A 144179-nucleotide genomic window follows, 5' to 3' on the forward strand; every position below is an offset into this window, starting at 1 on the left:
ATCTTATAAGTTGGAAGATCCCCATTCTCTTTTAATCAATGTTTTGTTCTGGTTCTTTGTTACAACCACACCTTTTGATAACACAATTTGTTATAGTATTGCAATGATGATCCTGTGAATTATGCAGGCTGTTTTAGGATTTCCAAAAACAGTGACCATATTAACATTTTGTCTCGATAAAGCTGGGTAGGAACAAAATATGTAAGTGAAAACCGCATACAAGAATGTGTGCAAGGTTAAAGGCAGCAATAAGAGTCATGTGAGTTCTTTGTATTTCTTCAAAACATTATTTTACCTAACGGAATTAGTTCTGTGAACACTGAAAAGTTTATTCGTTACCGTAAACTTAGGAACAACCAAATAATTTTTTATTTCAACTGCGCTTGTTGGCTCTTGGTAGCCTATCTAGTCTGCATTCGCATAACTTATTCTCTTGCTTCACTGTCAATGAGTGCCAGAGGGATAAGGGTCTCTTCTTTGTAAAGCTTTACGTCATTCAGATGCAGGCAAGCTCCACTTCTTTGGATCTTCATAGCAGTGGGTGTGACCTCCTCTACTACGTACATTCCTTCAAAACAGGCCTTATTCCAAGTGTGGACAAAACTGTTGACGATCACTTGGTCCCCTGGATACAAACTAGGTGGCTTTAACAGTTCGATGGGGTTGATAATTTGGCTGCTGTCGTCTTCAACGATTCCCTTCGGTTTCAGATCTGTGGGAAATAAAAAGTACTAGCGGTCATATTTGTCAAATCATGCATCACATCCCCTAATGTGTTTGCTACACTATGGGCATCCGTTTCTATTCAAGTGGCAGGACCAAGGGGTACTCTCATGCGCCGTCCAGTCACCAACACATGAGTCAGGTGGTGATCTGAGCCAGGCTGGTTTCTCATTGCAAATAAGGCAAGTGGTAGGCAATCCCTTCTTCAAAGTCATCCTTATCTTGGCTATACTTTTAAGGAGTCCGTTTAAATGCTCACCAATACCATTTGCCTGCAGGCAAATGCAGATCGAAGCGTATGCTTTATGCCCAATGGAAGAGTTATCTGTTTGAACATCTCATTTACAAAATGCGGCCCATTATCGAACCGCAGAACTTTGCATACACTCCATCCAGCAAACACCTCACGTACAAGAAACCTGGCAGCACATGTGGCATCAGGGTGCGTGCATGGACCAGCCTCAATTCATCGGGAAAAAGAACACTACTACTAGCATATCTGTAACCATTGCATGTTTGCAACATAACCACATAGTTGTATTGTAGTTCTTTATTTATATAGCGCACCTGGCCCATAGGCATCTGGGCACACATCTTTGGTTACACACAATCATACATACACAGTTAATAGCCAGAGTAATTAACGTCAAATATTTACTAGCAAATCTACAATACATTTATAATATTTACAAGCGGGCAAAGGCAATTGCAGTGAATGTGTAAATCGTAGATTTAGTGGAGATGGAGTGATAAATTGTGTGAATCTTGGTCCATGAGCCATGCTTTGGCTTTGCACTTGAAGGTGAAAAAGGAAGGTTCTTGTCTGAGTGAGGTAGGCATAGTGTCAGAGTTTTGAGGCAAGTACCGGGAAACTAGCCCCTCCAGATTTCTGTAGTTTAAATCTGGGTATAGATGGGCAGTGAGTTTGAGCTGTTCTTTGTGGCCGGCTTGAGGTTTGCCTCGAGAACCAGATGGCTAGGTAGGGAGGTACCTTGTCAGTCAGACATTTATGAATGAGGGCCAGGAATTTGAGGGCGACTCTTTGTGAAACAGAGAGCCAGCGCAAGTTGCGTCGGGTGTCCGATATGTTGGTTCCTAGGTAAGTTCAGTGCGGCCCTGATGGCGTTGTTTTAGGTGATGTGAAGCTTATTAAGGTTTTGGTGACTGGGCCCAAGATAGAGGGCGTTGCAGTAGTCTAACTTCTAGCGAGGATAATGCAGTTTGCTGTGTTGATGAATGGGCGGCAGGCAGTGATAAGTTTGCATGTGTATGCAGATGCTGAGAGCGCAGCATCAGTTTGTCTCGAAAGAGATAAGGCAGAGTCAAGTTAAATACCTAAGGTTTTGGTGTCATTCGTAACTTTGATGTTGCCGTCAATAACAAAGGATATTAACGAGTGATCTAATCTGCGAAGTCGGTTAGTAGAGCCCAAGATGAGGAGCTCTGTCTTGTCATTATTAAGACAGAGCTTGTGTTGGGCCATCCAAGCCTGGTTGACCAGGTACACCTCGTTTAGCCCTTTGGTGTCAGCTGAGTGGTCGCCTGAGATAGGCATGAGTTTTTGGGTGTCATCCGCATAATTGGTGTAGGCGACACCCAGATAGTCAAGGATATCAAAGAGCGGTTTTGTGAACACACAAAGCGTGGGTGAAACACAGGATCCTTGGGGGACACCACACAGGACTGGCGAGGGTACGGCCAGGGCTGGACTGCCCCACAGGGACACCCCCCGGTGGGCCTCTGGGCATAGGGCCTCTTTGGCAAGGTACGGAAGGATACCGCATTAGAGGAGCAACGATCACATGCATCGCGTGATCCGCTTGCATGATTCACATTGAATTGGCTACTGCCACCACCGACCGAGGCACGTGGTGCTGCCACATTTATTTTCTTCCCCAGCAGCTTGTATCTGCGCAGGATGATGAGGTCCTGGGAACTGCACGTGCCCTGCCTGCTGCTACACACAGATTGCAGCTGGGCAGCTAAAGTGCACTGGCAGGGCAGCAGCCAGCCAGTCAGCCACAGGCCACAGCCAGGCAGCTGCCTGCTGCTTGTGCCTTCCGACGACTCAACGCCACAACCACTAAGGTAGGTGAAAACGAGATAATTGAGGGAGCTGACTTGGTGGTGGGAGACAGTGCAGGCTGCACACCCTGGGCTGCCAGTGTCCACCTCAGTGCTGCTGAGTGCTCGACAACTGAGTCCAGGTGCTGACAATTCAGGTGCGATTCGTCTTTAAATGTGTGCCAATACGAATATCTGCCCTTAGACCTGTACTACATGATGCAGCTGCATGATACATTTAACATGTGACATGGATCATGCAGCTGCATCATGTAATCCGTGGGTCTACATAAGGCAGCAGCAAACCTCTGTATCTGTTTGCCTGCCTGCAATGGGCTCCTGCCGATGGAGCAGGCCTGGGCACTTGGTGTGAATGAAGGAAGGCCGCTCTCTGCCCAAAGCATTCACGGTGAGGTGAATTAGCGGCGCGAAAAGGGGGCCAAGCCAGCGCCTCTCACATGTGTTTGAAGAGGACTGCGCACGCTGGTGCCGGCCCTCATGAGGGTGCTCAACAAGCCTGAGTGACGCTCATCCGCCTTCACACAGTCATGTGTACATATGGTATGAAATTGCACAGCATAATGACAGCTATCCTTATGCAGAATCGGCATTCTCTGTCTTTCAGCAGGAATGTTGATGTGTCTGTCTTTTTATTCTTTTTTTACTGCTCCGTGCTGTACCACAATGAGACGCACATGGTTCACACAGGTCTGTATGTTGTTAGCATTGCATTGTGGGACTTGTAGTTCTGCACGGATGGTCTACTCACATACCTGGTCTGAAGGCAACGGGCAGCTCATCATAATAATACAAAGTAAGAGGATATATTTAAGTTCACCTATGCCACACTAGCTGCACTTTAGATGCCCCCCAGAAGCTGGAGTGTTTGCCTATGAGTGCAGTTATGCAGGACTCGATCCTTAGCCGGTATAAAGGCTGCGTTTCAATACTTGCCATAATAGCTGGAGTGCAACACCTGGCATAACCCTGATTGCCCCGCCCAGTATATTAACACATGGCAGCCTGAAAAAGCCACATACGCATTTTGTCAAAGCACAAGCAATCCATCTGTCATGCATGTGCAACACCTAGGCACAGGGTACCATCTGACTGATGCACTGTTCCTAAATTCTCCCGATAGCCGTGCTGGGGAGGCATAGGGTGCTCAGCGGCAGCCCCTGCCTTATGGAACAACCTTCCGAGCTACATTTGCCCAGCCACCTCCCTGCTGCAAAAACAGTAAACTTGTAAGGGTTTTGCTAATCCATTAAGAGGCTAAAACCTGTCCAACAGACTATTTTCTCTACACATTACTTTTCTCCCTCCCCATTATTACTGCAATTTCCCCAATATCTCTCTTAGCGCTAGTGGCACTGTACTTATTGGTGCACGCTGATGCTGCACCCTGTTTCATGTATATACCTGGCATACAGTGCTGTGTTCTTGGCAGCACCCAGGCAACCCAGGCTCAGCCTGTCATAAGATGGCAGTTCCTAGCCATATGAGGCTGCATCTAGTATTTGATGGCAGCACTTTTGGGTCTTTGTGATTGTGCTGTGGACATGCCATCCTCTTGAAAAAAGCTAATACAACTCACCATTCGTCAACTGCTAGCAACAAATGAATAGATCCCTGTCACTTAAATGCATTACGTCAGCACTTAAATGATGTGGATATATTACTAACGTCAAGGGCAAATATTATTGCTCACATTTTTAGAGTGGCATGCTGCCAGGGCACTGCAGCTGGAGTAGTGGGTTAGCCTGCAGGTTGCTGTGAAGGAAGAAAGGGAGCCTCTGGAGGAGAAATGAACATTCAGCAGCACATCAAACAATCCCTGCAAGAAGTAGAACGCTGGGGGCCACCCCGAGCCTTATTGCTTAATTCTCTGGGCTACCTACAACCTCCTTAGTGTAGTAGGCAGGCTTCAATTCTCCTTATTGTCAGCCCTTTTCCTCTTTCCTGTTCTCTCTATCGCACATTGTTTTTAGCTTCCACCTGCTCACTTTCCTCTCTTGAATTCTCTCACTCCTCTTATGCTCACTCCTCTCTCTAAACATTTATCTCTTATCCACCTCCTTCTCCCTGACCATCTTTTTCTCTGCTCTCTGATTTTCTCTCTCCAATATAGCATTCTCTATTGTTATACTTCTCCTCTCTGTTGGAATTTGTCTCTCTTCCCTTCATCCCCTTTCTCACACGTCCTCCTCTTTTTTTTCTCCTTTATGTGTTTTGTGTCTCTTCCCCTGAAATTTTGTATTTTGTCACTGTTTCTTTGCCTACCTCCATTTTGAAAAATCCCATCACCATGAAGCAGGGATGGGTGGTTCTGGCCAGGACATTGCATAAGTACATCTTCAAATGTAGACTTCCCAGCAAAGCATGGGGCCAAACATCCGTGCAGACACAGCTGGATCATGGAGGGAGGGGACCCGGGGAGAGTCATGCTATGGATATTTGTTATTGAGATTTACATTGTGGACTGTGTGGTTCTCATTGTATACATATACAGATGTGCAGTGTACGGACCACAGCATCTCTCATATTTTTATTGTACTCGCCTCTAAATTATATTCACAGATCTTGTCTGGCAGATCTTCTCGTCCTCCCAGCATCAACTCCCCGAATCCTACCATTCACTTTCTGACCCTATGGTGTCTTTTGGGACACAAAACGTGTACATGTTGTTTGGTTATTTATCCACCCATTGACTGCCCATGGCCATGTTAATCCCGATGGCCATTTCCACCTGCTTTCTACCCTTCTCCACCCAAAACACGTCCCCTTGGGATGTTTTTCAGTTAGCTTTATCAAGCCTTCGCATCAAAGTGTGTGCTTTAAGTGCCTGCCAGTTTTTTCTCAAAGCAGTCTTCTGAGAGTTAATGACTGAAATGGAACTATAAACGCGCTACTCCTGAAATAAAAATGTCAACCAGGTTTGATATGATATGGCATTTATAACACGCCTATACACAAGTGTTTCAAGGCGCGCCAAAGCAAGGGAGGGGAAACAGAGGGAAGACAGACAACGATCTTACTAGGCCAGGTACCCTGCACTTGTGTTTGAGGGTGGCGAGGTCTGAGTCGTACCAAGAGTTGCACTTGGCTTTGGGCTTCAAGCGGATCCTCATGACAGGGGCAAGAACATCGAGAGTATCAGATATAGCAGAGTGGAACATGGAAAAGGCTGTGTCAGGCAAGGGGGGGGGGGGGGGTGGCAAAAGCCTCAACTGACACATGCTTCATGGGTCCGATAACCGTGAAGGTAGGTGGCAGTGCTGGAGTTGGCTTGCCCTGAGGGGTAGCTGGGAGGAAAGGAGAAAGTGATCGCTCCAGGAGAGAGGAGTGGTGAGAGGGATCGAAAGGGGAAGGTCTGAAGAGATTAGAACTTCCAGAGTGTGCCCTTGCAGAGTGAGTTGGGCCAGAGAGGTGAATAGAAAGAGATAGAGATTGGCAGAGGTTGCGAAAGAGTCCAGTGGAAGGACAGGAGGCATTCCATGTATAAGCGCTATGTCTGTCCCTCACTGAAGTCCTGTTAAAAACAAGCATTGGCAAAGCCAACAGTTTAAGCTTGTGTATCAATATTAGGCATTCAGCAGGCACTGCTATTGTATACCCAGGTACTCACACCACTTTGCAGCTGCTACCATCAATGGACAGTTAATACCACTGTGGCAGTGCCTGGCAAAATGCCTTTCCCATGCCTACACAAAAGCCAAAACTCTTGGCATTGCCAATGCTCGTTTCTGAATGTTCTTATCTGTGTGCCCTTCCCAGCACGGGATAGGGTGAAATAGATTAGGGAATGGATTAGGGATGCATGTTTGGGCATCTTTAAAAACGGCTGAATTCGTTTTTCTCATCTGCAAAATATGGAACGTTGCAGGTCCCTCTATCATTGAAGATCTACTTTGGGAGATCATGAACTTATTTAAAACATTACTTTTTAATCTGTGTATGTTTAAAACATGCTTTAAGTGCACTCATTTTGACTAATTTTATTCAAGACTTTTTTGGGGGATACTTGCAATCCCCTGTTTGAAGGATTGGGCGAAATATCGGGCCACTTTGAAAACATTTTCCAGGGCCACTTTTGGTTCCCAGTCCGGCCCTGGGTACGGCTGAAGCAGAGGGGGAAAAGACCCTTGCGGATCAATTGGCCAGGAAGGATCTGATCACAGTAGTGGCTTTATCTGAGAAGTGGGCTGCCACTTCGAGATGTCGACACAGAATTTGGTGGTTCACCAGGTCAAAAGCAGCCGATGGATCCAATGGCAAGAGGAGGTCGATCTTGCCGGTATCTTTCAGGTCCTCGATTTGCATTTTTAGGTCTAGCAGTGCTGTTTCAGTTCCATGCTTGGGACGTAAGCACGATTGTCTAAGGCCAAGGAGATTATTGCGTTCCAGATAGTCCTGAATCTGTAAGTAGGCGGCATGGTCTATGATTTTTAGCAGGAACGGTACAGTTGTGATAGGCCTGTAATTAGTGGGTTGTTTGGGTCAAGAAATGGTTTTTTGAGGAGGGGGATGACCCACACATCCTTCAGGTTGTCTGGCACAGTGCCTGTGCTAAATGACGTGTTTCAGTGCTGTGATGAATGGAGCTAGTTCATAGGATGCCTCCTTTATGATGGGAGCTGGTCAAATGTCGCCCTGGCAATTAGAAGTTTTGAGATTGTTGATGATCTCTACCTCTGAGATAGTTGGGGGTGAGAGGCTGAACGGTTCACGGGTACGTGGAGTATTATTAGTTTTGTCAAGGAGGGAGTTGAGCTGAGAATTAGACTAGAGACTATTTTTTTTTTTTACATTAATTTTGGCCTAGAGTGAGGTTTTATCAAAGAGTGGTTTTTTTGTTTGAGCACTATGGGCTGTCTTTGCTGCAGGTGTCAGGTGGTGTGGAGGGGGTTTCAAGTTCTTTGAGGATCTTGAAAAGCTCTTTTGTGTTGGATTTGGCTTCCAAGATAAGTTTGTTGTAGGTCTCCTTCTTATCTGAGAAAATAGCCTCTTTATGGTTGGGTGACGCTATGAGAAGACTTTCCTTGTTGGCATCGGAGCAGTGAATTTTCCAACGGGCTTCAGAGGTTTTTTTCTTTGCGTAGGATCCTCAAATGTGGTGTGAACCACAAGTTGAGGTGTGCATGTGGTTTGGCTTTCCTGGTTTTGATGGGGGCAATGGCATCCATTGCTTTAAGAATGGTGTCTTTATAGGTATCAATAAGGACTGTAGGGTCTGAGCATGATAGTAATACATTGTTCAGAGAGGGTAGGATGTGAGAGAGAAGGTTGTCTCTGGTTATGTCTTTTGTTTCTATTACAGGTTGGAGGTGCGATATTTGGACTCGATTATATAATGTATATGCAGATGCTGAAAATGCTGAAAAAGGCCCTTTTGGGTGGGGTATTAACTCCTCATTGTTCGCAAGGTATGCCCTGCTGTGAATTTCTGACACACCATGTAATTTACAATGTGGCGAAAACCAATCTTTTCCGATCATGGCAGCAAGATTCTCTGGTGATTTGCGCAGGATAGTGAAGCTGATCCAGCTCAACTCTCAATAATGCTACAGGCATAACTGGCTTGCCAGTACTCTTGTCGCCATATAGCCTCTGTGAGGGATAAAGAACACCCGTCTTTTCCATAAATCCTGTTCTTGCAGAGCTCGACTTTGCAGCTCAATTAACTGTACAATGGATGACCTATTAAATCCTTCCTTCATACATCGTTCTGACATTTAACGCGTTCTAGTTCAAAATTAGAAATATTTTGAAAATATGCTTCTTTTTTTGCTTCAATGTCTGCAGCTTTGTTACCACAACAAATCAGGTCTGCTCTTAGTATGAGCTGCACACTTCAACATGGCGATATTCAATGTAGCTTTAATACCATAATAAGCTTGTCCAATATAGGTGCATGTTGCACGGGTGTGTCGTCTGCGCAGAGGAATCCTCTCCTTTTCCAGCGTGACAATCCTGCATGTACGGTTATGTCACATAGGCGGAGGACAATCTTGCACTTGTCACTACTTCACCATTCTTTTAACTTCACTACTGCTGATCCCTTATGCCTTTCGCCTGTTTGATCAATTTTCAAAGAACCATCAATGATCAGAATTTCCCCCTTCTAGAGCGTTTTCTTTAACGTGGGGAATATTGTCATAAAACTCAGTATATGTTGTACATAATCCTCCTTCTCTACTGGTTCTGCTATTAATGTCACTGGATTCACTACTCTACATTGAACAATTTTGATCGCTGGGTTTGACATAATCACCTCATACCCTGATGCTCTTTGTGTAGTTAACATGCTTTTAGGGTTCTCTAAAATGTTGAATAAGGAATGATTGTTGTATGTCATTGAGCACCCCATTGTAATACTTGCAGCGTTTTCATTTGCAAAAGCAGCAGCAGCTAATGCTTGTTTGCAGGTGTAATGCCCTCTCATCACTGAGTCTAAAATCCCACTGTAATAACTTAGTGGTTTATGTCCATGTCCTAATGTCTTCTGCGTAAGGACTGCTGTCATTACCACTCCATTTGAATGCAAGAATAAATAAAACTCATAATCTGGAATCCCTAACACTGGGGCTGTACAAATCACCTTTTTCAACTCTTCAAATCCGTCTGTAATTTTGTCTGTACATATTATGTGGTCTTTACCTATTTGTGCTTCTTTTAAGTCCTTTCAAAAGTGCTCTAATATATGTACTGTAATCAAAACCCCATTAATTACACAGGCCTAGAAATCGCTGCAGTTCCCTCTCTGTTATAGGTTGAGTTTTCATGATCGTTTTTGCTCTCTCGGGTGTCGCCTCCTCCCCTCTTGAGAGATTAGCTGCCCTATATACAGGACTGCTTCTTGGCAATACTGTAGTTTCTTTGTCCACTATTTATACTTTTCCAGCCAATACTGTCATTCACTGGACTGAGTCTTCTCTGCATTTTTCTTATGTCTCCCTGCACACTAATGTCATCTACATACTGAATTATTGTGCTCTCAAGTTGTATGTTACATAGGTCCATCTGAATGACCCTATTAAAGATTGATGGGGACTCACAGTACCCCTGTGGTAATCGTGTATGTTTCCACCGCTGATTTCTATATGAAAAGGAGATCACATTTTGGGAGTCCTCATGAAGGGGAATTGAAAAAGTTATTTTTATTTTTTAAATCTACTAGGGCAAAATATTTGGCGGTAGCTGGGATGTTACATAATATCGTAGCTGGGTTCAGAACCGGCGAAAATTCTGCTTTGACAATATTATTTAGGGGGTGTAGATCCTGAATAAATCTCCACGACCCCCCTGTTGATGGCTTTACTGGGTACACAACTGTTATATGTGGAGTCTGAAACCATTTTCGCTTTAGTACAGCAGGAAATACTGCGAACATCAAATATACCTTCATCTGCTTCTCTGGACATGGGATACTGTTTTGGTTGTGGTAAAGTTGCTCTTGGTTCATGATTTATTGTAACTGCCCCTGCTCTGCTAAATAGAGCCATGTAATATGGACTGTTGGACCACAAAATGCTTGGCACTTTTTCTAAATCTTCTGGGAAAAAACGCTGGTTTCTTTCCTACCAATGCCATTCTCTGTGGTATCTCCCTATTCTCAACTTTAACCCAATATGTGGGACTTAGTCTGTTGGTCTATATGTTTTGTCAGGAGCTATTACTGTTCTCCATGCTCTTCCTTCATCCGTCCCATGAACAACCACCCTTTCCTCTTACCACTGCTGATTCTAGTTTTTTTTTTAAAATTTTTGTTTTTATTGACAACATACACGACAGGGTGGGCCAACTGGCCTATCCCACCCGCAATAAATGCAGGAGAAATCACATTGTCAGGAACATTTTCTGATTAACTCCCAGACCCTATTCCCCCCTCCCAGTCCCTCCCCCCAAACAATTGCCACGCCAACTTTAGGGATAATACATATATATTGAGCATAGGGAAGAACACTTGCTTAGCATTCGACAGAAAAACGTGAACCATGAAACAGTGGGGTAATACCATGAAGCGATTAGGCCGGGGCAAGTCCAACCCCCCAAGGAGTGTGGGGACTCGCGCAATTTAACCTTTGGCTTAAACATTTGTTCGATCGCCCCTCTACAATCGCATAGTAATACAGTCATCGTGCAGCAGCACTGCTGTCCATTCTCGGACAAAATCAGACATGGTATCGTTCGCTATTGCCGAGAGTCTTTCGTAGCTGAAAATGACCCTAAGCTTGCAGAGCCATTCCTCTTTGGAGGGGGCCAGGACACTCTTCCATTTTTGCGCAAGCGCCAGTCTCCCTGCCCGCAACATAGCGCTGATGACCTTGGGGAAGGCATTCCCCTCCGACTCAGGCGTGGGGGAGCCCAGTAGGATTTCCAGCGGGTGCAAAGATGGTCCATAACCCTCGATATCTTTGATCCAGCTAAGAAGCTCCGTCCAGTATACCTGTATGGATGGGCAACTCCACCACATGTGAAACCAGGTTCCCCGTTGGTGGCAACCTCTGGTGCATAGGGGGGAAACATCCCGGTACATTCTAGACAACAGAGCCGGGGGGCGATGCCATGAATGGAGGATTTTAAAGTTGTGTTCCATAGCTGCTGTGTATAGGGAGCCCGTGAAAATGCACTTAAAAACCGCACTCCAGGTGTGGTCATCTATTGACATTCCCATCCTCTCTTCCCATATGCGCTTGAAGGGTTGTCTGCCTTCTAGGTCCGCTGTAATCAGCGCACTATAGAACTTAGATAGCAAACCTTTGCGAGATCTACTTTTGGCCAGAATAAGTTCGAATGGGGTGAGGGGGCGACTAAGCTGTTCGGACCACCTTGGTTGGGTAAGTATCCCCTTCAACCGCAGGAATTCAAAAACCGTGGGGGGCCTATCCACCAGAGCCTCCGTCAAACTGTCGTATTCGATGAAGCCCTCTTCTCGTATAAGCTGGGAGACTCTTTCCAGTCCCATGTCAGACCATGCCTGAGTGTCCCAAAAGCCCCTCATGTCCAGATCGATGGGGGGGGCCCAGAGTGATGTCAGAGGTGAAGGCCATGTAGATATCAAATTATTGGCTTTGTTGGGTTTCCACAGCGTCCAAAGGACTGCTAAGGTAGGATGTGTCTTGAGTTGTGTGGGGAGTGACCTGGGAGAGGCCCAGAGATAGTCCCTAACCTTCCTCGGATGTGCGTGGGTGTCTTCGACATACGTCCAAAATGTACGCATATCATCCCGCATGTGCTCCAACATCACCCTAACCTGGGCTGCTTTATAGTAAAGCCTAAAATCGGGGAGTCCAAAGCCACCAAGGGATTTAGGGAGGGTCAGAGTGGAGGTTTTAACCCTGGGTCTTTTGCCATTCCAAATGAAGTGGAGGACACGGGACTCGAGCACCTCGAAAAAGGCTTCGGGAATCACGACAGGGAGAGCGGAGAAGAGATAGAGAAGGCGTGGTAGAATGTTCATCTTAACCGAAACCATGCGTCCCAGCCAGGAGAGTGTGAGGGGGGGCCCATCTTTTGAGATCGTTACTGACCCGGGCGAGGATTTCAGGGAAATTCCATTGGTATAGCTGTGACAGATCTCTGGGGATGATGGTGCCCAGATATCTTGTGGATTCTCGCTCGATTCTAACCCCCTGAATGTCGGTTTTATTCTCAATATCTTGTTCCCCTGGGCCCATTGGCATGATGCTTGATTTGGATGTGTTTATTCTCAGCCCCGAAAAGGAGCCAAAAAAGCGTATGAGATCAAACAGCCTCGGTAGGGATTTTTGGATGCTGGTCAAGTAGCCTAGTATGTCGTCTGCGAATAGGGAGAGCTTAAACTCGCACTCACCACATCGTATACCCATGATTTCTGGGTCATTCCTAACCGCTATGGCCAGGGGTTCCATGGCCAGGGCATATAGGAGAGGTGACAGGGGACAGCCTTGCCGGGTGCCTCGGGAAAGGGAAAAGGGCTCAGATGTACCCCCATTAACTAATACTCTCGCCGTGGGCGAGTTGTATAGTGCTGCGACCCACCTACAAAAATTATCTCCCATTCCCATTTTCCTAAGAACCTTGATCATGTAAGGCCATTCGACCCGGTCAAAGGCTTTTTCTGAGTCGAGTGAAAGGAGGTACCCCTCCACTCCCTGCTCGGTTGCCTCATGCATAAGGTCGAGGGTTTTTCTGATGTTGTCTGACCCCTGGTGCCCCGGGATAAAAGCCCACTTGATCTCCATTTTGCCAATCTGTTCGCCAGAAGTTTCGCCAGTATTTTGACGTCAGTGTTTAGGAGCGGTATGGGCCGATATGACTGGCATAAGGCTGGGTCCTTGCCCTCTTTAGGTAAGACCACTATTAAGGCTGACATCATTGTGGGTGGGAGGGACCCTTGGCTAAGTGCACATTTGAACAGCTTGGCCAGAAAGGGGACGAGTGTGGATCTATAGGTGTTATAGAATTTGACTGAGAAGCCGTCGTCCCCCGGGGCCGTACCACTTTTCAAGGAGGAGATAGTGTCAATTACTAATTCAGATGAAATGGGGATTTCCAAGGTGTCGGCTTTGTCTGGTAGCAGGCCCGCGACAGGGAGGGAATCCAGGAACCTATCAACGTCTATCCCATCCCCCTTGTATTCTGAGCAGTATAATTTTTCATAATATAGCCTGAATTGTTCAGCTATTTCGGAGTCCCTTGCAGTCGAGTTACCGTCCGCAGAGCGGATTGAATTCACTCTCCTGCTATTCCTAAGTTCGCGGAGTCTCCAGGCGAGTATCATGTCGGCCTTTTCCCCTTTCTCCATATATTTTTGTTTCAGGAAAGAGAGCTTCCTTTCCATTTGCCCTACTTGAAGGTGAGCCAATCTAGTGCGCAGCTTCTGCAATTCCTCCCACTGCCCGGGAAACATCTGTGTTTTCAGTTTACCACCTGGTTGTATGGCCTCTATCTTGGTTTTCAGGTCTTTCTCTTCCCGGTCCCTCTCCCTTTTTTTCCCCGCCCCGATGCCAATCAGGGTACCTCTGATAGTTGCCTTAAATGCCTCCCATACTCCCATAGTGCCTACCTCCCCGTTGTCGTTCAGGGAGAAATAATCTATGGCTGTCAGAAGGGTTTGGTGCGTCTCCTTGTCGTGAAGAAGGAGGTCGTTACAACTCCAACGGGAGCTGGCTGCAGGGGTAGGGGGGAGGCCTATCCTAATCTTGACCATGTCATGGTCCGTCCAGGGGACGGTTTCCACACCAGCGCTGGTGATCTCTCCCTGCATAGTTGCATCTACCAGAATGTAGTCTATGCGCGAGAAAACATCATGAGGCTTAGAGTAGAAAGTGTAGTCGGGGTTCAGACCTTGCTTGGGTATACTCGTGTCACACAACCCCAATTCCCCATTTACTTCCTGGAAGGCTGATGCCAATTTTTTGTGGAGCCGCCAGGAGGGTCCCCTCCGCGAATGCCATTATTGTCTCCTTCATGCTTTCCCAGAAGACGTCCTGCGACTCATTTGGGGCGTATATGCAGACCAAGGTGAACAAACGTCCCCGCACATCCCCTTTAACCATGAGATACCGACCCTCGGGGTCGGTCTGTGCAACCTTAAACCCAAAGTGAGCCTCGGGGGACACCAGCAAAGCTACTCCCCTCTTCTTGAACTTGGTTGAGGCCGAGAATACCTGATCTATGTTTTTAGCCTTGAGCTTGGGCTCCCTCCCCCGAACCCAGTGGGTCTCTTGCACAAAGAGGAGCTGTAGTTTCGTCCTCGTGAATTCCCGCATGAGCAGCGACCTCTTGGTGGGTGAGTTGAGCCCCCGAACGTTTAGAGACCCCACTGACAAGGATTGGAGTGAATCATCCATTAGGACACGTTTTGAAGCACATAACTCCGAATTCAAAGATGCAAGCGTCGTTACTCCCTAAATGTTTCCGCACCCTGCAGAGGGCTAGTAACTGCCCCCAGGGTGTGATGAAATCCCCAAACTTTGGCGTACTATAACAAAACCACAACCGTCCCAACTTCCCCTCATCTCTCCCCCCACCCCCCTCCCCCCAGATCGCCTGGTTGTGTTGAGGCATCGTCCCAAGGTCACACAACCGGCCAACCATGTCCCCCCCCCTCCGGGCTCGGTACCTCTTTATAAACACCCATTCGAGCCCCCCCTCTTCGGGATTAATGCAAGAACGTAAAATTTAGCAACATCCCCCCTTTGCAATGTCAAGTGGATAAAATTTTCATCGGATTCCAGTAGTTTGTTTCAGCCATTATGAGGGTCCGGCGACGCAGGTGCCACTCGCCTGAATTTCCTTTGGCCTCGTACTCTGCGCCTCTCCTTTGGAGCGTTGTTCTTTTTTGGGCCCATCGAGGCGCGCTCCCGGTCGCGGTCTCCCCGTTCCAAACCCGAACTATCTAGGAGTTCGCCCGTCACTCTTTGGATGTCATCCTCGGTGATCAGGGTATACTTATATCCTTCGAACTCGAAAGAAAGGGAAAAAGGATACCCCCACCTGTATCGGACTCCCTTGGCTTGGAGCATTTTCGTCAGGGGGGAACAGAGGCGGCGTCTCGCCAGAGTGAAGGCCGACAAATCCTGGTATACCGAGATCCGGGCCCCCTCCCATTCCACCGGGCCCTTCTTGCGAGCCAGTTCGAGGATCCTGCTTTTCTCTGAGAAGTAGTGGAAGCGGACTAAGACGGATCTGGGGCCTCTGGAGGCTGCCCCTGCTCTATGGGCCCTGTCAATAGTGGGTTCGTTAGTATTAGCTCCGTCAAAAAGCACTCTCACCACCGCGTTGACTGCCTTGACAATGTCTGCCTGGGTTTCACCATCTTGTTCCAGGAAGCCTAGGAAACGTGGGTTGCAGCGCCTTTCCCTGTTTCCCAAGTCGTCCATTTTTAGTGAGCATTTCTCTTCTCTTCTCTCAAGCTCCGACAGGCGCATGCCAAATAGGGACTCGAAAATGTCACTCGAGGCTGTATTGTTCTCCAGTGCCTGCACCCTGTCTTCTATATTGTCCACCTTTCTGTCTAGGGTGTCCAGCCTAAGGGTGATATCTGCGCGGAATCCTCTAATTTCATCAAGCAGGGCCGCCATACCCCTGGAGACCGAGTTTGCATCTGACGCTTCTTGTTGCGTTTGGGTTTGGGCGGCCATTTCAGGGGCAGTAGGGGGCTCGAGGGACGGGCGCCGAAACCTCTGCAGTGTTTCCCTCCAGGTCATAGGCCCTCCCTGGGCACACCCGCTCCCCGGTGTCTGCCACCGAGTGGTTGTGGCCTACGGAGCCTGCTTGTCTCCTTTGCTTCCTGGGGGGAGCGGGGGCCCCTGGCAGCTCTGCGGCCGAGGGTGGGGACACGGTTGTGGGGGGGCTGGAGCCCAAGGCAATTCCTCCGTCGTGGGCGGGGGTTTTCCTTTCCCAGATTTTCCCCGTTTTTTTTTTCTTTTCCCCCGTAGTTGGGGGCCGTGACCTGTTGTGTTTCAGCGGTCTGTCCTTCTGCGGCGTTTGCGGGGGCTAGGTGCCCTCGATTGAGCCCCGTGCACCTCTCAGGCTCGGGGTGCTTCCGGGGCTAATATGGGCTTTTCCTGGCTTCTCTCCTCCTACCCCCTTTTGGGTTTTTATTACCCCCGGTGGGTGCCCAGCCCCGGGGTGGGTCTCCTTACCTCGGGGGGGGGCACACCCACGCCACTCGTGTTCGCCCCACGCGGGCTCGCCAGAGTCTGCGCACTCCTGGGGTGCTGATCCGTTGCTGACTCCCCGCTAGGGGGGTTCCTTGACCTGTTGCGGCGCCTCCTTCTCCCGCTCCGTGGTCCACCTCTTGGACCGTTTCGTCGCCGCGAACAGCCGTCCGGTCAAGGCAGGAGTCCTAGGCCTCGGTCGCCTGGGCCTTTGAAAGCCTTCTCTGGGCCCGGGCTCACCGCTGCTTTCCGCAGAGCCGCAGGGGGGAGGGGCCTCGCGCCCTCGAAGTTCGCTGGGTCAGAACTCCGGCTCTGTTCCACCCTCGGGTTCCAAATTTGGGCCGGCACCTTCTTACGGGGGGGGGTGTCGATGTCTCGTTCGGGGGGGGCCTCAGGTCCCTCGATCAGCGCCCTGTTGGGGAGACGAGCGGAGATGCTTCAACGCATCTCAGCGCCCCCTGGTGGATCCTGATTCTAGTTTTATGGGGATACCCTGTCCTTCCTCGTCCATAGGTATTTACGGTCTAAACAAAAATTTGTCTGGAATCCTCAGTAATTTACCTATGAATACAGGAAGCCATGTCAACGAAATATTTACTCCGCACAAAAATACTTCTCGGTCTAGAGGAACTTGCTTTTTGACTTGTACATGTGTCATGATCTCTGCTTCCAAAAGGTCAGGGTTTTCCCAACTCCCTTGGAAGCAGATCCATAACCCAGGTTCCGAGTGCCAACCAGTCCCAATTGGGACCTTTTGGACCCAGTCCTGGCACCAGTGGCACCAGGCTCATAAATATGCCCAGTCCCAGCGCTGGAAGCGCCGGGCTCATAATGCTTGGGTGGACTTACCTGCAGCAGACCATGCTGCTTACTTGCCTGCCAGTTGAGCCTCTGATCCTCTTCTGTTTGGAACTACTTTTCCTGTTGGGTGGGGCAGGAGCCACTCCCTAGATTCAGAACACTGGAACTCTTCTGGAAAGCAGGAAGTCTTTTCTTACCTAGGCGTGGCTGTGGAAGGAGACACCTAAGCACTACAGGAGGCTATTTAAACCACACCCGATGGATGAATCTTGCTTTGCGTTATTCTGCATCCTCTGCAGCAGAACGCTCATCGTGTCTTCTGCATCTGATCCTGGGCCTAAGGAAAAAGGCTTACCATTCTGAATCCAGTCTTCAGCAACACCTATAAAGACAAGAAAGTACAGGTTAGCATTACGGTCTTCAGTGACAGCTCTTCACTTACCTGGTCCATCGGCTGTCACCAACGCCTCGCGCTGCATTCCGGCATCTGAAAGACAAAGGCTTACCTACTCTTCGTGCGTTCCGGAGGTCTTCACACTGCATTCCGGCATCTGAAAGACAAAAGCTTACCAACTCTTCGCACGCTCCGGAGGCCTTCGGCGCTGCATCCCGCATCTGAAAGACAAAACAAGGTGCGTTTAAAGACATTGGGGAACTTTAATACTCACGTGCCATTACTCCTTTCCACATCTAACCCAGTGGGTATTCCGGCACCCTGCAGCCGCTCCAAACTTGTACCTGCAAAATAAAAAGACAGTTAGAGCGCATCGTGGAGCAGGCAACAAGCGCTTACTTACGTGCTTCCAGGCGCTTCTATTCATCACACGGGCTCCATCTTCAACTCACTTCAGCCCGTCATCCGCCATCGCCGGAACCCTGCAAAACAAGAAACATCATTACTAAAGACTTTAAAGACATTAGAATTACTCGAAACTTACCGTTCGTGCAGTAAACGACGGACAGCAGTCCTCTGAAGTCAAGAGGCCTGCTCCCCTTATCCAGTGAAGAAACTGGTTACAGCACCCTGCCCCGAGGCAGATGGAGAGCACGGCGTTCACTTACCTAAGGTGAGAGCGTTAACCTTTGGGGTTCTACAGGAGAAGAGAAAGGGAAGAAGAGAGAGACATTCAATAACCCAGTTCCTTAATCCCATATTTTCTATCTGCAGACATCTTACCCTTCGAGTCAGACATAGAGTGCACAGAGGTCCAGCCCAAAGAGCCAGCCGTGTGTTACACATCACCTTTGAAGATACGGTATACGCCCAGTCAAGACCGGCGCCTCTACGGGAATCAGGTGAGCGTTACAGAACGCAAAGCCTACCACAAAACTCCCGTCCAGGCGCTATGGAAACCTCGGATACCGACCAGCTAGCCCAGTTACTTGGGGAACTAAGGGCAGAAGTGCATGCAGCCCGTCAGGAAACGAACGCTCTAAGAAGGGAACAGATGATCTCGCTAGACAATTGCTACAGTCACAAGCCGGACAGACCCCGTTACCCGCATCTGGGGGAAATCTTCCTTCTACATCCTCTATGAATCCAGTGCAGATCAACCTACCTGGGAATGTACCTCTGGCTCCGCCTGAACGATTTTCTGGTGACCCAAAGAGGTTTGCAGTATTTATCAATCAGTGCCGGTTGCATTTCTTATGCCGGCCAGCAGCCTTTCCAACTGATCAAGCTAAAGTAGCTTTCGTGCTTTCGTACCTTAGTGGCAATGCGGCAGACTGGTCGATCCCTCTAGTAAATCAAGATGATCCGGTCCTCCATGATTTTCAAGCTTTTCAGCTCAGTATGGAAAAACTGTTCGCAAGACATTCACAGGGGCAGGCCTTGGACAATGAGCTTCTTTCGTTGCGACAAGGTAATCAAGACCTTTTGGCTTATATTGCGTCTTTCAACAGACTGATAGTGGAAACTCAATGGCCTGAGGACAAAAGGATTACGCTGTTTTATAGAGGTCTACGTGGAGAGCTCAAAGATGTGTTAGCCCAAGTAGTGAATCCCCCACAAGATTGTTCGGACTATATAGACTTAGTCGTTCAAATAGATCACAGACTGCAGAACAGGAAGGCCGATTGTTCCAAGTTTGATGCTCGAGTATTTTCCAAATCGCCAACTCCTTCCAAAGGAATAGACTCCGGGGAACCCATGCAAATAGGGGGTCTGAAAGGTCCTCTAACACAAAAGGAGCGGGAAAGGAGAAAACAGTTGCAATTATGCCTCTATTGCGGAAACTCAGGGCACTTTCTTCGAGACTGTCCGGTGAAACCTGCCAAGAAGGCAGTAGGAGCTGCAGTTATCAAAGTTACAAACTCCGAGCAGGGAAACGACCTCGCCCGACAAGAATAGAGGTCCTCTTGCCGAGCGTGAAAACCAGTTCCGTGACCTCGCATTTCGTGATACCTATGGTCCTCATTAGCCCTGATAATCCGGATCGATTACATGCAATTGAAGCTTACGTCGACAGCGGTGCCATCGGCAATTATGTGGATCATGAAATGGTTTTGAGGATGAATCTAACTTTGTCCCAAGGCTGTAAAGGACGTCATTACTACGGTGGATGGTACGGAGATAGCCTCCGGGCCAGTAACGCATACCACTCCAGAGGTGACGCTAGTAAGTCAAGATGGACACCATGAGAAGATCGTGTTCGATGTGATCAAGGCCCCTCAGTTTCAGATTATTCTAGGAATACCTTGGTTAGAGAAACACAATCCTCTGATCGATTGGCGAGCAAGAACGGTCCAGTTTCCAGAATGTGTCTCTACTTGTCACCCTCCACCTGGTGTTGCACTGGCAGCAATTTCTTCAGAGACTCCCCAGTTACCTCCCGAATACCTAGAATACAAAGATGTTTTCCGGAAGGATCAGGCTAACTCTCTACCTCCTCATAGGTTTTATGACTGCCAGATAGACCTGATACCTGGATCTACTCCTCCTTGTAGTAGAATTTATGCCCTCACCGAGCCTGAGAACCTTCACCTTCGACAATACCTGGATCAATACCTGGCAAATGGGTTTATTCGTCCTTCCAAGTCCCCTGCTTCTTCAGCTTTGTTCTTCGGTCCAAAAAAGGAAGGAGACCTTAGAACTTGTATAGATTATCGCTCCCTGAACCAGATCACCGTTAAGAATAGATATCCGTTACCTTTGATCCCTGAACTCCTGGACCAAGTCAGAAAAGCATGCATATATACAAAGCTGGATCTTAGAGGAGCTCACCACTTGGTACGAGTAAAAGAGGGCGATGAATGGAAGACGGCCTTCCGCACCAAGTATGGGCTATTTGAATATCAGGTCATGCCCTTCGGACTTTGCCATGCCCCGGCCGCCTTTCAATATTTTATGAACGATGTCCTCAGAGAGCTTATAGATGTGTGTGTTGTTGTTTACATTGACGACATCCTCGTTTATTCTTCATCGGAATCTGAACATCGGAAACACGTGAAAATGGTCCTCGAAAGATTGTGTCAACACAAACTTTTCGCTAAGTTGGAAAAATGTGTTTTCAACGTGACTGAAGTTGAATTCTTGGGATTCATATCACCTGGCGGAGTGCGTATGGATTCAAAGAAGGTCGATGCAGTTCTCAAATGGCCATCACCATCCGCCGTAAAAGGTGTGCAAAGCATGTTAGGCTTCGCTAACTTTTACCGCAGGTTTATCCCCGAATTCTCTCGAATAGTCCAGCCCATCACTGCCTTGTTAAAGAAAAACAAACGTTTTGAATGGTCTACCGAGGCGGAACAAGCTTTCCAGGATTTGAAGACTAAATTTATCTCTGCACCAATCTTAAAACACCCTCGCCCCCGAACTCCCCTACATCGTGGAAACTGATGCTTCAAGCCTTGCCATGGGGGCAGTTCTATCACAAAAGGACCCGGTAACCAATCAGTTGCATCCCGTGGCATTTTGGTCCCGCAAATTCTCGCCTCCTGAAATCAATTACACAATTACTGACAAGGAACTTCTGGCTATCAAGTCTGCCTTTAAGGCTTGGCGGCATTATCTGCTGGGGGCCCGACACACCGTTACTGTGATTACGGATCACCGAAACCTGCAATATTTGAAAACCGCAAAAGCCCAATCCTCTAGACAACTCCGGTGGGCATTATTCTTTGCCGAGTTTGACTTCATAATTACCTATCGACCTGGTACAAAGAACGGTAAAGCTGATGCCCTTTCTCGAATGGGAGTGGAAGAACACTTGATCAACCCTAAACCTGTACCAATCATTCCCGAACAAAGAATTCAGGGTGTAATCGCCACAGAATCCATAGAGGAAGTTAAGGATAAAGCCAGGCAACTTGTAACTCCAGCAGATATACAGAATTGGCATCTGCAGGGAAAGGACTTTGCAGTAAAGGACAACTTATTGTATTTCCAAGAACGATTATACCTACCCAGCACAGATTTACAGAAAAAAGTAATCTCTTGTTATCACGATTCTTTAATGGAAGGCCATCCCGGTATGGCCAAGACCTCAGAAAAGATCAAGCGCTACTTCTGGTGGCCGTCTTGGAAAAAAGATATCAGAGACTTTATAATGTCCTGTGGAATATGCGCCCAAAACAAGAGTCAAAAGGAAAGACCAGCAGGCCTCTTACGCCCTATTGACATCCCACCTCGCCCTTGGCATACGCTTTCTATGGACTTCATCACCGATCTACCTCCATGCTCCGGATACAATATGATTCTAGTAATCGTGGACTTATTCTCCAAGATGGCGCATTTCATTCCGCTCAAAGGCTTGCCAACAGCAGCAACTCTGGCCCGAGAATTTCTCGAAAACATCGTCCGACTGCACGGTTTTCCTTCGGTTCTAATTTCGGATCGAGGTAGTCAATTTATTTCTCATTTTTGGCGAAGTTGCTGTCGGTCGGCTCAAATTGATGTGAGACTATCGACCAGTCACCACCCTCAGACCGACGGACAAACCGAGAGGACCAATCAAACTCTGGAACAGTATTTACGCTGCATGCTGCAACAAACTGAAAAAACTTGGAAAGACATCCTTTGGATAGCCGAATATGCCTACAATAACTCTGTCCATTCGGGAACTAGGAAAACCCCGTTTTTTCTTTTGTACGGCAGTCACCCTCGAACCTCGGAGTTGGATCCCCTCCAAGATCTTGAAACACCAGCAGTAGACTACCTGCATTCTACAATCACCCAAGCCTTTAAGGAAGCTGTTTCTCACCTTCAAAGGGCTAAAGAACAATACAAGAAAGGAGCAGATCAACATCGGAAGGAAGCCCCTCCATATCAAGTAGGGGATCAAGTCTGGTTATCCACCAAATATCTACCTCTAAAAGGGCCACGCACATTCAACCCAAGATACCTTGGTCCCTATTCCATCACTACCATAGTAAACCCAGCAGCGGTCAAGTTGGACTTGCCCCCGCACATGAAGATATATCCGGTCTTCCACGTCTCTCTATTAAAACCTGTGCAACCTCAAACCCGACTAACTAAATCTCCAAAACCTATCCTAGTTGATGGAGAACTCGAGTTTGAAGTCAAAAGCATTCTGGACTCCAAGATCTCCAAATCTAAACTATTTTACCTAATTGACTGGAAAGGCTACGGCCCCCAAGAGAGATCCTGGGAACCTGCTGAATATGTCCACGCTCCTCGCCTAATCAAAAGATTTCACCGAACATTTCCTGACAAGCCAAAACCCCCGGAGAAGCCCGGTTTGGGAGGGGCCTTGAGGGGGGGTACTGTCATGATCTCTGCTTCCAAAAGGTCAGGGTTTTCCCAACTCTCTTGGAAGCAGATCCATAGCCCAGGTTCCGAGTGCCAACCAGTCCCAATTGGGACCTTTTGGACCCAGTCCTGGCGCCAGTGGCACCAGGCTCATAAATATGCCCAGTCCCAGCGCTGGAAGCGCCGGGCTCATAATGCTTGGGTGGACTTATCTGCAGCAGACCATGCTGCTTACTTGCCTGCCAGTTGAGCCTCTGATCCTCTTCTGTTTGGAACTACTTTTCCTGTTGGGTGGGGCAGGAGCCACTCCCTAGATTCAGAACACTGGAACTCTTCTGGAAAGCAGGAACTCTTTTCTTACCTAGGCGTGGCTGTGGAACGAGACACCTAAGCACTACAGGAGGCTATTTAAACCACACCCGATGGATGAATCTTGCTTTGCGTTATTCTGCATCCTCTGCAGCAGAACGCTCATCGTGTCTTCTGCATCTGATCCTGGGCCTAAGGAAAAAGGCTTACCATCCTGAATCCAGTCTTCAGCAACACCTATAAAGACAAGAAAGAACAGGTTAGCATTATGGTCTTCAGTGACAGCTCTTCACTTACCTGGTCCATCGGCTGTCACCAACGCCTCGCGCTGCATTCCTGCATCTGAAAGACAAAGGCTTACCTACTCTTCGTGCGCTCTGGAGGTCTTCACACTGCATTCCGGCATCTGAAAGACAAAAGCTTACCAACTCTTCGCACGCTCCGGAGGCCTTCGGCGCTGCATCCCGCATCTGAAAGACAAAACAAGGTGCGTTTAAAGACATTGGGGAACTTTAATACTCACGTACCATTACTCCTTTCCACATCTAACCCAGTGGGTATTCCGGCACCCTGCAGCCGCTCCGAACTTGTACCTGCAAAATAAAAAGACAGTTAGAGCGCATCGTGAAGCAGGCAACAAGCGCTTACTTACGTGCTTCCAGGCGCTTCTATTCATCACACAGGCTCCATCTTCAACTCACTTCAGCCCGTCATCCGCCATCGCCGGAACCCTGCAAAACAAGAAACATCATTACTAAAGACTTTAAAGACATTAGAATTACTCGAAACTTACCGTTCGTGCAGTAAACGACGGACAGCAGTCCTCTGAAGTCAAGAGACATGCTCCCCTTATCCAGTGAAGAAACTGGTTACAGCACCCTACCCCGAGGCAGATGGAGAGCACGGCGTTCACTTACCTAAGGTGAGAGCGTTAACCTTTGGGGTTCTACAGGAGAAGAGAAAAGGAAGAAGAGCGAGACATTCAATAACCCAGTTCCTTAATCCCATATTTTCTATCTGCAGACATCTTACCCTTCGAGTCAGACATACAGTGCACAGAGGTCCAGCCCAAAGAGCCAGCCATGTGTTACACATCACCTTTGAAGATACGGTATACGCCCAGTCAAGACCGGCGCCTCTACGGGAATCAGGTGAGCGTTACAACATGCTAGTATAAATTCCCTTACATTCATGTAATGTTTACCTGGAGTGGATTATATTATCCCCTTGTCAGTAAATGATAGTCCTGTTAAGTTTTGTCATCCAGTCATGTCCTGTCATGCCCAGCTGGTGTCTGCCGGGAATACAATAGTGGCATAGACGCGTCATGTTCTCCTATTTGAATTGGTAATTCATCAGTAAAAGGAACCAAACGCCTAGCCCGAGAGCATCTCTGCACATTCATGGCGATGCCAGACATTTGATACTTTCCCTCCCGAACACAGGAACAAGGCGCTCCCGTGTCCACAAGAAACGAAAATGTCTTGCCTCCTATCGTTACCCTGACCCTTGGTTCCTCTTGGGGGTCTGGTGTCACTGATGGTACTGAACGCATCAGGTTGCTATGTGTGCTTTACTATTGTGGATATAAATTCATCCCTTTACATGTATAAGGATTTCCTCCCACCGCTGTTGCACACCCTAAACTGGGTGTAGGTGCTTTTGGGGCCCTTGTATTCACATTCTGTTGTGCTACCCATTGCCTCTTGTGTTGGAGTGTACTGTTGGGTCTGGGCTTGTGTTTGCATCAGTGATTGCTGTGGTTGTGCGTGTGGTGACTGTGATTGCAGCAGAATTTGCTCTATTTGGGGCACAAGTGTATGATACTGCGTCTGATCGTGGGAATAATACTCTAGTGATTCTGATATATACGGTGGAAAATAGCCCCCCTCTTGGAGTTTGCCCGCTTTGCTGCATGCCCCCTCTACTTCTACAAATTCAGGCGATATGTCCTGTTCTCCTAGATTCTGGCACTGTTGTGGCTGTCCTCCATTAAATCCTCCTCCCCCTTGAGGGTTTTGAAATCCACCTCCTTGTCCTCCAGGTCCATTCCTTTCTGCCACATGGCCAGAAATGTTACCTGCCCTGATCTACAGGTACCCTACATTGATCGGCTGTGTAGATTGGTACTCTTGTGTAACCACTCCTTCCCTGCTCATCAGTACTGCACCTTCTATAGCATATTTTGACCACTTTTTCTGAACTAACTTTGCAACCTCAAGTTTCCTATTCTCCACTTTTTTTCTTATTCTTCTCTTGTAACAATCGACAATGGTGTACGATAATCAACTGTATTTCTGCCCATGGCTTCACTTCCATCCTTGCCTGTTTTTTCATCTGCCTTTGCACTGCCTCGGGCAGTCTCTGGCCTAAAATATGGTAAAATGATGCTGCAGTTTTATCACATGGTTCTCTTGTTTCAAGATGCCAAGATTCTTGGATCTCCTGAATACAAGCAACAGGATCTTTATCACAGATTTTCCGTGTCATAATCGCACCCATGTCTGACCTATCCGGGGACTGCCCCCCATACGTCTACTCTACAGTTATTAATTGGTGCTCCATCGTGTCGTATTTTGTGCTGTCTCACTCCTATATCCCGTTGTCTCCCAATATCATTGGATCATTCCCCTAAAATAGCTGCTAGTAGGTCTTATACATCATCCACTGCTAATGTCATTCCTGCTGTCTTTCGTTCTAACTCATAAATCCACTTACCTGCTCCTGCAGTCAAACTAGGTAACTTGCAGTTTAAATTATCTTTATCCATCTGTGTCCATGGTATATACTGTTGCCATCCTCCCCTTTCTCTAAAAACGGGAATTGTGTGAATCCTGTTCTACAATCGTATCCACCTACGCTTCTTGCCTTCCAGGTAGGGCTAGTTTCACCCACTCGTTTTCTCAATCTTTTTACATAAGGCGGAGACATTTCCCCTACACTATGCCGCGTCCTTGTGGTCGTTCAGGATATGATATAGGTTCTAGTGTTTTTCTGCTTTTGGTTCTCCTAGATCTAGCCTCTTTTTCTAGGTATAGATCTATCGAAGAGCCAAATACGCTCTCTCTTTGTGTGCTCTAATTTTCCACCCTTTCCTTCTGACATTATACCCCAACTGATATGGCTGTTATACCTTTCCTCATCAAGATCTAGTTTGCTTAGGGTCAGTGTTCTATGCCTGTCCATTATGTCATCCGATCTGCCTCTTGTTTCTTTGGGTGGAGATCGTTCGATACTCCCTCTAGTCTCATAGCAATCTTTTTCCCTCATCTATGTATATAATCCCCCAATTCTTTTCCCTATGCCTTCTGCCTCATGCTAATCAGCTCATTTGTACTCCTGCTGGACCGTTGCAACCTTCTCTCTTCTTCCCATTGTTCTCGTTCAACTGGTATTACACATCTATTAACAATGTGATCTATTTCTTCCTCCCTTTGTCCCCTACTCATATTTTCTTTTGCTCTTCCCTTCTCATCTCCTTCTTTTTTTTCCTCTCGACTTCTCTGTAACCTTTTCTTTCAATCTCTGGGCTTGGATTTCCTCACATTTCTTCTTTTCCCCAACTATTTCTTTTGACCTGCTCTTCATACCTTCTTTTTTCCTTTTTGCTTCCTTTTTTTTCCCTTCTGACTTTTTATATGCCCTTTCTCGTTCCTTTTCCTTTCTTTCCTTTTCCACTTTCTTCTCTTTAACTTTGTCGATACCCTTTCCGTCTGATTTAATATTTGCCCTCCCATCCACTCCTGTACAATTCACTTCACTAGCGTTATAGTTCTCTCCTTTTTGTCTCGGTACAACGTCCATTCATTACCCTTTTTTCGCAGCATTTTTTGCCACAGATTATTTATCACAAAAACCCATTGAAAAATATGGAGGTGGGGTGGGTAAAAGGATAGGTGTGGGGTGGGAACTAGATTATAAATAGGTGGGAAAGGGAGTCTAGGGGGTAACTCCCCAACAAAATTTGCTGGTTTTTGTGGCAAAAAATGGCCAGCAAAAATGGGCAATGGAATGACATAGAACCTTTGTCTCTTGGCCGCTTCTATCTCTATCAGTCTGTCCCCTGTCTTGTTATGCTCCTCATATTTGCTACGTCCGGACATGTAGTCATGTTCTTTAATCTTATTTACTTCTGTACTATCTTCACTGCTATAAGCAGGGGGTCCATATATCTTAATATACACTGATGCTACGTTTAACTCCTTTGGAGGATAAATTCCCTGTTTCTCAGTGGTCGCACTATTGTCTTCAGAAGGAGAGAGGAGCTTAGGCTGCTTCGCCCTCCTATTCCTGCTAATTAAGCATTCACTTTTTTTGGGTGGGTCTTCTCTTGCTCTGATACTTTTCCCATAGCTCTAAAATAGCTAACCGTTTTTTTGCACCTTTTTCCCTGTGTACACAGCATGTAAGTATGTTGTCATGTGTTGCAATACTGTTATTGATAGGAACCCTCTTGAGACCAAGGTGTATACATTTTGTCAGCTCTGCCTCTTAACATGATATTTCCTAATCTTAGGTGTGTACCTCGGTAATGTTTTGCATAAGTTTAGAAGAGGAGTATCCTCCATGATGGCGGGTCATTTTTAACTGTCAATACTTCCCTGACCTTTTATTCTCCTGTTATTTTAATTAGTTATATCAATACAATCTATTCGGGCAAGCAACATCAATCGCCGCCCATTTCCCAAAAATGATTGTTCAAACAATATTCAGGCCTACACTATTTGTTTTGCTTCTCTGTTATAGTTCTATCAATCTTCATTGTCCTGCTGTTTTATTATCGACAATTTAGGGATCTTATTTTGCTATATTTTTTTTCTCAACTGTTACCCTCCTGTGATTGGCACCCATTGCTTGCTTTTAGAGTCTTATAAGCAAAGTATTACTATTGTTCTGTAGTTTCAGCCTATGGCCTAAATTATCACAACTAAGAGACATGTCATTTTAAACCAAGTCAACTTCTTCCACTAACAATTTCCTAAACCCAAACAAGTCTGCGCAACAATTTTTATGATTGGCTGCCTTACTGTCTCTAGTAAAAGTAGCTCATCTCCATGTTACTCCATTTTGGAGTGCGAGATGCATCCTTCATATCGACCTTGCCTCAGGAATCCCTTAAAAATACCCCAACTCGGAGTGTTATGCTTGCCCTTCTATCTGCTTCAGAATAGGAATCGAGGTTTCCCTCTCTTAAACAAATCCTGTTATCGTTTCCCCACTATATATATTTACACATGCAATACAATCCCTCCCCTCTTATTTGCCACTTTCAATGTTCTACTTACATCCGTTGCTCAGTTGGATCCCTTCGGTATCGACTCATCCCCAATTGACCACATTGCCTTCAATCTGTGGGGACGGGACTGGAATTTCTTCAGATGCACATGCTGACCGTCTCGGTTTACAAGCATGATTACGCCACTCTCCACAGGAAACTCTGCAATCTTCTGTCTAATGGTGGAAGACGCTAAGAATTCGAGAATTTGGATCAGCACTATCCACACCGCTACCAAAATGTGCAGTAGCACCTGGAGCGTTCCAAGGGCTGAATTGGATTACCAAAATAAATGATCTCAGGCCCAAATAACCAGACAGACTCAAAGAATATGGCTAAATGCTACTTTATTATCTGTTCAATAAAGTAGGGAAACCTAGCTTACAAACAGATTGTAGCTCTCACACTCAACGCATTTCAATTACACTAAAGGTTTTATACCTCAACACAGTCGGCTATGATGTCATCCTATGTTGCAAACGGTACAAACCTACCGGGTGGAGGAATTGATTAAGGGAGTGTATTTATCTATAGTTTGAGTTAGTATCATTATTGGCTACCCCTTATCTGGTAGTGTTGTGCTTGTCTGAAGTGTTGTAGCTAATGATGTCACGTGGAATGTTGACAAGTGAATGGTGGAATGCTTTGTATGAGAGTTCTGAGTAGTGGCAGTTACAGCTGGTCTGCCTAGGTGATGGGAGCCGGTGTTGTCCTAGCTAATGTCCTATATGTTTTCATGTGGAACTGTAACTATGAAGATGGAAATAAACTTATATGAAGTAATCATAAAGAGCCTGGAACTTGCAGCTTTTCAGTAGGCACGCCTTAAACAACCTCCAACTACGTAAAATACTGATAATAGCATAACTGCAGCAGATCGGCTTCTGCAACAATGTTTGGTCCACCATTACATAGGCCCTCTTGATTGGTTTGCACTCTTCCAACACTGGACATTCAGCTCGTCAACAGCATGTAAGCAGTGAAACCCAGGTAAGGGAACATCAGACAAACTGCCCTCCTTAGCTAATTAGTCTACCATCTCTCATCAGGCCTTAAGACGAAGCTTCTTCTCTGTAGTTGACCTGGCTCACTGGTCTCTTCGTTGGAATTTTAAAGTGAAGGTACATTGCTATCTTCATCTGGAGCTTTATGAATAGGCCTTGTCGTCTGGTCTTGTGCCACCTGTGAGGAGACGATTTTGTCCATTCTGTCCTTTTATTTAATGCTAATTGATTCAATTATATTTGGTGTTATTACTCTCCTTTCCCTCTGGAGACTTGGTTGCTCCATCTTGCATGTGCTTTCTGCATCTATTGTTCAATTTTTGGCACACGCAAGTATTTACTCCTTTACTTAATCTAAGAGAAATGTCCTACCTACATAGCTTATCCTCTTCGACTCCTTTCATGCCTTGTCGTTGCTTATTGGTGCTGCATCCTTGTTTCTGAGCCATGGAAATATCCTTTGTTCTTGCACAAATATGTATTCCAGCACCTGTTAGCTCTGCAGCCTTGGTTTCCATTTTCGAGGCTTCTCGCTTACTATTATACAATGCTGATGACCATTTTCGCAACATGGCTGCTTTACTTGCATTATATTACCTGCTTTAGCACGCTTCTACATTCTTATCTACCTTGCGTTTTTGCACATGTATATCTACTGCATCTTTGTTACTTATCTTTTAAGTGTATGGTTTTCTTCATATTCGCAAACATGTTAACATTGTCACTTTAGTCGTATCTACATTCTTTAGCTGTTTATATATCAGGTTTAGTGTCCATCTATCGTCTCTTCAAGAAGTCACTGCACACCTGACTATACTTCTATGTCCAGTGGTGTCTGCAGGCGCATGTCTACTGCATCAGTTTGAGGGTACATTCGGTACGGTTGTCTGGGCACATGTCGACTCTTATACCTTCGATGTGGTATTGGGATGATACCAGGTGCCATGCACAGTGTTCTGTTGCTGTTATGCCAGTATGACGGAGGTGAGGTGGTGGGCTCTGTAAATGAAGTGTACATCTGCCTCCGTACAGTAACCACACTAGCATCTTTAGCAAGTAAGTACTTTTACACTTCTTATACTTTCAAGGCAGAATTATTTAATTATCTAGTCCTTCCCTAGTTTAATGCATGAATTCTCTAGTGGTCTAGGCACCCGCTGTGGGCAGGTTGAGGTAGGGTTCACTTGCAGGAAAGGCAAAGTTCCACAGGAGATCTTCTTAAACAAGTATTCACTCACTTTCCGAGTTAATAAGTGTTCAGGGACTTCAGAGAAGTCTCCCTATGTGTTTCAGCATTAGTCTTGGACAAGTGGTATGGGCAAACTCCCAACCACACAAATCACCTACTCAGCTTCACATGATGCACACCAGACTTAAGGTAAGTATTACCCAAGCACACACAGTACCTTAGGAGAAAAGAAGAGCTTCTGGGTGGATGCCTTCAGGATGCAGCAGCACAGGACCCGGTACCTGAATTCTTGGTCTGGAGATGAAGGAACTTGATGAAAACTTGCAGCAGCAGTTGCCAGAGGAGGTTTACAGCAACAGCAAAGGTTTCCTCATGGATTCCCGGAGCTGTGTGGACTTGGTGCCTTTTTACAGCAGCCAGATTAACGAATATTGCTGATCAGCTTCTCTTTACTCTCTCGGTCCTGCACTCTGGTGAGGGGACTTAAGGGATTTGCATCGTGTCTGTGGAGGTCCAGCAGGAGTCCACCAAGTTTCAGAGGAATTTGGACTTCGGAAGACCATGTATCGCACTTGGGCTCGAGGTCCCAGGGTATTTGAGGATAGGAGCCCAGCAAGGGGCATGGCTCAAAATGCACTTCTTCTAGAGCCAAGCCGATCTTACTAGCCTCTGGGTAGGAATTGTCGCATTTGGGACCCCCAGGTCGATTGGAAGGGTTACATCAGGCTCCCGTTACACAGCAGGCTCTCCGGTCGCTGGAAATCGCTACAGACTTACTTTCTTCCTCTTCGGTTTCAGCTCCAGTGGTCGACTTGTCAGCAGCTTTCAGGTTCGGAGTACTTATCAGGAACTACAGCACAACTTCTGCAATCTCTCCCTACAGTTTACAGGAGGGGACACTCTGGAGCCTGGGTGTGAAATACAAAGGATTCTCGCTGAAGACAAAACTCCCTCAGAGGTTGTTCCTGCCTAGAATGGCATGGGAAGACCTCATGAAATGACATGCAAATGAGAAATGGTGAAAAAAGGAGCCCACCATTCTAGCAGAAAGGTGGCCCTTCGGTGCATTACCAAGGCTGATTAACAGCCTATGAGTAATAGACTGAGGGCCTAGTACACAGAATGTTTTCCAATGGGGGTTTGCCATTATACAAAACTTCTGTGAATTATGCCCTAAAAGTCGTAAAGGTAAAACTACTGCTGCCAGCCATTCAAGTAAACTTGCTATTGTAAAACAAATATTACCAGGTAGGAAAGGGGATACATTGCATCCCCCAGCACTCCACATAAGGTGGGGTGTGCTGGCTCCCTATTTAAAATGTAAAGGGAAATGAAAATCCCTCTTTACCCCTTGTGAAGAGTAGTTCCCCCAATTACATTAAAGAGAAAGGAACAGGGAAGCCCAAAGGGGCAACCCAGCTCAAGCCCAGAACTTAAAGGAAACTATAGCTCCAACCATACACTATGGAGATGCATAAAAAGGTTCCACATTAAAAATAGTAAAAGACAAGGTGAGCGGGGAAAATGATTCCCACTCACCGAGGGACAAAAAGAAATAATCCCCAAGTCCAAGCAAAACGTTCTAGGGTTGACACAGATCAGGAAGATGTATCACAACTATGAAAATCTTACCTAACAGAGGGTAATTGCAAGCTAGGTGGCAGCACTAACCCTATCGCACCTTAATCCCTCGTGGGTGACTGATAAATGTGTGCATACTTGTGATCTTTCTCTGAATTCCCATTTGTTCTCCTTTACAGGATCCCTTTGAACAGGTCGGAAAATCATGCATATATCCCTCTGAGCTGAAGTGGAGTTTTAGATGCTGCCATGAAATTGCCCCTAGACCTCAATATTAAGGGGCCGGCAGCTGCAACCCCAAAATCAACAGCACCAAGGATCCACACTCAAAGAAAACATGCTTTTCGACCAACAAAACCGGTTTGCTCAATGTTCTACACCACAGAAATATCCATGGTTCCTCATTCATTACTGAAGCTCTCGAGTGCTGTAGAAACTGCCATGACAAAAGGTTGATCTAAGTTATGTTTTGATCAAAGCTCCAAATGGGGGAATGTGCTTCGTTGATTTCTTCACTGTGATTTATTTGCAGTGTTTCTTGAGTTGTTAAATCCTGGACTCACTTTCCAGTGAAGCCCAGCAAGGTATAGGGGGAATGGAGCTTGCAACAGAAAATAGCCTAACAATTGAATTGGAACCACAGGAGGTGGACATTAATGCTTTCTATGTGCAGTAATTGGACCATGCTAAAGTAACCACTGATATGCTGCCAGCTAGACCAGAAAAATAAGTCGACTGGCACAAGACCTAATTGTAGGAAGGAAAGCAAATGACCCAGAGTAAGTTATAGGATGTAAACCATCAAACGAAATGAGCAGGCATGGACAGAGAAAATGGATGGAATTGATTGGGATCCAAATAATTGAGTAAGAAACTCCAGGAGGAATTGTCAACAGAAGAGGTGGAAACTTACGACTACAGGCTTCTTCGCCCCTCAAGCAGCGCTGTCCATCCAGCTGACCCAGACATCAGAGACATGGAGACCAGGAAACACAGACATGTATTGTCCAGCCAAGCAAATAGTCTACACGCTGCAAGAATGAGTGTGGGCAGGCAGGACAAATAGGCCCCCAAAGACGACATGCTTGCATTGGCATGATTGGTGAGGTCGACAAAGGGAAATATTTTTAAATCCAAAACATCCATGCCACTTACCCCTGATGTCATTAAGTCCAGTGTTGCTAACGAGGAAGCACTCGACCATCAAAATTGGCACTGAACGTCATTCCAATGCTTAGCTGAACAAATCACCCTGAAGACTGTTTTGGGACTTCTGTTTGTTGGAAGAACCAGTACATATGAATGCCCTAATGTAGGAAAATTCAAATCTGTCTCTCTTTGTGTTGCGTTATACCGAAGGTTAAGCAAATTAAGTTTGAAAGATCAAAGCTGGATACTTCCCGTAGTTTGGTTAGGTGTGGAACGGAGTCTCCGGAAATTTCTCCTAATCATTCTTCCTTTAAGGACCGAGTTTATGCATTTTTCTCTCGTGCCGTCTCCCTTTGCTCAGCACTACCTTCCACACACCCTCCTTGCCCCCTCCTCCACAGCCCTAACTTAGTGAAAGGTGCCTCGCCCTCCAGAGACAGACCCTTTCAGTATTGTGACCTAAAACAAATGGATCTTGACTTTTACAACTTACTCTGTAATAGGATGCACGACAGTGCCTCCCTTTCAACTCCCATTTCATTCCATCTCTGGGACAGACAGCCCTTGTATAACTTGTTGGCACAATGGTGTTTGCCGGACATCTTTGGCAATGTGGGATTCCGTCTGGTGGAATTGTTGGGGCGGCCAAGTATGCCAGTCTTTTGGAATTGTCCCCTTACACCACATATATATGTGGGGGGGTATAAAATATAATATGGGGGCTGCGGGGCGGGGGTTTCGGCCATCGCAATAATCATAGATCCGTGTGGCTGGCAATTCATTAGCCAAGGGAGTGCACGTCAGCACCCAACTGTGCAAGATCCAAACCCCACATTTACCTTTCCTTCTGAGGACAACGCCGCCCCCTCAAGAGAACTAGAGTTCCTCTTGTCCCCACAGACCAAATATGAGGTCAGACTTTAGCCGGGCATAGGAGACCTACTATCAACGTCTCCTCCATTTGCACTTTGATCTTGTGTTCTCTACACCCAATGGCATGGAACATTCCACTTACAAATAAGTTGTCTGTTAAATGTATAAGTGATTGATCCACACCCCATGCCATTTGTAATTATGTCAGTGAATCTCTAACTATGTGTTTGTTTTCCACAAAGAACATCATGTAATGTCATGTATATAAAAAACAACCTAAATATTTTGCATAAAGAAAAAAGCATCAGCTAACTAATAATAAAAAGCTGAAATTTTTATGCGTTTGAGATATGTGTTTGGCAGCAGCAAACATGTTGGTTCTAACAACGGTTGCCCAAATTGTACGGGCACCCAAAAGGGTCTAAAAACCAGTGTGTACTGTATTCATCTTGCGCACCCCTTAGATTCATAGAGGGTAGGACAACCCCCTTGTTATACCCACAGCCACATGGGCCTGAAACAGCATGATCCATAGCAGAAAGACTGGATCTATGATTATTGCGACGACCGAAAATACCGACTTTGTTTATAAACCCCCTTGGCTAATGAATTGCCAGCCACACTAGTGGGTGCCACCTCCTCCCCAAAATGTCATCCCAGTTTGTGTTTTTTATTTTATGTGTTATTGTTGGTTGTGCTTTTGACGATCATACAATGTTGCTACTCAAGGAACAGTTGCAGCCCAGGAGACGACACAAGCTGCAACGGGCTAAGGGGATATATATGGCTATTTTTTTTAACATGCAATGTTTGGGGCAGTTTTAGGAAAACATTTCGCGGATAGTTCTAGTGTTCATAACAAATTTAAAAAAACAGTAGTAGATGCTAGATAACACTCCAGAGAGTTTCAAGATATAGCAATATATCAAAAGCCTTTAATGTTATCCAAAGATCGATACTATGCTGTGAACTCTAACCTTCCTTGAAAAGAGCTGACCCCCTTGGTCCCCCAAATGATGCACTAGACTGATAAATATCTTGACAAGGGTCCTCAAGAGTCTGTATGTTCATCTCCTAGGTTAAGGTGATCGTAAACGGTTAAATCATCATCCACATATTTTGGCCTTTAAAAATCAGGCAAATCATGAGGCAACCATTATTTGGCTTTTTATATACGTGTCATGTCCCTTTTTTAAATGAGACCCAAGGTTTGCTCTTCTGCTTCTGTGTTCACTTTGCATGTCTTTTACCCATTCAAGTGAAGTCAGGACGCCTTTTTTTAATAATACACATGACTTTGCCCTTTAGTTTACTGGACCTCATCTTAAATTAATTTCATAAGTGCAGCTTGTAAAGATACTGGAGGGGGGGTCTGTACTTCCACTCTCTATATGGTAGAGGAGGGGCACAGAGGACACCAGCAAAGATTCTCTATAGGGTAGCAATTGATGAGCAATCAAGGCCTAGCTTCTCAGGGGGTGATGCAGGCTGGTTCTTAAGTACAGTGTAGTCCCCGAACCCCCACAAAGGAATGTCCACACACTGTATTACTGAAAACAGTCTTTATATAATTAATATTCAAAGGTATGTACACTATCACAATAACGCACTTTGTACTCAGAAATCAACAATGGCAAATATATACAAGTCTAAAGTGGTACCACCAATATTATCAGATCTCATTAAAGTGCATCAACTATACTGTTAGGTCACACAGATCAATAACAAGGAAACCGGCAATAGAGATAGGAAGGGAAGCAAGATGGTTCACACAATTTGCAGAATACTGTCCCCGTTACCTAGACACAGTTCTGTGTGGAGAACCCCCCACCTGGGCAACCTGTAAAATAAAGATCTAGCACAAGCCCAGTCCATATATTGCTCAATAGTCTTATTCTCTCCTATAATGTTTTTACCCCCCCCAATGTACCTGGTGGAGTAGAGTTCTTCAAAGACGCGTCGAGGGATCCTTCTTGAGTGACCCCCTTTCAAGTAGGAGCCACGGATCGTCGAGAGGCGTCGAAGAAAGTGAACTTGGCGTCGATGAGAAGTTCGAGGGTGCCGAGACCACAGCGTCGATCCAGGCGGTGCTTGTCGGCGACATCCTGCAGGAATGAGGTGTGCGGGGCATCTCGCCGTTTGATAGTTCTGGACCGCAAAGTGTTTCAGAACTGTGGCCCAGCAATTGTGTCGAGTCGTGGAAGTCTTTGTGGCCTTCAGGTGGCGGGAAACCCACCGGTGGATTCTCCTCAGCGTGTCAGCGGCCTCGACTCTCTCCGGCAGGATAAAGCAGTCGTCGGTGCGGACAAGGGAGTCCTTCGATTCAAATGTTCTTAGGCAAAGGAGCGGGCGGCTCCGGTCATCGGCGGCACAGCGTCAAGCGTTCCCCTCTTCTGGGGCAACACAACTTTGACGGGTCTCCAGCGGTTACACAAACCTGCAAACCCTGGTCGACGGCAATGGACTTCGACGGCGGCGAAGTCCGGGTGCTTCACTTCGATCTCCTCAGCGGTCCCCGTCTCTGGTCGGCAGCCTTTCGAGGGTCTGACTTCCAGGGCGCTTCGGCAAAGGTTAGCGGTGCTCGATGGTCCCTTGGAGCACGGGAACAGGGCGCCTTACCAGGTCCTCTCTCGGATCAGTCTTCGGCGAATTCGGCAGCTTTCAGATCAGGTCGAAGTAAATGCAACAGCAAGTCGTCTTCTTCCAGCTGGGCGTCGAGGATCAGCAGTTCCAGTTACTCTTCAAGTGTAGACACAGCTTCTGAACAATTTCCAGTGGTGAGAGGTCCCCAGATATACTATCCTGTCTCTCATCCACTGCTGGCTCACACTCGGCAGCCAATTATACAGAAGGGCATTCATGCAGTCAGTCAGCCAATCAGGCACACAGTGCATTCAGGCCATCCTCCTCCCTCTCAGACACTCACAACAAGGAATGTGGATTGGGACAAGTACCCAGCCATTCAACACTATACACTGTATTCAGGCCAGTTTCGGTCATCAGGGCTGTCTGTCTGTGTCTCTCATACCAGAAACCAGACAGCCACAACAAGAAGTGCATTTTGGTCACACTCCATTCACCAAGGTCCCACCCACAGGGTGTACCCACAACATAGTCACTGGGAAGGTTCCAGCCAGTCTGGACTGGACTTCACAACAACACCATATATGGAACTTCCACCCAACAGCCAGTCAGGGGGAAGGGACATAGTCGGGGCTTCCCAGGACTTTGGGAAAACAAGGTAACAGGCAATGGAAAGCAAGAGGCCACATAGGCCATCTTGTTTTCTATCAGGAATCAACTGATTCCAATGGCAGGGCCTGGGTATCCCAAAATGGAGGATACTCGGACCACCTGTCAATTCAGCATGGAGCTGCCACCAACCCATACCCTGCTCTGTGGGCCATCCACAGGTGCCCAAAAACATACACTAGGGACGCAGGGTTGTACCCCCACCCATGGGTGCAATAAGGGTATCCTATGGGTCTGTACACCAAACCAAAAACAGGAAGAGCTGCACTGTCAGGAGTCCCACATGGACTCATGGGCAGAAAACAATACAGAAAACAATATAAAAAAGGACTACAGGACAAGGACAGGGAGGCCCTGTCCATCCAATGCATTTCCAGCATCACACATCTTAACTAGCCTGCAACATTAGTAAAACATCCAGTATTTCAGGGCACTGGATGTTTTACCATTCCGCTTATGTTCGAGTTTCATGACTAAGGTTCCTCCAAACCGCCTGCTTTTGAAATGTTCTCCACAAAAAGGCATTTCTGCATGAGCTCTAATGGTGTGCTGTAATGTGGCATTTACCCATGGTACCCTCTGTACCATAACCTGGCAATAGTGCCAGGTTATGTGTAAAATATGACAATATCGTGACATGATAGTTGTACATTAGTCAAACATTGCGCTGTTGGGGTGACGTGAAAACATTGTGGCAGTTTAAGAATCATAGCATTATAAACAGTTTGAATTACATTGGGCATTAGATTCCAGTTGGAAGAAAATGGAGGAAGAAACGGAAAAGAGTTAGCAAAAGATTTGGGTTGATGTGCAAATAGTAATGGGGGGAGGGACATGGTGTACCTCTTACCATGTGTGATTTTCTGTGAGCCCTCATTGGGGTCCTGGTTTAGTTGTTGAAGGCTGTCCTTGTGGCAGTCTTGGCTCCTGTTGGGCCCAATGTTTTCACGTCACGTAACCCCAACACCACAATGTTTGACTAATGTACAACTATCATGTCACGATATTGTCACATTTTACACATCACCTGGCACTATTGAATATTGATCAGCCTTGAGAAAGGCCCACAGGGTCGAAACACGTGTCGGCTGACCGAATTGGTACATCAAGTCCTAATAGTGTTTCTTAAACACTGACAATTGTATTCAAAAAACCACCCAAGAAAACCACCAAATAAAAAACATATTGCTTCGTACCTACCAGAGTGTTGGAACTAATCATTGCAGCAAATCCAAGAAAGATATCCAGGAGTAAAAACTCTTTACCTACCTACCAAAATGGGGTCCAGGCTAAACCCCAAAACCACTCCTGTGATCTTGTGATACTCCCAAACCTTAAATCAAATGGAGCTTAGCACAGGCAGGTTCCACTCCTAGAGCCTAACTTCACCCTACTCTCCTGTGAGTATTCTGTACTTCTTAAGCATTTCTTCCCCACGCCATATTTCTTGAGTTACTAAAGATTTTCAATTGCAGTAAATTTACCACACCTTCTAAGCGTCTGAATTAGTAGTCAAGCTAAAACTTTGGACAGAGTGGAAAAATTGACACTGAGAAACTAAGTAATATCTTTTTCGGAAGAATAAATTCCATGAAAGAAATCACTTTTTTTTTTATTTATACTTGTTTTAATTGAAATCACATTTACAATATTAAAACAATCACTCCTTCAAACTGTTGTATCCCAACCATAATACAATACATATTTAAAATATCTCTATTAAAAATTCAGTCCAGTCCCTGTACAATAATGCCTTGTTGCTTTTTTCTTTTCATTTTTCACTTAAATAAAGGACAGTCTTGGTGCTTTAATCTTATGTATCCGTAAATAGTGTTCCAGATCCCACAAAATCTATACACTTTTGCTAGCACAAGATAAGAGTCACTCTGCATTGTCTGAACCCCAAAGTTCTTGATGGTAGTCTAGTATTTCTGTCGGGTACCATGGGCAAAAAATCAGAACATGCAGGTTAGTTTCCAGTAAGATACTAGCACGTTGACATCTTGTATCCTCTGTTCTTTGATTTTGTTCCATTAGCTGCCAATGGAAGCTGGTAGGACCTCAGATTTGTAATGTGTGTTCTTGCCCTTACATTCCATACACCTCATAAATAAAACATCATTAAAATGAATATGAATAAATGGCATGTAGGCTGCTACAGTTCTTGTACCCTCTGACCATACTGCATGTGACTGTTGTTTCCTCTTAAATAAGTCCACAATTTTCTTCGTGTTCATTGGCAAGTCAAAAAGAGGATCTTTTGCAGGATTTGGTAACCCAAGACCATTGAAAATACTAGAGATTTTTAATACATCTTGATCTCCATTTTTTTCTCTAGATTAAATAAATCTTTCGATATGATCTTGTTCAGTGTGGCCCTGTCATTCATACCGATTGAAATCCAAAGAGACAGGGGTTGCAGCCTTAACTGGTCAATTATCAGGTATATACCACTTTCATAATATACAAGCTCTGTCGCTGTTCAAGAAAAAAAAACACCCACTAATAAGCACAGGAACTTCTGTCCCATTGCTACAATTGTTGAAGGGTCTGAAAAGCCCCATACACTGTATCCATACCTAGCAATACCCCGGACTTTGCCTTGTATGTCTTAAGTGTAGGCAACACTGCTCGACTACCCTTGAGAGGAGAAACGTAAAAGCCATACATTTGCCTGCATCAACAAAGGTGTTGTCTTCCCAGTATGATTTGACCTGTTATTTTTGTCGCAAAATGTGCCCTGTTAGGCAGAATTGCAGGCAGTACCCTCTGCGAACACCACATACAATAAGGACTACAGGTGCAAGCAAAAACCAACCTTTGATATGTCTGTACCACACACCTTTTGATAGCGAGCTGAGCAGCCAGGCTTATCCCAAGAGGGAATGTGAGCAGTAGTTGAAGTGACACAGAAGTATCACAAACACAGTGGTTCAAGTCGATGCTTACACTCGAGGTTTCTTGGTAAAAAATACTTACATTTATTTACACAATCATTTAGAAAACATTCACTAGTAGAAATCAACTTAATATGAAACACCAATACACTACAGTAACACATTCTAAGTTGTAGGGACAGTTTGTGCTTCCCTGAAAAAGGAGCCAAATGGCACGTCAATTACTTTCAATGAGAATAGAAAGATATAAGTTTGTACAATGGATTAGAAAACACTTCTGTTAGGCAATGCAAAGGTTCAGTGTACCAGGAGGGTCAGTTCAATTCAATAGGTCAGGCCAAAGTCCATAGTCTAGTGTTCCTGGATAGGACAAATCCGTTCTGGTAACAAATGGAGAAGTCTTTGTAAAAGTTCTCCGAAGTAATTTAGGCAAAAAAGAATGGGATGCTGGGTCACAGGCTGATTAGGCCTGCTAGTTTGGAAAGTTTCACAAACTTTCACGGCGAGATTTGGGATCGCTTAACCGGATGGCACAGTACCTTAATGTGAAACAAAAAGATGCAGCTGAAGACGTTGGTTCCTGGCAGTTCCTGCAGATCTCGCTGTTCCTGAGCTTCAGTCATGGGGACAAGAGGGGGAGGATGACGGGGAACTCCTGCACTGCATGGGATTGTCGTCGGAGCAAACAAAATGGAGTCACTTTGGTTCAAGTAGCCGTTGCTTCAAGACACAAACTGGTTTCCCTCTCCCTGGCTAAACCTTAACCAGCATCGAGAATGGTATCCAGGTGTCTTCTGAGCTGATTGGTCCCACCAACTCAAAGGAAGACTCCGTCCTTGAAGGAGCTTCTCTGTCGAATGGAGTTCTGGCAAGTTGGATTTGCAGCAGGGCTTCACCAGGCAAATCAATGGGCCAGTGGTTGCAGCAGCTGTCCTATTCCAGCTCGTCTTCAGTTCTTTCATCCTAGTGGTCGACTCTGCCTTCCAGTCCTGGAGACTTGCCTTTTAAACAGTTTTCTACCATTCATTCCGGCCTAGCTGCCACTCACCCAGCAGGGTGGCTGTCCTTGCCGGTCAATCATCCAGCTAATGATGCCAGAGTGCATTTGGGTCTCCTAGGAGACCAAGCACAGGGAGTTTCGGGCACCTCCCTCACTTCTTGCCCACCCCAGACATTCGGACGCCAAGGGTGGACTTCAGTCCTGAAGCCCGCCAAAGGCTCCCGAACAAAGGGACCAATCCTGGTTTGGTGCACAGAGTTAAACACCAGAAGGACCTTTCCACAAAGAAACTTTGAAAAAAAGATGACCGGAGTCGGTTTTTACAGAGGGGTCTTGGGCGCCATATTGAAAAACATGGCAGCCCCGATTTTTAGTTACCAGTGTTCACGGTCGGGAAAAATCATGGTAGTTTGGTATAAAACCACTGCCACCAGCCATTTCATTAGGAAAGGCTAGCTTTTGACAGTTACAAGAGTGTTTAGACCTAGGGGATACTAAGTAACCCCTCCAGCACTCTATAGGAAGATGGTGTGTGCTGGGTCTATGAATTTGTCAATTTAACTTTACCTTCTCTGGGGTGAACTACTGTTCTCCAGAGAATGTATTTAAACCTTGGGAAGTCCAAAGGACATCCCTGTGCCACTGCACTAAAGGTGCTGTGTGACACCAGAATGAAAAGATGATGCCTATGGAGTTATCTAAAACTCCATAATCAAAGAACACAAGAGTAAAACCCACATCAAAATACATGAGAGAGTGAGAAAAAGAGCTCACACTCTCTCCAGAAAAAAAAAATCCAGTCCTCAATATCCAGCAAAGTTGCTGGTGGTCTCTAAGGTGAAGGGAATAAGCACATTTCTGAGAATTCTCCCCAACTCGCCCAGATACCTTTGGGTTAGGTGTGCTTTGCAAATGAATAAATAAAATCTCATACAAATAATAAAACTCATGCACCCTTTTCATGGTTGTCTCACCCACACGAACTCTAGGGTTAACCTTTTTATTCCTATGAAAAACCATAAAAACAGATTTGACACTTCAACTCATCAATTCCACATAAGTCGACTAGTGTTTGCAGTGCTTTGAGCGTCCTTCCCACTAACACCACAGCATTGCCTAAAAGGTGATTCTCAGGTACTTGAATATTTATGTGGACGGATTTAAGACTCAACCTTGGCGCACTCCCCAGCCCCCTTGCTATTAAAAAAAAAAAAGTGTTTGTTCTCCATTCTTCCCAACTTGACTAGTGCTGATCTTTGGAATTAGTCTTTATCTAGTAACAAAAGAGACATAGTAGTGAACCCTTTGGTTTAAAGAGTTCTTAAAATACTCAATTGAGCTTGGTGTGCCTCCCTATACTACAAAAGATCTGGGCTCTCACCCAATTGGGCCAAAACCTAAATGATACAAGCCACTAACCCAGAACGAGCAGATATCGGTACAACTGTGTGTTCTGGTACAATCGTTTAGCTTTACAAAACATTTTTCAAGCAAATTTGCTTTTTCATTCTGCAGATAATCATCCCACACCTTCGGCTCACAATCCACTGAGCTAACCATTTTTCAGATGAAGAAATAAAATGCCTGCTTCAGAAACTTTTGATAGGTTCTTGGGCTTAACATTGCTCCAGGTACAATTTTTCACGTGTACCCATGTCGATTATTTTTTATTCCATCTCATGTATACACTCATTGTAAGATGTTTCTTGTTTGCATGAGTCAGTACATTTCCTCAATTAATGGGAGTCGGATGACAAAGACTTGAAATAGTAATATGGAAATCCATATAACATTCAAATTTCTACTTGTAGGTCATAATGGTATCATCTTAGTCCTAATAGTCTGACTTGCAACTCCACCAAATATGCTGAAACATGCATGTTGACCACTGTGCTGCTACTGTGCACATAACCTTTTCATCTTGCATATCAGAATGTTTATAGACATTTTCCTGCAAAAGTAGCTTTAACCTAAGTGGCCAAGTGCTTTAAACTAAAGAGGGCTAGTATTTAAATTTACAAAATTGCATTAAGCATCACTGGAAGTGGTGGGGGGTCTGGTAGGGAGGATGGACGAAGAGGGCAAGGAGGAGCTCTCGTTAGCAAGTAAGTGAAGTTCAAGGCAAGCTTTGAAAAGATCCACAGTTGGGCTGGCTTTGATTGCTATGGGCAGTGGATTCCAAAGGAGTGGGGTGAGTAGGGAGAGAGCAGAAGTGAGGGAAATCCCAGGGAGGGCATGGGATGGTGAGGTAGTGTGTTGGCATGATCGATAAAGTTTTCAATGAGAAAGAAAGGTTTGATGGAGGTTGATGGCTGGGGGAAGGTAGCTAACTGCATTCAGGCAGCTGTGATAACATCAAATGGTCAGTTTCGGCCAGGCAAGTGTATTACGATCTAGTGCTATCTTGGAGAGGGGATGTAATCTTTCTACGTACATGGGAGTTGTTATTCAGTGACCAGGGAAGTCTGGCCACCTGGCAGGGTCGACTTGGAGCCAGGTAATAAACCCAGTGCACTGGGTGCTTTAAGGGCAGAGCTAGTCAATGGTTTATTGGTGGCAATCAGGTTCTCATGAATGACCAGGATGTGGCCAGAGGCCATGCATGCTGAAATGGTAGTCGTTCTAGATTAGCACTTAATGGGAGAGGCGATCGGATGTCCACCCCCACAATTGCAGAAGATCAGAGGAAACAAGATGACTAGTTAACTGAGATACAATCAGATCGGTTCTGAGGAGCAAGACCATTGATCGCTTTGTAGACTAGGAAAATTAACTTGAAAAGAGAGTGGTTGTGAATGGTGAGCCAGCCAGCACCTTGTCAGTGGGAAGTGGGGGAGGACTTTGTCTAGTGGGAGGAACGAGTAGATGGGAAGACCAAAAGAGTAGGTTTGAGCAGTAGTCCAATTTGTTAAGCATGAGAGTGGAGTTCAGTTTTTGTAGTGTGGTTAACAAGAACAGGACTCATTTTCCATATGTTAAAGTTGGTCTGAGCAGCAGGAGCAGCGACCTGTGACTTCAATATTCACCACTATCACAGGACCAGGCAGGAATGAGAGAGGAGGGAATAAGAAGCCGTGAGAAAGGGGACTTACCTTTTGAGTTCAGCATAAGGCAACACAGAGCCATCCACTGTCTAATTGTAGTGAAACGGTTTGTAATCCATTCTGAGATTTATGTAGTGAAGGAGGGAAAAGAGAAAGATATTTGAGTGTCATCAACAAAAAGGTGATGGTGAAAGCCAATGGATGAGATGAGTCTGCCTAGAGTAGAGACAGTTTGTGAAGAGAACAGGTCCAAGATTGGTGCTGGTGGAAGGGAGGAGCTTGCCAACGGGGAGAGATCGGAGGTTTGCGAGTTCGTAGATATTTTAAGGGATCGAATTTACAGGTAGGAGGTAATCCAGGCAAGAGCAGATTTGTAAAACCCAAGGCCCTGTAGTGTGAGAAGAGGAGTGGTCGACTGTGTTGCAAATGGCAGAAAGGTCCTATAGAATGACTATAAAAGAGTTTGGAGTGGTGAGCATTAGAGAGAAAGTTGGAAACCTATATGAGTGCAGTCTTGGTGGAGTGTTTACTACAGGAGCCAGATTGAAGTGTTTCTCCCAGGCAATTCTCCTCAAGGTACTTGCTGCTCTGGTCGAAGACCACCGGCTCAAGGACTTTTGACTAATGGAGAAGGAGAGAAACTGGGCAATAGTTTGTTGGGACGTTTGGGTTTCTTCAACAGTTGGAGATTTCAAGGAGGCAGGGAGGAAACAAGTGGGTTCGGGGAGAGATTAAAGAGCTCAGAGAGATGAGGGCAAGTGATTGAGACTAAGGGGCCAATTCATGGAATAAATGCGTGCCGAAAATCTTGGCGCAAGCAGCCGCAAGCGTGAAAAAGCAGGCGTACGCACACGCGTGCGATACATGGAAGGCCCTGCGCGTGTTTTCCTCTGGATGTGCGCCAAATCGGTGCATGGCGCACACGTCATTGCAACATCCAGAAAGCTGTGCGCGAGGCGCACAGCGAAAGCGCACAACATTAGTGCTAGCGCTAGGGCTGTACCGAACTTCGGCTTCGAGTCCCTATTCTGCCGAAGTTCGGCTGAAATACAGCTATCCGGCTTCGGCAGAATAGTTTCTGTGTAGGGACTCGAAGCCGAAGTCCACTTTCTATGATTAGCTGCCCTCTCCCTGTTTGGGAGATGACAGCCAATCATAGAAAGTTTTACAGTGTTCAGGCTGCAGAAGCCAAACAAGCTGTTTACCTATTGGCTTCTGCAGCCTGACCACAGAGGAACCAGCCTAACGTGTTTAAATAGGAAGCGAGGGAAGGGAACAGTTCTTCCCTTCCCTTCCCTCGCTTCCTATGCCAACGGACGGGCTCCAGCAGATACCAGCACCTGGACCCGGAGAGTTCACCAGGTAAGTGACCATGACCTCCCCCCACACCCCCTCATCACGCTGAGGCCGCGGGGGTGCCTTGCAGAACCCGGCGGCCTCGATTTGAAATGTGTCCCCCATGCCCCTGCATCACAGTGAGGCCGCGGGGGTGCCCTGCACCCCTGTTGTCTCACCGCAATAATTTTCTTTATGCTGGTCGGGCCACCGGTGCAAAGCCAGTGGCCCGACATTGTTTTGCATGAGGCCGCCGGGGCACTTTGCAGACCCCGGCGGCCTCGATTTGAAATGTGCCCCCCATACCCCCTCATCACGGTGAGGCTGTGGGGGTGCCCTGCTCCCCCGCAGTCTCACCGCAATAATTTTGTTTATGCTGGTCGGGCCACCGGTGCAAAGCCGGTGGCCTGACATTGTTTTGCATTGGGGGGCTGCTCCTGCAGGAGTGTCCCCCCCCCAGAAGGAGCAGCCCCCCAGACTCATGAGGCCGCCAGGGCACTTTGCCCACTCCGGCGGCCTCAAATTCAAATGAGCCCCCCCACCCCCTCCGTTGTCCCATGATCTCCATGTCCTCCCACGCCCTCTGTTGTCCCGCAATGTTCTGCCATGTTCCCCCCACCCCCACTGTTGTCCTGCAATGTTCTGCCATGTTCCCCCCACCCCCACTGTTGTCCCGAAATGTCCTGCCATATTCCCCCACCCCTCCATTGTGCCATGATGTCCCTGCAGGAGTGGCCCCCAGGGTTGTTTTTAGCCTTGCCCTCCATAGAGTTCTGTGTCTGAAATGTTTTATAAGTGGATTTCAGTTCCGCTGGCTGTCATGGGACTTCTGCGTCCCAAAGAGTCTCATAGTTTGTTCCTTTTAGGCCATAGAGTTTCTTGTTCTTATGATCCAGTTGTCCTGGGCCATTTATTTGTTCTTGTAGACTTGTTGTGACAAAATGTGATGAGTAGAAAAATAGTGCATTTTCTTAATCCTGGAACACTTGTCTAGCAGTAACATCATCCTTTTCTTTACTTTAGTTATACCACAGCCCAGAAAAGACGCAGCACCTACCAAGGTAGCTCACCCTGAGACGGATTTACACCACCTTGATGCAGATGCCTGCTTAGTGCCTACAATCCTGGTGAGTACTATGGGGGTTTTACTATTCAGGGGAAGCTTGAGGTGGGAGGTTACCACTCAGTGCATATGCCTGATTAAATGAAAGACTGCTATATTATGCTTGCCACCGTCAATGGATGTACATAATGGCTCCTTCAACTCCTGGAAATTTCAAGTGAGGTTTTTTGTCGTTTATATTTCGTTTTTTTACATAGTTTTTTTTGATAAAAGGCTTTTTCAAAAACTTTTTTAAAGGGAACCCCGGTGCCACTTCAGAGCCCAGAGCCATCATGCAGTACTGCCCTGCCAAAACTCTTTAGTTTGACTTTTGCTTTACATTTCTTTGTCACCAGTGCGAGCTTCTGATTTACCTAAAGGCCCACAAGCAACAGCTAGGAGACGTGCCCAGCAGAAACCCTATCCCTCGCCCAGAGCTGCAGAACCCCCTTCGTTGTCGGCATGAGTAGCACCAAGGAGAAAACCAGCCCTGTGTGGGATTACTTTACCATTAAAATGGATGATAACTCCAAGGCAGTGTGTTCTGTGTGCCTTGCGGTTTTGTCTTGTGGATCTGCAAAATCGAGACAGTGCAGCACATCAGCACTGACCAACCATCTGTGGTCCAAACATCACAATGACTATGTCCAATATGAAAGGAAAAAAGAGGCAATTGTTGGGAGAATCAATAGCAATGTGTCTCGCGCAAAGTGCAAGAGGGTATTGTCACAACTGTCCATTAAAGATTGTCTGGACAAAAAATAAGTGTGGCCTCGGGACAGCCCTTCCGCACATGCAGTGCATCGCAGTATTGGCGAAATGATAGCGCTAGACTTGCAACCCTTTTCTGTTGTTGAGGATGTCGGTTTTGTGCGTTTACTCCATAAGTTGGAGCCTAGGTACAAAGTACCATCACGTAAATATTTTTCAACGCGCATCATCCCTCACCTGTATGAGAAAGTGAGCCATTTTATTGGTTCAGAGGGCTGAGAAAATTGCATTTACTGTGGACATTTGGACATCTGATAACACTGTGAAATCTTTTATGAGCTTAACAGGGCATTGGCTGGCCAGCAACATGAAAAGGCATGGAGTTTTGTTGCAGTGTGAGGCTTTTGGCGGAAGCCATACTGGTGCCAAAATAGGATTAGCATTCCAAGAAATGCTAGAGAGGTGGAAAATTAGCCATTCCAAAGTGCACGTTATTCTTCGGATAATGCCGCTAACATGTGCAAGGCCTTCAGAGAAGCAGACTTAGCTAGTGTGGGGTGTTTTGCTCATACACTATAGCTTTGCATCCATGATGGCCTTTTTGTGCAAAGATCTGTGTCGGACATGATGGCACATGCAAGAAAACTTATAGGCCACTTCAAACATTCTAGTTCTGCCACGTCCCACCTGCACGCACTGCAAAAAGATCTAGGGTTGCCTGAATTGCAGTTGATTCAAGATGTATCTACACGGTGGAACTCGTCCTTTTTGATGCTGGGGCGACTGGTAGGGCAGAGGCAGCCAGTAAGTTTGTACTGTGCGGAGGACGATAGTGTCAAATCTTTCTGCCTCCCAGTGGCCTTTGGCAGAAAGTGTTTTATCCTTGTTGGCACCCTTTGCAGAGCTCACAAAGGAGATTTGCTCCCATGCATCAAGCATCTCGTTGGTGGTTCCTGCTGTGAAAGCTTTAAGGGCCTAGCTGAGCTCTGGCGAGGTTAGGGACACTGGTGTGAAGCTAGCAGAGTTATTAAAGGCTGTAGAGGCAAGTTGCAAAGACATTGAGGCTATACTCATCTACTGTGTGGCAACAGGCATCGATCCGCGGTTCAAATTAACATTTTTCAGAAATGATGTTGTGGCCAACAATGTGAAATGTTATATGCACTCTACTGCCTTAGCCCTCTGTGAGCAGTCCTCCCCTCCTGAGGGGCAACCTGCAGACCCTGACCCACAAGAGGACGAGCCACAACCCAAGAAGAGCGTTCCACCATGTGGCATATGGGCATTCTGGGACAGTGTTGTTGAGCAGTCCACGGCTGGTGTGAGTCGGTCAATAAGTTCCCTGGACACTGAGCTCACTGTCTTTTTGAGAGAGCCGCTACTCCCTAAAACTGCAGACCCGCTGGAGTGGTGGGACATGAACAGTGTTCGGTTTCCAGGGTTGGCAAAAGTTGCGCGTATGTACTTGGCACCTCCTCCTACCAGTGTGGACAGCGAGAGAGTGTTCAGTTCAGCTGGAGATATTTATTCTGAACACAGAAGTAGCCTCTTAGCTGAAAATGTTGAAAGGCTTGTTTTCCTAAAATACAACCTTCCCCTTACAGGTTACTCTTACTAGGAGTGAGGGCTTTTCCCATAACTTTTGTTTTTTCTTTGTCTTTTGTCATAAGCTTACAGAGATGTGTCCAATTAATAAATATGTACCCATGCAATAGAATGCCTCCTTAGTTTATTCATTGAAATGCTGTTTTTTATGCCCTAGAATATGTTTGCCTAAAAAAAACAACTATTCGGCTCACTATTCGGCTCCGGCCGAATAGTTGACAAACTATTCGGTATTTGGCCGAATACTAAATATGCTATTCGGTACAGCCCTAGTTAGCGCACAAACCAAAAAGGGGGCGTAACGCACGGAATGGGGAACAACGTGTGAAAATAAGGCCGTAACTGGGGATGTACTGCTGGGAAGTACACGGAACGCCCACACGCAGGCGAACCACACGTATTCATGGAATCGAATAGGGCAAACCCGCGCACGGCCAAAGACCCGCACAGGCCTAAACACGTCCGCTACACGAAGGCAGGCAGCAGCGTCCCTGTGCAGTACAAAAGTGTGCACAAACAAAAAACACGTATATACAGCTACGATGTATGTCCCATTCAGTGGCCCCCTAGGATAAATGACGTGTCACGCAACGCGCAGGCATCCCCGAAAAGCAAGAAAAAGAGATAAGCGACCCCCGTTGCCCACGTGCGTGTAAAAAATAAAAAAAAAACACGCAGTACGCTGTGGCAGTCTGGAGCCCCAAAAATACGTACGCGATCAACACGCAGGCTAGTATGCCCGTGAAGAAAGGGGTACGCGACAAACATGGACACCCCAGTGTAAAAAATAGCATGTGCGACTCACCGTCTGCCTTGCGTGTAAAAGAACGACGCATAGCCAACACCTACCCGCTGTGAAGAAATCGCGTGTGAATCCCAAAGCCTGGAAAAAATACGCACCGCCTTCAATGAAAAGCACTCAGAGAGCGATGGAAACCCATGTGGGACCCTCAACCCATGCCAGCGAAACGCCCGCGCGTGTTACGTCACATACGCGCTTACGAGCTAAGATCCTTTCCTCGAATTACACACTGACATGCACTTTTTTCACGTGTGAAATCACTCCGTATCAAGCTGGCCACGCGACTACACACGGAAGACCACGCTCCTGCCCTGAAGGCCATTTTCCTGTCCCCCAGAGCCCTGAGCACGCTCCCACCTGCCATCTGCTGCTGCCTGCCTGCTGCCCACGTGCCCTGCTATTTGGTGCCTGCACGTCAGCCATCTGCAGGGGTCCAGTTGCTGTGTCCACCCCTGCTGGAACAGAAGACTCCCGACTGGTGTACCATCGCTCCACAGCCCAGCCCCAGGACCCAGTTGCCCGCCCACACCTGCCTCGGGGCCGCCATGTCGGGGCAAACACCATCTGAGACCACTGGCGACCCCCAGCCAGAGAGGCAGAGGGCTACCAGCTTCAGCGATAAGGAAGTTGGTATTCTTCTGGAGCAAGTTCTGGGGCATTATGATGCCCTCTTCACACCATTGCGCGCCGACAAGGAAGGACGGGAGAGGATCTGGGAGGACATAGTGGTTGCCATCGATGTGGAGGGGGTGGCAACCCGCGACATCAAACGCGTCCGGAAGCGCTGGGAGGACTTCAGGTCCAGGACCCTCAGCAAGGCCCGGCGCCTCTTAAAGGCAGAGGATGCAGAGGGGTGCCGGGTCAGCCTGACAAACATCCAGACGAGGGTCCTGCAACGCATAAGCCCAGCACTCCACGTCCAGATCCTTCAGAGGCAGACCCGTCTGGAGTTGAGCGGTAAGTGGCCATGCATTGCTGTATGAAACAGGGCATGTTGCAGTGTGCTGGTCGTCTGCTACTTGCCTGTGTGTGTGACATAGGCCATGTATGAATGTTGTGTGCAGGGACATCATGGTGCTGCATGTGAGACCAGTCATGCGTGAACCACATGGATGGTGCATGTGTTACAATGCAACATGGGGAGCAGCATGCAGAATCCACACATGAATGCTTGCCTGTCTCTGTTCTTGGACATGGATGGGGTGTGAGAGATGGATGCTGCTGTCATGGGCATGTATGGTGTACATGTCTGAGTAGCGTGTGTGGCTTTGAAACGCCATGGATGCATGACACATGTATGTGATGATGTGTTGATTCACTGATGCAGTCTAGTCATACTTGTATCCACTGTGTCTGTGGTGTACGAGGCCAGATGCATGAGCCTCTGGTGATGTGTGTGCATGGGATCAGTATGACCCATGATGCATGTGAGTTTGAAGACCATATTTATGTCAATAGAGGCCCTTGTACATGGATGCTAATGTTGATTGCATGCGCCATGCCTGTTTCTGCATGTGTGTTGCCTGCATTGACCCATGTGTTGTGGAGGGACAGGATAGAAGTGACATTTGACAGTGCCACTCATGTGCTATTGCTTCCTGTCTAGGGGACTATTGTACAGTACCCTGATCCTTGTGTTCTATGTCTCCCTCTACACAGTGTCGAGTGAAGAAGAGGACGGAGACGGCGCTGTAGAGCAAAGCGGCGGGGATGCCTCCACCGGCCAGCGAAGCGAGGCCCAGCCACCCTCCCAGGAATTGCCATCATCCGGGAGTGAGGGGACTGGTGCCGCGTCTGCCACTACGGCTGCAGCGGAAGGGCCGGGTGAGCCCCCACAGGGCCTTGCGATGGTGGAAGACTGTGCGGAGCCATCCAGGTTGGTGGTCTACACAGAGGAGGAGGAGGAGGCTGCTACTGAGCCGCACATGGGGCCTGGTGGGGGTGGTACTACTGGTGCAAGTGGTGTAGTCCAGGGCCAGGGACAGGAGGCAGCACAGGTCGCCGCGGAGGGGCCTGTGCATGTCACTGTCCCTGTGACTGCACCACCATGCACCAGCAGGGATGCCCCATCCCAGGCCCGTCCACACTTAGGGGGGAGGCCCACGTCACCTGGCACTCCACTACCTGCGGACGAGGAAACCCATGACCATATGGGGTCCGTCCTGATTGGCGTCCCGTTCCGCATGTGTGAAATTCGTGATGACGTGCGTGCTTCCGGGGGGACCACGCACGCCATCATGAAGAGCTGCATGGCACAGTTGGGAGGGGCCCAGGTCGGAGGGTTCCTACATGTGTCGAGCACTCTGGCAGCCCTCTCCTCCTCTGTGGAGACTATGCCCCAGTTGTTCTCCCTTCCGTCTTCCGGCCCAAATTCCACCAGGGCCCCCAGTGGACCTGGCCCGACCACACTGCCAGCTTGGTGGAGATCACATCCCTGCCACAGTCGGGAGTCTGAGGTCCAGCAGGGGTGGACTCCCACCAACTGGAGACCAGCAGATGGAGGATGTGCCGGCATCATCGGGCAGGGCACATGGACAGCAGCAGCAGGCTCAAGGTGGGAGTGATGATGGCTCGGGGCCATCAACATCAGAGGGGCAGGCATCGGCCGGAGGGCAGGAGGACCCTGGAATGGGAGTGACTTCCGTGTGGCAGCGGTTGGGCCAGTGGATAGATGCAGAGCGGAGGCGGGCGGAAGAAGCACAGCTCACTATGGTCAGGGTGGAGTTCTCCATGCGCAGGGCGCTGAGGCGGGCTGAGTGCCTCGAGGCAACTCGCAGGGAGTTGGAACAGGCCATGACTGCATCCCTGCGAGACCTCGGGCCAGGGGAGAGGCTCGCCTCCGAGACATAGACATGAAGTTCGATGATTCCCTGGCCCGGGACATCCGAGTGAGCCGTAGGACTTGCCCGCCGCCATTGTATATAGTTAATTAGTGTTAGGTTTCCTTTCTGTTTTTATTTATTTTGGGGCGCTTGGACAATGCCCCACCTTTGTGTATATAGTTGTTCATTAGGTAGGGTTTTATGTAGGTTTCCTTTCTATGGTTGGGCTCATGGACCCTGGATTTGTACTTTGTATATAGTTCAACACTGGATTTCACTTCTTTATTTTTTTTGTTCCATGGATCAATGTTTTTGTCTTATTTTTGCACTTTGGATTTGTTTTGACGGAAAGACACTTTGGACCCATGTGCTTTTGGATTGATTTGGATTCTGCTTTCACACATTTTTATTTTATATTTTGGACATGCAGCTTTTTTTAAATTATTTCCATTATTGTGTGTTTCATTTCATTCCCTTGCTTTTTTGTTTAATACATTTTTATTTCATACTTTTCATGCATGTCACGATGTGTGTTTTCTCAATCACATGCACCCATTGTGTGTGTGTGTGTGTGTGTGTGTGCGACGGAAATGCCTTGATGGGCATACTTGCCATTTGGGATGTATCATGTGATGGGGATTTCAATGTGAGGTGGATGTAATACTTGGTTGTGTGTTTGGACTGGCGTGGGGTGTGATTTGGGTAGCCATAAGGCCCATGATTGTGGATCGTGATGACGTGTTGGGTTGGGGGACATGAGCCGGGGCCTGCTGGCAGGTGCCTGCCACTGCTGGGTGGGTGGGGGTGGAGGGGGACATGTGTCGGTGCTCACTTGTGCATGACATGTGGGCTGGATGGGGGGCATAGCCAGGGTGGATGGGCTGCCTGCGGGGCATGGCCAGGGGTGCTGGGTAGTGCCCTGTGTTGTGGGCTGCCTGCAGGGCCTGGGGAGGGGGGGAGAGGGCACACCTGGGAGGAGACACACTGCCAATTCGCGTTGGGGCACTCCTCTGAATACACGTACCCCACTCGGCCAAGGCCTATCACGTGTAAAACGTCCCACGCACCCCCGAAATACATGTACCCCACCTATCGCATGTAAAACGTCCCGCGCACCCGTGGTTTGGGGGGCTGTATGCTGGTCCACTAGCCTTTGCGCCATGTACTGGATTTGTGCGCTGGTCATGGCGCACAGGGCGGGGTTGGGGGCGTACCTGCCACTGCTGCAGGGTCGTTGCACCACTCTGCGCCATGGCTGCTTATGGCTGTTGAAATCCATGAATACGCTGCGCGCTGAAATGGGTTTTGGCGCACACGGCTGGCGCAGACTGCCGCATGCATGCACTGTGCGCCAGCCGCGTGCGCCGAATTCTATGAATTACCCCCTTAGTCTTTGACCATTTGGGGAGAAAAAGGGTCGATAGAAGTGCAAAATGGGTTGGCATTGCGAAGGATGGGTGCTAATTCAATATGAGATAATTTGAGAGTAGAAGATGTAAGGGGATGAAAGGTTGGGGAGGGAGAGCGAGGAGGGCTGCCACCCACATTTTAGAAACTTTTGAGGAAAAGTAGTGAGCAATAGCAGAAAAGGAGGAGGTGATGTATTATGGCTTGTGAGGTGTGAGCAAAGATTGGAGGATGTGTGCAGGGGTGATTGAAAAGGGAGGAGATTAGGGTCTGTGAAGTATGAGTATTTGGCAACAAGGGAATTTTCTGTAGGCTAGGAGTAGGGTATGTGTCCCTAATTTGCACCAGCGTTGTAGGTCACAATGCATGTTTGTTTTTTAGTGTCTGAATTTTAGAGGTGATCCAAGGCTGGGGATTGGAAGATGTAAATGTGCAAGCAGGGTAATGCTGGTCGCAGGATAGTGCTGGTCAAATGGATAGTGAAAGGCATGAATAGGGGAAATGGACAGGAGGAAGGTCCTCACATCATCAAGGTAAGGGGCAAGATAGTCTTTCCTGAATTTTCATTTAAACACTGAAGTGGGGAGTTAAGAAGTAGAAAGTGGAGGGAAAGCCATTCACTGTGCTCCAGATGGCTTCCATACTTGCAGGAAGAGTCCTGGCTGTTTCACCCAGGGAGCTTCATTTTGCTGGGAGGACCCTAAGATGAGTATTCCAGTTGAATCTTGTTCAGGAGAGTTCTGATTTGCCACCATTGTTAAAACTAATGCAACATTAGTTTCAATACATGTTTGATATGAACAATGATCTACTAAGAGGAGCTGCATTGGGAGGCGTTTCCACCATAGCGGTCAGATGTCCTCTGGTTTCACAATTGGATGGTTGTAGCCATTAGGCATTGAGGGTTAAGTTATTGTTCCTGAGTCCCAGAATTTTTCTATTCCGTCAGGAACATCTTAAGATTGGAAGCATGCCTTTTGCATAAAGCTGCAGACAAAGATCCTTCACCTCATTTGCTCATGGTCTGGTGGAAATTCCCTGCACTCAAAAACAGAAGTAACACAACTCTGTTTATTAAAAACTTTCAAAACTAGGATCAAGAAGTGGATATCGCATGATTTCCAATACTCTCTCACTGGTAACAGGGATATCATGGAGGTTGTAAGGCACAGTGATGTCACAAACAAATGATACATTGCAAAAACCTAAGTTAACATGGGATTGGTTAGTGAGGTAGACTACATATAGGATGTTTATGGGGTTAGTAACCTTGTTGGCTAAACTGTATCTGGTGGCGCCTCCTGTGACCACCTCCTAAATGTTGCAAATACAGGCATGTCAGGCTGGCACATTTCTATTGGGTCTTGCAGAAAAGTGTGAACTAGTGTGGACGTTGGGTAGGCATTGGTTATTGTGGGCTTGCTCAGCCTGGGAAAGTTACCAGCACGTGAGCACAATGGGTGGGGATGGTGAGAAGGACACCAGATTGCCGCCTGTTCCAATGAGGTTACCACCCTGACCCCCTGGCCGCAAGCAAGGACATTCTAGCATTCAAATTCATGCTCTATTACTTTTGTGTCGTCTGTCGCCAGTTGGGTGGGAACATAGTCCTGTCTGGCTAGAATTAATAGGCTTTGTCTTCCAGGTTCAGATCACATGTGCAGGGACCACAAACTTTATTTATCTGCTCACATTTATGAGGAATTTCAGCTTTTACACAGGCAGGAGTCCTATCTCTTCTGCTAATGTGCAACTTTCTCTCCCTCTTCGTCCTTGGCAAGAATATGCACAATGGCTGCACTGACAGCCTGGTCTGTGTTTCTCAGCAAGATAAGTCTATCCGGACTCTCCCTGTGTTCATGAACCTCTTCAGTGCCTTCCATTCATTTCAACGCGGCTGTGGATTCCATCTTGATTTACATGGCCATTCATGTTAGTTGCATTCAGTGTCAGCAAGCAGTTATATGTATTCTTGTTTGGCATTTGTGAATAAGAGAGATAAGGTGCATGTGATCTCTATCTTAGTGATTCTAAGCATGTTCTTTGTGTCTAAGATCTGTTTAGCCTAAATAGCTTTGTGCAGTGATGCATGTGCTTCATGTCTAATGCATCTGTATGTGCAATCAGCCATGTTGCCTCTTCGGATGACATCACCGAAGTCATCCTGGTTATGGTCTGTAGGGCCGCTTCTGTGAATGGCGCCTGTCACCATGGTGGTATACTGGTGGGGGTGGGTAGACACCCCCACTACAGTTTCATATCTTATTGTTGCTACACGATGGAGACTAATCTGCATGTAAAGTCCTTAATCAAACCAGGAGATTTACTAACTTGAATAGATTTAGGCTTCTTTCATGCATTTTCCCATTTGGGGAAAGCCACAAGAAGTTCAAAAGATGTTAAGTAACAACCATCTAAGTACCAGTTTCAAGTCCTTCTGTTGAGCCTTTCATCTTCTATCTGAGACTTCACAAATGTATTGGCCCCAGTAGTGGGACAGCTGCATGAGGAAGGCGTATGTCCCTCCCTCTACTTGGATGAGTGGTTTATTCCGGAGTCCACACACGAGCATGCAAAGGCACATTCTTCATGTTAGCGAGGTTTACCATAGGCCTTCTTTTTAGGGCCCAGATGGATTCGCTTTTTTACTGGACTAGTGGGCTTCCTCTGAGTTGTCCTTACTCTCCAAACAGTAGCATGGATAAGCTTGAAGGCAAATCATCAGATGAAGGCTGGTTTCAAATTATCAATAAGGGAAGGCCCACACGATGTGTTGTACAAATATGTCCTTTGTGAACATTGCTGGAGTTGAACAGGGACAAGACTGAGGTGCTGGTCATAGGGCCTCCTTCTGGACCTTCCTCACTTGGTGCCCTTCCTGCCCCGATTTCGGTGGTAAAAGACCTTGGCTTTAAGATTTCTGCCTCTGTCTGCTGACCCTCAAATAAGCGTGGTTTGTCCATCTGGCTATTTCATGCTTAAAATACTACAGAGGTTCTTCCTTACTTACCAGCTTGTATGCGTGCTCATTAATTGCTTCCTTAGTTTTCAGAACTATGGACTACTGCTACTCTTTTTCTTGCACAGTCAAAGTATCTTATTCATCGTCTGCAGAACATGGCTGCTAGAGTTGCATCTCAATCCTCCTATTGGTGCTCTGCTTCTCCTCTTTCACTTTCACTTCATTGGTTGCCGGTGCTGAGTCACATCCGTTTCAAGTGGTTGAGCATTTTCCTTTTATGGGACTGGTGCAGAGTATCTTCAGTCCAAGTTCCCCCCAATACATTCCTACTTCTGTCCTCCAGTCCCAAGATGCCCTTCTTATTCAGGTTCCTGGTTTTAGATGCTCGTGCATCGGTAGGTGTGCTTTTTCAGTTGCTGCTACCACTCTGTAGAATCCGCTTCTGCATTCTCTCCATGCTACTGAGGATCATTTCATATTTTGCTGTAGCTGCTTAAAACATTTTTGTTTTAGATATAGCTTTCTGCTTTCATTTGCTGTTACCGTGTGGGTTAATTACAGTGCCATGAGCACGCAGGGTCCTAAAATGTTGGGCAGTGCATGAAGTGGAAGTGGACTTTGGAGCAGCACCAGCTAGAGATGTTGCAGTTGTTTGGATGGTGACATTCTTTGTGATGCAGTGTGGTTGGAATCCAGAATGGGAAGTCCTGTAACTGACTATGCACAGTGATTATTTTGTACAGCACGATGGGGACTGTCTTCTTCGTCACATTGCTAAGGAAAGGGAGATGCATGATGGGGCGATAGTTGGTCAGGTTATTGAATTTATTCAGAATGGGGCAGCTCTGCCCTGTTTAATACTGCATTTGGGAAGGTGCCTTACATGAGGGATGCATTGGTGAGGGTGAGAAGTTGTGCGAGTGCTTGACCAGTGATGATTTTCACAATGGAGGTGGGAAACGTGGTGTGTTTATAGGTGGTGTGTTTGAGGGCTGTGTACTAGAATAACGAAAGCAAAATGAGGAAAAACGAAACTGCAAGGAAAAACAAGCATTGGAAATTTCAACAGTTTGGCCCTTTGAGAAACGGTTGGATTTGTCAATGCTTGTTTTTAACAGTACTTCAGTGAAGGGCACACAGAATGCTTATGCATCCAGTGGCTGAAGGCCGACATGTAAACACATTTCTATTACACCAGTAGTGGGTTTCCAACTCCAATTAAGTAATTGACTCTCAGAATGCTTTGAAAAAACACTGGCAGGCACTTGATGGTAAGGTTTAATTAAAGTGAGCTCAAAGGGTTCTAACGAGGATGTGTGAGGCAAGAACTGGGTGGGAATGGCCATAGGGATTCGCATGGCCATGGGATCCATAACCAAACACCAAATACACTGTGTGTCCCTCCTCAAATGTCATCACCATTGAAAAGCATTACAGACTTTCATTTAAAGCACATATTTGAAGCCCACATGTAAAAGCTCTTATTTTAATGACACTAGGTTTGGCTTAAAGGTAGCACTTTCAGTCTCACCTAATAGCCCAAACTAAAAATGGCCTGGACATAATCATGGCATCCCCATAACAGCACAACGTTTGATTTTACTGTGCAATAAAGCTAGCTCAAATAGAGCTGGGGGATGTTTTGGCCAGGGAGAGGGGGGAGGTAGGTTTAAATGGTCATAGGGATTAGCATGACTATGGACAGTTAATGGGTGGGTAGAAACAACAACAAATACCACCCACATGCGGAGTGTTCTCCTCACATCCCACCTGCCGTTTATCTGTACACCTATAAAATAGATTCTGCTTATACGTGGAGCTAAAATACCACTTAACAGCTAAAACTAAAAAACCTGAAACCCAGGTCCTTAATGCAATGGGGCATTTAAATCATCTAGTTTATGGCCGGCACCTAAAAAAACAAATAAGGTACATAAACGGTGCAATATTCATCAGATTTTGTGGTTTCTGTAGTTTATTCCCCACACGGCGCACCTACCTTCCAGGAGCATAATAACTCATTAGAAAGGCTCACGGGTAATCTAAAAATAATAAAAACATTGCTTGGAGTTTAAACCCTTTGAAGACCATATAATTCCCATTGGTAGCTTCTGAAATAAACGTATATGCCTACTTTAGACAATATGATATAGCATTTATAATGCGCCTATACATAGGTGTTTCAAGGCGCTACAAGGTAAGGGAGGGGGGACAAAGGGATCACAGAGACAACGATTTGACTAGGCCAAGTGTCATTGAGATCTTGCAAGTGCAGGGGAGAGGGGTGGGGAAAAGTGCAAGGGGAGTGGGGAAGTGCAGTACATGAGAGCAAACAATGACAAGTGTGGCCAACGGGTGGCAGGTGCAAGGGTAAGTGCAGACAGCAGGTGTCCAAAGTGCAGGTAAGGGGACTGTAGGGTTACGGATACAGACCCAAAGTGCAAGGGTTGCCGTGGGCAGTGCGGGTGTGCAACCTCACAGGTGGGAGCAAGAAGAGGGCCGTGCCATGGGAGGCCAGCCAGAGAGTGGCAGGAAAGGAGGGTGCAGGTGTGTCGATGAGGAGAATCTCCATCTCACTGGCATTAAGGCGGAGATTGTTGGTGGCACACCACTCCTGGATAGCAGAGAGTCAGAGATTAGAAGAGAAGAGGTGGCAGAAAAGGAGCCTGAAATCGAGCTGAGTGTCATCCGCATAGCACTGAAAGTTGGAGCAGAGAGCGGCAATGCAGTGGGCAAGAGGTTCCAGGTATTGGTTGAACAGCCAGGGAGAATGGTTAGACCCCTGTGGAACACCAAAGGTAGAGAGTGAGATAGAGGAAAGGAAGGACCCAGGTTTGACCTGGGAGGATCGGTCAGAGAGGAAAGAGGTCAGCCAGGCCAGGGCCCGTTCAGTGATACCCAGGTTATCACGGAGACGGTTGAGCAGGATGGCATGGTTGACCGTGTGAAAGGCAGAAGAGAGATTGAGTAACGTGAGGACAGAGGGGAGATTAGAATCAAGGTTAGAGAGCAGGTCTTCACGGATGTTCAGGAGAGTAGTTTCTGTGCATCTGGCTGCTCTAAAGACAGACTGATGGTCATGGAGGCAACCAACAGATTCAGTATGAAGATCAAGCTGGGAGATGGCCAGGTTTTCCAAGAGTTTGCCCAAGAAAGGAGTGATGGAGATCGGGTCGATAGTTAGCCGGGCCGGAGGGGTCTGCTGAGGGTTGTTGAGCAGAGGGTGCACAAAAGAGTGCTTCAGGGGGAGGGGAGACTCCAGTGGCAAAGGAGTGGTTGCAGTAGTCCGCCATGGAAGGAGCAAGGGTGTCAATGTGGTCCTTGGTGGTTTTGGAAGAACAGTGGAGAACCTGTTTTGACAAGACTTTTCCTGAGTGGAGCATGGAAAGGGCTGTGTCAGGATGTGAGTCAGCCAGAGGAGGAGGAGGAGGAGGAGGAGGAGGAGGAGGAGGGGGGGCGCGGGGCAGGGGGGAGAGTGGCAGTGAAAGCCTCAACTGACAAGCGCTTCATAGGTCGGATAACGGTAGGGGGCAGTGCTGGAGCTGGTTTGGCCTCAGGGGAAGAGAGAGATGGGAGGAAAGGAGAAAGTGGTCACTCCAGGAGAGAAGAGTGGTGAGAAGGATAGAGAGGGGAAGGTCTGAGGAGATCAGAACAGCCAGAGTGTGCCTTGCAGAGTGAGTCGGGCCGGAGGGGAGAATAGAAAGATTGAGAATTGCAGAGGTCATGAAAGAGCCCAGAGGAAGGACAGGAAGCATCCAGGTGGATGTTAGTCTCCAAGAAGAAAGAGTTGAGTGGTTGAGGCCATGAGGGAGGTAGAGAGTTCCCCCCCCAGCCAGAGAGGAAGGAGGTAATCTGACCAGATGGCCGATCGATAGTAGCCACAGTAAGAGACTGGCAAGGAGAGAGAGGAAGCCTGCAGACAAGGCATTCGAAAGTTGAGTAGGCCTACATAGGAATGACAGAGGAAAGAATCCACTCTGGGGAGATGATCAGGGCTACACCCCCTCTGGAATGGGTGGATCTGGGCGCAGAGAGGATCTTGTAGCCATCAGGGAGGAGAGTGTAAAAAATTTGTGACAGAGCTGGCTGTGAACCATGTCTCGGTGAGACCGATGACATTGAGGTCAGGTTCTTCCAGGAGGCGGCAGATTTCAGACGAGTGTTTGACAGCTGAGTGAGAGTTTAGAGTGGCAACATGGAGAAGGTTGCTATCCTTGAAAGACTTATGGGGAGGGGTACAAATTAAAGGTACGCCCTGCGGTGGTGTAGAAGGAGCCTGAGGGAGTTGGGGGGGGGGGGGGGGTAGAAGAGGAAGGAGGAGAGGGCAAGGTAGCCAAGGAGGAGACAGAGAGGAGAGGCAAGGAATCGGAGGAAGGGAGAGAAGGGACAGCAGGAGAAGAAAGGAAATTGATGAGGCGCGGGAAGCATCTATCAAAGAGGAGAATGTTGGCCTGAGGGACCAAGACGGTACCATTCAGGTAAACATTAATGATGACCTTAGAGGAGCAGAAGGGGGCCAGGAGGACCTCCCACCGGGTGACACATTTAATGGGAGAAGAAGGGACAGGAGAGCGCAAAGAGACTATATTAACAGTCCGTAGGTCTGGCAAGGGAGCGACAAAGAGGATGTCGGTGAGGGTCTGTCTGGAGGAAGCAGCGGTATAGGTGTCAGCAATAGGGAGACCTGGGTTGGAGACCAGGATGTCCTTTTTGAGCTTCTTGCTACCAGACTTAATAAGGAGAGCAGTATAGTTGATAGAGAAGCAATTAGAGAAGATAGGAGAAACAGAGAGCACCATAGAGTAGGTGGGGGAGGAGGAGAGATGAAGGGATGGGGGAGGGGAGGGAGGAGACATTAGGGGAGGAAACAAGAAGGGTGCAAGCAGACGGGACAGGAAAGGACGAGACAATGGTGGACAATTTACAAGAAGACAAGAGCTCGGACAATAACAGTTAACTAAGAAGATAGCCAATTTACTAAGAAGACAAGAACCAAAAGCAAAAGGACAAAGTAGTTGGCAAATGTAAACCTGGAAGAAAGAAGAATGAAGCTGAACACACCGCGATACAATGTAAGACAGGGCAGTCAGTGAGGTGACACAAAGAAAAACAAACCAAGAACAGTAGTCGTCAAGTGAGGACCTAGAGGAGAGAGGAGAACAACTGAAAAGTACAAAGCAGCACAATGCAGAACAGGGGAGTCAGTGGGGAAAAATACAAAGCAATGTACAAGAGCAGAGAAATCGACAAATGATAACCTAGGGCGGCAAAAATATGGCAGAACACAGACAATAGAACAGTCCAATTAACAGGGCGGTCAATGAGGAAGAACAGAGGGGGGCATGTGGGAGCAAGAGGAGAGTGGCGCGAGTCAAGTGCATGTAACGCGCAATCCGGCAGTAGCGGGACATTGCAAGAAACGTGGTCAGGGAGTAGCAAGGAAGTTGCGAGGACACGCAATAAGGAAGTTGCGGGCAACATGCAATGGGAGCAGAAGGAGAGAAGGGGGTGTGTGAAGCAAGTGTGTCTAACACGCTGTCTGGGAGTAGTGGGAGGTTGTGAGGAACATGGTCAGGGAGTTGCAAGGACACACATCAGGAATTTGCAGGGAACATGCAATGGGTGTATGAGGCAGAAGAGCGTGTGAGGCAGGAGCGCGGGATACGCAGTCCGGGAGTAGTGAGGAAGATGTGAGGAACGCGTAATCGGGGAGTGGCAAGGAACCACGCGAGCATGAGCAAGGATGGATGGGGGCACTATAGCAGACGCGATCGCGGGATTACGAGGGACCATGCAAATCAGGGGCGCGTGGGGAGGCGGAGAAGGAGGGCATGCAGGCATGCTCCGTCAAAGAGTGCAAGGGATCATGCGGTCAGGGGACAGGCAGCATGTGCGGAGGCAGCGCAGTGGAGGAGTGCGAAGGGCAAGTATGGGAGTCGAGACACGAGCGCAGCAAGGGTGGAATCGGGTGGGGCGAGTGTGGAAGCAGGGGTAGAGGGTGCCGTAAGAGGGCTAAGAAGTGCAGAGCAACAAGCAAACCCCCAAACTTCTAACCTGACGGTCAAAGACAGGAGGGTGGATTGTCCGCACTCAGTCTACGCCACAGACCCCTTTGTCGCTAAACACCTGTGTTGCTCAATACTGCAGCCTTGTTCTGCGAGGGCTTTGCCACAGAAGGTCCAAACCTCAGATTTTATGAGCTCAGTATCGTGGACGTAACCAACGTGTTAGGTTCACAGGAGACGCTGCCTGATTTCCACATGTTGCTCAACACCGCAGCCTTGTCCTGCGAGGGCTTTTTGGCCAAATATATACACCATGAGAATAAAAACAATTGTGATAGTGCTGCAAAAAAAACAGTTTACTTTTTTTAGAAAAGCACAGTTACATTTTACTTTTATTTTTTGTATTTATAGCAACGCACAAAGCCCATGGGCATATGGGCGCTAGTTACAGTAGATGAAAGCTAAGATGAAGGAATAGAAGGTTTTGCAGGGTCCAACAGATTAGCAAAACAGCTAGGTTTTGAGTTTTTTCTGAACGAGAGTTAGGAGGGGTTGTTTCGAAGGGGTCGGCTTGAAGGGGTCGGCTCGAAGGGTAATGGGTACATTTTCCAGAGGGTGGCAGCAGGGACTGGGAAGCTGGCTCCACCTGCTTTTTTCTGGCGTGTCCTGGGTACAGTGAGGAGGTGGCTGTTGGAAGAGCTTATGCTGGCTGGTGAGTATCTGCATAGTTTCTGGAAGAGGTAAGAGGGTGCATCGTTCGAGAGACAGCAAAAGACAGCAATGTGAGATGGAGAGGACTTTGAATTTGATCCTCTCCCGTACGGGGAGTCCGTGAGCGGCTCTCCTGGAGTCAGAGATGTGGTCCCGTTTCCTTAGATCCAAGGCATTTTGTATAATATGAAGCTAGTTCAGGTTCTTTTCTGATGTTCCACAAAGGAGGGTGTTACAGTTGTCTAGTTTGGAGCAAATAAGGGCCAGTGCGACAGCGATGCAGTTGTTCATAGAAAGGGTTTGCTCGCATGGATGTTAATGTTAAAGGATATATGTACCGTGCACTATCACCACCGGAGTGGTCCCCTGGTGCTCTGGCGGCTCTAAAAAAGGGAAGGGGCAAGGGGGTGAGTTTGTGGGAAAAATCTGGAAGAGAGCATTGGTGTGCTGTTGGTGGCCTCAGCCTGGTAACTCTGTTGGCTGGGCTTGGGGTGTTTTCTGGTCGGTGGTTGTCGTGTGCTGTTGTGCGAGTCTGTGTGGTTTGTTTTGTTGTTGCAGTGTAGTGAAGTTTGTGCGGATTGTTGTGTTTTAGGCTTGTGGTTGTGTTTAGTTAGAGTTTGAGAGGTGTATGCAGAGGGGTGAAATTGTTATAGTGGATTGGTTAATTAGCATTGCTGTTTCGAAGGGAGGCGCTAAACTTCCATATTCTCTACAGGTGGGGTGTGTGAGCGTCTCCGTCCAGATATGTGACTGTCCGATACTCGCAGACCCTTTCACACATGGCATACACTCACAACCTTCCCAAGTTCGACCCCTGGCCACACTACATGATACCTGTCATCGTAAATTTGTCATCCTTTTCTTTGTGTTTCCCATTCAAATGTTTCGTTTTCAGTCTGAATTTGTGATGCTGAAGAGTCAGGTTTTTAGTAATTTTCTGAATTTTAGATGGTCTTTGGTGTTTATTTCTTTCGGGATGTTGTTCCTGGTTTTTGTGGCTAAGTGGGAGAAGGTGGAGTCCGCAGGTTTTTCTTAAAATATGGTTTTTGTTCCAGGAGGATTTTGTTGCTTGATCTGAGATGTCTCCTTGGCTTGTAGATTATTTTCTTTTGTAGGAATTCAGCTCCTTGTCCGCTGATTGCCTTGTGTGTTATGCACATTGTTTTGAAGGTAATGTGATGTGTGACTGGGAGCCATTGCAGTGTGTTTAGTGCAGGTGTGATGTGGTCTCTTCTGAATAGTTTGAGGAGCAGTCTGGCTGCTGTATTTTGGATCCGTTGTAGTTTCTTCAGGCGGTATTCTGGCATCCCGAGATAGATGCTATTTGCTTAGTCAATTCTTGACATGATGAGGGCGACGATTGTGAGTGTTTTGTGGATGAAGGAGAGGAAAGGTAAGATTCTTATTGTGGTGCGAAGGAGGAAGAAGCATTTCTTGATTATTGCATTTATTTGAGGTTCTAAGGTTAGGGTATTGTCCATCAGGACTCCCAGATTTTTTACTAGCTTAGATGGTGTTTGTGCGGTTCCCATTTCCATTGGCCATGGGAAGTAGCTGTTGTTCTCTTGGTTTTTGGTTTCTTGGATAAGCTTTGTGGCATAGACACAGGTGGAGGCAACGTGGTTACAATGCCTGAATATGGTGAGTGTGGCATCCAGGTAGACCTCCCAGAGTTTTGATGGTAGTGGCTACTGCAATGGTGTTGCCATCAATGGTGAAGGAGTTGTATGCAGGGACCAGCTTTGCAAGCTGGGCTGTAGTACCCACTAGATGGAGCTCAGTTTTGCCGTCATTCAAACAGGGAGTGTGCGGCCATCCAGGTATGAATTCTTTCAAAGATGGGGTTGATTTTGAGACTGTCCTGATTGTGGTCACCGGAGAGGGGGGGCAAAATGTGAGTGTCGTCTGCATAGTTTGCAAAGAAGGTTCCAAGTGAGTCGAGGTGGTCGAATAAGGGTTTAGTGTAGATAGTATAGAGGGTAGGGGAGATGCAGGAGCCTTGTGGGATACCGGAGCCTTGTGAGATGCCGCAGAAGGTAGATGTTGGAGTTGCGGACACTTCAACGGCAAAGACTCTGGGGGTTCTGTCTGCAAGGAAGGAGGATATCCATTTGGCAGCTGCGACTGAGAAGTGAGCTGATGTGGTGGCAAAGAGTTTGGTGGGTGACGAGATCAAAAGCGGCAGAGAGGTTGAGGAGCAGGAGGAGGGAGATTTTGCCAGTGTTGTTCAAGTAGTCGTTGTATTTTTAAGTCCAGAAGGGCTATTTCAGTGCCATGTCTTGAGTGTAATCCTGATTGCCGGGCACTGAGAATATAGTTTGACCTGGGAAGCATTGGATTTGGAGATGGGCCACCCTGTCAATGATTTTCAGTAGAAAGGGGACGTTATTGATAAGTCAGTAATTGGTTTGGATGGCAGGGTCTAGCAAGGGGAGACCCAGGATTGTTTCAGTGATACAGGTACGTGGCAGGATTCAAAGTAGGAGTTGATGATGGCAGTGATAAAAGGAAGCAGGTGTTTGGTGCACTCTTTCACTAGGGAAGCGGGGCAGATATAACCTTTACACATAGGTTTAAGACATTTTATTATGGCTGCAAGGTCTGAGTTGGAAATGGGTTTGAAGGAGAACGGTAGGATGTGGGCCGGAGGGGTCAGGTGACAGGGCGGGTGTACAGGTGACTGGGATGTAGGAGGTCTTGGAGGTGATTTTAGTTTGTAGGTTGGTCATTTTGCCTGTGAGGGTGTTCTGTACGTCGTTGCACCACTGGGAGTCTTTTATGTGGTGGAGGGAGGCGTTTCTGGGGATTCTAGTTCCCGGGGGATGGCAAAAAGCTCATGGGAGCTACAGGTAGCAGCAGCGATCCTGCTGTAGGTAGCCGCTTTGGTGGAGTGGATGTCTTATCTGTATGTTCGTGAGAGAAGGTGTCTTTTTTCTGGGGTGTGGGTTCTTTTTGCTATGCGGCTTCAGTTGCTTGTTTTAAAGGCTCAGATTGAATTAAGGTCTTCAGTAAACCAGGAGCTGTCGTGCCTAGAGTTTTTGAGAGGGACCAGGGAATTGACAGTGTTAGTAAGCAGGTTGTTGTAGTGGGAGACCAAGGCATCGATGTCAAGGAGGTGAGGAAGTGGTTGGGTGAGGAAGGAGAGTAGCTTGGCGCAGGTGAGGTTACACATGCTGCGTGCTATCGTCGGGGGTAAGGGTATGTTAACCTTGGGGCACTTGTTGGGGCATGGGATAGTAAAGGAAATGTTATGATCAGACCCAGGGCCAGAGGCATCTTGATGGAAGGGCAAAAGGGGCACTTGCCCCGGGCCCCCACCTTGCAGGCGGCCCCCCCTCAATGCTGTCTGATCTTAAGAAGTCAGTTCACCTTGTTTACTAAAGTTAATAGCACACATCAGGATATTTTATGTTAGGCTGTTTATGGCATGCTGCAGAGGCTCTAAAGTTTAAAACTAGTGCCTCTTTGTTGTTGACAAGTTCATTTTGCTCTGATCAATTCATCCTGTAATGCTTTCGGTCTTCACTGTAGTATATATAGTTTCTGCGTTCACTATGGCACAACTATTGTAGCATTCTCACCTTTCCGTGGGGATTATAGTGATCATGTGCAATAGCCAAAGTTGAAATGTATATTGATAAATTTAAGTGCTGCAATGGATCAGAAGATAGCTCAGTGTGTTAAGCACTCATTGCAGAAATCTGTGTTTAAATGCAAGATTATAAATACCAAATCACAGCAAGGTCGGTCCAGTCTTTCCTATGTCTGAAGTAAAAAAAACCTGCATGTTTATGTACTTTGTTTTATAGCAGAGGAGGTGCTGTTATCCGCAATGTGCCTGCAACAGATAGTGGTTGCTATAAAACATAGCATCAATGTGATGAAGGTCTAGAAATTGGCTTGTTCAGATGGGGAGTTGTAAAACCTAGGCAGCCACTTATAATGAGGAGGAGCATAAGTGTTAGTCTGAGAGGCAATTAGGTAGCCAAATGTAAGACTGTGGAACTAGAGTGTTGATGCTTGTTTCCTGGTTTTGCCAGAAGACGACAGTGATCCTGGACAAATCTTATATCGCTCACATCACTCTGCTGTATTCTCTGGAAAGGTTTGCCATCTCGCATGCAGGTGGCATTGTTTAGCCCATTACCCGATCTTTCTTTTTATGTAGGCTATTTGAGTGGAAAGGGTTCTAGTCAGAAGAGAGCGGACCAGATATCAAAGGCCTCTGGCAAGCATATTTTAAGTGCTGCTCAATTGAAATAAAAAGTGTTTTCCCTTTGTACAATTCAAAGGTTGATCTACAAATTTATAAATCACAATTACAGCAGTCTTTTGGGCGTATTTAAAGCACGCAATTGAAACGCAGATGAAATCTTTTAAGATCACACATACTGGTACTTCCCTCGATGATGGAGACAGTAAAGCTAGAATCATTCCCATTTTGCATGATATGCTTATAATGGTTTGTATTTAAAAATTGACATATTGGGTTATGTGATTTGTGTACTTTCCAAATCAGTTCTATAGAATAGGATTATTAAAATTCATGCTAAGAACTGGAAAAGAAAGTGGTAATGTGCATAAATTGCTGAGTGGGCACAAATCCCAGCTTCACTGCTCAACTGGTGTGTGATCCTGGGCATCTCATTTAATCTTGTACTGCTTAATCTGTCATAATTGCCAGTCCCTAAACCTTTCAAAATTGTCACCCTTCTGACTAATTTCATTATCAATGTATGATCTTCAAAAAAGCCTGGCTCATGGGTTCACTGGCTATAGTGTTGCGTTCTCTATAATACTAGTAAGCATTGATCTATTGGCTCACTACAGCCACTTATTTCTTTGCTCTCTAATGGCAATGCTACGTGAAAACAATGTCCCTATGGATATCTTCCTGGTAGCTTCTAATCATCATGCACTATCTATGCGCTGGTATGGGAAGCTTTATTTCTCCTTGCTGTCAATTGGTCTCCTGTATCTCTGATTAAGTATTTTCCTTTCAGCGAGGCAGCTGATCTTAGTCCTCTTTCTATTCTAGATAATGTGCTCCTTTTTCATGCATACTGCGTCCTGGATTTGCACTATGGCCGGTATACCTTCCTCGTGGCTGCTACTGATGCTAGAACACGAGTCATGGACTGTTACTGTTGGCCTTGAAGTGCTACTTGTTCAACATTCTGATTACAGCAAGAATGTAGAGCGTAAGGTGTCACTCATGCTTATTTTGATCACTGCGAGGCAGCATATCAAGATATGCGTTATGATCGCGACGAGTGGGGCGCAACCAGATATTCTGGATTCATTCATTCCTTTGGTTCAGTGGAGGGTGGCCCCAAAGGTATCTTTGCCCCCTCCCCAAAAGTGCTTAAGCTGGCCCTGCCTGGAGTCAAATCCTCCACTTCAGGCCCAAACTCGTAATTTGACGTAGTGGTAAAGTTGGCGATAACCGTCTTACCGCCGACTTTACCACTTACCACCAAACTCGTAATGAGGCCACATGTCATTAGTTTAAAGCTGGCACTTAAGCTCTAGCTTTGAGGCAAAATTATAATGGATGCATATCCCTGTTTAAACGGGGTATTATAAAAGAACCTCATTAATGGAAAGTCGGTATGAATAAGGCCAGCATTATTGGGCAATTACTATCAATATTGGAATACCTCCAATTAGAGGAAAGAAAAATACTGCCTGGTTGTAAAATCCATTCCCCGTGTTACCACTTGTGCTAAAATTACTACCGACGGTAATTATATTACAGCTGGCTATTTGAAAACCTCTGGAACAGGGGCACTACCTCAGAAATTGAAGGGATGAGAATCTTACACACATGGTATTTGGAACAGACGGCTTCCTGCTATCATAGACAACTGAAACAAAATATGCACAGAGACCCCGGGCTCTGAACCCTTGGGGGCCGCCTGTTCCCTTTCAGACATTCCTGCTACTAGCAAACCAGACACATTCAGTACATGCAATTCGTTTTGGGGCGGAAAGTCATTTTTTTACCACATTCTGTTAATGTAAAAAAAAGTAGCAAGTTTATACAAGAGACGAAAGCTAGAAATGCCCAATGCATTTCGGACTCAATGTCCTTCGAGGACTACATCTGATAGAACATATAATTTCGCACATACATGCATCCAATAGAGTTAAACCAGCAGAAAAGGAGCAAACAAAACAGGAAAAAAAGAAATACGTTCGAATGCAATATTGCATCATTCTTTCCCAACAAGGTACTGGTAGGATGCAGGTAGGTCCGTTGCCCGTCTTTACTGAAAACAGCGGGAGAATCAAACTGTAAACACCAGCTGGTAAAACCAAAGTATCAGAGCAATGCACATTGATGCTGCGTTGGCTGCTCCCATTATAAAACAATATCATTCCAAGCAGGGCTTGACACTACCACCCAAAATTAAGGTCAGCTCTGAGCTGGTCTTCAAGTATAATTGCCGCCACAGCCAGCTGCGGCCCCATGAAGAATGGATCCCGCGTCATGATCGAGAATGTGGTGGAGGGGCCCAATACCCGCATCTAAAATGTTAATTTGGTTTGCCCAACAGTATTTTTACCATGTTCAATACACTTTCAAGCTAGTTGTATTTCATTTCTGGAAACAAAGAAAAGAAGTGCTCCGCCACCTGTTGGCAGTCATTACCACGGGTGGTGTTTAGCGATAGCTGTAACTCCTTACCGCAGACGGTATTGCATAACTGGCGCCTTCAGGTCACGGCGAAACCATTTCTTGCTTTGGGCCATCTTAAAACTGCACTGCTGTTCCTACCATGACCAATAACATCCACGTGGACTCTTCGTGGGCCTCACGTCTGAGCCCCGCCCCTCTCTCTGGTTTCAGCAGATTTATGAGCTCTGCGTTAGGAATGCGCCGGGAAACTATTTACAGCCTCATTAGACTCTGAACTACACAGGAAAAAAGGACGCGCCTCGGGCTAGGGTTTATAATGCACCCAAATCAGAACCCGATGTGGATTCCAAACACGACAACAGTCTGGAGGCTACCAGCGAGCAAGGAGTGAACGTCAGTGTACAATCGCATGACACGGTGCCCCACTAGTTCAACTGCATGATACATGGCAGATGTTACGATGACCCAACAAAATGGAACCCATTAACTGATGAAGATGAAGGCAGGAACGGCACAGCAAGAATTTGGACGTATGTATTCAAGGCGAATTTCAATGGTTTTTCGGTTTTACTTGTAACCATAGCGTCCCTTTAACAAAGTCTTTTTTAACTTTTCATATTATAGGTTTTGATTAGTGCAACTTAACCATAACGTCCCTTTAACAAAGTATTTTCATTGACTTTAATAGGTTTTTACCAGCGCACCCTTAATCTGCTACAAGTTCCTTATATTATACTCACCCAGAAAGTAGCAGCTTTGGAGTCCGTGGAGTACGCGGACAGAAGGTAGCATTCACGAAGCACAGGGGAAAACAGATAATGTTCTGCCCATCAACCAACAAACACATAGACATGAAGCAACGTTATTTATATTTACTGCACCCAAATATACCTTTTTGTACAAATAATTACTTGAAAATGTAAATTTACATTTTTATTTATAACACACAATATAGTGGAATGCAGCAAGCATAAACCATAAGTGTACACCGAATATTATCACTTCAATACAACAGTTCATAGAGACTGATATACACCAATCACTTATTCTAAAAAATTCTCTCACCAAACAGTAAGTACACTGTGTTTATTTCTTTATTATTAGCATTCATTATGTAAACATGTATTGTAAAGAAAAGCACAATGTTTTCATTTTGACAGAAATGGTAAACACACTTGAGTGATTAGAGGAGAACTTCCCAAGGGAAGAAATGAATGACGATAACATTTCTACTGGTATACAATAAATCTTTTAATATAAACAAATAATGTAATTTGTAGAACTCACTAAAATAATTTTCGTTTCAGTACATAGTTTCCATGAAGAAACCACGTCCCATTTTAATTATACACAACCCCAATAATCACAAAAAGAAGCCCTTACCCCCTACTGTAGATAATGAAATCATGAACTTGTCTGCAAAATGTTATGAACTAAGTAATGAGTTTAAAGAACTTTTACAATACGTCAAAAATCATGTCATTAAAAATGTTCCCTATCACTGTCCTACTTGCACCTGCCCCCCTTGTCCCTAGCAATCATCCCCATCAAATTCCGAAAATTTAAATCAGATGCTTTGATGAAAACTCACTCCCTTCCTCCCCATATCATTATTGTACATACATTCCTAATTCTACCATTTGTTTCCCATCCCGATACCCCATCCCTTTCATAAATAAATGTATTTTTTGTACTATAAGTGTTGTGTAATATATATATTTAATAGCCCATTATGAGTCCGCAGACACTACGACTGTCTGCACTCAAAACGTAGGTGCCCTTGGACAGGCACGATGTCCGGACATGTCCGGTTTCGCATGACGCACTTTTAATTAGTCAGCCGACACTGTGCCTGTTCTATAGACACCCAGTGCATGGGCCCTGCAATTCCCGCCTGATGGGAGTCCGCGGATGGTCGTGAGGGCTGCAGACATCCCAAAACGTCATCATCTGACCACACCCGTGCACCATGATAGCCTGTTCACGAACAGTGTCCACACTCTGTGTAAAGTTTAGAGATGCATTACCCACTTACCCATGCACAGATCCCAGACCCATTCTTGGTTGATCTGGCAACTTTTTACATCTTTTCAAGGCCTATTTCCGACTCGGTAGTCAGCAGGCAGCATGACTGGCCGCATACGGTTCCTCTAAAAGGACCCACCCATTACTTTTCCTAATTCTCAATCCACTATCCAGGGGAGAGCATCTTGCAGCACCTGATTTGGAGATTATCTGCAATACTGCATCAATAGCATCGCTATGGCCATTCTTCCTCCCCAATCACCACCATCTGCGGGGCCTGGACAGGGGAACAGGTGCAGTGATACAGATAATGAGGATCAAGAGGAAGATGAGGTGGAGGAAGTCCCCATCTCCAGTACCTGGAGTGAGTCCTGGGTGTGGCGATTTTTTTACCACCGTTGCAAATGTGCCAAAGGCTCGTGCAGCCAAGGTCCAATGCACTGAGTGCAAAGTTGTACTCGGTCCCGGAAAACCAGTGCTATATTCCTACGGCACCGCCTCCATGCAGCACCACACCAAGTCCAACCACCTGGGTGCTCTGAGGAAGATTCTACAGAACGTAATAATGTGTTTACGAAAGCTACTTCAATGCATTTTAAACATTTTCCTGAAAAATCTGGTTGCACTCCATCTCTCCAAAAAATGCGACATTATCAAATTTTATGTTCTTATTATGAAAAGCTGTCATGCCAACATCTAGCTAAAAAACACACACAGCTTTATGTACATTGAGCCTTGCTTTTTCCATTTTAACGCATGCATTTTGGAATTTGGAAACATTTCTATCAACTTTCCAAATGTCCCCTTCATTGCAAACTGCAAATTCCAGTAACATACCCCAAACTGTTCCCGCCACAATGAAGAACAATGATGCCTCAATGTTTTAAGTGAACCATATTCTCACATAACTGGAACATGACCACCCACTTCATCCTTCGCACTTCATACCATGACATTTCAAATTCATGGACACCAAGATTTTCACCCAAGCCACAGTGCTCAACATACACCTTCTGCCAATGGATCCAAGAGTCCCCCAACATCTGTACACTCTGCCTCCTCAAAGACATAGCCATAGCCATTTTCAGTGCTCTCAAAACTCCTGCAAACAAAACTCCTGCTACCCTCTTTTCCTGTACACCAACCCAAGTAAACCTGATTGGTTAAACCCCACAGTCCCCTTTCCATGCCAGGAATCCTTAAAAGATCCGGATGTGCATGCGCTGTCCGCGGACTACTGTGTTCTCCGCGGACATCGCAGCCACTCAAAGGGGTCGGGGTGGATTTTTAACTCAATTTCAGTTATTTATTCTTTAGTGGTGGCTCTGAAAATAACCTTTTTGGGGGGTTTGTTAATAAACGCAATTCTTTTCTTTTTTTGCTTTTATGTACAGTAGAACTATACACTGCATATCTTCCATTACAATTTTCTTATAAGAACCTTTTCAATGCATTCCTAACATTGTAAAGATAAATCGCATTTCCGACATCAGTAAAATGAACTCCATCTTCACAAAACAAATTCACACTATCAGAGCTTATATTGTCATTCTCAAAAGATGACATTCCTGCAGCAGATAAAAAAAGCAGATACAGCTTTATTGACAAGCTGCCTCGATTCTTCCATTTCTGGACTGAAAATATTTGGACATCTCCATATTTACCTCTGATTCAATTCAGAAAAAATAATCTTTGCAGCAGGAAACAGTTACATTAGGCTTTTCAAGAAGTCCTTCAGGGCAACCTGCAAATACGTTGGAGTAACAACATACCCCAAACTGTCCCCTCCACAATGCACAATTACAATGTCTGGCCATTTAAAACCCAGTAGTCTTGTGGCCTGCCGCCTGCATGTAGTGATGTAGCACATTGCGTTTACCCTTCTTTCACACATATTCATGTAATTCAGCCATTCCTGGATGGTCAGTGCTTTACGTATCCCCAGGACTTGGCGATAACAGCCTTAGCAACTATTGATGCCATACCAATTTGTTTTTTCTCACTTCTGGGGCTGCCCTCCACCAATGCTAACAATCCGAGTTCGGGCGAGAATAGCCATGGGGCAAGTACCATTGTGGAAATCTGTTTCTAAAGCTGCCCAGAATGATTTTATTTGGGAGCAGGAACCAAGCCATATGAAGGAAGTCGGCTATTTCCTGGTCACATCTAGTGCAACGGCATGTCCTATCCGGGTAAAACCGGTGCAGCTTCGCTGGTGAGAAGTATGCCTGATGTACAATACTTATAATGGGTCACTTGCAGGCGATTGTTTAGGGATAGAAATCGCGTCTGCATACAGATTACCTTCCATTGAACATCAGATAGTGTCTTACCTAACACGCTTTCCCATCTACCCCTGTGGTTACCAAGCCGGGGCGATCTCTGCATTCTAACGGCCTTATAAACATTGGAAACCAGCCTCCTAGGGGATGCAGAAGCTGTGATTTATTGCAGCAGGGGGAGGCAGGAGGTGCCCAAGGGTAATCCGGCCATTTGGAGTTAAATACCTCCTGTACCTGGAAACACAAAAACATTGTCAAAATGTTCCATTCCCCTCTATTCTTCAGAGCTTCCCAGGTGATCAGTTGCCCATCCTGCACATGATCTCCCAAAGATTGGATCCCACACCTTTCAAAATGGATGCAGAATATCTTTTCATGGATAATCAGTATACCGCAGGTCCCGAATATGACAAATACAGGGGACCAAAGGTGACCCTCTCCGACGACGCACGGCAGTCGCTTCCATGCCTTACATGTGATCTCCAAAGACTGGATCTGTGAGCACCCTAACACTGCAGGGCGCTCCCACAACAATCCCCTGAGGGCGTCCGGGAATTCAATCACCCTTTCCAGAGCGACATACTGAATATAGAAGTGGAGTGGCCAGGAAATATATCTGTAAGTCTGGATACTCCAGTCCACCCCTATCGTAGGGTAATGTCAGGTTATCTTACAATATTCTGGCCTGTTTACCATCCCAGACAAGGCAGACCATCAATTTCCATAGGTGGGGCCAGAAGCTAACCGGAGGCCACGTCGGGGAGTTATTAAACAAATACAGAAATTTTGGAAGGATAACCATCTTGGCCAGAGATAGTCGAGCCGCCTGCGATAATGGTAAGAGAATCCAAGCCTCCACTCTGTTCCATGCTCTCAAGCGCAGTAAAATAATTATCTTTGTATAAATCAATCAGGGAGGTTGTAGCCTGCATACCCAGATATTGCATCCCACGTGGGCTCCATCTAAACTCAACCCCTATGACCTCTTGGGGCACCATAGGGGTCAGCGAAAGCAACTCCAATTTGGACCAATTAATCCTCAGTCCAGAAAGGTCACAAAACAGCACACCGACTGGACCACCAGGGGTAAGTTTTCTCAGGATGTTTTATATACAACATGTCATCAGTATATAGAGACACTATATAAACGGGGGAGTGAATATGTGCTCCCTACTGGGCATGAATTTCCCTGAGATAGAAGGCTAATGGTTCAATTGCTAGGGCAAAGAGATTAGGGGACAGGGGGCAGCCCTGCCTCATGCCCCAAGTGGGGCTAATATATTCAGACATTATCTGATTTCTGTATATCGCAGCTCTCGGCGCAGTATACAGTAAGTGGACCCATCGTAGATAAACAAGTCCCACTCCCGGATGCCTAAGGACTTCAAAGAGAAAAGGCCATTCAACAGAGTTGAAGGCCTTTTCTGCATCGAGAGTGGCTACCGCTATAGGAACAGTAGGGGTTTACATTATGCAGTAGTGTGAATAGCCGTCTCAAGTTATTCTGTGTGGAACTACCGGGGATAAAACTGGCCTGGTCTGGGAGAACCAAAGCCAGCCTGTGTGGAGTGAGATGATCAGCAAGTATTTTGGCCAAGATTTTATTGACCGTATTTATAAGGGACAAGGGTCTGCAGGAGGAACACACTGTTACGCTCACCTGGTATACACGGGGGCGCCACATGATACTGGATGGAGGTCTAAGCGCTATCCCGGACCCCTCTCTGCTTGGTTATGTGCCAGACATTGGGTAGCGCCTATAACCGGAGAATGGAGGGTTAAGATACTGGTTCTGTGATGAGTGGACTCCCACCTCCCTCTGGTCCAAATCTCCTCCCTTGGGGTTATTGCTCACCTTAGGTTTTTGTGTGTGCGTTGAACTCTCCGTCCTGCGTCTCTGTGCGTGGTTGGTGCGGCTGTTCCGTGGTCCTAGTTGCTTCACTGGTCCGTGTGCCCTTATGTCGGGTCCAGACCGGCTGCGACTCTGACTGTGCTTGCTGTCTTCCAGGAGAGTTATGTCTTTTCCGTCTTTATTCTGTCTTTCTTTCCCTCCGTTTTCTCTGTCTTCACAGCTTCTTGCTCCACTATGCTGTTTCCTAACAATGTCTCTTTTTGTTTTCACAGGGATGGTTGCGATCTCAGAGTTGCAGCGCTGATGACGAAGACCACAGTGAGTTATTGATGCGCAGAGCGCTGCGCTCTTTATTGGTGGTAATTTCTAACCTGTGATCTCTTCCCTTCTTTATACAGGTTGCAGTGATGTTCCGGAGTGATGAGTGATCGATGCGCTGCTTGCCCAGGTAAGTGTTTTGTTAATGCTGACCTTGTTCCTTCTCCCTTGCAGGTTGAGGTGAAACCTGGAGATGGGCGAGGTAAGAGAAGCGCAGGGTGCTGCCAGGACTCGCTGCTTACCAAGGTAAGAATTGTTATTAATGCTGTCCTTGTTTCTTTACCTTTGCAGGTTGCGGCGAACTCCGGAGATGGGCAAGGTAAACGAATCGCATGATGGATTCACGACCGGTTACTTCACAGGTAAGTGTTCTTGCTTGCTAATGCTGTTCTTGTTCTTCCAGGTTATTAATGGAATCCAGATCTAGGGCTTCAGGATCGGGCCGCCGGAGAAGCAGATGAGCAGGAGCTGGACACAGTGAGCGTTACGCTGCAGGAGTGCAGAATAACGCGAAACATATTCTGCTGTTTGGGTGTGGTTTAAATAGCCCAGGCAAAGTAGTACCAGGCCAAGTATTTCCAGGCCCAGCCACACCCAAAACACTAGACTTCATGGCTTGGTTCTAAAGAACTGAGCTGTGTAATAGGCCTCCACGTTGGATTAAGGTCCAAAACTGGTATTGCTTTATTCCTGATAATGAGCCTGGCGCCAAAAGGCACCAGGACTGACTCCATGTATATTTCTGATGGAGTTTTAAGGCCCTTGGGGCCAGTGTGAAGGACTTTAGCCCCACTGCTGCCATGGGGCTGTTATACCTGAGAGGGTCAGGGGCATGGATCGTGACACATATTAAGGGGTCTGAATTTGATTTCAGCAATATCATCACAAGAGCAGTTCTGGTAGATTCAGTCAATATGCCTGATGCCATAGCAGACTCGTACATGTTACAGAGGTGTGGGACTATTAAATCAACATGTTCTTTATAAAATTTCACTGTAATCCCATCCAGGCCGGGGCCTTTACCATTGGGAAGAGATAGGATGGTTGCAGGGGTTTCCTCCTCTGAGGGACTTCACCCTGAATTGGGTCAAGCCATCACAAGGCAACCTGATCAAGATATTGAGGGGGATTTTGAGGGTAAAAACCGTGTGTGAGTGTGCTTAGGCTGTCACGTTTACGGGTGGGAAAAGCTGTGTCTCCAGTACAAAGAGGGCTTACCCTAAACCTTTTATGATAAGTATGTGCTGTCAATTTGCGCTATGACTGTGTTAGTGCACACATTCATCTATTCAACAGAACATAAATTCTCTTGTTGCAAATGACACGTGTTTCGACACTTGGTCAGTTCCAAGGCAATGGTCATTTAGTAATGTTGCCACACGTGCGAGGTGCCCGGGATTGATCCTGCTTAATGAAAGAAGGCTATTCTTAGAGACAAAGTCAAAAGATTAGGACATGTTGTGAACAATGTATGTTACAAACGGAATTGAAAGATTGGACCAGCAGGATATGATAGAGCACAACATATGCATGGCTCGGGAGGATAGCTCAGGGGCAACATGCTTGTCTTGAATGCAAGACGATGCAGGAGCAACACAGGTTCGATTCCCGCATCCGAGCTTAGAAACCTCTGGGTATTAAGCGTGTTGTAAATAACCCATTACAATTACATTATGGGCATCATTACTAGATGACCACTGCCTTGAAAATGACCAAGTATCAAAACGCGTGCCAGCTGCAACGAGAATAAATCTGGGACAGAAAAATGTATGACTCTTCTAATTTATGTACTGTTGAATAGATCAATGTGGAACATTGTGCGCACTATCTGATCAAGATATTGAGTGCTTGAATCTCACCCTGCTTTGGACTGCGACGTGTATAGCTGCTCATTATAGGTTGTGAATATGTCGTAAATCTTCCTAGGATCCCTGCAGCGCCCTCGATTTTGACTATGCCACCATTCTGCTGCTCCTGTTTAATTGCCCAGGCCAGCGTACGGCTGGGCCGGTCGCCCTCACCATATGCTGCAACCGCAATGGGATCCCCTATGAAGCTCTTTTCTCTGCACATATAAAGCTGCAGCTCGCCTCTCTTTTCTCTCTGATGGTTATGTATCAAGGGAGTATCACAGGTGCCTTGTTGTATCTCCAATTCTTTGATTTCCCTCTCCAGACTGGCTATAGATCTGCAGAGCGCCTTCAGGAACCCCCTTCTCTAGACAAACAACACCCCCTAATGAATACCTTAAAGGTCTCCCATAGTACTTTGTTATGTACAGACCCTGCATGTCCTCTGCAATGCTCTCATGAAAAAGGGTGTCCACCAACATCCGGGCTCTAAAGCACCATCGGAGCGGTCTCAGAAGTTGAGGGGGGCAAGAGAAGCAGATCCATACAGGGGAGTGGTTGGAAAGGGCACGGGAAAGCAGGGTCAGACTGGGGCATACAATTGTCTCAGGAACCAATGAAAAGGTGGCACACAGTTGCAAATGGCAATTCATTCCGTTTGAGACAGACTGTTTGAGTAGTACCCAACGAGGAGGTTTTTGATCAAATGTGATGCAAATTGTGCACTTTAAAGAATATTTATTCAGTAACGCTGGTCAAAACTATTAGCCGCATGGTGAAGTAACTTATCTAACTGGCCCACAAAGGCCAAAAACGTGGCCCACTTTGACCAAAAAAAGTGGCTCCCACTAACACTTTCCGTTTTTATTTCGTCCATGGGCCCATTGCCTTATAGGCCAATCTGAGCCTGCTGGAAAGGATCTTAGCTTCTGTGATTCTATGTACCAGCTCTGATGAAACCATAACATAGTCTATCCATCACCCCCAAGTAAAAGGAATATTCCTAAGCTGTCGGACATACCACCCACCATGAGTCATGAAACCAATGGTATTCTGATATATCTATATCTAGCAATTTCAGGGCAGCCTTAGGTAATGAAGATTGGCTTCTTCTGGATCAGTCCATGGTTAGGGACAATGCTACATTGAAATCACCCGCCAAGATGGTTTTGTAATTCTGAAATGTATGTAAATAATTAGCACAGCCCTAGGAGAAGACGGGACTGTCAGTATTGGGAGCATATATATTTAGTATAAGGATACGTAGCCCCATGGCCTCCCTGGCTACAAGTAATTAGCGGCCGTCTACATCCCTGATGGAGCTTAAATTCTAGGGACAGGTGTATATAAGTGCCAACCCCACGCGAGTAGGATAGGAAGGAGGCCATATCTATGTACGCCCCGCCATGGCATACCAGGGAGCCTGTCATCCTGTGCCAAATGTGTCTCTTGTAAGCACAAAACATTAATATTTTTATTTTTTTATTTTATTGTTTTAACCTGTATGGTTTTTACAAAAATCAAGTTCCTGCATTAATTCAAGTATTTCTTTTTTACTGTTTATAAACTACACCACTTCTAGTTGAGTTACTTAGTTGGGTTTATGAAATTCCCTGGTTTTCTAAGGACCCAGACAAGAGGGCAGCGGGAAGCGCACTGACTTCTGGCGCATTTGCTTTGTTCAAGGCCACTGTCAAGAATTTGGCTGCTGTCCTGGACCATCTGGTGGAGTCCCCTGCTATCAGCCTGAGCCAGCATGTTTCTTCCTCCAGTATCGACGGCTGCTCGATGAGTGGTGTCATGTAAACTTGTCTTTCGAACGCTAGAGCTGGGCATGACATGAGGAGGTGGCGGAGTGTTTCTATTTGATCCTGGACTACACACAACCGACAGTTTGATGTAGCCGACAGCGCTCTGGTAGCCAAAATTTCCCTCGTGTGGAGCAAGTTCAGACAAGCACGCATGTAAGTATTTCTTAAGTCTTTCTCTGGGAATTTTTTTGCAGTACTTTAGGGGCTCCTTTAACTGGTTGTGAGAAGCAGGGAGGTGCTTTAAGGATTTGTACAGTTCGATTTTAGCGTTTGTGTTGATAGTCTTGTTCTAGTTTAGTTTTTGCTCGGATTTGAAATGAGGGATTCTTCGTTGCAAGCTGCTTCTTCTAATTTGGCTTGGATTTTCTTGACCCAGTCAGTTAGAGGTTTGCAGGACCCTTTGTTGATTTCAGAGGCTACGATCTGGAAAATAGGGATTGAATTTGGCATCAGTATTTTTCTGTAAAGTTGGGAGGCACTTTGCATCACCACAGAGGCTAGGGATGCTAAGCCCAGGTCATGCCTGATTGCTGGAATTGGAGCTGATTTAGGCAAGCCCAGCACCGATTTCCATAGAAGTCCTTCCAACTGGGTCCAGAACTCAGCTGGCAGAGTTAAGTTTGCCGCCATCCCATAAGTAATCTCTGGAACTACTTTCGATTTATAGAACTGCAGAGCTGGGCTCCATGAAAATTTCCCAAATCGTTTGTCGATTGCTTGTGTTTGTGCTGTCAGATTTCTCATTTCTGCCCAAAGAGAATTTTGGAGAGAATTTTCTTTCAATGTGTTGTCTGACATCACTCCCAGGTATTTATATTCATTGACCACTTCAATTTTCATTCTTTCAAGAAACCAGGAGATGTTTGGCTGGTGTTTGTTTGTTGTTTTGGATAGGACCAGAATTTTGGTTTTTGTTTGGTTGATTTGTAGGTTATTGTCTCTCATGTATACGGATAGGTTGGTTAGTTGCCGTTGTAGACCTATTGCCGTCTGGTCCATCAAAATCAGGTCATCGGCGTACCATAGTCTTGACACTTTACTTGTTCCCAATTTCGGCGGAAATGCTCTCACTGTTTTTTCGGATTCCTGAAAGTCGCCGATAAAGGCTATGAACAGGGTGGGGGCCAAAGGACAGACCTGTTTTACTCCTCGTTCTGTATAAATCTGTTCTGAGAGGATCCCTTGCCGACTTAGGTGCACCCGTAAAGATGTTGATGTGTGGAGTGCCATAATTGGGCCAAGTAGAGGGCCCGGACAGTTCCAAGATGCAAGTTTTGACCATAGTTTGGATCGGTCCACCGAATCAAATGCTTGTGACGGGTCTACCATCGCCATGTAGACCTTTGGAGCGCCTCTTTTCACTTTCGCTTTAATGACGTTGAGAATTGGGTTTGTCATTGTACCTGCACCTTTTAGAAAGCCAGTTTGAAAGATGTCTGCTGCTGGCGAATTAGTGGCCCACTCTTTGAAGTGACATAGCATGAGGGATGCAAAGATTTTGCCAATAATATTTAGTAGCGCTATAGGCCTGTATTTTGCTGGTCAACTTTTGTCCCCTTTTTTGAAAATCGGGACCAGGACTGCTTCTGTCCAAGTTTTCGGAACTTGCCTCTGCTTGTGGCAGTATCTGAAGAGCTCACCAATTGCGTGTGCCCAGGTGATCGGGTGCTTCTTAAGATCCAGATTAGTCATCCCATCAGGTCACAGGGCCCTCGAAGATTTTAAGTTGCCATATTACTCTAGAGATGTCTTCTACGTTTTCCAAGTTTATCCACAAAACATTAATATTATGATTCCAAGCATAATTTGCAATTAAACAGACATTTTTCTGGTTTGCATATCCCTGTATCTTCCACGTTAGTAGTGAGAGATTCCCACCCACCATTGTATCCGCTGTCCCTGCCATAATGCAATACTATGGTGATGGTTATAATCGGATCCTTACTAAAAGTGATCAATGCTGGGGCATACCCAGCCATAGGAATGCAAGTCCCTGTATGAGCAACATGAATATTTTCAATACTACAAACCTCATTTCACCACACCCGTGGTACTGCAGGAACAGGGAGCTGTCAGTGGCTGCCTGGATCCACGGGTGAGGCTGAAGGACCAAAGCTGTCTGAACTACCTGAGGTGCCGGGCAGTGCACTTCTGAGGTAGAAGCTATCCCAGCGGGCACAGGCGGCCAAAGGGTGCAGCATAAACATAGACTGATATGAGGGCGAGCGCCGCGGGGTGCACTGTGGATCAGGTAATTCCTGTGCAAATCGTTCTGCTACTCCAGGAAATGTAAAAAACATAGTCTTGCCTACATGCATCACGCTTGGTTTGGCTGGGTATATCATTGAATAGCGGATATCCTTCTTCCTCTATTTTTAACCATTTGGAAGGTCTTTATTTTGTTCTTGGACTGTTTCTGGATTTTAGCCCTCAGGTCCAAGTGTCGTCTCCCTCCAGTGTATCTCTCCCTTCTCTCTTGCCGTTCGAAGCAGCACATCCCTGTCACAGTAGCTGAAAATTCGAGTACTTATGACATTCTGGTGCCCCAGGAGGTGGCCTGGCAGCAAGAGAGCGGTGCACTAACTCCACTTGGAACATATTTGATAATGCATCCTGCATTATGGACAAATTGCACTGTTTTGAGCAGTGCGAGTGTCCACTATCAGGACCGCAGAATGAACAATGATGTGGCACAGTCTTTCCCACTACCCCAGCCAGGGCGGTATGTGTGTCAAGGAAGAAGCTCCAGATCAAGTAGTGCTCAATTGGCCTCCACCCTACAGCCCCCCGTATCAGGGAGTGGCAGCACACCTCACCATCAGATGGGCCAGCAAGGGCACACAGTTATCAGACAGCATGCGAGGCACATCACTGCCGAAAAATCACCAATACGCTGGGGGACCACTGGCGAGAATAAGGAACTGCAGCAGTCAGTGTAGTTTATAAAATTAGGGCCTCACAAGTGGATCTCAACACAGCTTCCTTACTGCACCGCAGGTCCAGAGTCCTCAGAGCCATGTAAGCAGCAGCAGCCAAGGATGTCCAGGCCACACAAGAAGGAGTCACTCATTACTCAAGGTACATATTTACTCCTCCTCCCTGTATAAACCGCAGGGGACGCGATTAAATGGGGGATGTACAGCAAGGTGTGTAATACAGATGAGCAGTGGATCTCGCCAACAGGGTCCTCCCTCCCACAGCCGAGGACATACCACCAAGATGCCAGGTCACAGCCGCCCCATGATGCACCATCCACGCCTGGGGAATTACACTGGCTCAGGCGGGAAGTATACAGTGGGCCTGGAGGTGTCAGGAAAGCTTTGGCAACAGGGCGCCTTCATCCCAGGAGCGGCGCCACCGTTATGTAGATGTGGGAGGCCGTTCTGCAAATGGGCACCAGGCAGCACGGGGCAAACCCTGTTGCAAATGTCATGCTGTGGGCAACCCTGCACCAGGAGAGGCCGCTGGCGGCAAATGTCTTTGCTCGCCACAGGGCCCACCCTCAGGCTGCAACACCGTGCCCGCTCCCGCAGCAATGCCAATGCAGCTGGTGGACAGGCAATGTCAAACGATGCTATACTACAGTGCCACAACTCCAAGGTGGTCCAATGTCTCAGGCAGACCAGGATATAAGCCAGGATATTTGAGCCTTCAACGGCACGCTCTTTGGCTGCAGCCATCTTGCGATCGTGCAACAGCACCCCATTCGTTCTCCTTTTGTAATCAGGGGTGATCCTGTTTAGTGTTTCCATTTTTAAATTCCCTAGCTAAACAAAGGGCCTCATTCCGGTTTTGGAGCTAACCATGCAGTAATTGGCTCCATGGTTGCCTTCGAAACCGTCCCAAATCCGGCATGGTGAATGGAGTAATTACCGGTCCATTCCAGGGTTGGAGGGACCGGTAATTCCCCATTCACCTTTTGCCCTTCCCCATTCCTGCCCCATAGGGCTGAATGGGAATGGGGACGGAGGTAATTAAGGCACCGTAAATTACGGTACCGTAATTACCTCCGAAGTACCTTTGCGGGCCCCGTACTTTACTCCTGCTAAAAGCAGGAGGTAAGGAAGGACCCGCAAATGGACCTCAGAATACGGAGGTAAGCGATTATCGGCATCGGCACCCTTACCGGTGCCAGTAATTCCTTACCTCCAACCTCGGAATGACCCCCCAAAGTCTTTTATGTTCTTTAGGTCCAGGTCGAGTCGGAAGCCCCCACCAGGTGTTGGCACTGGGACTGTGGTGGAGTTATCATACTGTGCCCCTTTGCCACTGAGGAGCCTACATGATGAAGCTCTTCCCCTGAAGATCTAAGACGTCTTCCCATAGAACTGATCTTCTCTCAGGGTCATATGGCCAAGGCACCATACAAGTACTCTTGTGTGGATAGAGAGAAGTGAATTCCAGTTTCTATGTTATAATATTAGATTAATAACCCAGATTGAAAATTAAGCAGTAAAAACGAAGATGTAGCAATAACTTATTTTTACATTGACACGCAACAAAAATAAAGGGAAAGCAAACAGAAATTTGACACCTAGAAAGTAAAATTAACTATACGTAGCATTTATTTTTTTCAGAAATCAAATTCTGTAATATTAAATTTGGGATGTTTTGCTTTTTTCATTGTTACCCTAATTATTTTCATTAACATTTGTTATTTCTCTCCAATTTCGGTATTCTTTTGTGCAAAGCTAGTTTTCACTGTTTACTGCGTTCATTCCGGTACCCACTTTGATTACTGTGGCCACCAATGGATACAAAACAGAAATGGCCTACTCTGCCTCACTTCATGTCTCTTTATGATAAATCGACATTTGTTCCATCATAGGTGATCTGGGCGTGTTAGTCGTTTATTTTTCTGCATCGAAGTCTGACCCAATTAGAGGAATACTGTGGCTTTGTATTGCTCCTGGGTGGGGTTGCTTTGGACCAACCTGGTTGTGTAGTATCTTCCTTTGTCCTCAAGATGATCCAGAAGAGCCTATAATCTTGAAATGGGATTCAAAGGGCTATTTTCTACTGAGGAGCCCCCAAATCTCTGAAAAGGATGTGCTTTCACTGAGTGCAATCAGCTGCTGGTTACTGCTGCGGATTCTTCTACTTTACCTAAAATGTACTATTGACTGGTGAGTGGATAGCTCTGTGTATGACAACCATGTATGAACTATGGTGTGAGACTACTACCTCCTCCTTTATTCCAACATCCAGGGAGGATGTTGCGGGGGACACCCACCCAGCCTTTTTTTGGGGGTGGACTGAGGGACAGCTGCAGGGGGACACCGCCACAATCCTGGTCACAGTATAGTAAGCGGGGTTGGGGGGACACCCCTGCAGCCTCCGCAGCCCTAGACAGAATACAAATGACCTACCCAACAAAAAGTGAAGTAGTTTACTGAAGGCCCTGGGTGTTGAAAGGCCAAATGGCAGGCTTTGAATTGATAGTGGGAGGATCCCACCACAAACTCTAAATACTTCCAGTGGTTTTGATGGATCAGAAAATTCAAGTAAGCATCCTAAAGGTCCAGGGATACCAACCAGTCCTGCAGATCAAGGTCTTGGAGGATCTGGGCCAGAGTGACCATCTTGTACTCAATCCTTGCACAGGTTCAAGAGCCTCAGATCCAGAATGGGACGCAAGCCCCCAGAAATACAAAGTAAAGAGAATACCAACCCATACCTCGTGGTAAACAGGGAACATGTTTTTACGGCATCCTTCGTCAGAAGCTGACTGACCTTTCCCAACAGGGGAGGGTCCAGGGGCAAAGAGAAGCTGATCAGAGGATGGTCTGGAGGGCGTTGAACAAAGGGGAGGCATTAATCCTGTGGTAGGATCTGCAAGGTCCAAGCATTGGACATGGTACAATACCATTCCTTGCTTAACAGTGAGATGATGGAAGTCTTCTCCTCAGAGACCTCGCCTCATCACTGAGGTTGCAGACAACATTGCTGAGGTGGTGATGCACCCTCTCTGAGCTTCCAACTTTTTCCCTAGTGGGAGTGCAGCAACGCTTCTGTTTGCTAGAAGGTGCCAGGCCCCCACTATTTATTTCATTTGTTGATAGCGCCCAAACCCGGAAGTATCATATTGCTAGGTTACATTGGTAAGCAAACAGTTGGTATACAGAAGGAAAGCCGTTGCTGATTTACATTAGTTTGTGGAGCAGGAGATTAGTACAATTACAGCAGTGATGGTAACAGGACAACAGTTGGACGTATTTGCTGAACAGAATGATTTTGAGGTTTTTACAGAAAGATCAGGTAAAACGGTTCACGGCAGAGCATTTCAAAGAGTAGGAGCAATAAATGTGAAGCCGGCTCCTTCCGCTCTTTGTCTGGTGAATCTGGGTGTCGCAAGGGTGGTGGAAGTGTATGAGCTTAGACTGCAGGAATTGTTTTTTTTAAAGATGTGCGCAGTGAGGGCTGCAGTATTGTTGATTCTGTGGTGGGTGATAGAACATAAAACTCGAAGCATGCCTCGATGGGTAGCCAGTGAGCTTCACGTCTCACTAGAGAGATATGGTCAGATATTTTTAGTCCCCAGACAGCTCGAAGGGCATTGTTTTGGATCAACTGTAATTTAGTTAGATTTTTGATGGATGTTCCTATGAGTATGGCATTGCAATAATCCAATTTGCTGGCAATAATTTCCCTCGCTAGAGTAAGGCAGCTATCCAGGGTTAGGAATTTTCGGCAAAGGAGGCAGCGGCTTTAACGTGTTTGAGCAAGGTAAGTTCCGAGTCCAGGTGTACATCGAGGGTTTTGACAGAGCTGGATACCTGTGTGGTGTTTCCATCAATGAAGAAAGAGGTGGAGGCAGGGTCTAGCTGTTTGACACAGTGTGGGTAGCCTATGATGAGGAGCTGTCTTGTCATCCAGACATAAGTAGTGGGTAGCCATCCAGTCCTGAATGATGCTGTAAATCTGGTCGATATTGGATAAGTCGAGGCAGTTATTACCGGTGTGTTTAAGGACAATTTGCGTGTCGTCAGTGAAATTGGTTTAGGGGATTTCAAGGCTGTCCAGGTGGTCAAAAAGTAGTTTACTATACATATTATACACGGTCAGAGATAGGCATGATCCTTGAGGGACGCCCTAGGAGACGGGGATAGGGTCAGCCGCTTCCTATCCTGCGAAGATCCTAAAGGATCGTTCACTCAAGAAATAATTGATCCAGTTGGTTCCTTCATTGGAGAGCTTGGAGGCAGAGGTGAGATGGTGGCACAGGATATCATGGTCCACAACATCAAAAGCCACGGAGAGGTCTTGTAGGCGGCAGAGGATGTCGAGGTCACCTGCATCAGAGATGGCATCAGGCAGAATCTTGAGGTCAAAGAGGGCAGACTCTGTGCTGTTTCTTGGTCTAAAACCAGATTGCAGTGTGCCCAGAAGGTTGTGGGCTTCAAGATAGGTTTGGAGGTGTGTGTAAACTCCGGTCCAGTTATTTAAGTAGGTAGGTTACTGTCGTGATAGGCCGCTAGTAGGTATGGAGAGGTTAAAGGAATGTTTTTTTGAGCTGAGTAACCCATGCTGCTTTAATGGATTTTGCCCCTGTATTGGAGTTGAAAGAGGCATTAATACATTTTGCAATGATAGGAGCGAGAGGTTCTGCACACATCTTGATATGGGATGGGCAGAGGTCTTCTTTGCAGTTGGAGGTGGAAGGTAGGCAAGGATAGCGTGGGGTGAGCAGTTTGGCCTGTAGTGGGCACAGCATTACATGAAAGCTGGGATTTTTTTAGCTAGTTTTCTCTCTGAGATAATGGATCTTGTTGGAAAGTGCAGACTGGACCAGGGAGCACCAGGCTTTGTCTTTTGAAAAGCTCCCTGTAGCGGGCGCTGGGCATTCGAGATTGTTGACATTTCTAAAAGTTCTCTAGTATTGGAGCCTGCCTCGTTGATTCTGGTGTTGTAAATGCTGGCTTTGGTGGTAAAGATAGCAGTTTTATAGGATTTGGCAGTAATGAGAAAGGCCTCCTTATGGGAAGTGAATGGGTTTTTTCTCCACATGTGTTCCTGGGCCCATTTCTGTTCACGGAGGGTGGTTAGTTCCTCTGTAAACCATTTGTGGCTGTTGGTGGTTTTTCTTTTTGTAGTTTTGAAGGGGGCATGCAAGTCTAAAGTGTTGAGGAGGAAGGAGTTGTAGGCAGCGAGGCTAGTGGCTGGATCCATGCTGTCAGGCACCAGAGCTAGGGAAGCACAGATGGTGGGTAGGCTATGATGGGCACAAGAAAGGTAGGGTGGAAATCCCCCCGTCTCTTGCTGAGTCTGCTGAGGACTGCTAAACAGCTAACCGCAGGGACTTTGTTGTGGCTTTTGAAAACAAAAACCTCTGATGGGAGTAATTAGCCTTGTCTCCAAAGAGTTTGTGCCCATCAAAAGGCATGTCTAGGAGCTACGCCTAAACATCTGGAGTGAACCTGGCGGTCCTCCTAAAGGAGTGTGTTCTGATAACCCTACCTGAGACCATACCACATGCAATACAGTTGGTTGAGTCAAGGTCGGACTGCAGTATATGGCCTGATGCACCTCTGCCATTCTGAACCAGGACACGGAAACCCTCTCATGTCTCTCGTCAGGATATTCTCAGCCACCTCCAACACCACATTCCAGAGGCCAAAAGCAAATTTGACCAAGACACATTATGCAGTAATTGGCCTCAGAGCAATGCTCCTCAAGGTGAACATTTTCCACACCCAAGTGTCCAACTTCTTAATCTGTCAGGTAGCAAGGAGGTCCTCTTTAGATCGGCTGTCAGTTTTACCCACCAGGTTCTCCGGGGAGGAATGGGGTGAAAGAAAAGTCAATCAGAGAGTGCCATGTGGTATTTCCTGGCCAGGTCTGGACTGGGCCCAGACAACATGGTACCTGGAACCTCTGGATAAGTCAATCTGCAACCCCTCCCCCTGGTATTTCCACTCAAGAGTGGATCTGTTCGCTCAGATAGAAAGGTGGGTCCTTCACCTGAACCTCAGCAGCCTGAGATTTCATACTTGGCTGCTGAGAGGCTGAGATACAAGGAGTGAGATTTGTTGAAGTCCTGATGTCCTCCTTTTAGCTTGGAGGCCAGTCACTAAGTCCATTTATGCTCCTATGTGGCGCAGATTCTAGGTTTGATATTGGGGATAGTATCTGGACCCTTTCACCAGTCATATTCTACTTTTCTTTTGTTGTTCTGGTTTCGTTGACCTGGCAGGTTTATAAATTGGCAATATAGAAATGCACCTGCCTGGCATTCTTTAAGGGGACGCCAAGGCAAGGCTCACTCATCATGATCTGCACTGTTTGGTTGTGTAATCTCTGCAAAAACGGCATGTTTCTACCATGCTAGTTTGTTGTTTCTGCATGGGATTTAAATGTAGTTTTGTTTTTCTCAATGGGAGCTTTTATATTCATATTCATTAACATTGCTCTCCCATAAAGCGATTTTTCTAGTAGCCATCAAATACGCACAATGGATTAGTGAGCTCCAGGCGTTGTTTGTCAAACCTTCCTATCCTACTTGTTTTGTTCCTAGAAGAAGGCGACCGAGTGAAGCCACCCTTCCTTCCTATGGTGATCTCATATTACCATCTTTCCCAGATCCACCTTCCTGTGTTTTTTCCTCAGACTCCACCTAATCCATCCAAGACGGGGGAACAATCCAGTCGGGTGACCAGATGCAGGCACGCTGCTTTGTCTCATGGACTAGGAATGACAGGAATGATGTTCAGCTTTTTGTGGGTTGCACTGGTGCCATGCTGGCATGTCTGGCTAAACAGACCTTGTTAAGATAAATCAGCCTATGCATCTCAGAATGCTATGGTTAGGCTGAGGAACGTGAACTTGAGGGTCCAGAGCTCATTCAATTGGAGGCCTGGCTTCAGCCAGTGCGCTGCAGAGGGGGGATTCCTGTCTTGGACATTGCCAAGCAGTTACATGAGCCTCACTGCACACTTTTGCCAAACATTACTGTTTGGATTCCCTTTCAGGGCAGGACGTTCACCTCTGTAGTGCGGTCTTATAGTTTTCTGGTCTATGTGCTGTCCTCTCGCTCTCCTTCCTCCTCCAGATCTATGTACTTCTGGGGGAGTCCAGCATAGATGAGGAATCTGTGGGAGTAATTAATCTACGAGAAGAACAAATTACCATTCTGTAATGTTCTTTCTGATGGGTGTCTCCACCCCACGGATTACTCATTGCCCGCCCAATCTGCCCCTCTTGGTGGATAGTGTGCATGCCTAATCTGCTCAAGGATATCTTGGTCTCTAACCCTGGTCTCCCTATCGCTGACACCTACACCAGTGCTTCCTCCAGAAAGACCATCACAGACATCCTCTTTGTAGTTCCTTCGCCAGACCTATGGACTCCTCATATGGTCTCTGTGCTCTCTCCTTTCTCTTCTTCTCCCGTTAATGGTGGAACCGATGGGAGGCCCTCCTGGTGTAACGCTCACCTGGCTCCCACGGAGGCGCTGGTCCGGTCTGGGTTGCTGTGGCCTCTTCAAGCGTGATGCGCAGAATTCGGACCACCGGTTGAACAGGACCCCCAAATCCTGCTTGTCTGGCCCGTAGGAATATCCTTCTGCAGATGAGAAAGGGGATTAACTGTCTGCTGAATAGTGTGCTTGCTCCCCCCTTTCCCCCTTCGTTCTCCTCTGACTTCCTCCAAAACCCCCCGGTTTAAGCTCACCTTATGGTTTGGAAGGATGAACTCTCCATCCTGCTTCTGGAGCAGGGGCGCGCGTTCATCCAGTTACTTCACTGCTTTTCAGAATGGTGCTGGCAAATCCACTTGACTTTTCTGAGCGATACACCGTAAGTATGAAGATGCTAAAGTTCAAGTGTGAGCCTCCTTTTAAGTTGTTTCTCCTAACCTGTGATCTGTTCTTTATTTCAGGTGCAGAACCAAGGCGATGCGTTGAGGGGTTAAATTGCTGGTGGTAAAATCAGGTGAGTTAGTGATGAGGGCGACCCCTCTAAATGTCTTTATAATTCCCCAGTAATGTCTTTTGTCCTTTCCCCATAGGGGCCGGGGTGCGGTACCTGCCAAAGATGCGGCGCCGACCCGAGATGTGGAATGGTTCACCAAGAAAAGCCGGTAAGTAATATGGCTGAAAATTCGGCCTTCCTCTTGTGTTCCCTTGCTCACCTTTTGTCTCTTCTTCTCTCCCCTAGGTGCAGAAATGTGGCGACTGGTGCTGAGAGCCGCGATGGAGCCGGGCGGCGTCTCGGGAACAGGTGAGTGAAGCGCGGCGCTGCAGCGAGCAACGCAGTGCTTTTAAATGGAAGTCCTCCTTCAGGAATGCTGGCGTGAAGATTCCGGATGCAGGTAAGAAGGTTGAATAAGTTCTTGGTTTTCACCTTTCTCTTCTTTCCTTACAGGTGTTCCAGGTTCGAGGCGGGCGTGGCTGGAGTCCAGGTGCAGGAGCTGACACGGTGAGTGTTCAGCTGCTGGGATGCAGAACAACGCGACGCACGTGTGGCCGTCCGGGCGTGGCTTAAATAGCCTTGGAAGAAGTTCCAGGTGAGTATTTTTCCACAGCCCCACCCAAGTAACAAAATAGTTCCCTCAGAAAAATAGTCCCTCCTAAGCCTCATTTGGCTTGGTTCTTCATGCAGCATGGTCTGCATCAGGTGAGTGTGCAGCATGGTCTGCTTCAGGTAAGTGCACCAAACACTTGCGCTTATGAGCCTGGCGCCTATGGTGCCAGGACTGATGTCCAACATGAGCCTGGCGCCAACGGCGCCAGGACAGAGTCCAAAGAGCCCCTATAAAGGGCCGCTGGGCTTTTACCCGGGGGCTTGATGCCTGCTCCCGGGGGTGCTGGGCCTGGCACTCCGGGGGTAGGCATCATGACACCTGGCCCCCTTCTACTCCTCTGAGGTCATCATTAATGTTTACCTGAATGGCAACGCCTTGGTTCAAGGCCCTCAGGCCAACCTTCTCCTCTTTGATAGATGCTTCTCGCACCTCATCAACTAACTTCCTTCATTCTCCTGCTCTCCCTTATCTTTCTTCTCTGGCTTCCTTGCCCCTCATCTCTACTTCCTCCTTGGCTACCTTGCCCTCCTCTGCCCCCCTGGGCTCTTTCTACACCTCAGCAGGGCATACCTCTGATGTGTACCTCTCTCCGGAAGTCTTTCAAGGTTGCAACCTTCTCCATATTGCCACTCTCAACTCTCGTTCGGCTGTCAAACACTCCTCTGACATCTGCCGCCTCCTGCAAGAACTCGACCTTGATGTCCTCTGTCTCACCGAGACATGGTTCATGGCCAGCTCTGTCATGAGCTTTGACACTCTGCTCCCTGATGGCTACAAGATCTTCTCAGTGCCCAGACCAAACCGTCCTGGTGGGGGTGTCGCCTTGATCTTCCCAGAGTGGATTCCTGCCTCTGTCATTCCTATTCAGGCCTACTTCTCCTTCGAATGCCTTATCTGCACGCTTTCTCTCTCGCCTGGCCTCTCTCTCACCATTGCTAATATCGATCGGCCACTTAGTCAGTCAGACTACCTCTTTCCTCTCCGAATGGGCAGACCTCTCCTCCTCTCTCCTGGCCTTGACCACTCAACTCCTCCCTCTTGCAGACCTCAACACTACGTGGATTCTTCCTGTCCCTCCTCTGGTCTCTTTTGCGACCTCTGCAACACTCTCTCTCTTTCGATTCTTCCCTTTGGCCCAACTCACTCTGCAGGGCACACTCTGGATGTTCTCATCTCCTCAGACCTCCCCCTTTCTAACCCTCTCACCACTCCTCGCTACTGGAGTGATCACTTTCTCCTTTCCTCCCCTCTCTATCCCTCAGGCCAAGCCAACTCCAGCAGTGCCACCTACCTTCTCGGTCATCTGGCCCATGAAGGGTTTGTCAGTTGAGGCTTTTGCTGCCACTTTCTCACCCCCTCCTCCAGACTCTGGCTGACTCACATCCTGACACAGCCCTGTCCAAGCTCCACTCTTCTATCTCTGCTACTCTCTATTTTCCGGCCCCGTCATGAAGATCTGCTTGAAGCCCAAAGCCAAGTGCAACTCCTGGTATGACTCTGACCTCGTCACCCTTAAACGCAAGTGTAGGGTGGCTGAGAGGAAATGGCTGACATCTTGTGCACCCTCTGTCAAACTGGCCTGCCGCCTACTCCAAAGGCACTACCAGCTCTCTGTCAGCACTATGAAGAGAGCCCACATCCAAACCCACATGTCTGCGGCTTCTAACAATTCGGCCAAACTCTTTAAGCAAGGAGCTGGCCAATCCTGCTGCAGTCTCTACTTCTGCTGTCCCCTTCCAGGCCCTCTGCACGGCCCTAGAATCTCATTCCATCTCTAAAACACAGGACATCCTGTCCACCCTCTCGTCCTCTCCTCCTATTCCCGCTTCTTTCCCTGCTACCTCTGACCCCCCCGTGACTTCTTCCCCTCCCCCTTCCTTTCCTCTGTTCTCCCGTGATGAGATTTCTAGACAAGCCCGATCTATGAAAGTCTCTACAAAACAAGTTCTTCCCTGTTCTTCCAAAACCATCAAGGACCATATTTACACCGTTGCTTCTGACCTGGCCTACTTCTGCAATCACTCCTTTGCCACTGGAGCCTTCCCCTCCCCCCTGAAGCACTCTTTTGTGCACCCTCTTCGGAAGAAACCCTCAACCGACCCCCTCCTTTCCTGCTAACTATTACACAATCTCCATCACTCCTTTCCTGGGAAAATCCCTGGAAAAGCTGGTCATCTCCCAACAATCTCCACACCAATTCCGTTGGTTGTCTCCATGAGCATCAGTCAGGCTTCAGAGCAGCCTGAAGCACGGAAACTGCTCTCCTGAACATCCATGAAGACCTGCTCTCTAACCTTGATTCTAACCTCCCCTCTGTCCTCATCTTACTCTATCTCTCTTCTGCCTTTGACACGGTCAACCACACCATCCTGCTCAACCGCCTCTGTGATAACCTAGGTATCACTGATCAGGCCCTTGCCTGGCTGTCCTCTTTCCTCCCCAACCAACCCTCGTAGCTCCAACTTGTGACCTTCCTTTCCTCTATCTCACTCTCTACCTTTGGTGTTCCACAGGGGCCTAACCTCTCTCCCTGGCTTTTCATCCAATACCTGGCACCTCTCGCCCACCGCATTGCTGCACTCTGCTCCAATTTTCAGTGCTATGCAGATGACACTCAGCTAGTTTTCGGGCTCACCTCAGCCACCTCTTCTCCCTCTCTCATCTCTGTCTGCAATCCAGAAGTGGTGTGCCGCCAACGACCTCTGCCTTAATGCCAGTAAGACAGAGATCCTCCTCATCGCCACACCTACACCTTCTTTTCCTGTCACTTTCTGGCTGGCTTCCCTTGGCCCTCTTCCCGCTCCTACTGCCCATCTCTGAGAAGTCAAACTACCAACTGCACCTCATCAGAGGTATTCTTCCTTTCCTCACCTTCCCCCAGCTCACCGTCTCTAGAGCTCTGGTTCTCTCTAAGCTGGACTACTGCAACAGCCTCTTTCTAAATCTGCCTGTCTCTACTCTCCGCCCTCTGCAACTCATCCAGAACAGGACTGCAAGACTTGTCCTTGGTTTGAAGCCCAGGGATCGTATCTCTGCAGCCTTGAAATCTCTTCATTGGCTCCCTGCGACTGCAAGGATTAAATTCAAGACCCTCTGCATCATCCACAACGCCCTCTGAGGTCCTGGGGCTGCAATACCTTCAACTCTCCCTTCAGAAATACCTTCCAACTCGAGCTCTGCGCTCCTCCACCTCCAACTCCCTCAGGGCCAATCGCTTCTCCAAGTAACAAGTTGGTGCTAGATCTCCTTCTTCGGCTGGTGCCTCCCTCTGGAACAGCCAGCCTCCCTCTCTGAAACCTGAGAAGAACCCTCTTTGGTTCTGGAAGTGCCTCAAGATCCTTCCTCTTTGCTTCTCCCCTCTCTCTTCCTCTCCCCTGCTGATCTGTCCATTACTGCACTGGGCACCTAGCTGCCCTTTGAATTCGGGCCCATGTCCCAGTCCACCCCACTGCATATCCGCTACTGCCTCCTGGTAAACCTTGCACTAGGGTCTGTATCTGCAACATTACAGTCCCCTTACCTGCACTTATTAGACACCCGTTGTCTGCGCTTAACCCTTGCACTTGTCACCTGCTGGCCGCACTACTTGTTTTTATCCTGTGTTCGGCACTTCCCACACCTCCCCTGCCCTTTGCACTTTCCCCCTCCCCTGCACTTACGCAATCTCAATGTCACTGGGCCTAGTAAGGTCGTTGTCTTGTCCTCCCTTGTTCCCCTTTCTTTTGTCGCCGCACCTTGAAACACTTGTGTATTAATACAATATTATATCTCCTTCTGTCCCTCAGTGGGGGAGTCCTGGGGAACAACAGTGGAACTGAGGTATGGGGCATGGCAGCTCTATTTGTACTGGCGCCAACATTATACCTGGCACGGGTAGGTGCCTAGCAGAACCGTGCTGCGCCCTCTGGTTGCAAAAAGGTTTCAAAAACAGCTGACGCTGGAAATATAATATGATTAGGAATCCATGGGAGGAACATCCATCAGAAAGAACATAACCAAGTGGTAAGTGATTTGTTCATTGCAAACATAGATATTTGTTGGTTACTTATACAAATGGGTAGGGACAATGCTGATAACTGTCACAAACCGTGACCCAAAACCCCACTGGCATGGTCACATGCCAGGTAGGGTTAGGACTCAGGGTACACTTGGGGCTCCAAGGTCCTTGCATTATCATCATGGACTCTCTTGGAGTCAGTACTGGCGCCTTTTGTGCCAGGCTCATGTTCAGATTGGGACATTGTCTTGAAGGGACTACTTTTTCTGTGAAGGCCTGCAGCCAACATGGAGGCACCCACACAGTCTAGTTCCTAAGAACCAGACTGTGCGGTGCAGTGTTTTAGGGTGTGGTAGCCCGGACTACTTTAACTGGACTACTTTGCAGAGGCCTATATAAACCACACCCAAGCTACAGAACATGCTTCGTGTTATTCTGCAGCCAGCAGCGTGACCCTCATCGTGTTCAGAGACTAGCACCCGGCGATTCTTGTACAGCGAACCTGCAGAGGAGACAAAAGAACATCATTAGCAGTCTCTGCTTACCTGCAACTTTCCATCCATCGATTCCTGCTGCTAACGGTCTTCCTTCCAGTAGGCAGCATCATCAGGACACCACGCACGCACCGGAACGAAGCACCTGGAGAGAGAGAGAAAGAAGGACAACGTTAAAACAGGTTACTCACGGCAGTCTTCACGAACTCCTCACCTGGCTGGGCATTTCTTGGCCAGTTCCGCTCCGGAAATCTTCACACTCCCAGAAAGACCATCGCGACCTGAAAAGGAATAAAGAATGCAGGTTAGCAAGAAAAGACATTACCGCGCCGCACTTCGCGCTTAACCTACCATCCATCATCCGCTCCTGCGTCCATCATAATGACAGGAGCCTGATCCAGGTAGCGCACCCACCGAACCTCCGTGCACCTAAGGGGAAACAAAGAAAAGACATTAATAGCAAGAAAGGAAACCAAGGACAGTTTAAGACTGCTATAACCAGACTTACCTCCTTAAAGACACTTGAATGGGTTAGCACCAGTGAAGTTAACTCGGTCGCTCCAACCCACAGAAAACTACACGCCCTTATACAGAAGGCAGGACGGAGCCATCAGGTCGAGTCCAGGGGGCTGGTGGGAGGAAACGAAATCTGTTCCTAAATCCAGTCCTCTTGTGTTTTCAGGCCTGACCGCCATAGAAGGCATCGTCCAGAATCGAGAAGGTCCAGGGTGAATCTGGCAACCAGGGCATAAGAGCGTCCCTGTGGGTACCAGGTGAGCGTAACAATAACATCCAATGTTTATCATACACACAAGGGTAATAAGAATTGATTCATTGATACTCTAACGATAGTCCTACAACAAAGTTATTATACAATTGCAAACCTGTCGGGTGTTCAAGAATAGTGGTTCCTCTACCGAGAAACCTCTTGCACGAAGTACAGAGATCCAACTCTCTCCAGATCCTTGCATCATGTACAGCACAATCCTCTACCACAAAGCCTACCACATCCCAAGGTAGGCATTTAAAACCTCCTTTTAGGTGGAGGTTAGGCACTGGCATGCGGGGTATGATTGCAATCATGACCATTGGTGCCCACTGTGTGTGTAAGGGGTATGGGTCACCATGACAGTTAGCACCCTTCCGTTTAATTGCTGCTATAGGTCACCATGAAAATTGGTGACCAGTAGGTTAAAAGGTTCTAGTACACTGTGACATTTGGTGCGCTTAACGTTTAATACCAGCTCTAGGTAGTCATGACAGTTGGAACCAATTACATGAAACAATAATCTCTAAAGCTTAAATTCTAGAACCTAGAATTACATTTTTTTTTTCTCCAAGAAAGTTTTTTGTCAACTGTCCATATTTAGTCACTGAAGAAGGGCTATTACAGTTAAGTTTAACAAATACAAAAGAGAAATACATCTAGCAGAGTGATACAAGAATGGTGGAACTACCAAAACATTTTGTTCCAATACCTGCTGAAAGCCATCAAGCAGCAAATAAGTTGTTGGAAGATGGAGGTTTATACATCATAATACTCTTTTTATTGTGGCATAACCAGGAGCTATGCTTAGGGAAACACATTTTACTTTCATGGAAACTCCTGATACAAAAGTCGGCGGTTTATGTGAAATCATTTGCATGAGGTGAGCTAGAGACTGAACAGCAAATCCACCTTATATATATTCTGAATTTGTCTCAGAAGATCATCAGAATTGGTGTGGAGCAGAATAAGATATCCTGCAAATGTTGCTAGATCTGGACCCTTTACATAAGATTTAGCGCTAGAACACTGTCAGGTTTCACCCGAAACAGAAAGGTAAATGACCATTAAACTAGCCTACCCTAATCAATCTTAAGGAGACACTTAAACATAGTCAGAACATGTCATATAGACATTGCAGATCTAGCAGCATCTTTTAGTTGGTGTGGAAGGGGCACCTTCATCCAGCATTCTCAAAGCTCTGGTGGGTCATGCCTAACAAAACAAGGGGGAAGATCCGCAGATGGTATGACACTAAATGGAGTCAAGTTGAGGCAGCATTCCCTTAATTCACTTACATAGCTGACTAGTCATGATCCTGCTTGCAGGATGCAGTCCTCCACTCTAAAGCTGTGATAGCTGGGTTTACATTTTTAGTTTGCTATTTTTGGCATTGATTGGCACTTTATCAATCATAGCACTAACCAATATCCTGGGAGAAATAAACACCCAAGGGACATCCACAGTAATGAGCTTAAGATTAGCTAGAGCTGGGGGTACCAAACCCATGGTAGAAGGGACAATAATGCCACTCCTCAAAGGAGAACCTGCTAGACTAGAGTGTGTAGCTTTATTTCCTAATGAACCGGTGAAGAAATTCCAATTAGGAGACATAGTATCATCTACATACAACATTTAGATAGAGATCGCTTATATGCCCCGGAAAAGGATCTATAAAAGATCAAACGGAGAAAAGGCTGGAAGAAAAAGGGTAAATGGCACATGGTAACTTTGACAGAGTCAGAAATACCTTGTCAAATAAAGGCAAAGAGGGAAGGGAGTGCAATGAAAGCTTATCCAATATAGCAGGGGAAGATTATAGAGCTCACGCCACCAGCCGTGACAGAGCAATCTCCTCTGAAATAGACGTGGTTATCCTTAAAACAAGGATCTAATTGGAGCAAGGGATCAGTCGTAAAAACAGCAGAGTGTCACAATCCAGGAACAAAACAACTCAGAGACACGCCTAGGTACAGAGATGAAGATTATACTTTCACCAACAGAAAGGCAAGACTAAGGGTTTAGCAACCAAAGGGGTGCAGAAGCCTGTGAGAGGGGAAGACAAGACGGATGAGCAAAAGAAGAGAAAAGAGTCTAAATCAAAAAATTGAAAAACTGCAGACAGGGCGTACTTCCAGAAAAGCCAGTGACTAAATGGAAGGCCTTGTAGATTCTGGTTCAGAAATTTCCATATTTGGTGAAAAACACAAACATGTAATCTATATGCCAATATAAAAACAAGTAAAAATAGCTACTCCCAAAGAACAAGTGGTAGTAAACAATGAAAGTCATTAAGTTAGAATTCACCTAGATGGGAGATCAACGGAAAGATTAACTGTTTTGGCCCACTCTACATTTAAGACAGAATGGCCTTTTAGCAGCAAGGACTGGTGCATTACTTTACATTAGAGCAAGCCCTAGGGGAAAAGATGTTGAGGAACACTTAATAATCACATACACAGAATTCTGGGCTATTCTAGGAGCAGTGCAACTATTCAAGAACCATGTAGGTCATGACATTTAATGTCCACCAGACAAAATGGAAGTCCTCAGACACAGTACCCCCTTAAAGCACACTGTATCTCTTAAATATACATATTACAAGCATAAACCAATTGATCGACCGGGAAAACGTATTAATACTGGCAAAGCCATATAATACAAACAGTGGATACATTAGATATTACATTGGATAACAGAATACATGTACACATAGAAGCAGTTCAAAATCTACACAATTCGAGATTGAGTAACATTCACAGATGCAAATACAAAACAGTATTAGATCAAGAGAATTTCAAATACACTTCTTTCATCTTCCAAAGGAAAATCCACTCTTGCAAAATAGAGCCTGTTAAAAGGCATTCCAAATTGTTGGCAGTACATCAAAGACACCTATTGTACAGATAATGATTTGAACACCCACCTAGAAAAGGTGGATTTAATCAAAGCAATTTTGTGATACATATTACATAAAAAAATACACAAATAGAATACCTTTTTAGGTATTTGTCCGGTAAGGGCAGAGGGTTCTCACAATTTCTAGAAAAATGTACACACTTGCAAAATCATCACACACTCATTCAAGCATTACGGGTTTGCTAAATGATGGGCATACTTACGTAGACCACTTTCATCAAGGGTAAAATTGCTTATTAGTGAAACCGAATTTCCAACCATCGGATTGGAAAGCAGAACATTCCGCAAAACATTTACAGCCAAACGTCTTAAAGCACTCTCTTCAAGGCAGGAATATTGATCAAAATTTAGAAAGAACATCACTTCATGGTCAAAAGGCACTTACGTACATTGTTTGATATTCTGATGAGACCAGATCCATAGTGTATGGTTCATTTGTTTACATGATGCAGGAGAAAATGTTCCCTCCAAGGGTTAATGTTAAAGGATATTTGTACCGCGCACTATCACCACCGGAGTGGTCCCCTGCTGAGCTCTGAAAAAGGGGCGTATGAGTTAGTAGGGATAAGCTGAAAAAAACCAAGAGAGCACTGATGTTGGTGGCCTCAACCCAGAATTTCATTGGCTGGGCTTGTGGTGTTTTCCGGTCGGTAGTCGTCGTGTGCTGTTGTGCAAGTCTATTGGTGGTATGTTTTGTTGTTGGAATGTAGTGAAGTTTGTGCCAATTGCTGTGTTATAAGTTTGTGGTTGTGTTTGGTTTGAGTTTGAGAGGTATATACATATGGGTGAATTTGTTAGTGGATTGGTTAATTGGGCAAGTGCTAACAATCACAATTCTATCTAAGTGTGGCAGGTGCTAATAATCACAGTTCTATCTAAGTGTGCCACATGCTGTCCTTCACGATCCCATCTAGATGCGATGCCGGCCACTGTTCACGATTACGTTTAGGTGTGCCATATGCTAATAGTCACAATTCTATCTAAGTATGGCACATGCTAATAATCTCAATTCCATCTAAGTGTGGCAAGTGCTAATAATCACAGTTCTATCTAAGTGTGGCACATGCTGACCTTCACAATCGCTTCTAGAGGCGATGCTGGCTAATGTTCACGATTTCGTCTGGGGTGCCAGCGGCTAATGTTCATGAGTACGTCTGGGTATGGCACATGCTAGCATTCACAATTCTATCTAAGTGTGACATGTGCTAATAATCACAGTTCTATCTAAGTGTGGCACATTCTGATCTTCACAATCCCATCTAGATGAGACGCCAGCCACTGGTCACGATTATTTTTAGGTGTGGCATATGCCAATAGTCACAATTCTATCTAAGTGTGGCATATGTTCACAATCACAGCTCCATCTAAGTGTAGCACATGCTACCATTCAAAATATTCCATCTAAGTGTGGGACATGTTATTTTTCACAATTCTATCTAGGTTTGGGACATGCTAATGAACTGGAGGCTTCCAGCCCTTTAAGATGTGGAGCAATACGCTGGAGATAGATGGGGATGCAGGTTTTAATCAAACATCAATAATTCAGACGACACAAATAGCTTGGCAAAAGTTTGTCTGTTTTAATGCAAATATTTAAAACAGGGAGTACAACAAACATCAGCAATCGCTCGATACTCTAACTCTCAATCATTTCATTAAAAAGCTGGGTTCTTAAACCCATAATTGGTCATAGCTGCGTGTTGACCTGCGTCATTACCAACGTCATCCTACGTGGCAAACTACAGAAACTTATCGGGAAGCGGGATTGGTTCTAAGTGAATAACTGAGTACAGGTGTTATATCTGTATGGAGTAACAGAGAGAAATAATTGGATAGTCAACAGGGGCAACTAAGCACTCCCTTAAAGATGACCACTATGAACGTCACTAAATGTACGACGTCCCATTGGCTAGAAAAACAATAGGACCCCCTCCCCCCCCCCCAACTACGTGGTCCTCCACAATTGGCTGCCTACTAACCCCCATCAGTAACTTTCCACCTTTGTGAGCAGCACGCAGACCAAACAACCAGGTGCGGGTGAGCTCATCTTTGCACCAGCTTCCCACCAATTAAAATATCATCCATCATCACCTCAATGGTTCACTGTCAATTAGCACTTTGAAGTTGGCCTTGAGTTTGTACTGTTCTCTGGGACTTTTTAAGGAGTATGGGTACTATCTGGCTTCCATGCATAGATCTCATCCATCCAACCTTCTTCCATCTCGTGACTGGACACCACAAATTCAGCCTTTTCTTGTATTTGATTTTATTCTTCAATAGTCCTCCGACATCTTTTGCTCTGCTTGACCTTCTCGAACAAGAGCTTCCATTCTTTCACGTTAATTGTATACAATGTCAGCCAATTCCAGTTCTGATAAGACCTTGGCTATTGTGGCTCAACCAATTCCTTAGCAGAAATATATTCTGTTTAATTCAATTGATTTTGTAACTGCAACACTGAATGGTCTCAATCTGGGAGATATGAAGGAGAGAAAAGATATGCAAAGAATTACCACTTAGCCGTCCCCCCTGAGTCACCACTACCTGTGTTCCACTTCTTGCAGATCAAGGGAGTTCTGTCAAGGGCTGAATGGAAGGATGAAGTGGATACGGACCTCACTACCTTTGAGAAACTCTTGAATTCCAGAACAGAAATGAAAGTTCTAATATCTGCTATTTACATGGAATTGGTGGAGGTGGGAAGGTGTTCCACGTTACACTTGAGGAATATATGGGAGAAAGATCTTGGTGAAGAAATTGATCCGATCATGTGGGGTAAGATGTGTAGAGCTGCTCCTCAGATCTCTATAGCCAGCCAATACAAACTCCATGCAATTAAATTACTACACAGGTGGCAATACGACCCCCTCAGGCTCTCTAGAATGTTTCAGTCAGTAAGCTCGCTATGTTCGTGCAAATGTGGTGGGATAGCAGACTACTGGCACATATGGTGGGACTGCCCCAGTATTAAAGTCTATTGGAACAAGGTCTTGGGGTAGATCAAGGACCTCGATGGAGTCCCAAGGTCCACAGATCCATTATTGATTCTCTTTGGATTTGAGCAGTGTGAAGACAAAATGAATATAATCAAGGGCCTAGCAGCCCACCTTTTATTGGCAGCCCGTGCTGCCTTAGTTATCAGATGGAAGTCTGAATGCTTGCCAAGCAAGGGTGAATGGATAAATATAGCATCAAATATTTGTGTTATGGAAAAAAATCAGTGCAACCCTGCATGGCAGTTCAACTCAATGTGACATGTTGTGGGGGGACTTCATCTGTAAGTATATGCCATGGACTAATGAGTGAAATGTCAAGTGTGGTAAGGTTGTACCCTTCAACCTGAGGGGAGCATTCAAACCTATTTCCATGAAACAGACACACAGTGACCCAGAAAATGTTTTGCCTAAACAAACCACATCAGTGTGATGATTAGATATGTCATAATTTGCTCCAAACAAGTCTCTACTCTTTAATTCAAGAATATATACTTTTACAGATTAAAGAAGGGGAAAAATGTTCCGGGGGGACAGGGGAAAAATTTATTTTGGATAGAGGGAACGCTTTCCTAACCAGTGGGTGAGAAAGTTATACAAGTATGTGAACTATTGTATTTGTGTTTGACCAATGTTTTGCAACACTTCCTGTTTATTACCGTGAAAATTTCAATAAACTCAAAACAAACAAAGCATTTGGCTAGTTTCATGTTTGCTTTGCTGCTTGCGTTTCATTGCATCTGTACACATTTAAACTAAGTATATTCATCATGTTTGTGGCATAAGCCTCTTCATCTTGATCCCAAGATGTTACTTATCCTTGGTACTTCTTTGTTCCTTCTTATAAATCGTCTGCCTCTCTGTTCCGGTTATCATCTATATGGAGTCAATTCAGCTTCGTATGATGTCACCATTCATCCTGGTCATTCAGTTTCTTTGCTTCGTCAGGAATCTCATTCAAATTATACCTACATCCAAGACAATATGATGGTAGTTTTCTCAATGGGTACATTACCTCCCATATTCTCTTAGGTATAGGTATTCTTATGGATACTGCACAGAGTCCACGCTTCTATTTGCTAGTTTAACTGTTCAGTATACGTCACATATTTTGGTTCATATGTTTCAGGTAATGTAGGTGGGCCGGTGGAGTGGGGATACTTGGCTCCTCCTCTACACTAACATTCACATTTATATCAAGATGTGACTCAGGCTAGTGCTCACGATTTCATCCAAGTGTAGCACATGCTACCATTCACAATTCCATCTAAGTGTGGGACATGCTATCATTCACAGTTCCAACTAGGTGTGGGACATGCTGACAATTCCGTTCTATCTAGATGCAACTTAGTCTAATATTCACAATCTAATTTCTAAGTGTGGCACATGCTACCATATATTCACGATCTAATTTCTAAGTGTGGCACATGCTACCGTTCACAACTCCATCTAAGTGTGGGACATGCTACCATTTACAGTTACAACGAAGTGGGGCACATGCTGACAATTCCGTTCTATCTAGATGCGACTTAGTCTAATATTCACAATCTCATTTCTAAGTTTGGCACATGCTACCATATATTCACGATCTAATTTCTAAGTGTGGCACATGCTACCATTCACAATTCCATCCAAGTGTGGGACATGCTACCATTCACATTTATATCAAGATGTGACTCTGGCTAATGCTCATGATTTCATCTAAGTGTGGCACATGCTAACAAGCACATTTCTATCTAGAGGCGACCCAAGGGAATATTTGTGAATCCATCTGAGAATCTTTCTAAACTTTGAGCACGCTATGTGACAGTCGTATGGGGTGGAGTACAATTCAGCAAAATTTCAGTGCACTGTCTCGAATTGTTAGACTAAGAGGGAGGTATGCAATTGATTACATCTATGTGCGGTGAATGCTAACATTTGCAATTCCATCTAAGTGTGGCATATGCAAGCATTCACAGTTTAGAGGTATGATAATGTAGCGTGGCTGGGCTTTCAGGAGTAGTCGTGGCTCTACTCCCCACCCATGCTACAGTTACTTTTTTTTGGTGGTTGGTGCTGGTTGACGGCTGGCTACTGGCATCCATGGCTTCCCCTGCAGACACCTGCTGACACACCTTGGAGCCGGCAATGAAGGAGCCACCCTTTGCCTTTGGGTCCTTAGCCGCAGGGGCTGCCGGGCAGAGGGCTGGCTTGGGAGGGTAGGTTATGATGTGGGAAATGCCAATCATAGGCTGTGGGCGGGGTGGGAGGTGAGGTGGAGAGGCTTAAACAGGGAAGGAGATGCCACGGAAGGCACGGGCTTGGGCATACACTTTTTTTTTCTTTTCAAAATTTGGAGGGACGCCAATGACCTGCTGCCTGCCAAAGGCAGAAAGGGGTGAGGATATTACTAGTACAGGTTTGTAGTACAGAAAGAGAAGGTTCTAACAGCCAAGGAAAACTATATATCTGAAAACACTGGTTAAGTTTTAGCTTCCAAGACATTTCTGTGCCTTGAAAGCGAAAGCACTACACATTAGATGGATCCAGTGGGCTGCTATTCTGAATGCTACTGATGTGCAATACCATTACAACCCAGAAATGAAGCAAATGTGTGATCCTGAGAGATTCTTACAAAAAGAGGTGGATGCAATAGTGCAAAACATTCCACATTGGATGTTTGCAAAAGTTTTTGTACACTGATGGCTCAGCAATTCCAGCCATTGGAACAGGGTCTACACACTCAGCCAAATGTGTTTCTGTTAAAGGCCAACTCACCCATAATAATGTCTTTGAATGTCTAGACACCAAAACATTTGGCAGACACATCAGTCCACACAGCTGAGTTACAAGGAATTCTCTTCGCACTCTAATGCATTGTTCCACACAAGCCTAGATTTACAGTCTTTGATTCAGAACTCATGGTCTGGGGATACAACCTGCCCCTACAATGTTGGGTACAAACTGATTTTAAAGGAAAAGTAGTAGTATCTGAACAGCTTTGGCCAAAGGTTTGCAACAAAGAGGTACATTCTCTTATTTGGGTTACACATACTAAAGCACTCCCAGCAGATTCTGGGCACATTGCTGCGAGAACAAATGAATTACCCTTCGTAAATGTTCTTTCTGATGGTTGTTCCACCCATGTATTCCTCATCTATGATATCCCTATCACAGTGCAGCTGCTCTTTGGAATCTTTCCTGCTACCAGAGGTTGCAGCGTATATCTGTGCCAGCTTTGCTCGATGCCTTTCCGTGCTGGATAGGACTTTGGGGTCCATTATACATAGCAGCACTGCACTCGTGACCTCACTTTCACCCTTTTACCCTAGATCTCTGAAGCTGAGAGACTGTAGAAACGATGGTGTAACAGCTCTCCACCTCGAGGGGCAGGTAGGGGGGTGGGGTGATGAGGAACTCCCATCAGAAAGAACATTACTGTGAAATAAGTAATTTGTTCTTCTAATGGATTCCTCCCGTCCGCGGATTCCTCACCTATGACAGACTCCCAAAGCAGTATGCAAGTATGGGTGAAGGAGGAAGCAAGGATAGCACCTAAACCAGAACTGCCCTACCAAAACGAGCATCCTGGGCCGCAAGGGAATCAAAGCAGTAGTGCTTAACAAATGCGTGCAAAGAAGCCCATGGCGTTGCCTGGCAGATGCGCAGGAGAGGGACACCCCTCTGCTGGGCAGGGGTCGTGGCCACTCCTATAGTACAATAAGCTCAGAGACCCTTAGGCACATCCTTTCCAGTGAGATCATAGCTTTCCGAAATGTAGAGAATAATCCACCTCGACAGGCTCTGCTTGGTGACAGCCCTGCCAGCATGAGCCCCACTGTAACCAATGAAAAGCTGGCAATCTTTCCTAGTCTCTCTCATTTGAGAGACGTAGAAATTAAGGGCACAGGCTGGCTCTGCCTTGGAAGGATGAGGTGGAGGAAAAAACACAGGAAGATGGATCTTCTGAGAGAGATGGAAATCCAAGAACACTTTTCGGTAGAAAGGAGTGCCTCACTCTCAAAGTCAGCTTCTCTTTGGAAAAAAAAATCAAATGGGGAGATAAAAAGACAACACCTGGAGCTCACTCACCCTTCTTGAGGAAGTGATGTCAACCAGGAAAATCACCTTATGTGAGAGCAATCTAATAGCACAGGAATGAAGGGGCTCAATCAGAGTACCGATAAATGTTTAAACTAAATTCAAATCCCACAACAGAAGCACAAACTGGAAGCATAAACTGGTTACACAAGCACTGCATAACAGTGGGGAATGTGAAAAACGAGTCCTGTTCCAGAGACATCTTGAACAACGAAATAGCGATGAGGTAACCCCTTACAGTGTCAATCTGGAGGCCCGGCTGGGGCAAGGAAAGCAGAAACTCCAACACAGAGAATAGCGGACAAGCTAAAAGGAGCCAGATCCATCTACTAGCACCAAATTGAAAATGTATGCCATCTGGAGGCATAAATGAATTTTGAAGTGGACCTCCTACATGAAAGGAGCACATGGAGGACATTGTCTGGCAAAGCCCACTCTTGTATTTCAGTTTCTCAGTAACCTAGCATGAAGGTTCAGGCTGCTGAGGTTCGGATGGAGGACCCGCCCCTCCAATTGGGAGAGCAAGTCGATTGTCATCAGAAGGCACCAGGGAGGGCGGATGGACATGTCCAGCAACTCCGGATACCACATTCTCCAGGCCCAGTCCAGAATGATCCGGATCTTCGTGGTACCAAACAGACAACTTCCAGACAACCAGTGGAATGACATATATCTGCGGGAACGAATAAAGTACAATGAAAGTCCACTTGACCGTGGACTTTCCCCAGAGCTCCCTGACAAGGGGATTCCCATGACAGAACTCACACTCCCGGTTGACACTGGAAGTGAAGCAGTCCACTTGACGAGTCCCCAAAAAGGCAAAGATCTCCTCCAGAACGTCCCGGCAGAGCTCCCACTCGTAGGAGGCTGATGTCTGTCTGCTCAAGGCACCCGCTGTGACATTCTCTCTTCCGGCCAGATGAGAAGCCGCCAGAAATGCACCATTCTACAGATCCCAGAACCAGTTGCATTTGCTTCTCTGCCGAGGCAAGGACCCCACAGCACCTCATTTGTTGAGGTAGTGCATTGCCACTGGCATACAATAAGCAGTATCACATAGCAATTTGCTATGCAATTCTGTAGGTTTACTACTTAAATTGACACTTGTGTAGCACGGCCTATTTAAATTACCCTGTTCAATGAAAGCACAGCTCAATGTGCATGCCTCCTTTGATCTCAGGGTTCTCTCCACTCTCTTTTCTCTGTTCAGTGGTAATTCAAAGGGCTTAATGGAGAGAGTACAGCAGTAATCAACTCTTCCAATATCAAAAGTGCCAAGGGCCTGTATGAGATTGCTAGGCAAGGCAAGTTCTTTCTTTTTTAACCAATTGCAAACCAGAAGTACTTGGGATGATATTTTTAAGTTAACAATATCTTATTTGGCAAAGGCCGGTATGTGCCAACTTATTTTTCTTTTAAGTAGACAATCCTGCAATTCCATTCTTAAAAATTGAAGTTGTTACATAATTAGAGTATTGCTACTGTAAAACACTGCATTGTCTCCACTACATGTTTTTCCACTAAAGTATTGTTTAGCATATCAAAATCTCATAGTGTCAACTATATTTTATTTTGTTGGGGAAGATGCATCATACTGACGAGTGAACAGTTTTGAAAATGCACATAACCACACTGCCAATTGCTTTTGATGACAAACCTAGTTCTGTGACCTGCTGATTGCATGCTTACATGTATAACTAGTGCTCATCCCATCAGCTCATCCCAAGCTCATTGACATTCTATCTTTTGTTTTTAAAACTCTATCAGTTTGAGATAGTAAATGTATTACAAACATGAATATAGAGTCAATGAGATACACCATAGCAATTCAGATGGTAGTTTGCCCAAAACAGGGGAAACTTAGGCTAGTTTAATTCCTCCCCTACATCTTAAAGCCACCATATAAAACCAACCCAATGCAATGTTTCTTAACAAAACACCACACGTGTAGAAAACGTGACACGATTCACACTCACACAGTTATCCCACAGACTTGCATCCTTACAAATCACGTATTCGCCTCAACTCTCACAATTACTTCAATGGAAGACTAAGCACAACCATACAAGTCATTAAATGGTCCCCACATCCCCAAATGATCACCCTCGTGTTTCAGTTCTTGCATCATGAGTTTCTCATAGCTGGACAGAGTCTGTAAATCTGACAGTCAGCCCTCTACCTTTGGCTTTTTCTTTTTTTTCCAAGCCCTCAAGATTTGCTTAGCTCCAAACACCAGCGCTTTCTCTATCCAACTACCATAGCCTCAAGCCACATTACATCTCCCCGTATCTGAAAGCATAATCACTGGATAAGGCGATCTAGGAAACACCACTCCCAAAATGTTATCTAACCTGTCCAGAACCTCCCCCCAAAATCCAGTCACTCTTGAGCATTCCCATAGCACATGTAACTGGGTACCTGCTCTTTGACCACATCCTTAGCAAGATTCCTCATTTATCATACCTAACTCAAGCATCCACACCGAAGTCCAATGCAGAATTCTCAGAATCCTCTGATGAAGGAATCGCAGATTGAAATCCATCTTTGACTTCATACCCACTCTTAATGTACTATTACATTCCTTTATGGGTATATCCCTACAGCCAGTTCTTTCATCCATGTTTGCCACAATCTTTCACAGGAGGCAGCACAGGAGACATCCATAGGCATCATTTTTAGGAACGTTAATACCATGCAAGCCGGCAAGTCAAACATATTACAGGCCATCAGTTTCTCGCTCATTGGTCCATTTAACATCCCTTGTCTCTGCGTCAGAAGAGCCTCCAACTTGGCATACCTCCTTAATTCCCTCCTCCCTAAACCAAAAGTGATTCTAAGAGTCAAAAGGAACCATCTGCCCATTATTCCAAACATTACACATTCTTAAAATTATTTTCATCATGCAACTTCGCCAGGCCAGAGTCTTATTCTCAATTTGTTGACCTGGGTTATACCACAGAGACGCTCCATAATGAATCAATAAATTCTCGCCACAACTTACCATCCATGAAACAAGTGCAACTGTAGTTGCCTCAGTAGTGGGTCATTTAACGGTTAAGTTGGGCATCTTCCCCCATGGAATATACATCACGCAAAGAATCTGGTTAAAGTTAACAAGGTTACTCACCGTAGTGACTACCTTACTCCTAGTCCATAGTCCCCTTTCCGCCTTACTTTTTGGGACATTCCGTCCTGTGAGACGGGACCGAAGCACTTTTCTAAAAAAGCATCAAATTGAAACATGTGTCCTTCCATTTTTACGTGGGGTAACGCACATGGCCATAACCCCATCCTCCTTAGCTCTGCCCCGTGCATCACCCTTCAGTACTTTTCTATCGCCAGGTCTGAGACCATTTAAGCAATAAGTCTTAGTTACTTACCTGTAACGGTATTTCTCCAGCATTGGTATCTTTCATAGATTGAGATGCCTGAATATTCCCGTCGTCAGACTGGGAATCCTCGGTGAGAACAAATAATGATTAAAAATGTTTTAGCATGCACAACATTGCTACATAGAAATGCATGTACATAGTTCATTATGGCCTATGAGCCATTCTGTTGTGTAGTCCCTCCACATCACTTTGGTCCTTTATGACCCCAACCAATGAGGTGGCAGGGCTTAAGCTCCGCCCCAGGCAGCCATCTTCAGATTTTGAACCGTAGGAAATAAAGTATGATGGAAGCTGAGCATACGAGCAGCCTCTCAGGGGAGGCGCATGTGAATCTGAGATACCAATGCTGGAGAAATAGTCACAGGTAAGTAACTAAGACTTCTCCAGAATTGGATCTTTCATAGATTCAGATGCTTGAACAGAATGCCAAGCAGTTAAAAAAAAAAACATGCCACCATCATATACATATATGCATAATACAGAAAACATATCTCTGATCAAACTTTTACCATGCAGCAACACAACGGTTACATACTCGAGGAAAGGTGGGAAGCAAGGCTGGTCCTACCATATGCAAAGAGGTGGCGGAGCACTGCCTGTCCAACAGCAGTTTATTTGTTGGTATCTTCAGCCAGACAGTAGTGTTTAGCGAACGTGTGCAGAGTGTTCCACGTGGCAGCTCTGCATATGTCCTTCAAGGCTACCCCTGAGTTAAACGATGTTGACGCTGCTCTCCCTCTGGTGGAGTGCGCGGAGGGTGGTTTGGGAAGGGGGAGTCGCCTTTCGTTTGATGGCTGTGGGTGATGCAAGAAGAAACCCAGCGCGCCAGGCCTTGTTTGGAAATATGCTGGCCCTTAGTGTGGCCAGAGAAGGCGATGAACAGTCTATTTGAAGAATGGAACTCCCTAGTCCTTTGCAAATAAAACTTTAATACTCTTGTTATGTCCAGAGAATGCAATGTTCGTTCTGCTTCCGAAGAGTGATTCTGGAAGAAAGTTTACAGGACAATGCGTTCTGTGAGTGTCATTATCGATACTACCTTCGGAAGGAACTTAGGGTGTGGTCTTAAAATGACACAGTCCTTATGGAACAACGTGAAAGGGGGTTCAGAAGATAAGGCTTGTAACTCACTGATCCTCCTGGTTGAAGTAATGGCCATCAAGAAAGCCGTTTTCAATTACAAGAATTTTATGTCGCACCTGTGGATGGGCTCGTAGGGAGGCTACATGAGGGCTGTTAGCACAGTGTTCAAGCTCCAGGTTGGAACCGGCGTGGGCGTAGGCGTGTATGTACGCAAATGTCCTTTAAGGAAGATCTTGACGGCCAGAAGGGAGAGTAAGGACTGCGTCTCCGGGGCCGTCGTGTATACCGTAATGGCTGATAGCTGGGCCTTGATCGAAGACAGTGAAAGACCTGCTTTGGCTAAGTGTAATAAGTAAGGAAGTACTTGCTCAACTGAAGCGATGAGAAGATCAATAGCATACGTCTCACACCACTTGGAAAAATGAGTCCATTTCCTAGTGTAGGTGATGCGTGTAGAAGGAGCCCTTGAGGCCCTGATTACATCCCAGCATTTCGCAAGTAGATTGAGATTCATCAGCTAACGCTGCTCAGGAACCAGGCCTTGAGTGACAGGCTCGCTGGATCGTGATGGGAGGACCTTGCGGTTCTGCTGCGTCAATAGATACTGATGCGCTTTGAGGCAAATCGGGGGCCATCGGGACAGGTGCTGTAGGGTCGAGTACTAGACCTGCCGTGCCCAGTCCGGTGCAATTAGGATCATAGAACACTTCTGCTCTTTCAGTCTGCGTAGTATCCTGAAATGAGAGGAAAGGGGGGGGGAAGGCATATAGGAATTTTCCCGTCCAATCCACTGAGAAAGGGTCTCCTACTGACTGACTCTCTGGGTACCTGGAGGCGAACATTCTGCATTTCTTGTTGGCAAAATGATCGAGATGTGGATGGCCCTATTAGGTGAAGATCCGTTGGGCTTCCGTTGTAGTTCCTGCTCAGTTTGTCTGCTAGGACATTGTCCACTCCTGGGAGGTGTTCCACCTTGATTTGGACTCTGTGATGCAAGGCCCATGCCCATAGTAGTTGAGGTTCTTGAGATAAGATCTCTGGCCTTGTGCTTCCTTGCATGTTTGTGTAGTGCATAGAGGTTGTGTTGTCTGTCTGGACAATGCGTACCTGCCCCGCTACTACCGGAAGGAAAGCTTTCAGTGCCCACTGTATGGCCCTGAGTTCCATCACATTGAGGTGGAGTTGGGACTCCTGGGTTGACCAGGAGCCCTTGGTTTGTAGGTCCGGAAGATGAGCGGTCCAGCCCGAAAGAGACGTGTCCGTCCTCAAGAGAAGGGTCAACGTTGGTGCTTGAAACGGCATCCCTTGTGAAAGGTTCTGCAGAGTGTTCCACCATCAAAGAGCCGTGTGCAGTGTCGTTGGAATCTGGACAATGTCCTCCCAAGAGCAGAGAGCTTGTTTCCATTGGTGGTCCAGTGCCTCCTGGACAGGCTTCATGCAAAGCCTGCAATTTGGTATGAGGAATATACCCGAGGACAACATGCCCAAGAGGGAAGAGAGAGAATTGCTGTTGCTCTTTCTGCCGACGGTCTCACCCTGGGAATGTTGGTATTGAGTTTGGCTCCCAGGAAAGAAACTGTCTTGCTGGGAACTGGACAGGACTTTGCGTTGTTTATGGAGGAACCTGACCCTCTTGGGAGATTTGGCAACTTTGAAACTACCAAGCATGTGCTTGAGGTGGAACCTGCTCTCATCAGCTTCTGTTCCTGTCCTCCTGGGATTTGCAGCTACTGGTGCCAGGCATTTTGTAAACACTCTCGGTGCTGGTCTCAGACCGAACGGGAGCACTCGAAATTGAAAATGAAGATCTCCCACAGTGAACCTGAGGAATTTTCTGTGTGCTGGGTGGATTGGTACGTGGAAGTATGCGTCCTCCAAGTCTAGAGTGGCTAAGAAATCATGCATGTTTAGCCAAGGGAGCACTCCTTGCAAAGTTATCATCATGAATTTGATGCACTTGACATATTTGTTCAGCGCTCTCAGGTCCAAGATGGGTCGCCATTGACCATTCTTCTTTTTGATGAGGAAGAAACGGTAGTAGAAACCCTTACCCCTTAGAGAGTAAGGTACTGGCTCTAATGCTGCTTTATGCAGCAGTTTCTGGATTTCGGACATGACTTGCTTTAACATATGCACCTTTCGCAGAGTCGGGGGCAGGTCTAGAAATTCTAAAGTGTGTCCCTCGCGGACCACCTGTACCAGCCATTTGTCTGATGTTATTGACTGCCAGCTTTGAAAGAACTCGCTCACCCTTCCCCCCACCAGGGTGTGACATTGAGGGGGAGGAGCTGGACTGTCAGTTTTGTTTGCTCTGCAACTTTCCTTGAGCGGAGCCCCGTCTCCCTCTCTGGCTGTACTTGTTGGAAGACTGGTACTTGGTGTCCTGGTATCAATTACCTTGCGACTTCGGACCGTAGGAAGGACGGTTAAAACCTCTGTACCTCGAGGATGAACCTCAAAAAGGACGAAAAGTCTGGCAATCCTTGTCTTTATCTTTCAAAGAGCTGATGGCACGTGCCGTGTCTGTTGTGATTCCTTTGAGGTGGTCATCGATCTTTTTCCCCGAAGAGTTCTTGACCATTGAAGGGCATGTCCAATATCGGAGCTTGGACCTCAGGCCTGAAATTGGTAGCCTTCATCCAGGCCTGTCTTCTCAACACTGTGACATTGGCCATCTGCCTGAAACCTGACTCCGCCACATCGACTGCTGCGTCAATCATGTGATCCGAAGCTGCTTCCCCATCGGCGATAATTGACCTGGCTTTTTCCTGGAGTTCTACAGGTAGCTTTTTGGCCAGCTTGGACATGCGGCACCAAAGCTTGCGGTCAAATCTCACCGTCAAGGCCAGTGCGTTGCCCGCTCTAATGGTAAGTGATGCTGATGTGGACACTTTCCTGCCCATAGCCTCTAGTTTGTGACCGTCCTTGTCCAGTGGGGCTGATAGAGGTGATGCTGGATTGGTGAACTTTTTCCTAGCTGCTACTGTGATGACAGAGTCCGGTTTTGTATGACCTCGTAGACAAAGAGGTGCAGACTCAGGAGCCCTGTATTTTTTCTCAGGCCTGGAGGATCCAGACTCCCAAATGGTGTCGAGGAGAGGAATGGTAGCAACAGTTCCCCTACGTTTGTCCCTGTGCTCATAAAAGCACTGACTTCTTCTCCTCCGATGTGACCTGTAACTGGAACAATTCTCCGGCTTTGCCGATGATAGTATGAAAGGAGGCTAGATCATCCGGCGGTGAAGAGCCCGGAGAATCTTTCTTTCTGGGCTTTTCAACAATGTAATCGTCCCATTCCCTAGAATAAGCCTCTTGTGTGATCTCGCCTTCTTCCGGTTCAGAAAATTCTCTGAAAGGATCCTCCTGCCAGTCTGAGACCGAAACAGAGGATGGTACAATCGTTAGATCTCTAGCTGGGATCTTGTCCTGTGTGACAATGCTGGAGAAGGGACCCTTGTCAGTGAAGCACTGAGTGTCCTGCTCCTAGACCTGCGCGGTGGCTCAGTTGAACGCACTCTTTTCTGTGGCCTACTCCTGGAAGGTGAATGTCTTGGCGTGCATTGTCGAGGTGAAAAATCCCTCAGCGGGAGGTTTAGGTTCTCTCGGTACTGCCAACTTGCTTTTTTCATTTTGACGTCTGTTGAACTCATCAATGATCCTTTGCATTGATAACATGAGCACAGGATCATAAGGGTCAACAGGCACCTCTGTAGTAGGTTGCCAAGGAGGGCTGTGTTCCTTAGGTGTAAGACAATGCTGTTCTTCAACAAACTGTCTGAAAACTCCTCCTGCAGGATGATGTCGGGTAGCTCTGGCATTTCTACTAAGGGAGATAATTGTGTTCCCTGTGGTTCTAGAGCATCTACAAACTGAGGCGGCGCTTCTATAGACTCAGGAAGACTGTCTTCATTGGATGGCGTAACAGTGGCGTCACTGAGGGGCGTTTTGGCCCCTAATTCTTCTGTCGGTAAAGTAGCTTGCGGTGCCGTCGATGTGGTCGTGGCCGGTAGCTTGCCTTTATCCGTCGACGAGTGCGTGGACAAACATTTTGTGGACGGTAGCTTGCCCTTATCCGTGGACGAATGTCTAGTGGACGAGCGCTTCGTGGACGAATGATGAGCTTCCTTCGTCGATGATAAACTCGCCGACAAGGACTTCGTCATGGATGATGTGGTTTGTCGCGTGGTGGTCGTCGATGAGGGTTTCGTCGACGGCTTGGACGACGACGGGCCTCTTTCTTTACTGCCGCTCATAGACGGCTACTCCGTGGACGACTACCTCCCCGCCCCTCTGGTTTTTCGCAAACTCCTCCTTACCTTTGGGGGCAGTTTTTGCCATAGAATGCTTCATCTTATGGCTTGTAGAATCCAGGGGAGGTAGGAAAAGTATAATTTTCAGCTTCCTCTTGGGAGTGGGAGAGGAACTCCTTTCCACTGAAGAGGCTCTTCTTTTAGAGGTTTGCCTCTCAGATGATTTGCTGCAGTGAACAGGGGCTGTCTTCGCAGATTCCTCGTCAGAAGAAAGTCCCTTGGCTTCCAGATGCAGAAGAAGTCTTCTATGTCTGCCTTGTAGGGTCTTAGTTGGAAAAGACTTGCAAATGTGACATTTCTGGATGTCATGAGGATATAGACAGTATATACAGTGATCATGGAGGTTTTTCATGTAAACTATCTTTCTCCTGCACCTTGTGCAATCCCTGAATAGGGAAGGCTTCTTGGTAGCCTGAAGTTCAGCCATCTGAAGAGAAAGTTCACTCGACGAATTCTGGGCCAAAATAAAGTTTTTTGAAACCCCAAAAACCAGCCTCTAGCCAGCGGAATGTGGTAGAGCATATAATAAATATAAACTACTGTGAAAATAGAAGAAAAATTGAAAAAGCTCAGAGAGCTTGAGGATTCCCTGTGTCAATTAGACTGCGATGAAAAATCTGAAGATGGCTGCCTGGGGCGCAGCTTAAGCCCTGCCACCTCATTGGTTGGGGTCATAAAGGACCAAAGTGAGGTGGAGGGACTACACAATAGAATGGCTCATAGGCCATAATGGACCATGTACATGCAGTTCTGTGTAGCAATGTGTGTATATTAAAACAATTTTAATAATTATTTTTATCAAAGAGGATTCCCATTCTGATGATGGGGAATATTCAAGCATCTGAATCTATGAAAGATCCAATGCTGGATAATAGAGGATACTTATTAGAGGGGACGGCGGGCGGGCCAAGCACTCCTCACAGGAAAACAGGTGGATGAAACTCCTTTACTGAAAGAGGTTTTTAAGAACCGCATGCCTGAACTGAGCATCGGCTCTGGAGCTCAGGTCTAAACAGTAATGCTTACAAAAAGCTGATGGGGAAGCCCATGTGGCTGCTCTGGCAATGGTTTCCCAGGGAACATATTTCTGGAAGGCAACGGCAGTTGCCTTGGCCCGCACCAGATGGGCATGAATTCCCTTTGGAGGCTAAATTCCGTGAACAGTATACGCCTCTGAAATACAGCAAGCAATCCATCGGGAGATAGCCGCTTTCGAGGCCGGCTTTCCTTTTGGCTCTCCGAAGGTCACAAAATGCTGGGAAGAGCTCCTAGGTTTAGATGTTCTGTCCAAATAGAAAGGCCGGGTCTGGAAAGGAAAGGGTAAGGAAATAGACTGGTTCAGATGAAAATCCGATACTACCTTTGGAAGGAAAGAAGGATTAGTCCGGAGGACAACCTTATCCTTATGAAAGGTGAGGAATGGCTGTTCTACAGACCAGCCTGAAGCTCGCTTACACGCTTTGAAGTCACCGCAATCAGAAAAGCCATGTTCCACGAAAGGAACTTCAAGTCCACTGTAGCCATGGGCTCAAAAGGTTTATGGCGTAAGGCAGTGAGGACGACATTCAATTCACACTGTGGATGCAGGTTGCGCACCGGTGGATAAAGATGCAATAGACCTGCAAAGTGTCTTTTAATGACAGGATTTGTCAATGAAAAAAGAGCAAGAATCCGTGGACAGGTAAGCAGTGATAGCCGACAAATACGTCCTATAAAACATGTATGCCTGAAGCTGCCAGATGAGAAACAAATGACAAGACCATGTCGATGGTAGCTTCTCTGGGGTCCAACTGCTTAGCTAATCACCAGTGACAGAACCAGAGCCATTTGCTCCTATACACAGACCTTGTCGAAAGTTTTCTGGCCGCCTGGATAATACGCATATTATCTGCTGACAAGTTGAAACTTTCTAAAGATTTGAACTCACGCACCAGGCTGCCAAGCTGAATGTTTGTGGAGAGGGGTGCCACATCTGCTGATCGCTCCGGTGAAGCAGGTCGGGAATCAGCGGAAGCCTGATCGGTGAACAGAATGACAGATGCGGAAGCTCCAAAAACCAGAATCTGGCTGGCCACCAAGTGGCTATGAACAGGAGAGTGTGATTTGTCATCTTCCGGAGCTTGCATTCCACCCGGTGAATCGGAAGAAGAGATGGGAAGGCTTAGGCCCTCATGTTGTGCCACAGAATCTCGAGAGCACCCCCCAGGGAAGAAGCTCCGAGCCTGTTCCTGGAAGCATAAAGAGGAAGTATCCTGTTTGACGATGTCGCAAAGAGGTCCACTTCTGGAGTGCCCCAATGGCAAAAAAGGTCAGAGAGGATCTCTGTGTTTAGTTCCCACTCGTAGCTGACCACTGCTCGTTGGCCGAGAGTCTGCAGTCAAATTTAGTTGGCCCGGAACGTACACCACCAGCAGCCAAACACTGTGCTAAATGGCCCATTGCCAAATCTGAATGGCTAGATCTACAAGGGGAGGTGACTTGGTACCCCCATGCTTGTTGATGTAAAACATGGATACCGCATTGTCTGTGCGGATGCGGACCAGCTTGTTAACAATCACTGGCTTGAAAGCTTTGAGCGCCAGGAAAATCACCAGAAGCTCCAGATAATTTATGTGAAACTGCCTGTCCTGTGGCAACCACTGGTAGAAAACCTGAAGATGATCCAATGTTGCACCCCACCCTATAAGGGAGGAGTCAGTCGTAATGGTCGTTTGAGGGGCAGGGCTCCTGAAAAGGAGCACCCACCGACAGATTGCTGGAAGATGACCACCATAGGACATCTGTCAACATGCAGGGTGGAACTGGAATAATTTTGGTGTCCGGGTCCACCGCCTGAAGCCAGGAGCTCCGAAGAGTCATCTGCGTGAGTCGCATCCTGAGATGAGCAAGGGGAAGAGCAAGCACGCACAAAGCCACAAGGCCTAGAAGCCTCTGGAACCCCCAGGCCGACATGCTCTCTGACTGAATGAAAACCGGACACGTGGTCAACAGGTCCGCCATTCTGTCCACAGTCAGGTACACTGCAGTCGATTGTGTTCCAATGGAAACCCAGGAATATCAGGTCCTGAGAGATTGTCATGGAGGATTTCCACCAGTTCACTGATAGCCCGGGGCAGAACAGGAGCTGGAGGAGAGACTGAAGGATGCTTGAGACCAGGACTGCGCAGAAGCCAGCCGTCCAAATATTGATACACATGAATGCCCAGTAGCTGAAGAAAAGCCGCAATGACCGACATCATCTTCCTGAAGACACAGGGCGCTGAGCTGAGACCAAAAGGGAGCACTCTGAATTGGAAGTGCTCCTCTCCCAGGGAGAACTGCAAATATTTCAGATGCAGGCTCCAAATCAGGATATGCAATTACGCGTTCTGAACGTCCACAATGCTGAGCCAGTAACCCTTCTGAAGAGAGGACTTAATTTGGCAGGGCGTGATCATCTTTAATTTCTCTTGGGGGAAAAGAAAGGTTGACCCATAAAAGGTCTAGTATGGTGTGCAGGCTAGCCTGGTTGGGTTTGGGCACCATGAACAGATGAGAATAAAACCCCTCCCTCGTTCCACTAGAAGAACGGGTTCCACCGCCTTGAGATCTAGAAGCTTCTGGACCTCGGCTCTGAGGGAGGGCGTCCCCGACTGCTGAAAGGGAGGATTGAAGGGTGGGGTTGGGGGAGAGGCAAGTGGAAGCCCGCCCGAGCGATGGACAAAACCCACCGGTCTTCAGTGATGGTTTGCTACGCCTCCAGATGAGATGAAATTCGCCCTCCAACCGGAGTCTCGTGCGAGCCCCAAAAAGTATAATTTTGCTGATTTTTCAGTGGAGAGACTACCTATCTCTGATGAGGAGGCTGAAGACCGAGAGAAAAATCGAGCCTGTTTGCATCTCTGATGGGAGCTACCTGTCGGAGGATCAACTCTGCGTGACTTGCGGTCCTGCAACCCTTTGAAGCGTGAGCTTTGACTGGGGGCTTCACTAGCACCGACAGAGACTTGCCAGTTTGCGTACTCACCTTAGCCTTTGTAAGCACATCATCTGTTGAAGAATGAAACAACTCTTTGCCGTCAAAAGGCAGGTCCGGAACTTTATCTTATCAAAAACTTTGCTGCATGAAGCCAAGCTTGACAAGAGGTGTTCATCCCCAACATGAGACCTCGACCTGAGGTGTCGACATGGTGCGCAGCAGCCTCCAGCATTTCCTGCGCCAATACTCTGGCGTCTGCCAAACCGTCCTTAAAGTCTTCCAGCAGGTCCCAGGAAAGAACTCCTGGAAGTCTGCCAAATCCCTCCACAGTTTTATATTTGTCACCACCGAAATGAGCTCTGCGTTAGCCTGATGCAATTGCAGCGCTGAGTTGGCAAAATCTTTCTTGGCCATGGAGTCTAGCAACTTGTCTTCCTTGGCTAGAACTTGAGCTGTGGCAGCAGAGGTCGGCTTGGATTCCAGAGTGGCGGCCGCAACCACCATTGATGAAGGGAGCGGACACGACGCCAAGGCTACTTCCTCAGAGGTGTGAAGCCTGTAACAGGCGTCAATTCTTTGATTTATATGTAGCCCAATGTGGGGTTTATTCCAGACTTTGCGGGCCTCGGGCAGAATGTCCATCTGACGGAACAGGCCGGTGCGCCCCTGTGGAGACAAGGTGAGCACTCCCTAAAGCACCCCTTCCTGCGGAGTGGGTGCCTCAGGTAGTGGTATGTCAAGGAGTGACATGTCCAGAACCCGATCATGGAATGCTCTTACAGAGCAGGGTTGCTCCTCACTATCCTGGTCTGTCTGAGGGTTGTCCAGAAAGTCAGAATCTGCCAGTTGCGATGCGACCAGCATCAAATTGATGTCTCACTCTGCTGGAGTCTTGTCAACAGGAGACAACGGAGGCAGAGGCGGGAGAGGTGGAGGCAGGCCGGGAGGTAGAGGTGGTACCACTGCTGGGGCGACAGGTGCCGTGACAGGATGCGGCACCAGAGGGCAGATCTCCATAAAAAGGCCTTTAAAGTACTCCCTCATGGGATCAGTATTCATAAGACTTTTGAACTTCTCAAAAAAGGCATCCTCTGCCGAAACTTTAGGTATTGGACTGGGCAGAGGCCGCTCATGAGAGGCATAGCCCAATGAACGTAGTGAGGAAGGCTGCCAAGAGGGCCCGCCACCAACGGGGTCTACATAAACCAGTAGGGCAGAAGGAAGAGGAAGCGAGTCTGTATGCGGTAGTGGCATCCGAGCGCGCCAGCCAGGGGAAGGGCGTAACGGATCCACACCCTCCCATAGACAAGGTTGCCCACAAAAATGAAGACTCCCAGCACCCGCCGTCGATAGTGTGGGTGTGAGGGAAGAATCCAAAATCACTGCCGTAGACCACGTGGGAAGGCCCACAATTTTGTGAGCATCTGAGGAGAACTGCGTCACATATGTGGATGAGGCAGGTAACTCCACAGACTGGTCAGGGGACTTGATCGAAACTTTAGCCTTGACACAAGGATCCTCAGCAGTGCCGGTACTATGGGGCCTGGGATGTTTACTGGACATCCTGTCGCAACCCTTTGAATTAGCCTTCAAGGGAGGAATCTCGTCCAAGCGGGTAACAGAGGAGAAACTGTCAGCGACCTTGCCCTGTGCCCCCTCAACAGAACCGGTAACACCGAGAGCGCGGGAAAGTTGAGGAATCCACCTCACAGACAAGACCTTAACGGGTCTCTCAGTTCTGTCAGTACACACCTTAGCCTTGATAAGAGGAACCTCGGAACAGAGTCCTGTCTTTATAGCTCCCCCCCCCCCCCCCCGAGAGAAACCTCGAACCGTGGTTTGGGACAGAAAGCCTCAACTGAGGCCTCAGGGCGCACCTCGGTGTCTGTATGGGAAGCTCCAGACAAGGAGACCTCGGAGCGAGCTCTGGTACCCAACACCTCAGCACGACTGAGCTGGCTATTAACACCTGATTGGTGAACCTCGGATCAGGATACGGTGATGGCAGGCCCCTCGCGGGAACCCTCAGAAAAAACCCTGGTATGCCTATTAGGCCTGAGAGGCACCTCAGGAGAAACCCTGGTAGCAGAGCCTTTGAAGCCCTTCCCAGACCCTAGGAAGGAGTCACCCGGCCAGGGTGCCCTGAAAAGTAAGGAGCTTACCAGGCGTCTCTTCTTTCCGTCAATGAAGAGTTGAAAATGCAGTGGAGGAACTCTCTGGAAGATCTCCTCCCACCGACGAAGAGGATGCTGAAGTGCCCGGACTGAAGGGGAGTCGCAGAAGAAACACGAGTCCCAACGGTGATCCGGTCCCAGACACTTCAAGCAGAGAGAATAGGTATCCGCCCTAGCGAAGCGACATTCGCAAGAGGAACTTGCAACAAATCCCAAACGATCCGGCATAGACGGAGGACTACACGACCACAGAACAGGAACAGGAGCGATGGACAACAGGAAAAGAAAAGATCCCGGGGGAAAGGGGACAGGACGTAGGAGTACTTGCTTTTTCTATAGACATACAGAGTGGCATGCAATTATCCCTCTCCGCTAAATAAAGTGCAGACTTTTTCAACAGAAACCCCCTGTGATAGCTTTCTAGATTATTGTTCGCAAACCCCCCTCACGCACCGCACGCACTTAAAAGTATCCTGGAGTCCCAGGCCTCCTTCCCTCTCCCCATTAAAATAATTCTGAAAAACGTTATTATGACTCAGCACCTTCTTCGGAAACTTCGGAGGGAGTGATTGAATAATGTAAAGAACCTTAGGTAAAAAGCACCATCTTAATTGCGTTACTCTTTGCCCAAATATTAAGTGTCTGGTAAACCCATTTTTGCACGTCCTGTTGAAGAACCTCTATTAACTTAACTACATTAAATTCAACTATCATCTTCAGATCCTAACCCCAGTTGCTTTATACCAGCTACCCTGAAACTGAGATGGCTGTAAACTACAATCTTCCACCTAGTTTGGCGAGTTCTCTGCCTGCTACGTCATCCACTCTGCTTAGTTGCTTCCTTTCTTTCCTCTTAAATAATGAATACACAAAGCTGACTAGATATTTACGCAAAGTAGTGATCAATTCTTCAATCCAGTCTCTACATCTACAGATCTACTGCACTATCTTACACTGTAGTTCCCCTCCAAGCTTGCATTGCTCTACTATTGATTGTGTTATATTTTTGCACCTGAAGGAGCAAGCTGGTCAATCCGGAATTGGCAAACTGCCGTTTATGCCAGCCTGCTGCTCCTCTGCCCAACCTTCACCCTATTCTTGGAGGCAGTGGCGCAGGCCACAACTCCACTGGAGTGCTACACCTAGACCTTACCTTCTTGCTCACTCTGAGTTTCTGGAAATAGTTATTGCCAATTGTGGACATATGGGTAATTTCTTCTGAAGGGAAGCATGAATTGCACAAATCCTGATTTCCTTAAAGACAAACAAAAAAATATCTGCATCACAGATGGTGGCTCCGAGTGATAAATACCACTTTCATGCCGGGTTGGAATGCTGAGCCTTAGGCCTACCTGACTCAGGCTTGAGGGACATTAGTGGTTCTGTCGAAAGTGGTATTTCACATTATAATGAAAACAGTTGGAATCGTTGACTGACAAAGCTTGTCCTAACAATACTTCATAGTCTCTGGCGATGACTTTCCTTTACCTATTTTGTTTTGGATTAATGAGAGATGCCAGAATTATTCTTTGGTGGATCTATCTTTTTTATCAGACGCCGTGCGATGTGGTTGACCAGGTTGCTCCCCAAAGCTTGTTCATTCCAAGAAGCCCCCCTCAGCCCCATAGTTTTCAGATGAGCTCAAAGTTGCTCATCTGAAACTATGACAGGCCGAACGGAAGTGGCACCTGTCTTATGATCCCTTGGATAACCTAGCCTATCGACAATCTACCCGTGATTATCATACTTCTATTTAGGTGGCTAAACAGGCCTTTTTTACACAAAGATGAATCGGCCCTGAACCAGTCCAGAGAACTTATCTGTAGTCAAGATTTTCTCCTCCTCTGTGCGTTTCACACCCAGTGTGGTGCACACTCAAACCCTTTGTGACTCCCTGTTTTGTTTTGCCACAAAATTTCAGACATACGCAAGTGCCTCTCTATGAATGATCATTGTCCGCTAATTCCACCTCAGTGGAGTCAGACTCTGGCACTACATTCATGGTCTCATTTTCCAGAGTTCTCCGTGGAGGATGTTTCCAGAGCAGTGAATCAACTTAAGTCTGGTACCCCCTCAGACCCGCTTCACCTTGATGTACTCAACAATTCCATGCCAGCCATTATTTTGTGCGTCACTAAGGCGGTGAATTTTTCCTGCCAATCAGGCTCCATTCCCAAAGAACTTAAAAAAGCCATTGACATCTCTCTCTTTAAAAATCTGTCACTGGATGCCTCCATTCACATCTCCCATTTCTCATTAAACTCCAGGAATCACTGGTGTCACTGCTGCTTTCCTCTGTTCTTAGGAAATTCACTTTTCTCCAACCCCTTTAAGTCACTTTTCGACCGGGGTGTGAAACAGAGTGTTCTATCTGTACTTGATGATCTGGCCATGCTAGTGGACTGAGGTGCAGTGGGGGCTTGATTCTTTTAGATCTGTCTGTGGCATTCGACACTGTCGACCACTCCATCCTACTGTCCCGTATGGCTGTAGCAGGCCACTCTGGTCCTGCCTGGCGTGGTTCTCATCCTTCTGGACCATCAGGGGCCAATCGCTCACTCCCCCCCCTTCTCTCCTTCTCACTCCCTTTTCTGTGGTGTCCCTCAAGGCTCTGTCTGTCCCCAATGTTATTTAACATCTATGTTCAGCTGCTGGTTGGTCTCATCCACTCCCACAGCTTCAGGTGATACTCGTATGCAGACAATACCCAGATCCTGGTCTGATTAGATCTCGACCAGGCGGAAATGTAGCAACACTTATGTGAATGCTTGGGGGCCATGATCGGCTGGATGAACAGCAAATTAGCTGAAACTCAACAGGGACAAGACAGATTCTGACGGTGGGTTCTCCCCCACATCCCACTCTTTGAACAACTTCTTTCTTTCCTTCTGCTCTGGGTGATCCACCTACTCCAGTGATGGCGGTTAAGAATTTGGGAGTTCTTTCTGCTTCACTTTCAATGGCCCCACAGGTAAATGCAGTTTGTAGAACGGGCCACTTCCTTCTTAAAGTGGTCCGCATAGGTGCGGCCATTTATTCCTGCCCACTTGCGTCCCCTGGTGGTTGCCTCAGTGCTTACTAGCCGTATTGATTTCTGCAATGCTCTGTACCTGGCTCAACTTGCCAGGCTTATACACCGGTTACAACCATTGCAGAATCTGGCGGTAGGGATACCACCTCTGTTCTCTATGGCTCTCATATCAGCCCATGATTCGTGCTCTTCACTGGACTCCGGTGGCCGAAAGGAACAAGTTGAAATTCTTGTGCTTGGTCCAGCGGGCGTACTATTGCCAGGAGGCCGATTACCTGCAAGATACATGTCTGCCTTATATCCATGGGCGGACTCTCTGCTCTGGCAATGTGCTAGGCAAGATTTGGAACAGTACCCTTTGGGTGCACTACAACCTTGACCTCCTGGCAATAGGAACCCAACCTTTGGTAGAAGTCTGTACTACATAGGTTGGTAGTGTGGCTGAGCAGCCAGGCTTATCTCAAGAGGGGTCAATGTGAGCAGTAGGGTGGTTACACAGATATTCACAGTGACAAGTATTCAAATAAACACTTACACTCAAGGTTTCTCGATTAAACAATTATTTTATTTAACAGTCAGTTTGAATAAGCCTTCTTCAGAAGGGGCAATATAATAGTAACACACAATTACACTCCAAAATACACACGCTTAGTTTCTCTAAATCAGCAAATACCCATTTGGGATGACACACAGACACTTCCTACACCCTCAGGCGACTTAAATAGCTAGGACACTGTGGACATTAATATATCACTGGTACATTTAGAACAATACTGAGATGAGTGTTAAAGCAAAGAGATTTCAGAATAAAACAAGAGAAATATTCTGAAGCAGGTAAGTACTTTTGAACCCCCCAATGCAAAGTAAATGAATGCTTTTCTGGAGGGAAGTTAAGGCACAAGCAGAGGAGAGAAGAGTCATTCAGGGAGCCAGGCCAGCCAATGACAATTGGGTAAAAGTCCAAGTGAGCTGAAGCACTTCTTGCAGGTAAGTAAAAGTCTTGCACAAGGTTTTAGAAGTCTTTACAGAAAAAAGTAGAATCAATGTAGGGTCACAAGCTGGGAGGCTTGTGGAGAGGTAGAGGACGCAAGCAACTCTACAGAAGCATACAAGACAAGTCTCAACTGAGATCAAGTAAGGCTACAACAAGAGGCAAGTCCTCTCAAACTTTACAGTATCTTTGGTTAGAAGACATGGTTCCAGCTGGCTTCTGTTCCTGTGCAGCTCTGCAGATCCTTTTGTTACTGGGCCTCAGTCATGGGAACAAGTCAGAGGACTTCTGGGGACTCCTGCACTGCAGTGGGATGGCCAACAGCAGACAAGGACAAACTTCTATTCAGCGGCACTTTGCAGTTTCAGCTTCTCGCATCTCAGCAAATAGCACCATCTCAGACTCTCGAATACCATTATGGACTTTCCTCGCATCTGGGGTCCAGCACTCTGTTGAGGTGGGTCAGGCTGTCAGTCCTGCTTACTGGGAGTCCAGAGGATCTTCCACAAGCTCGGGTCCGACTTAAAAAAGTGATGCACTCCGTTTGGTGTTAGTCTCCCTGGTACAGCCAGCTCCGAGAGGATGTCCAAACGAGTTCACTTTGGAGTTGATTGGTCCCACCAACTCTAGGGGAGAAGTCGTCTTTACAGGGCTTCTCTAGTCGAGGCGAATTTGGAGCTTCGGCACAGCAGCAGGGCTTCACCAGGCAAATAAACAGTCCAGAAGTTATAGCAGGTGTCTCTTCCAAGTTCTTCTTCAGATTCCTTCGTCCAGTGGTCGACTCTGCCTTCCAAGCCAAAAAGCCTTGCCTTTTATGCAGGTTTCTCCCATTCATTCCAGTCTAGCTGTCAATCACACAGCAGGGTGGCTGTCCTTGCCAGACAGCCAGCCGGCCAATCACCTTTGGGTGTATTCCTGTAATCATGGGAATTAAGCACAGGGAGTTTCGGGCACCTCCCTCACTTCCTGCCCCTGCCAGACATCTGGAGCCAGAGGCGGCTTCACTCGTGAATCCCGCCAAAGACCAAGTGAACAAAGGCACCAAACCTGGTTTGGCGCGCAGAGTAAATCCCAAGAAGGACCTTTCCAACAAGAAATCGTGAAAAAAGAAGCCCGGGCCATTTTGACAGAATGGGCACCCATGGGTGCTTTGCAGCAGCTGCGAACATACCCCGCGGTAAAAACACGCAATGGTAGTAAAAAGTAAACTACTGCCAGCAGCCATTAATTGTAGAAAGGGTAACATTAAAATATTAGCTAGACAAAGGGGATACTAAATAACCCTTCCAGCACCCTATGGTAAGATGGTGTGTGCTGGGTCTAGAAAGTTACAAATTGTAGGTAAAGCCAATTTCACTTTACTGCTCATGGAAACAGTTTATCCAAGAGAAGGTATTTAAACCTTTGGGAAATCTAAGAGACTTCCCTGTGCCACTGCAGTGAAGGTGTTGTATGTCAGAATGCAAAGATGCCGCCTATGGAGTTTGTCAGACTCCAAAACCAAAAAGAAAGTGTTTAAATCACAGTAAAATACATGAGTGGGAAAAAAGGTTGCACTCTCTTCGGGTTAAAAATTAAAAAGTCCTGGAGACCACCAGGGGGCGCAGACATGCAGGCAGCCTAAGCCCGTGTCTCCCTCTCCAGCGACAACAAATGCTGAATAAAAACGCTTAAGAAGGACCAAACGCAACGCGCAGAGTGCACGAGACCGTTCATGAACAATCAGGGATGAAGCTCAAGAAGTCTGGAGAAGAATCGTAAACATCTTCCCAATAAACGCAGTCCGGGAAGAAAAACGATCGAAGCCGTCACACCGTTGTCAAAGATGGCGGCTGACTAACCGAAGCCGAGGATTCAGAACTCCCCGAGGCGGGCGAGAACAGATTGCCCTGCAGCCACGAGCCGCTATCCAGCCGCAGCAGCAGAACGCAAAGGGATACCCGGTAAGGAGTGCGGGGGGCGCGATTGGAAGCCCATATAAGTGAGGAACGGGCTCCCGTAGCCCAGCCTGCCCCTCCCCCCATTGAACTGCTCGAGGCGCGCATCCCACCCCAACCAGGCTCCCGGCTCAAGTCACGCTGCGAGCCCCTCAACAAACAGGCCAGGGGCAACACACGTGGCAAAATACTTGCGGTTTCGCGCAGCGGCGCATGACACCATCGCCTGGGGAACCCTGCAGGGCTGGTCCAGCGGCGCCCCCGCAGCGCCGCGAGTGCACGAAGCAGGGAGGAGTACTCCAAAGAACATTAAAAACACATAGCCCTGGTGCTCATTATACCAGCATGAGGGCCACACATAAGAAAAGGGAGGCCCGCACCAAAGCTGGCATCACCACCCGTTAACTCGCTGCACAGCTACCACAGATCGCTGAAAGCATAAGGAAACTCTCACGCTTCCAAATAATAAAGCACCGGTGAGCTGCTCAAGACCCCGCGCCCGTCTCATCCCAACTAGGCACCCGGCTCCATTCAGGCTGCGAACCCTTTGACAAGCAGGACGGAGGCCCCCAGCGACACGCATGGACAGAGCACTGGTAATCTCATACAGCAGCGCAAAACCCCAACGCCCAGAGAACCTCGCAGAGTTAATTCAACCCACCGCGACACGTGCGCACAAAGTAAAGACGTGTACTTCAGAAGACTCTGAAACTACACAGCCCAATGGGCCCTTGCTCATTATACTCTGCCTATTAAAAAAAAAAAGGGGGGCCACACACAAGAAAAGGAGAACCTGCATCGAGGCTAGCAACGCCTCCCATCGATTCACCGCACCGCCACCACAGAACACGGAAAGCACAGGGAGACTCTCACGCTGCCAGACAAAGCACCGGCGCACTGTCCCGGTCGTTGTCACCCTGCACGAACTAGAGCGCCTCGCCTGAACATCGTTAGTGGGATCACTACCCATTCTAAGACAACAACAAACGCCCGCCAAAATCCACGCACAAGCTGGATCCAGCCACCTTGGCAACACTGTGCAGGTTCAGTCGCCCAAACGGGGCAATGGAGCAGAGTGAAGTGCAAAGTACCTCGGAGATACCAGGCAATGACCGTGACAGTGCCACAAAATCCGACATTCGCCTCCTTCTCGGGGAGATCAGGTCGATAAAGACAAGCCTCACAGAAACTGTAACCGACCTCCAATCAAAAATGGCCAAGGTAGAAGACAGGCTGGACGCCGTGGAGAACGTCCAGCAATCAGGGGACATTACCATCATGCAGTACGAAGCTCGGCTCCAGGACCTAGAGCAGAAAGAACGAGACATGGAGTCCAAAATGGACGATCTGGAAAACCGGGAGCGGAGATCCAACATAAGAATCATGGGCCTCGAGGAAACGCAGGGGGAAACCCCAATCAGCTTGGAAAGCAAAATAAAATCCCTGATTCCATCTCTCTACGAGGGCGAAAGCCCTCCAGCATTACAATTCGACAGGGTACACAGAGCGGGTGGCCCACCGCGCGGACCCCGCTCAGTCCTCATTAAATGCCACTATTACACGCAAAGGCAAGATATTCTATCAAAGGCAAGAAACAAGGACACCATAAACTTCGAGGGCTCAAAGGTTAAACTCTTCCAGGACCTATCCGCAATGACCCTGGCTAAAAGAAGAGGATGCCGGCCCCTGACGGGGTGGTTGCAGGAAAGGGGAGTTCGCTATCGCTGGGGGCACCCTTTCTCGCTCTCTTTCGTATACGATGGCGAGGAGTTCAGGCTGACTTCGGTCGAGGAGGCGGAAAGAGCTCTAAAACACCTGCAGGTCTCAGGGGGAGATGCGAATTCCGAGCCCAGAAGAGAACCAAAAGGCCCATTGCGCGATTCAGCACCAAAACCACCACGACGAGGACGAGCGCAATCCAAATGGAAATTTAAGAAACTTAACACTCCTTGAGAAACACTTATGGAATACATAAGCACAGCAACTCTCGAGGCCCACGAGGGAAAGCCGGCTTCAACCTTACCCACCTCGGCACCACAAGCCAATAGCTGATTGGTCATTTGTTATGTTAGAGTTAAGGCCACAGACCTATATAAGTTAATAGTTGCACTAAGCAGGCCGCATTAATTGTTCAAGTTTTAGGTTGAATAAATGCAATGTCGCTGGAAAGGGGCCCCTTTAGTGTGGCCCTTCTATGAAAAGGGCGTCTCATTCTCTCACAAATGAGAAGCTCCCGGGAGCATCTCGCAGGGGAGGGGGCAATAAGCAATCCTACAAAACAGAAAAATTGACACGTTACAATACTTTACAAATGGGGGTACCTCCTCAACATGGCAATAATCAAAAACAGGTGTGGGAAACAGAGCTACCTCAAAAGCTACAGATAAATGAGGCACAATACAAGATTCAGACTGGACAGTATGGCTAGAACTTATGGAATCGTCTTCGGTTCCCTTAATGTGAAGGGCCTTAACTCCCCTCAAAAAAGGTCAATGTTAGCACGTCAATTTAAACAATCCGGAGTTGATATACTATTCATCCAAGAGACGAAATACACCCAGGGGGAAGAACGCAAAATTGTGGGCAGGGACATGGAAAACTCAATATGGGCATCAGGCCCGCACAAGAAAGGAGGGGTGGGAATACTATATAGGAAATCCCAGAGCCTCCAAATAGACCACATACATAGAGATAAAGAGGGCAGGTTCGTAGCTCTGAAAGGCAGAATGAGAACACGTAAGGTTACTCTCTGCTCTGTATATGCCCCGAATCAAGCCCAATCCACCTTTTTCGAACCATTGCTCGATTTCCTAGAGGACTGGCGAGAGGGCACCCTGATTTGTGGGGGAGACTTCAATGTAGTGGCAGAAAGAGAAAAGGATTGGCTCTCAGTGGCACAGAATGTCCATCCCCCCAGCCATTTACAAGGCGATAGATTTCGAAGCTTGTTAAGAGAACACCACCTAATTGACTCCTGGCGCACAACACACCCAGAGGACAGGTCATACACCTTCTACTCTCCCCCGCATCAAACGTTCTCAAGAATAGACTATATATTATTGGGAGCAGAGGAGGAAAGTGCAATCTTGACATCCACCATAGAAATTGTAGCCTGGTCAGACCATGACTTATGCACTGTAGAGCTAAACCTCGGCCCATTGCCCAAACCCGAGCGCAGATGGATTTGCAATGACTGCTTGTGCAGAGATCCAATTTTCAAAGAAACCCTTGCAGAAGCCATCACTAATTATTTTGAAGTTAATAACGTTAATGACATGCCACTAAACACAGTTTGGGAGGCAGGAAAAGCCACAATTAGGGGGCTATTCATAGCAGAGGGTGCAGCCAAAAAAAGGCTCAGGCAGCTCAGAGAGGGGGAATTGAGAACAGAGATAACATCTCTAGAGAAAACTCTGAGGCAGAATCCAACTCACGAGGTAGACTTAATAAATCAAATCAAGGGACTTAGGGGAGAACTGAGAGACATATGGCAGGGCAAGGCACTCACGCAGCTTAAGTACCTAAAGCAGAAGTTCTTCGAGAAGGGGGATAAGGCCCACACAATGCTAGCAAACCGACTTAGAAAACAAAGAGCGGAAAGGGCAGTCCATAAGATTAACGACGAATCGGGCTCCCCCCTCACTGGCCCGCAAGACATAGTCAACCGATTTGCTAAGTTCTACTCAGAACTATACACAACAGAGGGAGACGAGCATGCCTCGGCTATAAATCCATATTTATCCGCTCTCCCCCGACCAACAATAACGGAAGAACACCTTGGAGCACTAAATAATCCAATCACCACCTTTGAAGTTCAGGGAGCGATTTCTAATCTAAAAGCGGGCTCAGCACCGGGACAAGACGGCTACACACCGGCCTTTTACAAAACCAATAGTACCTCCTTGACCCCATTCCTCACTAAATTATTTAACTCAATTTTGGAGATGGGTCAGGCACCTAAATCGTTTACTGAATCCATAATTATTGTCATTCCCAAGGAAAATAAAGACCCCCCTGGAATGCTCATCATATCGCCCTATCTCTCTCATCAATGTAGACGCCAAAATCTACTCTAGCATCTTAGCAGCACGGTTAGCGGTAGTCCTGCCACAGCAAATCCACACTGACCAGGTCGGGTACATAAGGGGAAGGCAGGGAGCAGACAACATCAGGAAGACCCTGGATCTCATGGCGACACTTCGAGAGGCGGGAGAGGGCCCCCTGCTTCTATCGATCGACGCCGAAAAGGCATTTGACCGCGTGGAATGGCCCTTTTTACGGGCAGTACTAAGATGGGTCGGTCTAGGAAGCACATGGATCCAGGGGGCCAAAGCACTATCACTCTGCTCAAGCTAGAGTATCTATTAATGGTGTCGCCTCAACGTCATTCACCCTTACACGGGGCACGAGGCAGGGCTGTCCGCTGTCCCCCTTAGTATACGCATTAGTTATTGAACCATTTGCCCAGGCCATAAGATCAAGCCCCCTGATTCACGGAATTCCACGAGGAGGAGAGGAATATAAATTAGCTATGTTTGCGGATGACATTTTATTATACCTCACCCGACCCGCAGAATCCATACCCGCCCTCTTTCAAGAGTTACTCCGTTATGGGGCTCTCTTGGGCTTTAGAGCCAACTTGCAAAAAACCATTGCGGTTCCACTGAAGCCCGACATCGAATCATTAGAGCAATTGAAAGCGGACTGGGGATTCTTGGTGCAGTCCCACTCTGTTAGATACCTGGGCGTAAACATAACAGTTCCCATGTCAGGCCTATTCGAAGCCAACTACGTCCCTCTATGGAAAACCATTCAAGCAGACATACACAGATGGACGAGGTTACCGATGACCTGGGCAGCCCGCTTCACTTCCATAAAAATGAACGTCCTACCTCGTTTATTGTTCTTGTTTCAATCCCTTCCCATAATAGTACCGGAGCCGTTCATGGCTGAGGTCAAACGAGCGCTCCTAAAATATCTCTGGGCCGACAAGAAACCAAGAATCCCATATTCCACATTGATTCAACCCAAAGAGTCAGGGGGCATGGGGTACCCAGATTTAGAAGAGTATTACAGAGCATCTCAGCTCAGAGTTTTATCAGACCACCTCTGGGAAAACCCCGAAAAACAATGGGTAGCCATAGAAAATGACATTTTCGCACCAGTCACATTGGGAGAATGGATGTGGGTCCCTCTGCCAGCAATGACCTGCAGAATAAGAGAACACCCAATTCTGAAAGTCTTATGGTCTCTGTGGCGCCCTTCCCGAAAAATGAAGGGTGTTACGACATGGCCCTCTCCTCTCAGTTTCATCTGGGCCTCTCCCATCCGTGATCTCATAGCAGAGGTACAGCACTTTCAGCCTTGGCTCGACGCAGGGTTAACGCGGGTGGGCCAAATGTGGAGAGAAGGCAAATTTATTTCTTACGAAGAAGCGCGAGAGCCAGTGCGTGGTAACGAGGTGACCCCTATGCTATATCTGCAGCTACGAAGTGCCCTGAACGATGCCAGGTGGGGCTCAAAGTTAAAACGCCCCCTCACTCCATTTGAGCAGATACTAAGCGTCCCCCAAACAATGAAGGGCCTGATCTCACGTATGTACAGAGCTTTGCTCACGAGGGGCTGCCTGAAACGCCCCCAATCTGAAGCCAAGTGGGAACTAGAGTTAGGCCTCACTGAACAACCAAAAATCTGGGACACCATTTACAGAGCAGTGTGGACATCATCTATCTCAGTCCAATATAAAATGCACAATGCACGCTTACTGGTCAGATGGCATTATACTCCCCAAAGACTGTCCAGGATGTTTCCCGGTACGTCTCCACTCTGTTGGAGAGGATGTGGTGAAACCAGTGATTACTGGCATCAATGGTGGAGCTGCCGAGTAGTGCAGACGTACTGGAAGGAGGTCTTGGGCTGGATACAAGCCATAGATGGAATACCCAGGAACCTAACTCCAATCCTAGTCCTATTCGGAGTAGAATCAGACGGAGAGGACTCCAATGCAATACTCACACACATGCCCCGCAATTTAATGTTAGCGGCAAGGGTCTGTCTGACAATAAAATGGAAATCCCCATCCCTGCCCACAAAGAATGAATGGGTCACCAAAGCGCACGCCATCTATGAAATGGAAAGCCTCACAGCAGCAATCCAAGAATCTAAGAGGAACATAAACATGATATGGCTGCCCTTCTTAGAATTCTACTCAGCGAACCGGGATACCATGAGACGAAGCAATAGACATACACCATCATGATCAGCAAGAAACACACAGAAAGCTGCCCCCACTGGCTAGCTAACCCACACAAGATAGCCAACATAGTAAGAATTTGAGCACTGTACCCAACACGAAAGGTCTCACTTGAAAAAGTTGAAAAAAGCACCACACAATCTGTTTGACAGGACTCGACCATATCTGTATTAGAGCAACTCCAGGGGAAGGAAGGAGGAAGGGGGGGAAGGAGGAGGGGTGGGGGGGGGGAAGGGGGGAGGGTACAAGTGTCAATTGGGTACTTATGTGCAAGTCATCTTTTTTCATTATCTGTTTTTTCCATTTTAAGCTTATGAACACTAAGAGCGATCTAAGATACACGCATTAATGTAAATGACATGTACTATTTGATACTTGTTGAAATGCAAAAAAAAAATAAAACAATAATAAAAATATATTTAAAAAAAAAAAAATTAAAAAGTCCTAGAGTCCAGCAAAGGTGCTAGGGGTCTCTAAAGTAGATTTTTGAGAATTTTCCCTAAAACGATGCTTTGTCAGTGGTTATCCCCAAATGTCACTGGACTCGGATAGGCAGCCGTGCTTTTTCCATCTCTGCAGGCAAACTGTGGAATGATCTACCGGTCGCTCCTAGATGTGTTGAGAACCATCTTCAGTTCCAATGCTCTCTAAAAGCATTACTATTTTAGAGTACAGCTCGTTCTACCTGCTGTGGATATCCTCGCACCAATACCCTTTGGGTTAACGTGTGCGGTATAACATACTTCTGAACTTCTCCGTACTCAGCAAATGATGGGTGAAGCATAAAATATATATGGGACACTGCCCTGTGAAACACTTGACTGCACCCAGCTGCACAGAGCCTTGGAATGAAAACAGTTTTCAGAGTTTTTATCATATCCATTTGTCTTCATTAATGCAGCTACACTTCACATTTTACAGACTCATCACATTACTGCCTCACTTCAGTGGTAGACAAATGCTGTTGTGTTGCTCATTGCAAGTCTTGGGTACAAATAAACTGGTGAGATTAAAAATATTGGTACAACATTGCTAATCAAATAGGTTTGTTTGGTAATCAAGAAAATATTAATTAGCAAACTCTGCTAATCGATTTTTTAAAACTAAATGATGCCTTACATTTTGTTGTCAGTCAGGATCAGCATGGTCTTACATTTCACACAGGGGAGGAAAGTGCCAGTGCCAGCTTGATCGCCCTCAGCTCTAGCAAGTTGATGTGTTCCTGGGATTCCACAGGGCACCAGAGTCTGCTTACTGTTTGGTGAGCACAACAACCAGTTCGAGATGCATCCATGATCACGGTTACCTGGGGCCAAGGTTGAAGAAACAACACGCCTTTCAACAAGTTGTCCGATATAGCCCACCAGGCAAAAACCTAAGGCACAAGGTCTGAGACCTGCAAAAGGTCCGATATACTGCTCTGAAACTGCTAACATTGGCAACGGCAAGCCACTGGAGTGATCTCATGGGCATCCTTGCCTCTGGCACCGCTAGGATGCAGGTGGCCGGGAAGCGCAAGAAAGCAGAGGCCACGACTTGTTGCTGGGATTGGAGGTCATGGACCATCCAAAAGCTGGTCGCCACTTGATCCTCGGGCAGTAAAGCCCTGCCCAGGCAAGTGTCCAAGACTGCTCCGATAAATCAGAGGCACTGGGATGGTGAAAAGTGAGACTTTTTGAAGTTCAGGGAAAAGCCCAGGCTGCACAATAGTGTGCATGTGTGGAGTAGCTGCTCTGAAACTAGATCTGGGGACGTTTAGCAGCCACCACAGATCCAGAATGAGGCGCAAGCAGCAGAAAATATGTAGCATACCACAATCCATCCCATTCTTGTTCTGCTGATCACGGTACCAACTAGACAGTTTTTTCAACAGTAGTATATTTTGTATTCAAGTTCTTACACAGAGCATGGTTGAGGGCCACTTCGGTAAAACTACTGCCCCCCCCCCTCCTCTTAGAGGTTGCATCTGTCTAGTGAACGCACATTATCTGGTTGCCTTGTTAATATGGTGCTTTTGTATATTGAAATTTGCCATTGGTTTCATAACCTCGTTTTAGGTGATATAGCTCAGGCAGAGTTCAGTTTTAATTATACTAAGATCTATGATATTTAAATGTTTTCTATAATGTATTTGAACCATTCTTAGCATTTTTATCCTTCTTGTATAATATTGTGGTGTTGTGTATTTATGCTATGCTTTCATGGTTTTTATACTGAATAAAGCTGTTGACTGGAAATAATGTAAGCCTGAAGAGCGGGTTCCCGATTAGCAAACAAACTTTACTGAAAAAAGAAACAGAGGTCAAGGGGCACAGTGCTGATTTATTTACTGGTCCACTACGCCATATCCAGATCGGGGCACATAGAGGCATCAGGCGGAGCCAATGTGGAGCCGCGTGGCGCCCCCTGTTGGCTGAAAGGTTTCTGAAGATAACTTTGCTGGGATAGGGATATCATAGAAGAGGAATCCGTGGGAAGAAGGAATCCATTAGAATCGCACTGGCAGTCTTGTCCAGAAAACAGCAAACATCTGTATTGACAACTTTGATACTCTCCACTGCACACATTGATAAGGACATAAAGGCCTGCCTAGAAGCAAACTGCCCTAACCCGAAGGAATTCCCCAACACATACATTGTGAGATAGTTATAATCACAATTCCCAAAAAGGTTGGAGACCCTGTACCAAGGGCACATCCGTGCATGGTGGACCTTCAGGATGCCAAATCTTTGGCAAAGATTTCTAGCACGTTAAAAGGTCTCCCATTACTCCAGTGCAGCGGCGACTCTTCAAGGAAGAATGAATCCTGGAGGTACCGTTGGGTGAGTGTGACCTCTTGCTGTACTGCTGCTTCTTTTTGTCCTTGTGGACCAGGTAACTTCCTTTGGTTTGGCACTCCGCACCTGGCAACCTTAACAGGTCTGATGAACATCTTTTTTCTACTGTAAAAAGTTATGGGTTTCACTGCCTGCTCTTCAAGTGCTTGAAGGGGCATCAAATGACACAACTTAGTCCTGCGTGCCGTGTCCTTCCGACAAAAAGAATCAACAAATCCTGTGGAGGCCGAAAACTGACATTTGACACACCAGGTCGACACAAGGTTTAATCCCAGAGAACTTGGTTGTAGTCGGCATGGCACAAAATTAGAAACATCTAATTAAGTAGGGTTCCTGAAGCGAGCAAAGCATGCAGGAAAAGGAACTGAGGTCACGAGCACAGCACTTCAATATATTCTGGCTGCGACGTCAAACCTAGCACAGGGCACTTTGAAGGGTCCAGTGGAGTAGATGTGGAGCAGATCTATACCCCCTGGTTGCAGAAAAGGTTTCCAAAGAGTAGATGCACTAGGAGATATCATATGAGGAATCCATGGGAAGGAGGAAATCATTAGAAACCTATGTTAATTCATGCCCATTGAATGGGATACATTTTAGGAAACAGAGATGCAGGCCCATATCCAAGCTCAGACCTGAGTTTGACATGTTTTACCCTCAAAAGCAACACACAAATTGTTATGAAACCTTTCAATTGCATTTGATTTTGATATGAATTGTAAACTTCTAAGTTCTGACAGACACTAAAGCTTGGTTATGTTTAAAATACATTTTGTTCTATGCCGACTGCACAGAGCCCAAGATTGAAAAGGTTTTCATATTTTTGTATTCACATACGTATCGCACTGCAAAATATCAGTTTAATGCTAGCATGAACACATGTTGAATGGCCATTATCTGATGCTCATTTTATTGAGAGAACATGGGACTCAAAGACATAGCAGAGCTATTTGTTAAACACAATGCATTATTCATAAGCTTCAATGTGCAGTGAATCTATTAAAAATAATGTGTTTACAATGTAAGGAAGAACACACCCTGGAAAACATTAACATGGGACTGCCAAATAATTCTCATTTTATATAATCCATGTTAACTTGAATTTTGAAAATGGTCGATCTAGATAATTGGACAGCATGGAAGAAAAAAGGCTTTGCTATAGGTATCAGTCTTACAAAGCAGATATTAATTGGCTGTAACTGACCAGGGTGTAATGAGCACTAATCTGAAGTCTTAATGGAAACATTTTTTGCAAAACCAATGTTATTCGATAGGACACAGAGCTTTGCAGTGAAGACAGCTGATGAAGGACAGCTGATCTCTACCGGCAGTGGGACGGCACTGTTCGGGAAGGCCTTACCAAGATGACATTAAAAATGTAAACATTATTGCAAAGACGTTATTCAATGAGATTCAGACTTTCTCACCAAGGGCAACGGATCAAATCTGACGATAAGAAGGATAACACACACACACACAGGCCTTTGCTGACCAGGGTAAGATAAAAAAAAAAACACTAGTCTCGTTTGGCTGGCAAGGAAATCAGGGTTGTTTAGATTCGTGATTTGGATGCCTAGCTGATTCACCAGGTGGGATGCCTGGTTAAGAGATAGCAAACTACACATTTAATCGTTGGGTCATGACGAGAGGTTTATGGGCCTAGAATTGACACTTTGCCAATGTTTCCAAAGTCTAATTTGTTTGCTTGTTTCAATATTTGGAAGCAAAACTAAATTACACGACCAAACTGCTTTGATACAAAGCTTTCAAATGCCTTCACGCCGGGACAGTAATTCTGCTCAGGGTACATTATTTAAGGGGCTGAAATAAGATATTGTTTCATTATTCTTCTCCTCTCTGGCTACACCATTAAGAGACTCCATGATTAATTTTTGTCAGGTAGCCTTTCAAGCATCCCTGGGAGCTTGTGATGTTTCAGCACAGAACATTACATCAACCTGTGCTGTCCCTTGCATATCTTTGACCAGCATAAGCAGATCTATTAAAACACAGGATGGACAAGAACTTTCCCAGGGGGATTGAAAATGCTATACCTATATGTTTTGTCCATGGCTTTAGATTGCTTTTAGGTTGTTCTAATTAACAGTCCTTAGTTAAACATTCTGTGAAATGTCCATGGCTTCTGTTACAATTTAATGGGTTTTACAGTGGTTGGTATGTATAAACACACCTGTCCCCTGGATGTCCAATCCTGACAGAACTACTGTGAGTATCATTTTCTGTTTTACTCTGCCACTATGGTTACACATACATTGCTGATTGGTTGTAGTTTTCTTTAGAAGTGTGTAGGAGAAGAGTAGGATGCAAGGACTATATTCATTGGGTGGAGATTTGGCTCAGGCATGCAGGGAATGATTGAAATCAGAACACCAGCAGGAAGCTGGAGTTCTGAAAGTGGTCAAACATTTGTGATGTATTTAAGAACCTGTCAGAGGGGAAGCCTTTCCCTGAGTGAATGTCCAAGAGGGCTCCAAAACACTGGGGCACCTCAGAATGTGCCACTTTAGACCTCTGGAAGTTCAGGGAGAAGACCAGGCTGTAGTGCTGAAGAAGGGAAAATGCCTGCTCCAGTGATGAGCCAGTTATTCAGGTACGGAAAGATGCGGATGTTCTTCCTCGTGAGCTTAGCCGCTACCAGACACCAACCTGGTGAAGAAACTCAGGCGGAGATCAACCATAAAGGCAGAATGGGTAATAAGTCATGCACAAACCTCAGGTACAGTCTGTGCCATGGATAAACTGGCATAAGCAAATATGGATCCTATAGATCTGGACACACCATCCCCTAGGGCCTGTCAGATCCGTGCACTCCACCATTTTGAACCTGCCTTTGCTCAGAACCTTTAATTCTGAGGTCCAAGATGGGAAGCCTCCCCACCCCCCCCCCCACATCATTTTTGGGGACTATCCAACCCTCCCTACCTGTGAACTGGCTCTATTGCAAGCTTTAACACCAGGGATTGAATCGCCCCCAACAGGGAAGGCTCTGTGGAGTGTATCCTTTGCAACAAGGGATGTCTGATTTATTGATGAGAAGCAGATAGTAACCGTAAGCTACCGCCTGTAGGACCTAGGAGCCCGAAGTAATTTTGCACCACTGGCTCAAGAACCTTCTTCCCCTGGGTGCAGTGTGTGTTGAGGCTTTTGAGTACACACTGCGGAGGGTACGCCAGATCATTATTTGAATAAGTTACGAAGTTACGTTCTTTCGATGGGATGGTCCGACGACGTATTCCATATCTATGACAGGTAATCACCACAGCTGTGCTGCATGAGAACATTTTCAGCGTCAGCATCCTGCGTCGATGACGTTGATACACTGTCCAACGGCCTCCGTCGGGCCGACGTCACCGGATGTTATAAGTAGGACGCACAACGCCCGTGGCCTCAGTTGTAGTTTTTCCCCCAGACGTGTGGCACCAATCTTCTGCCAGTATGACCACAGAAAGCCTTGCGGAAACGTAAGCTGCAATCGCATAAGAAATTCTGTAGCGGGGCAGGTAGGGAGGGAGCGATATGCAATACGTCGGACCATCCCATCGAAAGAACGTTACCTGGTAAGAAAGTAACTTGTTCTTCGAGGGGATTGGGTCCTCCGACGTATTCCATATCTATGACAGACTCCTAAAGCAGTACCAACGTATGGAGGAGGGAAAAGAATTTAGAATATTGAAATTTAGAATGCTCAATTAAATTGCACAGTAAAGGACCGCCTTCCCAAAGGCCAGATTCTGCCCATGGATAGAATCTAGGGAGTAGTGTCTTACAAAAGTATGGACCGAAGCCCATGTGACTGCTTCATAGATGTTACAAATAGGAACACCTCTCTGCAGGGCAGTAGATGCAGCCATACCCCTAGTAGAATGGGCCCGTAAGCCTACCGGAGGGTCCTTACCCGCCAAGCGGTAACATTCAAAAATTGCCAAGATAATCCATCTAGACAAAGTCTGCTTAGTAACAGGTTGTCCCAACCGCCTTCCAGCGTAACCTATAAAGAGCTGATCGTCCACTCTGACCCGGGACATGCGTGAAATGTAGAAACCTAAAGCTCTCCTAGGATCCAACCTATGGAGCCTCTCCTCTTCCTTACCAGGATGCGGAGGAGGATAGAATGCCGGAAGAATGACCTTCTGGCTTAAATGAAATTCCGACACCACTTTCGGAAGAAAGGAAGGACGAACCCCAAGGACAACCCTGTCCTTATGAAACACTGAAGGGTGGCTTAACAGAAAACGCCTGCAACTCACTCTGTGAGCGGAAGTAACCGCAACTAAAAATACAGTTTTAAGGGTTAACAGCCTCAAAGGACAAGAATGTAAAGGCTCAAACGGAGCACCCATTAGGAATTTTAGAACAAGGTTCAAATCCCAACTGGGCACCTGGAAAGGTGACGCTGGAAACACATTAGTGAGCCCTTTCAGAAACTGATAAATTAAAGTAATTTTGAAATAAGAACACTCCTCGGACGAGCGCTTAAATATGGACAGCGCTGCCAGGTAACCTTTAATGGTACCCACTTGCACGTCCTTGTGGGATAAGGAAAGCAAAAAAAGACAGAACCATAGGAATGTCACATGAAAAAGGATCCACATTCTTAACCCTGCACCAGTCGCAGAACTTTCTCCAACGGCAACGTACAGGGACTTTGTTGCAGGCCGTCTGGCCGAAAGCAACACCCTCCATCACGTCTTCAGGGAGGTCCCAATCCTTAAACCTCAACCTTTCCGAAGTCAAGCATGAAGGTTAAGAGATCTGACCTCTGGATGGAGAACCAGACCCCCCCCCCCCTCCCGTGAGAGCAGATCGTCTTGGTAGGGAAGACGGTGTGGGGGGCAGATGTACAAGTCAAGAAGGTCCAGGTACCACGTTCTCCGGGCCCATGCCGGAGCAATGAGGATCATCCAGCAACAGAACGTCCATCACTTGCGGGATGACGGGGACTGGAGGAAACGCGTACAGCATTGGGAAGGACCACTCCACCATGAACACGTCCCATAAGGCTCCTCTTGGAGGAAATTCCCGCAAGCAGAACTTTTCGCACTTCCGGTTGACACTGGAGACGAAGAGATCCACTTGTGGGTCCCCCAAGCCCCCAAAGGGCAACAATCACCAGGAGAATCTCCTGAGCCAGCTCCCACTCGTGAGAGATCGCGCTCTGCCTTCTCAGAGCGTCCACTGTCTCATTTTAGTCTCCGGCCAGATGAACTTCCGAGATCGAAATTTCCTGCTGGATGGCCCAGAACCAGAGCTGCATTGCATCTCTGCACAGAGGAAGTGACCCTGCCCCCTCCCCTTTTTGTTGAGGTAGTGCATGGCCACTGTGCTGTCTGTCAGAATCAGGACATTCTTCCCTCGCACAGTCGGCAGAAAAGCCTTCAGGGCAAGCCTGACGGCCCTCAGCTCCAACAGATTGATATGGAGTCCGGACTCCAAAGGAGACCAATGGCCGCTGTCAACTCGTTGGCATGAGCTCCTCATCCCGTGAGGGATGCGTCCGTCACGATCGTCACCTCTGGCCAGGGTAGCCAAAATGGAGCCCTCTTCATCAGAATGCCTTTTACGGCCCACCACAGAAGGTACTGGGCGACCGAGGGCGGCACCACTGTATCTTGAGAGCCCATTGCAGTGACCTCATCCACAACCTGGCCTCTGGCACCAGAAGAATGCAGGATGCCATGAGGCCGAGCACCCTCAACGCCGGGAGACGCTGGGCATGTTGAAACTTGTGCACCATCTGCAGAATGTGATGAGCCCTCACCTGGGGAGGGAAACACTGCCCCAGGGACGTGTCGAGCACTGCTAAGATGTACTGGAGCCACTGAGTTGGCGTCAAGTGGGACTTCTTTAAGTTGAGGGAGAAGCCCAGCTTGTGAAGGGAGTGGCAGGTGACAGACAGATGATCCAGGACTTGCTCGGGAGAGCGGGCCCTGATCAACCAATCTTCCAGGTAGGGGTAGACGTGAACCCCCCCTTTCCTGAGATATGCTGCCACCACCACCATGAGCTTGGTGAAAACCCTCGGGGCGGAGGTCAATCCGAATGGCAGGACCCGAAACTGAAAATGTGAGTCGCCAACCGCGAACCTCGAGTACTTACTGTGCTTCGGATGGATCGGCACATGAAAGTAAGCGTCCTTGAGGTCGAGAGACACCAACCAGTCCTGAAGTTGAAGGGCCTGAAGGACTTGAGAGTAACCATCTTGAACTTGTCCTTCATGAGGAGCTTGTTCAAACCACACAAGACCATGATGGGTCTCAATCCCCAGTCTTCCTTCAAAATAAAAAAATAAGGGGAATACCATCCCTTGGTCCTCTCCGCTACAGGCACCAGTTCTATGGCGCCTTTCTCCAGCAGGGATTTCATTTCCTGCGCAAGGAGCGGATCCGGAGTCTTCACAGAGAGATTCCCTGGTGGATTGTCGCGAGACCTCTGCCGGAAAGGAAGACAGTAGCCGTGGGCTATGATCTCCAGAACCCACACATCTGAAGTAATGGCACGCCATTCTACAAGATGCTGCGCCAGCCTTCCCCCAAACGGCGAACCATGGGACATGGCCTCATGACTGAGCTGAAGCAGCGCCTGAGCGTAAAGAGGCAACTGCCCGAGTGGCTCTGGCACTCCTACGGTGGCTCCTTTGACTTGCAGCCCCTCTCAATC

The 144179-nt window shown here is 46.9% G+C and overlaps 1 long non-coding RNA gene across 1 annotated transcript; it reads right to left on the reverse strand.

The window, feature by feature from the left end:
• Positions 1–346: 346 nt before the first annotated feature.
• On the reverse strand, positions 347–70785 carry LOC138522109 (uncharacterized). Its single transcript, XR_011283244.1, has 2 exons — positions 70677–70785; positions 347–712 (listed from the first exon to the last, which is right to left on the reverse strand). It is a non-coding gene; the product is annotated as an uncharacterized lncRNA (long non-coding RNA).
• Between the last annotated feature and the right edge of the window lie 73394 nt (positions 70786–144179).

This window comes from Ambystoma mexicanum, chromosome 1q (genome assembly GCF_040938575.1).
Source record: "Ambystoma mexicanum isolate Mex_15411 chromosome 1q, UKY_AmexF1_1, whole genome shotgun sequence".
NCBI classification, from domain to species: Eukaryota; Metazoa; Chordata; class Amphibia; order Caudata; family Ambystomatidae; genus Ambystoma; species Ambystoma mexicanum.